We start from the raw sequence: 110,488 nt of genomic DNA, 5'->3' as shown, positions 1-110,488 counted from the left end.
CCAACCAAAAAAAAATCCAATTTAAAATCATGTTGGTTTTTTTTGTTGCTGTTTTACGTGCAACTACCAGCCGATCATCGAATGGCTGGCATATCGATTCTCTTTTTGTCGGTTAGCTTTACGATTACGACACAGAACTCGAGATGTTTGTAAACATTTTAAACCGCGCTTCCCACATCTTCAATAAAAAAAAAAGCATATTAGAACCCATTGAAAACATTTTTGACGACCAAACATCGGAAATATGTTGACTAATACAGAAAAGAGACACCATTCTAGGTAACTTCCGGAATCTTTGACGCGTTTTTCTCTCTCAGCTAACTCAAAACTTCGGTGTAAAAGAAAATTAATGGGTATGGGATCTTGATATTATACTCTAACACTTTGCACTAAGAAAGATATATCGTTTTCCGTCGTCAGCACAAAAAAAAAACATTTCGGCGGAAAAGAAGAAATATGTTACATACATTATTATCGTCAAACTTTTCGGCAGGCGCATCTAGTTCACTTATTTGTCCCCACGTGGCGTATTCACCTTTAACATTCACGCCGTGTGCAAATTCTCGCCAAAGGTGTCGCGTATGAACAACAGTACCACCAGAAAAAAAGGAAAACGAGTGCCTTGCGGTAGCAACACACTGAACTCTTTATAATTCTTCCTTACCATTTCACCCGATTAAGGAAAAACACCGGAACTTCAAAACAATTTCGAAAAAGTAATTGCAAGCATATCGATAGTTCCTATATAGTTTTTTTTTTTCTGGCGACGGATATACATGTCTGTGTATAGATAAATGTGCCGTGAGTGAGTCTAGGGCGTAAAAAGCACGCTATTCTCAGTGGTTCATTTCGTAGACGACGTATCTTAGGACGAATTTTCGGCCTATGCATTTCAGGCACATAATTTTCTACGCGTCAATTTGTAACTCCTTTCCGCCAGAAAGTGTAGCTCACGCAACATTTACACCACGTTCGAAAATAATATAATAATAAATTTATTACATCTATATAATATACGCAGGGTATTTGTGTTAGGCTCTAAAAATTGTTTAAAAAAACAATCAATGGAACGTTTTCACTATGATGACGTTTATGCGGGTCAGTTATGCGACCACGGGGAAGTAACACGTCACGATAAGGTAACTAAAATCTGTTTATTAATTTTTTTAATTAGGAAAAATAAACATTTCGTTCAAACTTGAAAACTTGGTGACTGTCGTCGAAAACGTCTGAATCAGTAAATTCTAGAGACCATTGGAGCGCATGGGAAGTGCGGTGTCGCGCTAAAGTCACCACTGATGCAACAGGTGCGAGGCTGCCGGTTCGAAAACGCGCGGATGATAATCTAATCTTATAATTAGGGTTACGCGTTTTCGGTTTCTATTTTTTCAAAATTCGATGTACTTTTTTCGGTGTTCATTTTAAAATCATATTTTCGTTTTTTTTTTTTTTTTGGCGTATATTTATTTCCACAAAATTTTATCCGCTTTTTTCGGTGAATATGAAATAAACACCAACGCACACCGAATATGATGATCCTTGTAGCGCTGATATTTGTGATCACTCAAAGAATAGCGGCACAGATGCATTGAAAAATAAATTGACACTTTATTTGGGAATGTGTGCAACTGTAAAAGAAAAAAAAACACAGAAGTACAGACAAGTTATATATGAAGCCTATGCCCAAAAAACATGGAACTTTACCTTCCGCACATCCGGATTACGTGATCTTATTATAGTACACACACACGTACTTTCGCATGTTCTCGTTGATTCGCACTCTTTATTTACTGTTAATATGACCCTGAGCTTCGAAAATGCTCTCTCAACGCTAACAGTGCACGGGCACGCTGATAAGATGGAGCGCTGCCTGAGCCAAGATCGGCCGGTTAATCAACCAATTGTGATCACCAAAAGAGACACTGTGCGACGTTTTGAAGCACAACACCACAGGCAGAGCTTGCATCAAGGCAGTCTTCTTTACAACGAGTTTGAAAACATGCTCGCACACAGGGGCGGATTTGGAGGGGGGGGGGGGGGGGGGGGTCCGGATGTCCTGACCACCCCTCTTGATCTCTGCATGTGTAAAATTTAGGGCGTAAAACGAAGAAGAGGGGGGGTTCCTAAACATATGCTACGCTGACCAACACCTGACCCCCCCCCCCCCCCCCCCCCCCTCAGGAAAATCCTGCCTCCATGGCGGAGTCATGGGGCATTTCGCACATCACGTTTCGATTGATGATGCGTACATTAAACCAAAACGTCGTGATGGCATCCGTGTATCCCATACATTCGGACTCGTTTCGATAGACACTGTCGTTCCACTTTTTCGCCACGGCTCTGCGGTACGAATGAAGGTCAAGGTGACCTTTTCCGGTTAAAACTGAATTTAAAAAAAAATGGAATCGACATACTTTTATTGGTTTAAATCGGAAGTGCCGAACCTAAAAACCGACCTTTTTCGGTTAAAACCGAATTTCCGAAAATAAATTCGGCGTACTTTTATCGGTTTTTATCAGTTTAAACCGAAAACTCCGAACTTTACTTATAATGCGCGTTCGCCACGGCGAATCCTCGCCGATGAGAGCACACCGGGAACTGATCGTCTCAAAGTGCGACTGCTCGGCTGGTTTTATCTCGTTCGTTCATCGTATGAAATCTGAGTACACCCGCGCCTGGCCAGGAACTTTTTGAGAACAACCCACTGTCTCCGACTATGGGCGGAATAGAAAATGTACGGCCGTCAAGCACGTCGTGGTACTATGGCAAAGACTTCAAAATAAGTCCTTAAAGAAAACGATTTTAATATCCGCATAGTTAGGCAATTTTCACGCATTTTCTAAATTACAAATAGCGCTAGGACAAGGACAGGAGTCTGTCCTTGTCCTAGCGCAATTTATAATTTAGATTGTATAACCAACTAGCCCGCCAGAATATTTTGATTCACGCATTTGTTTTATCTTCGGAAATTTGAGCACCCGAAACTCACCCGGAAACCTTCTGAGATTAAAACTAAGTTCCCAGTTAAGAATAAAAAATAAAAAAAGTTCAGGTTTTTTGTTTATGACAAATATTGCGTCAGATTTGTCAGAACCTTAAAGAGCGTCAGGAATTGTCAAACACAGATTAATGACTACGCTCGCAATAATGTTGACGGCTTAAGGGGATGGTGAACCGAAACTTGGATTTTAGAAAACAATGCAGGGGTTGTTGGCAGCCGCCTCGGTGGCTCCGAGGCGAGAGCGCTGGCCTACGGATCCCCATGTGGTGGGTTCGAATCCCGGCCGAGGTGCCCGCAATCTGACGGAGGCTTATTGCGGAGAAGGCGCCGAGTAACCGAGCTTTGGGTTGCACGTCAAAAGATCCCCAGGTGGTCCAAATTAATCCTCAGTCCTCCGCTGGGGCGTGCCAGATGCTCGTCGTAGGTTTGGCACGTAAAACCCCCAATTTTTTTTTTTTTTTTTTAGGAGCTGTAGGCGGGACGCTACAATACTTACAACACTACTCGTAAGGCGATATCTCGAATCGACGGCCGCATTTTTGGAAAAAAGGTTCGAAATTGAATGAGGTCGACGACGCGCGTGACGACAAGAAGGCGCGAGGCCGTTCCCTCCCCTTCTCGACTCTTCTCGGAGAAACAAGACGTAAACATATCTGTCGAATGCGCCTCCTTTTCTTGTATCGTTGTATGAGTGATGTTTTGATGTTTGTAGCATCCCGTTGCATGTTTTTTCCGCAGTGCTTTGTGGAATCCAGATTTCAGTTCAGCATCCCTTTAAATGCGGAGGTGAATCCTTGTTCTTTGACCGCTTGACACGATGTTCACGCATCGCTTGGTTAAGCGCAACTGGATGCCTAATCAAATCTCCACTGCATCATATGCTTTCAACCTATTTCCCTATAAATGTAAACTCCCATTGGATTACAACCAGCTTAAGACGTTTACTGAATAAGAAAAAAAGGTAATTTTAAAAGCGAAAGCTTTTAAAATTACGGTGACGATAACGGTGACGATAACGATTGATCCTTTTATCGCGTGTTCAATCAAAATCGGAATAAAAAAAATCATAGAAAGCTAAGAAAGAGTTGTATGGCACAAAACTATCGCGCCTTTTTGGTACCCACCCTCGTAAGTTTTGGAAGGCTACGAATCTGAGTCATAGTGGAATTGACCCAGTATTTAAGAGATTACCATTGTCAAATGAACGACCTTGCAGCAGCAGATTTACTTAATTTGTCTTCTTTAAGCGTGTTCAGGTAGTTGCCCCTTCCTTCAATTTCGGAGTAACCTGTTGTTAGCATGATTTCTATTGAATTCAATAGCGGTGGCATTCGAAAGCGAATAGAATCGCCCCCGACTAGAAACGCTCCAGAAGGCTTCTGGTCAAAATGTCCATCGAGACGAAATGTCCATCGAGGCAAAATGTCCAATCGGGTCAAAATGGCCACGTCAAAGTGCTGGTTGAATGACTGCCCACTCCCCTCTGTAGTGCCTTCGCGGACCCGGTTTAACACAGAAGGCGCAACATTCTTTCGTTTTCTCTTTCGTCGGCCAAGGTCAGTGGAGGCACAATTTTGTTCCAGGGATTTCACCCCACTGTCGGGGACACTGGGTCCGATCGGCCGGTGACCTCGTTTAACACAGAGGGTGCTTCTCGGTACGAGATGATTTGACCTGTTTTGCGCACGGTCTGCCTTCTGATAATGTTACCAGTGACTGATTCTGACGGGGGTGCAGTCATCTGTCCCCTTTATCAAGGGAAGGAAGCTAGGATATCAGCGAACAAAGTATGCGATGCCGATGGACGACTAAAATAAGGTGATGACGAATGCACGTGCAATGAGTAATCTCTTCTTGAGTCTCGTTTGAAACGCTTCTGCAGCTAACGCCCGCATGTCAACTTTGTAGACCTGGACAGGAAGCACGCTCTTTGGTTTTTAAACATCAAAATTGGCTCAATATAAAATAACATTGTAGAGATTACGAGGAAAAAATGCAAAAAGATTCAGACAAAAAACACATAGAACACAACTTTTTTTTTTTCGTTCGTGTCTGAGTTTTTCATTCCTTTTGGTTATGAACCAACTAGCTAATCCAAAGTAGCACAATTTTATCTTTGCTTCGATCACCTTAGCCTAATTACAAAATATATTATTGCATTTGCTGCCGTTGTTATTTGTCAGTTTTAATTATACTGCCTTAGGTGTCACCTAATTTTCAGGGTGTTAAGGAAGGAAATCCTGTTTTAAGAATCACAAAAATAAGCTGGATATCACGATGAGCCTCAACTCCGCCAGTATATAACTCCAGCGGTCGGAGCAAGGAGCCCAAGTTTTGAGAACACAGCGCAGTCTGATTCATATTAGGCAATGCTTAGATCCTTTCAGTGCTGCAATGGTGGTCATAAGAGCCCGCGAATACGTGATGATGAGTAGCGTCCGGGAACGGGTCCGATTAGGTAGTTATTTGAAAATTAAAAAAATAATAATCACCCCCAACCTTTTAACCGGAGCACTAATCTGGAATTTGACATTTTCTTCCAACAGCTAGGGTTACATTTTAGCGTATATTAGTTTTTTTTTTTTTTTCGCGATTAGAAATGGTTTTGTTTTCTCAAAAAACGTATGTAACATTTCCGTAAGTCATCGCATTACTACCCCTTTAGCGAAAACCCAGGGCGCGTGTAAGTATTCGGAATATCTAAAGACGTCTGTCTCAGAATTATGCAGCGTTATAACCTGGGACAACGATGCAAAATGTTCAACAGGTCAAAATTTCCATCGGGTAAAATGTCCAAAAAGTCAAAATATTCGACGAGACAAAATGTCCCATCCGGTCAAACTGTCCAGAGTCAAAATGTCCACCGCGACGAAGTGTCCAATCGGGTCAAAATGTCCAAAGAGTCAAAATGTCTAACTAGACGAAATGTCCAACCGGGTCAAAATGTCTAACGAGACGAAATGTCCAGCGAGACCAAATGTCCAATATTGGACATTCTGACCTATCGGACATTTCGTCTCGTTGGACATTTTGACGTGCCATCCTCCACGAGAGGATTCCGTACCGGGGAAGTTTCGGAACACAACAAAAGGTGTAATATCGCCTTTGTTATCTAAACTATTCCAACAGAGCCTCGGCTCCGAGGATATTCCATCCAATTGACCTTCTGCAATTTTTAAACCCATTAAAAAAAAAAAAAAAATCAGGTGACGGCCGGGTCAAATTTGTCAAGTTATCGTCCCATAATTCCCACAATTATACTTGTAAGCTAATGGAACATGTCATCTTTACGAACATCATGGCACATTTAGATTAAATCGATTTCTTATGATGTTAGGTTTATTGATTTTGCGAAGGCATTTGACACAAACGATTAATTAAAAAATCTTCATCACCTTCAAATTAACCCATCCACCGTTGAATGGATATCGGCCTTTCTTCAATCAGGATAAACAATGGAGTCTCCTCATGTACCCATAATCTCTGGGGTTCCTCAGGGAAGTGTCCTCGTATATTTAATATTTTTATATATATTAATGACCTCCTATTAAACACTGAATCCACCATCAGGCTATACGCCGTTGACTGTGCGCTGTATCGAACAATGGAATTCCCAAGTGATCACGTAGCTTCTCAAATTTACCTCAGTAAAATCGACCAGTGGTGCCCTACTTGGCAAATGAAAATCAACTCAAGTAAATGTCGTCTATTACAAATAAGAAAATGACATCATCTTTCTAATATCCTATTTTAAACCAAGATATTAAAAGTGTAATTTCGTATAAATATTTAGAAATCCATTTCACTCTCAATTTGTCCTGGAAAATGTATAAACAACGCACAGTCAGTAATTTAAGAAAGGCATTTTTTTAACGAAACATTCATTCTGCTCATAAGACAATGAAACTTCTTGCGTATAAAACAATTATTCTTCCTAAACTAGAATATTCTTGCATAATATGAAATCCACACCAAAACTATTTAACGCTACAACTAGAAGCTTTTCGAAACAAAGCTGCACATTTCATCTGTAGCGAGTACTCTCCCCAAATAAATATCACGTTCTTAAAAAAAGGGGGGGGGGGGGGATTAGTTTTTTTAGAAAGCCGCTTGCTCTTTTTCATGACATTTATAACATCGAACCTCTTTCCGAAACAAGCTACTTCATACCCGCCTGGTTGATGCATCTGCCAGGGTTGATTATTCACGCAATGTCGAACCAATTAAATCACGAACTAACTTGATTTTTTTTTTCCCCTGACCCTACCCATAAGGGCCGGAGTAGTCTCCCTGAACAAATTGTCACTCGTTCAGATCCGATATGGTTTAAACTAAGTTGCGGAGAGCTTATTTGTGAACTCAATATTTTCTTGGTGGCTTTTGTATTTTTAATAATATTGCTTTTGATGCGCTTGCGATGCACGGAGTTGAGAAAAATGTATCGCTTTATCTTGAGTGTTTCGGGTTTTTATAATATTTACATCGTTACATATCTAGTGCTGGCAGTTCACTTATTAACATTACTGTATATAAGTATATATACTATGTGTCACAGCATTTATTACTAGCTATTTTTTTCTTTAGATGAATGTATATGTCATTGTAGATGATGTATATGATTACGACTTCTCCCAATTTCTTGCTTACACCCTCATGTAATGCATGCATGTAATGCATCCTTTAAGGTAAAATAAATGAAATTAAAAAAACAAATGCAATCCTGGTGAGGTCGACCTGGCTGGAGGGGTCTGTTAGGAACCATGGCTAATAGAGTGGAATCATCATTATTCACTGCGTGCTTGATACGGCCGTTGCAAAGATTGATAAGGCGCGATATCTATACTTATATATGCTCTCTTCGATTCTTTCACGCATTGTGAACACTGTTCGGAATGCATAGGAAAGAATGACAGATAATACTTGTCTCGTACTGTTCGGCGAACAGTACCAGACAATAGCAGCGGAGCGCGACAGGTGGTGTGATACACAGATTGCGTAAATCCGAACTACGAACCAATCAGATTGCTACCCATATAATTTGGTCTGTCTAATCTACTGCTTTTGTTCTTTTTTTTATTTTTATTTTTTTCTGGGGAGGTGAGGTAGTGTTAGAAACGCTACAAATAGTTGTTTTTTTTTTTTATTACATGTTACCCCGCAGCGCCAAGAGGCATTATAGCAGGGGGGGGGGGGGGGGGTGAGGATACATTTGCACAAGAATTACAGTTCTGACATGCAGAAACACACAGGAAAAAAAAAAAAGAAAAAAAAAACAAGTTCGCAAAAAAAAAAAAAAAAGACTAAAAGCAACAACAATTGTGTTGCAAAATTATAACCCCTGAACAAATGGATCCACAATGGTATAAAACTTTAGCCAACAGTGTAATTTTCCGTACGAATAAAGATATGAAGACAGATAGCACAGTGTTACAGACCGAGCGTTCTGAATGCACATTCTCAAAGAGAAAATTCACTTTCCTTACTCCCAGCTATCACGTGACAGTTTATCAAAAAAATTATCAGACGATGGAATTGAAATAGTTTCCTCTGGCAATTCGTTCCATTGTTTAACGGTATTGGGGAAAAATGAGAATTTGAATATATTAGTCCTAGCTGAAAATTCTCTAATTTTTTTGGAATGATCTAATCTACGTGACACGAAGTGTGGCAGTTCAATGAATTTAGTTTTATCCAGTCCTGTTTGATCATGATAGATTCTATGTAAAAATTTTAAACGGAGGCGGCGTCTTCTAGAGTTCAGAGGTTCCCAGTCTAATTGACATTTTAGGGCAGTAACACTTTGTTTGAAATTGTAATTTTTTGTAACGAACCTAGCAGCTTTGCTCTGGATTTGTTCTATTTTCTGTTCTAGATAGCGTTCTTTAGGGTCCCAAAGCACGCAAGCGTATTCTAAAATAGGCCTGACATTAGAAAGAAAAGGGGTATTTTTTAAATTGGGAGGACAATCGTGAAAATTCCTCCTCAAGAAATTTAGCACACGGTTAGCTTTGACCGTCATGTAGTCTACATGCGCGCTCCACGATAGCTTTTCCGAAAACTGAACGCCTAAATATTTTACTTTGTCCACCTTTTGTAGTGGGGCGCCATCAATTAGATAGCTAAAAGAAACAGGTTGTCGTTTTCTGGTAAATGTTATGTGATTGCATTTGGGAATATTTAAATTCATTTTCCATATTTCGCACCATCTTGTAAGGCGATCAATATCTTCCTGTAGCTCTAAACAGTCTGGATATGTCTTTATTTTGCGGTATAAGACGCAATCGTCCGCATATCTCGGTGCCAATAGGAAGCTGAAACTTCCTCATCATGACAAGAATCCGAGCACCGGAAAAGCGATATAAGAGCGAACCCGATCCGCTCCGTGTGACAAAAGCGGCGAAAATCTTCGCTCACTCGAGGAGTCTGACGGCGAGCTGAACAACGGTCCAGGATGCGCGCTAAGGTACGTCCTCTGTGCGAGCAACGATGCCCTTGTAATTTGAAGCGCGTAATTTCAATTTGAGCCGCGTAATATATTTCTTCCGTATACTTACAACTTGAGGAAGACGGAACTTAATTATGCACGCAAACTGTTCCGCGACGACAGTGTAGACTTTTAACTGAGACTTGAAGAGTTTCATCGATGTTATAAGAGACCTCACTAAACCTGAAAAGTGACACCTCGGAAGCTTCAAAGTGGCAGCCCACGTAAACATTTTCACGGTTAAGTATTTTAGCTTTGGAAAAGCCAAGTTTCTTAGCAAAGCATAAGTATAGACCATCAGCTGTACTCTTTCAATGTTTCGGTAGAATGTCTGAAAAACAACATGGTGGTTGCTAGGCGAGTTGGTGCTGAAATTTTGAGATGGTGGCGTTTTTAGACGGGTGAGAGGGGAAAACAGGGCAACACAATGCGCTAACTTTAACTGTTTATTAAGAAAAAAAACATGGTTAGAAATACTCTGCGCCATCGCGTCACCCAACCAGTACCCTGCCCCGCCGCTGTTTGCAAGAAACGGGTCTCTTTATCCGCCAGATCGATCGAAGCCACGTTGAGATCCCCGTGACTTGTTATCGGGTCTGCCTCTATCATTTCTCGTACCGTTTTATCCTTGTGTCTACTGATGATCGTGCATGACTTGAACCCAGGTTTGCATCCTGTGTCACGGCTGTGAATGCATATGGATGCAAACCTGGGTTCAAAACTCAAGGAGTGTCTGAAGAAGACACCCAGCAACAAAGATACGTGACGTGGTAAGCAACCATAAGTGGTCAAGTTTTATTGTCTTTCTTTAAACGCTCGCAAAAAAGAAAAAGAAGCGCTGATGCGCTGTTTACACCAGTCGTGGTCTGTGGTCCGATCGGGACCTCACGTTGGAGAGAAAAACCGTTTCATCCACGAGAGCGGAATGCGCTTTTCCTGGGAATCCGGCGGTCGCGGTCCGTTCGCTCATTTGTATACGCAGCGGGGTGAAAGAGAAGCGGTAGCAGGCAGCCGCTCTCGTCATCAGTCACCCGCTGACAGCCCGGAACGACGAAAGGTGTCATCCTGCGCGCGTCGCCACCACACTGGCTTCGACGATGTCTCCGTGACACCTTGACCCCGCGCAGCGGGAATGGCATGCGGTGCCCGAGCTCACCTGTATGTTGATTGGGGAATGCTCTCGGAGAACTCTCCTGTGGAATGTTTTCACCGCTTGCCCCCTTTGGGCTGCCTTCCATGTGCATGTGTATCTGTTTAGTTCGTTGTTTAGGTAGGACGTCATCGGCAAGGACGCGTGGAAGCGACGACTCGACCCCGAGAGAGCGACGGTCGACGCCATATTTGTTTTTCTTTCCCGGTTTTTTTTTTTTTTTCAGAGGTAAAACAGAGTTGAGTAGTGAGAGAGGAGGGTGAGATGAGTGGCAAAGTGTGCTGCCGTTCGGAGATAGGTTCTTCTGGTTCTGCCGAGCTTAAAACTCGTTGTTGCACGGAAAAGAGCAAACCAGAAGCTCTTCTGAGGCTTCTATGAAAGGGTCACTCTGGTCAAATACGAGCACTCCCAAAATATTACACTAAAGGCCCGTTCACACTTTTGCAACCGAGTGCGACCGAGAGAGACCAAACCGGTTTTTAAGCCTCTTGCGATCTCTTAGGACCAGCTCCGCTCAGTGCATCCGGTCCCAAGAAGTCTTTCTCGGTCGTACCCGGTTGCAAGAGTGTGAACGCGCCTTAATGTGAACCGTGGTCCACCCTAAAACTCATATTAAAAATGCTACCACCAGCTTCTCAGCGGGCATTCACGCCTTGGCTGTTTCTCAAGCAACCTTGTGCCCTGACGTCATCTACTCAGGGAGGTTACCTGTTCGTACTGCCACTTCTTTCGACGTGTTTTTCTGCTGCGTTTTCAGCCGTCCCAAGGGACGATTTCTGCCTGCTATGTTATTGTTTAGCGCCGTAGTGTGTAAAGGTCTGTTCACACGATGCATCTTTTAGGCGCGCAACAGTTTCGCGACACTCAAGTTTCGCGAAATTTGCTCGTTCACACGTACCGCTTCACGTGCAACAACGATGACGTTTAGACTCGCGAAAATAGTTTGGGTGTTGACCATAAAGTGGCGCTTCAGTTGAAAGCCAACATCTTCATCATCACCATTAGCCATTCAGCGTCGTGTTCTCCATCTCCCGCCACATTCTAAGAGTCAAAACGCAGGCGAGCTGGTGAACAATCATAATTAAGAAATAAAACCTTAAGACAAGGAAACTAAAAGGGACATACACACCACCGTCTTAAAACCAGCACAGCATACCTCCAGTGGATCAACATGGCGGGCAGTCGCGTGTTTACGCTGCTCCGCGTCTGCTGCATTTTCGCTACAATTCTTAGACTCCGAATGGACAACACATCACTGCGTGACTGCTGGAATGACTTCGACCCCCTTCGCGTCAACTCAGCGGCCAGTTCAGCCTACATCCGCTTTCCCCCAAGCTTTTCTGTGTGGTCGGCCGTCGGACCCACGTCCGCTAGGCCTAGCTCCGCAACGACGACGGAACAGCGCTTCTCTCAGTCACGTCGACCAGGCCGCCCACCGTTTCCGGCCGGCATCCTGGGACAACGCCTTCGCCATCGCCTCGTGTGCTGTCTGCTGCTGGCGGGGGATATCGCTTCAAACCCCGGGCCGCCACATCCTTCCTGTGCTAGCTGTGCGACGCGGGTACGGGACAATCAAGCGGCCGTCTGCTGCGACTCGTGCGAGGGATGGTTTCATCGCGGCTGTCTCCACATGTCGCTGAGCCAGTACCGCAAGTTGGGTACCAGCAGCGATCCATGGTTCTGCCTTGTTTGCTCACTGCCTCCCTTTTCAGACGACTTGTTCGACAGTGCCCCCGACCCTCCCTCTCCCATTGCACCTGGTGCCCCCGACGTTTCGCTGCTGTCCAGGTCAGCTGGCATCAACAAAGGCACCACGTTCTGGTACAATAACTGCAGAAGCGTGAAAAACAAGATTGTTGACCTGCAGGCTCTTGCTTGCTCGCTTCCAGCGTGTTCTGTTATTTTGCTGTCCGAGACCTGGCTCGACGACAGCGTCGCCGATAGCGAATTGTTACCCCTCGACACGTACAGTGTTCTCCGTAGGGATAGAGGAAGTCGAGGAGGAGGGGTTCTCATGGCAGTTCCTTCGTGCCTTTGTTTCAACCGCCGAAGGGATCTCGAACACACGGACCTCGAGGCGTTATTTGTGGAGTTGTTTTTCCCGAGAGGGACCGTGCTTGTGTGTTGTGTTTACTGTCCGCCCGCCACCCGCCAAGAAGCGTACCGCTTCCTCGATTCGTCTCTAGAGTCTGTTGCAGCTGACCGATACGCAAACATTCTCGTGTTTGGCGATTTCAACGCCCATGTCGACTGGTGCACGTTCGATGATCCTGTTCCACGCGACACCTCTGACGACATTCTCCTCGAGACCATGTCTACCGCAGGCTTGATTCAGGCGTGCCGACAACCCACGTACGTGACCCGCGATGGCCTCCAGAGTCACCTTGACCTTGTGTTTACCTTCGACGTGACTCGCATTGAGTCCGTCAATGTGTCTGAGGGCCTCCATGGCAGCGACCATTCAGCCATAGAACTGCGCTACGCAGTCTCCTTACCACGCACGGGCCATTCTGCTCAGATGCTTTCGAAGTTCGACCAAATGGACTTTGGTCACATGGCCCAACTCGCCCACCTGGCACCTTGGTGCATGACCACGTTAGGGCCCGATTGGTCATCAAACTACGAACTGTGGTGCGATTTTCTTTTCGCCATTCAGAAAGACTGTGTTCCCACAACTGTGTGCTCGTCAAAACGGAAACGTGCACCCTGGATTACTTCCGACATAATTAAAGCCGCTCGCCATAAGCGAGCTCTCTTTCGTAGAGCGCATCGTTCCAAGTGCCCCACTGCACTAGAGTTGGCGAAGAACCACCAGCGAGCATTGAAGGCCACTATTTACCGCGCCCATCAAAAATGTGTCCGCAACATTGCTGAGAAGGCCAGAACTGATCCTAAGATCTTCTGGGCCTATATCAACCGTCTGCGCTCAAAATCCCAGCGACCCTGCTTCAAGCTGAACGGGAAGGTTGTGGACACATCCCAAGGTGTCGCCGATATGTTTGCTGATCATTTCTCAACCATAAACGGTTCTTCCGGCACCCCTCCTACAACACCATGTGTGCAGCAAGCAACAGCTGCCCCAACTACTCAGCCAGTTGCAAGCAATGACAACCGGCCCGAACTCCCTTCAGTGACATTCAGCACCGAGGCGCTGCAAGCAGCGCTCTCCAAGGTCAAGAACTCCCGGAGTGCGGGGCCAGATGGCATTACCCCCCTCTGGTTTAAGGTGTTAGCCTCGCAGGTGCTACCAACTACGTCCAGGTTGCTGCAGGGGATTTTCGACAGCGGAGTAGTTCCCGAGGAGTGGCGCCGAGCTCGGGTCTTGCCGCTTCACAAAGGGAAAGGAAAACCTGTCGACGAGCCGAAGCACTACCGCCCAGTCTCGATTACCTCGATTGTGTGCCGCACGTTCGAGCGTGTGCTGAACGCCCAACTCCTCGAGTTCTTGGAGACGACCGGCTACCTGTCCGATTCGCAGCACGGCTTTCGCTGCAACCGTAGCTGCGAGACTGCCCTTGCCACGGTGACGCATTTTGTAAGCAATCACATGGACAATCGCGTCACTACAGATCTCATTCAACTTGATTTGAGCAACGCATTCGATACGCTAAGCATCAAAATTCTAATTGAAAAACTCACTAGAGCAGGCATCTGTGGCCCTCTTCTTGTCTGGCTCACAAGGTTTCTTTGCGGCCGGAGCCAACGGGTTTTGTACGGAGGTTCGTGCTCGGTAGCATCTGCTGTCTCGTCGGGAGTTCCTCAAGGCTCGGTGCTAGGCCCGACCCTGTTTTTGCTCTACGTGAACGACATGCCTCGAAGTGACAAATGCCTTCTAGTTCAGTACGCAGACGACACGTCCATTGTGGCACCAGTCTCGTCGCCCGCTGACTCTAATTGCCTTCAACTATATTTGATGGAAATTGAGAAATGGACACAAGCACAGCACCTCCAGATCAGCGCGACCAAAAGTGGCGTAATTCGATTTACCAACAGTAGAAACAGTAGAAAGAGCGACAGTCCTTGTTACACCGTGGCCGGCTCCCCACTTGCAGTCTCCGATTCCATGTGCATTTTGGGCGTCACACTTACGAAAAACCTGGACTTTACGGCCCACGTTGCGGGTGTTGTCTCGAAAGCCAGGAGAACACTAGGTTTTATAACCAGGGTCACAAAACCATGTGGACCAGAAGCTCTGCGGTCGCTATATACGGCCCTCGTTCTCCCAACGCTGGAGTACTGCTCAGCAATCTGGTCTCCCGCTCAGCAGCACCTTCGTGAACGACTCGAGAGCGTCCAGCGTCGGGCGACCCGAACCATCTGGAGCCGGTCATCCGGTGCAGCGGACGTCTCCTACAACGCACGCCTTGGGGCACTCCAGTGGCGACCCCTTGGACAGAGGAGGCGGACATCACGTGTACGTGCGGTCTGTCGGCTGCTCGACGGGTCGCTTGCGGGGTCCCACCTCGCGTCACTGGTGCGTGTCAGCAAAAGGACAGGTCAACCCGAGCCGCTCCGCGGCCGAACCACTCGCCATAGCGAATCTTTCATCCCCGCCGCCGTCAGAGACTTTCTAACTATACCACTAAACGCTCGCAACCCTCTACCAGCATCAATTGATGACTCCCGAGAACTGTGCAGGCTCTTCTCCCGTCAAGTGGTGTCGGACGCCTCATGAGCTGCGGCACCATAACCACTGACCACTGTTGTTGTTGTTCTGACTATTTATATTTACCCAAATTGTTTTTCCCCTTTCCCTTTCCCCTCATCCACGGTGTATGCGGCGACCGACTAGCAGGCGCACAAGCGTAAGGGTTGTTACCTTTCTGCCTAGCCTCGCACGTCGTCGCATATACACCATACTTCTTGTGCAAATAAATTACAATTACAAATAAATTACAATTACAGCTGTCATTTACTTCCATTTACTTAATTTACTCTTAAATTGTCATTTACTAGTTGTTGAATTGTCATTTACTGCCATTTACTTTATTTACTGTTGAATATGTATAATTTGGATGGAGGTTGACAAAGAAGAAGACTGTTGTGAAAGTAAATGAGAGCTGTACGCTTTGCTAGTCTTGAGACGGTACTGTGTACGTCCCTTTTTGTTTCCTTGTCTCAAGGTTTTATTTCTTAATTATGACTAAAAATAGACGCGAATTATCATCGTCACCAATTGCGTCTTCGTCCATCGCTGGTTTTTTTTTTTTTTTTTTTTCCGATACGCTACTCACTTTCCCTTCAGTGGTGCTTGACGTGCTTGCGGAAGCGCCGGCAGGATCCATCGTTCGTGGTTTTGTTTTTTTTCGGATTTGGCTCGGCTACAACACCGGCAGTGAAGTGGTCTTCTCAAACAGCTCGCTCCCCCCTCAAAGGCCACGTGAGAGCGTTTCTGAGCGGCCATTGGCGGCGCCCTTAGAGAGATTGACAGGCATGGAGAATAGAAGGGTAGGAGAGGGCATGACGTCGGTCGCGTAGCCTCCACAAGCCATGCTCCCTTGACGCCTCGCCTCTTTCTCATTTTCCTCCTTACTCTCCTCACTTACCATGCCAACGTGACCACATCACGTGACCGTAGCTAGACTTCGTCTTGCTGTGGGGTACTATTCGCGTCTCCAGCTCGACGCTCGCCCTCCCGCGGCGGAAACGGGAAGCACTCTAGTGAGGGTCCCCCAATTCTCCTGCTCAGCGAGCTTGGCGGAACTGCTCGCGATCATGGCTCGCGAAATGTCATTTCCGAAAGCAAACAACACTCTTCACTGCCCCAACGTAGTGCTGCAGCCGGTATGGGATTGTACCTTACTGGAGAGTTTTAGTAATGCGCATAGAAGCAAACGCAAGCGGTGTGCGTTTGCGTTCGAGCTGCGTGCCCCACGTTTTGCGTGCGCCTCATCGCCATGCGCCATCCAAGACCGCGATTTCGGGCTCCGCGCACGCGCAGTGTGGAACACGCAAAGCTAACGCAAACACACAGGGCTTGCGTTCGCTCGTATACGCAATATTAAAACTCACTACTGTTTCACCGGCTTCCAACGCCAACGAAACGTGCTGCAGTGAGCAGACGAGCAAGCAGGTAGGCGTTCCTTCGAACGGGAAAGGCTGAGATTGGCAGAAAGACAGCGAGCAAATACAAAAGTAAATAAATGTTATGAAAAAACTAGTAATTAAAAAAAAAAAGTTTTTTTTTTTTTTTTTTTTTCGGCATTGGGTTTGGAAGTATATTGGCGGCGACTTTGGATGTTTCGCCGATTGTCAAAAGTCACGACTTTGATAGCACAATATACTTTACCCATAGAGTTATTACAATAAACGCTAGAGCCTCAGCTGGCGCTAGTGTGCTGTTGCAAATTGAAGCAGACAGCATGCAGTCAGAAATTGACTTCCGGTAATGCATTTCTATGGGAAAAAGCGAGTGCATTTTCTCTCTGCGCTCGATTATAAGAGAAAATATCACGAATAATTCGTACGTACTAGGCACATTGGAACATTTCTCAGTCACGCAGACGAAATAATTGGTCAGTTACAGCATTTTTATTTGAAATTCGCGGCATTAAAAACGGTGTTAAAACCGCTTCGTACGTGTATTTATGTGCACTGTCGGACACTGTTAGCGCGAACACGGCGTCGACGCTTTCCAGCATGGGGGATATACGTGCCAAACGAACGAACGACATGTGGAAAACCAAGAGAGACGGCAAGAACTACGCAGTAACACTGGATAAGTAACTCCTTGTGCTTGCAGACGATCAAAATATGTTGAAAGTCACGTAATATAGTCCGATTTGCAATAAATAAGTACTGCTTTATTCTTTCTGCTCATGAATATGTGCGAAGATGCTTGTTCTGTGTTCAAATCATCACCCGCACGCTCCAAATCTTTGCAAATAGGGGGAAGCCAGAGGACAGGTGCGCGATAAAATCTGCCCAACATAGGAAATAATAAGAAAACACACCTTTCGTAGCCCACGTACTTTATTCTTTACGTTTCGAACGTTTTTTTTAACCGCTCGTAGAGATGCACGACGGGGTCATTTTCATATAGTGAGAGGACAGGCATATTAGCAATATATAAGCACCAACGGAATGCTGGCGAACTTTGAACACACTCTACATTCCTTTCGATCGTTATTTTGCTTAGAATCGTCGCTCGTTTCTACATACCTGCCATGGAACAGAGGTTTGGGCCGGAAATATAGCGAAGTTTAACATCGTTCAGTGGTAAAGGAAAAATGCTGCAACTAAAGCAATTACACTTTCACAATATTAATAAAGGTACATACTACCCGGTACAACCGAAATAACAAAAGTTATTAATGGTATTTTCCGGCGACGAGACAAAATTCACGCGCGTTTTCCCATAGGAATACACAGGGGGACTGGAAAAGTAGACTGCATGCTGTCTGCTTCAATGTGCAACCGGAAGTCCCATAGACACTAGCGCCAGCTAAGCCTCTATCGTTTATTGTAATAACTCTATGACTTTACCCACAATTAATGTAATTAATTTACATAAATTTCTCACATTAGCTAGAATGTTTTAATTGATTTTAGACTATTTTTATTTTATTGGTAATTGAAATGCAGCAATTAGAACCAGTGATGATAATTAGCACAATTTTGATTGTCATATGAAAATATGACAATAAAAAAAATATGATATTTGTGCAGCGAGAACGCACAGATATCAGCACTGATTTTTTCAACAACTACAAATATCAGCCTGAATCGAACAGTATGTCACAAAATAAAGTTTCCGCAAACAACTTTTCCAAGGAAATAATTACGATGTGAGACACATCTTGAGTCATGAAAGAATCCGAAATTACGACCTATATCGAGAAATTAAGTCCAAAATAGAGGTAAGTTTCGGTTTCGCTCCAGAATTAAAACGCGCATCCTTCCGTAAATAATACGCTAAACACCGCTCTTGTTTTCGGGTTAAAGAGGTGACCTGCGCTTAAAAAACATTAGCTTCCTCGTATTACCAGAAATAATTTATGTCGCTCAGTGAAGCCAGCACACTAGACAGGCTCAACGGTGGCACGCATCTCTGACCCTCACTAAACCCGCCATCCTGAATGAGTGGCGCCACCTACAGTTAGTTGGAGTCGCGAATACTTCGTTTCAGCTTCCGTCCGAGCGCAGCCAAAGCTACGCGTGGCCGGAGCCAATCACACGCCGGAAATAGGTCACGCGATCTCGCCTGCACTTTTGTATTACTCCGCTGCGCCGCCGGTCGGCCGCGCCACCCGCGCTCGCCGAGTATTTCGTCTGCTACGGGTGTATCAACGATATCGTCTGCTACAGGTTTAAAAAGTGCTCTTTCACGTTCTGAAACTTAGTCACGGGGGATGTCAGTACGTAGGCTGGCCGCTGGCATGCTTTCCACCAGTTCGGCATAGTTTCGAGTTGTAAGTACACGTTGCGAGGTCCCCGATGACCCGGCCGTTGATGTTTCCTTGTATTGTTTGGATACACCAGGGCTCGAGGCGCAGTCCTTTCCACCAGCTTCTCGGTGTTCAATTTGATTGGCAGGTAAAGGGGTGCCCTGATTTCGCCTCGTATCTTAATTGTAGTGGCCCGACGCTTTGCTTGTTTACAACACATTCACGGTACGACACGGCAGGAGTGTCCCGCCGAATTTGAAAGTAGATATTCTCGCGCCTGACGCCCGAACGTGCCTTTGCGAAAGTGTGTTTTGAAGCGACTCGGTGAGGAAAGCAGCGAAACATATGATTCGGCGATTACGGGAACGAAATCACACAGAAAAACCGAGCGCTGCAGCCGTGTTGCCAGCGGATGATACATGTTTTCACCAAACCACATGCATTTACATATATTATTAGAAACATAAACTTCAAAGATTTGATTCGTTTAGTTGCAAATCACTCTCAGCAGTACACATCTGGAATATTGTGCAGTTTTTACGCACAAAACAGTTATTTGAAAGGAAATTACTTTTGTGAACTACTTCGTGGTGCGTAGGAATGCTGTCATATCCGCGCAGGGCTCTACCTAAGATTCATGGCGCCGGTCGTCTTTGTGCGTTCTATTTTACCGGCTTGACCAACCACGCACAGTTAATTACGCTGGGATCCTACGCGTTTTTTTTTTTTTTTTTTTTGCGTTTCGGCGCTGCTTGGTGTGGCTCCATCGGGTCGTGTAGTGTCAGCTGCGGTCAATCTTTAAAGTGAAACGGAGTTTAGTATAAAGGACCGCTATCCATGCTGCGTGCTCGAATTCGTACTAAGTTGTTCCACACAGTCGAGGCTCATAGACCCTCTTCTTCGCTGACACCACCAGGTGGTGCTCCAGCCTTTGACGTCCCAGCGAACTTCCGGTTCCCATAAAGAACGGACAAAGCCCACCGTATTACAACACCGCTGGTTGAAATGTCAGTTCTCCAGGCGAACGCCAAAAGAACCAAAAAGCGCGGATCTGTTGGGATTTATCGAATACGTTCTCGTAAACCAACTTGTCTCCTCTGAGACGTTGAAATCGTACAGCCGAAGAGCCCTAGCTAAATCTCGTACTTCGCTGTCCGTGTAGCATTTGAACTGTCTAGCACTCGTGACATAAGCAAGCTCGACAGGCTTGCAAAGACGGAGGGACCGGAAGTCACTGGGGACGCAAGTGGCGGTTCGTGTTTGTAATCAGTAAAAGGGTCTGTACAACGCGGCACTGATGTTAGCAGAGATTATAATGCAATGCAGTGGTCGTGTCTGTAGTTTCAGTGCGAAAAAGAAGAACGCGTCGTTTTGAGATGGCGTGATTATGCGGAGCAAAGGCTGCGAAGCGTAGTTACCACTTGGTCACCTCTTGGGACTTCAAACCCGTTTAGTGTTTTACAACCACAAGCCGTATCTTGCCTCCCAAACGACTTCCGGTCGCTTCGTCTCGGTAAGCCTTTTGCGGCCATTTGCGCCACAAGAGGTGCTAGAGAAACGACGAAGTTGAAGATTAAGCAAGGTCCCTCTGCCATGTTGGTCAACTGATTCTTTGGAACTGGTGGTGACATGGGTGTGGGGGTTGCCTGTCCTCGCACGAAGCGGAAATTCGCGACAACGTAAAATGCAGCAGCGCTGCTTTTCTGCGTGTGAAATCAGCGGAAGTCTTTATGAGCTTCTGAGACCGGTAGGCCTTTCAGGACTGGTGCAACTGCCCGATCATCGGGTGTCATGGTGTCATTTCTGGGACTGCCGCGTGTTCCTGTCCACATGTTCCGACCACAACAAACCGCAGGGAAGGAAGGACGTGCACCCTCCCCGGCCGTGCGTCTGTCGCCCCGGAGGTCGGCGTCGCCCAAGGGGCAATCGTCTGCTTCTTCGCAGCACGTTGCGCGGCAAAGCTGCCTGCAGCACGACAACACGAAAACGTGCGCGGCGGCCAGCCTCCAAACCGGATTCGGAGGGCGACTCTCAAGGACGACCCTGAGGACGTCGAGAAATGCCCAGCTGCTGCCACGGGCTCCCTCTCCGTGCATGCAATCCGCGGGGTCGACCCCAACGCTAGGCCTAACCCTTTCGCGCGTGACGGCGGCGTGCCTCGCGCCATGGCGTGCGTCTGTCTGCTGCCCTACCTTTTTTTCTTCGGGGTGGGTAGTTATTATGACGGATGGAGACGGGGCGCCGCGGGCCGTCGCCGCAGCGCTGACGCGCGTGACGGAATTTATCGACAGACCTGTAAAAGATAGAGAATAAAGCGATATGTTTGTAAACATGTGTATGTGTTATTTGAAATTACAGTGACTGAGGCTCGCTTTTGGACCACGTTGTGATGCAGGATTTGTTTTGACTTCGGTCGGCTCTGACAGTGATCGAATGACGCTCGCGGTTACGTGCCTGTTTTTCTTTTTCGTAGGGTAGCTGGTAAAAAAAAACTACTATTACCTTTATTATTTTTGTATAAATAAAAAAAAGATTATGTCTCTATTTTTACGTGCACATATTTATTTTTCTTGTTGCATATGGCTAAATTATGTTGGTCAGAATGTTTGGTAAAGTCAGCGATATGAAATGGCTTGTTTTGACATTATAACGAGTCGGGGCAATAAAAAAAAGAACAACTATAGTTGCTAAACAAGGAGAATATTATAACTGAATAACTGTTACCATCGAAGAAAATAATAAAACAAACTTAATAATTGCTATTAACAAGAAAACTAATAAAAAAAACACATAATAGTTGTTACAAAAAAAAACAAAACAAAAAACACCACCATGAAGCCTAACTATAACGTAGGAGCGACAAGAGGGCGTGACAGTCTAGGTCTCCTTCTCCCAAAAGTAATCTGCTTATCACTGGGCTACCAATGAAATCAGAGCATCGCCTGATAACAAGTATTCAGAACCATTTGCGAACAGCGGTCTGTTTTTTATTCGTTAGGAGCGACTGAAATCCAACCACACGTTATACAAGCAATCCTAATCTTTATTTCTTATAATACCGATGCGGAGATACATTGTGAGATGAATCCATGGCCAATCTGACGAATCCATCAAGAAGTAATTATATGAGAATGTTTCGATTCAACATGGTACACACAAGAAGCAACATCTTTGAAATTTGCTAAACACAAACTGTAAACATATAATTAAAATAACGGATAATCAATTTTTATTACGAACAAGTGATTACATTACGCATTTGATTAGACAACGAGGAAAGTCATATCCGGAACCTTGAACCCGAGCCACCACATCATTGACTCTTCCATATCTCCCAAGCTTGTTTTAAAACTTATTCAGGCACATTTGATGATTACTCTTGGCTGAGCCACGGGCATCGTTGTTTTGTATTTCCCTCCACCTTTGGTTACGTAATAAATAATTTCATCATCGCATAATTATGATTAAGGTGGAGTCGAGATGCCTGTCCGTTCGTGGCTGCGTGGGCTAGTAATAGAGATGACGTGCACGCCAGGGCGGGCTCCGCATTTGTCCTTATTTGTCCAACTGTGGATGCTATTCACGCGTTGATGTTTTTGTTGTTGTGAAGCGTAGTAGGAACGCTCCACAACCTTGGCCTTGCGCACCGCGTGCTATCTTAGACCATTGAAAAATTTCGAAGCGTATACTACATCAATGATTCAAACAAAATCCGAAGTTCCAGAATTTACTCTATCTCACTCTCGGGTAAACGTCTTGTACCCGTTGCGTTCGAAAACCTACCCGCGTCTAGCATTGTTGTATCTGTCTTGTCACTTGACTTGATCCGCCGGAATAACTCTGATACATTTGAGTAAGATTGAAACACGACCCCAAATGTCCCCTCTGCTGACCGTGATCTGGCCAATATGATCTGGCCCACCTCTGGGCGCAGCCATCTTGACGTCACGTGATCACTAATGTGGCAAACAGGCAAGATGGCGGCAACCGGGGGGGGGGGGGGGGGTGCCATTTCCGCTGCAGGCCGTGGGTTCCGGTTTACCGCTCTAAGGTAATACTCAAGCTCATTGGGTTAAAGGCATGGTTGGATGGATCGATACATGAAGCTGAACCTGTTGAATCGGGAGGCAGCTTGCGCCACCTAGTCAGTGTTTTTTTCCTTCTTTTTTTATTCTAACAATTATTTAACATATAGTTATATATCTAGAGATTTATTCTTAAAAGCTACAATCGGTTTGTAGGGCGGAAGGAGCCACACTCCTTCCGCCCTACAAATTACCCGGAAAAGAATAAGAAAATATTCACCCTTCCCTCGACCTATGCCACCTCTCAGATAATCTCTTTTTGGTTATTTCAACCTTACCCATGTCTATTGTGTCTCACTATCCTTGAATCCCAGTGTTTTTTTGTTTTTTTTTTATTAGTTGTTTCTTTAGTTACTACATGATGAAGCCCCTTACAGTAAATTATCAAGCGCTCAGCCGTCTCCTCATCCCCTTACAAAAATGATCAATGAGTTTCAATTGACTTTCTATTGTGTTCCTATAGAGTCAATTGAAACTCGATATAAACTCAATGTCTAATGAGTTTGACCATTAGAAACTCAATTTTGATTCTATTGAATTCACTCATTAAAAATGCAATTGAGACTGATCATAAGAAACTCAATATCGATTCTATTGACATTACTCACTAGGAATGCAATTGAGTTCGATCATTAGAAACTCAATATCAATTCTATTGAATTTACTCAATAGGAATGCGATTGAGTTTGGTCATAAGGAACTCAATTTCGATTCTATTGAATTAACTCAATAGGAATGCAATTGAGACTGATCATAAGAAACTCAATATCGATTCTATTGACTTTACTCACTAGGAATGCAATTGAGTTTGATCATTAGAAACTCAATATCAATTCTATTGAATTTACTCAATAGGAATGCGATTGAGTTTGGTCATAAGAAACTCAATTTCGATTCTATTGAATTAACTCAATAGGAATGCAATTGAGACTGATCATAAACAACTCAATATCGATTCTATTGACTTTACTCACTAGGAATGCAATTGAGTTTGATCATTAGAAACTCCATATAAATTCTATTGAATTTACTCATTAGGCATGCAATTGAGTTTGGTCGTTTGTGGATTACTGCACCCGTGTGCACCGAACGATTATTGCTTGTACCAATGTTTTTCTATTAAGGGATAGAGTTCAATGACGTCGAAACACTGTTTATCATCTATGAGACACTCAAGGAGGGAATAGGAAACTGGGAACCTTAGTAGATGCTGAAATGGTCACCGGCCAAATGAATACCTTCCTTATGTAGGGTATATAAGGCGGTGGGGTAGTCAAGGGAGTACGATTAGTGGGTTGTGAGTGCTTAGTTACGATGTTTGTGTTCGTTTCCTCTATGTGCTTTGTTTCCTTCATGTTGCATGCTTTAAAGAATTGTGAAAAAGAATTCTCAACCAGAGAATATTTTTTTAAATGCAGTTGCAATAAATTCTATTGAAGCACGTTGCAATAATTCAATTGAAAGTCAATTGCAATATTTTTATTAAAACTCAATAGCAAAAGTTCTATTGAAACACTATTGCCAAAATTCAATTGAAATGCAATTGCTAAAAATTCAATTAAGACTCAGTGGCCAATAGTCTGGGACGGATCAATAGCGACTCAATAGAAAAAGTCAAATAAGTTTCAATTGAGACTGAATGAGGTCTATTGAGTGAGTCCTTTACACTTTCAATTGAAAGTCAGTTCATTTTTTTGTAAGGGTCTCCACAAGCTCCACACACCGTATCTACTTCCTGAAATCTAGCTCTTTATGTCTTAGTCCGCAACACCGCCGTCCTCACCCCGAACAGCAAGGAGCTTACCCTGGAATTGCCCAAGACAGGTTCCTTAGTAATGTTATACTTAAACCATCTGTAAATTTCCAAGGACAATTTATGCCTGCTATCGCTCATATACTTAGATCTAAGTTTCCTAGTCCGCTTTCTCCATTTTGTATCGACGCTATGTGTAAATAGCTAGGGACTCTTCGTGCCTATCGTTCTGCATCTACTTCTCTCAGCTTATCTTCAAATTCTATCTTACTGCTAGCTTCTTTACCCTCGAATGAGGACCATCCCATATCGCCCTGCATAGACGCTTTAAACACGTGCCAGATGGAGCTGCCATTGCCGAACTTCTCTTGTCTTACCGAAGTCAGACTTGGAAGTAATCCGTTACAAGTAAAGGGATTACTTGTAATTAATTACTTTTCTTGTAATTTAGTAATTAATCCGTTACTTTTTTGAAAATGTAATTTGTAATGTAATCTCATTACGTTTTTCAGTAACGAATTACTGAAATTACTCGTTACAATTCTTTCATCTCTTGAAGGAGGGCGATACAACGGCCTTCGCTCTTTTAGCATGGTAACACAAGACTCGGGCGAGGTGCTGGTGAGGGGAAGGAATTCACGGAAAGCACGAGAGCCCAGCCAGAGACCGTTTCTCGACTCGTTCGTGCGGTCAGCCCGGCTGGGAGGATTCGACGATCTACAAATAGGCAACAGGCTTTGACTTCTTGGAGCCACAATCCTCCGCGCCTTGTTCCCCCAAAAATTTTAGCGAAACCGTGCTTTGCTTGTTGATGTTTCCGCCTATACACACGCTCACCCCGCAAACAGAGAGGCAGCCCTAATGAGACCTCGACCCTGCTCATCCTTGACAGCGCTGTGAAAGCTGAACACTGGCGGGGCCAACCAACTATGTGGTTCCTGTCGCTTGACTTCACACTGACGGATGTGTACGGCAAAAACATGAGAGATCCGATTGCAGCAGTGCATTGGAACAAAGAAAATCTAGCATAAACCCTGCTGTCAGTTTAAACAGAAACTTTCGACAGCCGGGACTGCTGGTCGGGGAGCACAACAAAACGGCCTGGGACGTCGAAGCCGAGCCCGCATTCTTAGAAACGAGAATGCTAGAGTTCTCGTCAGCGGATTGGGCCTGCGAGAACTTAGACCGAAATTTTAGGAAAAGGAAACATAGCCCGAGTTTGCTGAGGATAAACGGTGACTCACTTGGACACTGGAGTTGTAAAGCCGCCTACCTGTAAACGCGTGAAAGACATGGAAGCGTGCTGTTCACTGAAAATTGGGCTTTTTTTAAATCATTTCTAGACGGGAAAGTCAGTTCAGCTGAGAGATTTTGCATTAATATTTCGCCTGACGTCTTGGCTCTGATAAGTTTGGTGATCAAGAAAGAAGATCAAGTGGGCCCCATTCGGTCGGATAACAACCTTCATCAACGAGGAGTCTTTAAAATGTACCCAGACGGAAGTACTGCATCTTGGTCTCACAGCCAGTCCGTTTTAGTAGGTAAACCAGCCCCTACTTGGGCAACATGCAGCAAACATAAAAAAACCATATCTTCAGGGAAATCCTGTTTTGAAGCTCGCCGACGCCAAACTTGGATTAATTCGAATGGTGTGCGTGCCTCCACCGCCCGAGTGCATTCGTCGCATATGTTTATGGGATTTAGTTCTGTCCCGGTTGGACAGCGCAAGGCTCGTTTATCTTGAGCACCTGTTCAAGTTCTTTCAAACTTTATAGATTCTTTCTCCAAAAATTATTAACCTAAAATATTGGGTAGAGATTAATGAATATGTTTTTTATGTATTAATTTTGATGGGCCCCAAAATTTTCCCCTTCAAACACGCAATATATACTGTCTTTTTCGTATTCCTTTGGAGTAACGCAAAAGTAATCAAGTAAAGTAACGAAGTAATTAATCGATTACTTTTTACGGGGAGTGATTTGTAACGGTAATTCATTACTTTTTAGGCCAAGTAATTGTAACTGTAATTAATTACTTTATTGAAGTAACGGGCACAAGTCTGACCGAGGTACCGAGCCAGTGAAGCGGGCGGTGACGAGCCTCCACAAAGGTCTATGCTGGGGAGAAGGACAGAGTAGCATTTAAAGTGGCAATAACCTGTCCTGGTGTGGCAATGATGAAGTGAAGCGAACGGAACAAGACGAAACGAAAACTGAAAGTCTGTTATGGCGGCGCCCATGCACAGGTGCCTGAAAGCGTCTATATTTTGGTGCGGTATTTTACAGAGTCAATCTACCTACTCCACATTGCTTTATTTCTAGCCTTGACTGGACGCCCAGTTTTATGCACAAAAGTGCATTTGAAAAAGTCAGGCTCGGAACCATAACTCCTTTCCAGATCTCCCTCACCACCTCATACCTGTTATAGTTTGGTTCTATTTTTATTTACAGCTGTACTTTTGTTGCCCTTACCAGTTATACATTTTGCATGTTCGGTGAGGTGTTTTGTACCCTCGGTAATTCATAATCCTAGATACTTGGATTTATCGACTCGCTCGACCTCTAATCCTTGTATCTTTAGCTCTGCAATTCTGTCATCAGTGAACACCACGACCGCTGATTTATCATTACTGAATTCTAAGCGTAACCTGTGGTCCTCTGCACCACGTATATTCGTTAGGGACTGAAGCTCTATGTTGCTATTGGCCATTAGCACTATATCATTAGCACACTTAGACCTGGTAGTGACTGTTTGATCTATTGACCTTGCCTTTCGTATGAAAGGTCAAAACCAGGTGTTTTTTTTCTAACTTTCTAATCCTTGGAGGTACAACATGAACAACAATGGCGACAAAAGGCATCCCCCCCCTAAGACCCCATTTTATCTCTATTGGCTTTGTTCTCTTTCATTCCCATGTTATTAGTACCATGTTGTCTTTGTAAATATCCCTTAAAAATGTTCACATTGGACGACGAAATGTTCCACAAGTTGCTTTGAATAACATTGTCATTGAAGGCTCCCTTTATATCTAAGAATGCTAACCAGAGTGGCCTACCTTCGTTTTCTCCTACCTCGATAAACTGTGTTAATTCAAATAAATTTCCCTCCAACCTCCTTTCTTTTCGGAACCCCTTTTGTAGCTCTCCTAGAATATTATCACTTTCCACTCATGCCTGTAAACTCTCCTTGATAATTTGCATTGCAAACCTACAGATTACTGATATTACTGTTACAGGACGATAGATATAGTTACTTGTGTCAGCTTTGTCCCCTTTCCGTTGTGCATTAAACTCAATCTGCTTAGCCTTCATTGTCCCGGGGTCACTCTTTATGCTAATGGCGCTTACGGCTTGTTTTAACGCTTCCATAGATTTGCACCCTAACTGTTTTATCAACTTTATTGGTATACCGTCTGCACCCGTCAATGTACCCGTTGGAACTCTTCGTTGTGCCCTTTCCAATTCTTTTTGTCCGATAACCTTATCATCATTTCTTGAACCATCCTCCACTGGTGAGGCGCTTCCTTTGAATCCTTGCTACTTGAACTTTTCTGTAATTAATGTTCCTATTTATTCCATTGCCTCATATCCTTCAAGCTGATTACCCTCAGGCATGACAATACACTTCTGTTTTGACATTGTTTTATGACTTAGTGAATTCAACTAGTTCCAAACATTTCTGGTTGCCTTTCTGCATTTTTTATTTACTTTAGACAGCCATTGCGACCCCTCCCTCTGAATCTTTTCATCAGTCAAGCAGAATTGCTCCCGTATACTTCTAATAAATCTATCCCACTTTTTGTTTACCTCACTTTCTGGTTTCCCATTGCACTTAGAGTGTCTGTGCTCTCTGGAAGCTTCTTGGCGTTTCTCTATTACCTTCTTTACTTCATCATCCCACCAGCCCTTACCGCTCATTCCCACTGGAAGCGGATCCGCGTTCGCAAAGCGGTTGCGAACGCGGTTGTATGAAGATCCAGTACAATGAACCTTTTCCGAGAAGCGTTCTGCGCACGCGCGAGCGCCCGATGCCAAGCGGTGGAAGTCGGCACGAAAAATCGAGGAAATTCGGAATGAGGCTGTAGATCGACGAGTAGAACACGTAATTGCAGCATATATATAATTGTGTTACACAAAAAAAGAAAGTTGACGGAAAGAAAAACACGACGTTTGGGTGGACGCTACTGATTTCCCTCTTTACAGTCGCGTTGGGCACGCGGCGCTGCTCGGAGAGCGAAGCAACAGGTAGCGTAGCTCTCATTATCGATTGGTAGCGCAGGTAGGTCACTTCCTCGATTTTTAGTTCGTGCAGCCGCCGCCTGGTGCCGTCGGTATTTGGAAAAGGTCTATTGCACGCGCACTTCGTGTCATCGAGTGCGCGTGCAATTGTACTGGATCTTTATACAACCGCGTTCGCAACCGCGTTGCGAACGCGGATCTGCTGAATGAGCGGTTAGGCCGGCGTGCGTCTTCGTTTCCCCCTTCTTTTATTGCATACTGCAGACAGCTCTTGTTCGAATAGCTTAGTTAGCGTTGTGTGATTCAAATCCGTGTATGTATGCCCAGAAATTATCTCTTCTGTTGGCTTAACGACTATTTTCAACTATTTCTTCTTTTTTTTTTGTATAAAATGTTTGATCTGGTTGTTTGTCTTGCTCTGTTCCTGCGTCTGCATTCCTAGTAAATTGGCGTCTCTCTCGACAAGAGTAGCAACATTTTCTACTCGAAACACGAAAATTTGGATGCTCCCTATTTGCAAAACTAACTACGATGAACAAATGTTAAAATATGCACTTCCTCGACTGCTTAATTTTCTTGTTACTCACAGCATTGATTTTCTCACAACATCTGTAAAAAATCTCCGAGCATTGCTTTCTTTTTTCAAATGTGATTGCTTAGCTGTCATGTTTCATAACCTTAATTTTTGCTAAATCGAATAATGCTGTGCTTGCATGTACTTTGTTTTTGTTTGCCTTTTATATATAGCGGCACCTTTTTTGAAATATTGTCCTGTTCTTATCTCTGAAATTGTTATATTTTCTCTTGGTTTTCTTTTTGGATTACTTGTGTCACTGCTGCCATGCATCTAAGGGGCCGAGGGCCCGTCAAGCTGCATGATGCAGCTTTTTTCCTCGGTCTCCCTCCGTCATTTATGTTTCGACGGAAAATAAACATTATTATTAATTGGTTTGTGATCACTACATAGGCTTTTTGAACCTTCTTCATTTGTTTTCATTGTCTCTAACCTGGGGTCCTAAACTCGTCGAACACAAAGTTGGAGCCCAAAGTTAGCGGAGCGCGCCGATTGGACGCCGCCGAAAAAAGCGCCAAGTCATCGTCGGAATCGTCCAATCGGTGCGTTCCGTGAACTTCGGCCCAAACTTTGTGTTCGACGAGTTTAGCACCCCTGCTATACATTCTATTTGACATCAGAGCGTAATCTATCGTAGAATGTAAGCTACCCATTTCCGATGTTATTAGCCCGTCGCATTTCTCACCGGTATTGCATAAACATAATTTATGTCTTTTAGACATTCGCAGTAGCATGTTTCCTGTTGAATCGGTGTACACATCCAGGTGTACATAAGCATTCATGTCCCCTGGGATAATTAATTCGTGATATTCTCCTAGTTCAATTATTTCTTTTGAAATACATTCTAACATCTTCCTGTTCTCCTCTTTAGCATTTGCTCCTGTCCAAAAATACAAGTAACAAAAAACTTGTTTTTTTTTTTTTTTTGCGAAAGGTTTTTTTTTTTTTTTTTAGTTATAAATGTCCTGTGCGTTATTCTCTGACTCCGTGCCAATTTGCAGTTTTTTTTTTTTTTTTTGTAAAAGTGCTTGAATCCCGCCTCCTCTCTTGCTGCCCTCCGTTCCATTGTATTGTTACCATACGTAATCAAAATTGCAAGGAAGTTGCTCCGCGTCTCTAAGATGCGTTTCAACTAACCCATATACGTATAAATCGTCCTGTCTTAGTTGTTCTTTTATCTCCTCCCATTTTAACCTGTTCCTACTACCCTGGTCATTTGTGTACACCTGCCCTACCTTTGCACCTAGATAGATGACGCCGGCGCCATCTATCGGTAGCCTTTGAACACTTCCGATCTGCGTATATTTAGACTGAAGGTCTTCGCGGTATTCTATGAGACCAAATCACCGCACTATCTGCGAGAAATGGTCGCTCATGAATTTGTCAGAGTAATGTCAAGCCCGTGGTGAAAAAAATAAGGCATGCAATATGCACAGATCGAAAGTGTTCCAGTGTTACCCGATAGCTGGTGCCAGTGCCGTCTTAACCGGTTGCAACGCGGCAGTCGACCGCACTCAAACGCAAATATGTGAACCAACATCTAAGATTTCAGGCTTTTTGTTCCCAGTCTCGGGTGTTCAAGATGTAGCAGCCTCACTATACTGGCTAATTTTCCCATCTACTGCTGAGACACCATGGCGCCATTTCTAGGCAGACCAACTTTCCCCTGACCTATGCGGAGCTCAAGTTTGTCTGCTTCTTGCACAGGGGTTGCGATGATGTAAAAACGCCGAGCTCTCATTGGCTGATTGAACAACATAGTGGGTAGACCTTAAGGCATCTGATATTGAGGTCTACCCACTATCCTCCCAATCATAGCCAATCAGAGCACGGCGTCGTTCTGACGTCACAGCAACTCCTAAGCAAGAAGCATACGATTTTCTCTCTGGATATACGTCCATGATACAACGAATGTGACACCATCGTATATCTTTTTATTTTTGCCTGTTCTTCGGTCAACAAATATGTTTTTGTGTTTTTTTTTTTTTTTGGCACGATGAGGCGTTATAGTTTATTAGGAATGATGCTTGAGCCTGGAGCACCGTTGGTCACGAATAAAGAACCGATACAGGAAAGAAGAAAACGGTGCATTTTGACGACACTGGAATGTCAAAAGGGCCGTGCCTCGAGAGATACAATGCACGCAAGAATAAGGAGAGAAAAAGGGAGAAACAAAAAGGGCGATCCGTTTAAACAGGTTTCTCGGCGGTCGCGTGTCTCTTTGTTTCGCCCGCATTGTTCCGCGAGTGGACGACAACGACCAGCTGTTGACGCTCGCGCCGGCTGCAATCGCAGACGACTGTTCTTCGGCGGCACATGCCACGGCTTTGTGGGGGGAGACATACACACCGTCGCGCCCGTGCCGAGATGTGTGTCAGGAATGCGAAAGTGGTCTGTGGCTCTTGAAGTTGCAGGCACTTGTGAAATAAGTCTCCCTCTGACTGGAAAGGGAAACCAGTCTCTAGAGGCTGCGATGGCGAACCATCTTGTTGACCCCAAGAACCTCTTGACCGTGCACACAGGTCCCTTTACCGAGAAAGAATTGTTGTGATTTGCTTTCAAACGTATTTATGTCTATGTCAAGAGCACATTACACCTTTTTTATTGCGAGGCCGCCACTTGGCAGTAGCAGACGACCTTTGCTTGCGACGTCGTGGCCGCGTGCTTCGAGACACTTGTGGAAGCAGGCCAATTGCCTTGAGTTTTGTTGCCTACAAAAGAAATTTGTGCAACCTACTGTTTTTTTTTTTTTTTTTCACAGATTACTTACGTGGTTCAACCCAACGTCCTCTTATATCTTTATTATGAGATACGAAACTTAATTCTTGTTTGTGCTTATTACGTTTTGGTCAAATCTTTGCACACTGATGCCGGCCACTCCGTAGATCACTACGTTTATTACTGAGGTTCCTTTCATATCAGCGAAGATTTCAGCGAGTCGAAGCAAGAAATAATATACTGCAAGGTTTGACATCCATAGTGGTATGGTTTTGACTCTCTTTTATAAGTCATCTCATTTCCGAGCATTTCGTCGCTGCTATATTCCGAAGGCCATATGCGATCGAATCGCAAGTTACACGTGTATAGTTTATCGTCAATTTTGAATGGCATGTTGTTTCACACGTTCAACTGCAATATGGCGTCGACAAGTTCAAAGAGCCGCACTCAACCGAACCCTAAAGATCAGGGTGTCGAACCGGAACCGTACCGAACCGAAAACCGGAACCGAACCGGTATTTTTTCCGGAACTGAACCCGAACCCGAACCGTTATATTGTTATCGCGATGAACCCGAACCGGAACTGAACCGGAAAAAAAATAACGGTTTCCGGCTCATGTCAAAACGGTTTGGCCACGCGCTGTTGACAATGAATGTGCTATCAATGCCATTTGTTTTTTAAATGCCGTCAACTGACAGTCTGACACACACCTCGCTTACATATTTTTCTTCTCCACTCAGTCTTAGGAATATAAACGCTGCATCCATGAACCTTGACAAACGCTGCATCCATGAATCTTGACATAGGAACCAGTATTGCGCTGGTCGCGGCTTGCGCGGAAGAAAGAAAATTGAAAGGCTGTGCAAAAAAAAAAAAAAAAAAAAAAAATCGCGTCACGGGATTTTATTTTTCTACAATCTCGTAAATCCTAAATGCTGCTGTGTGCTCATTTCATAACACGTTTCTAGAACGCGCGAGTTCTTGAAGCTTGCTTCCATCAGAATGAGAAAAGAAAAGGCTGTGGAGTTTGATAATAATGCATCCGGTTTCGTATAGGCACTTAGAGGCTAACATATTTGTGAGACAGCGAATTGATAGACGTGCTGCGCTGCGAAGTTCTACAGAACAAACGCGTGACTAAAAATTGAAAATGAAAAGGATGAGTTTACTTTGAGATGAGGAGAAACACAACGAGACAGCGAACTCTTCTATTTTAATATTTATCCTATTACGTCCTTCTGGCGTTGCGTTCGGTGAAGTGTTTTTCATATTCCGTATCTTGTTTAATGAAAACTTCTTTAAGGGTCTAATTTGAGTTACCGAAGGCTAGTTCAAGTAAAGAAAGCTGTATTTTCTCCCCACTGTTCCTTCAATTGCTTACACGCCGAGGTGGCGGGATAGTTAGCGAGTTCTACTTGTAAGTGGGTTTGTAAGGAGGTCGCGGATTTTACAGCTACTGCGTCGGACCGAATTAGAATAAGTCCGAATGCATAAACGTCGGTGAGGTAACATTTGAGTGCACATAAAGAAACCATTCCTGGTAGAAAGCCCTGAGCCTCACACTACGATGTATCCCGTTTCGTATGTGCTGATTTCAGATGTTTTATTTGTAATTTATTTTGATGTTGCAATTTGTCATTTATAATTTCCGAACCGGTTCGCGAACCGGTTGAGCGCCCCGAACCGGTTCGCAAACCGGTTCGCGGATCGAATTAATCGAACCGGAACTGAACCGGAGCAAAATAAATTTACCTGAACCTGAACCGTAACCGAACCCGTATTTTTTTCGGTTCGACACACTGCTAAAGATAAAAAAAATTGTTGAGCTATACGTCGGTACAATCCGGCAGAGAATAAACAACGCGGCAGGTAATTACTAAATTGTCAATATCCTGTAGCGGGAAATAATATAAAATTACCCTTGCTCATAAATATTTACAGTAATCGAGCCAGCGCCGATTGTTGCTTTCGAAATTGGCATTTGACACGCCATCCGTATAGTATACGTGCGCCCGGACCACAGAGGTGGGAATGACATTCGCATTTTGGATTGAGAGGGACTCTTTTCAAGTACATTAGTGATGATGAGACTTGCGCAAGTATTTTCCCATAGAACTCCCTATAAGGTTGCGTATAAGGCTATCCTCGAGGTTTAATTGTACACCACGCAGGCACGTAGCCAGGATTTTGTTTCGGGGGGGGGGGGGGGGGTTCTATGGCAAAATACGAATGTCATTCCCATAGATGCTGTATGAGGGGGAGGGGGAGAGGAGTCCCCAGCAAAACGAAAGATTTTTTTTTTGGGGGGGGGGGGGAGGGGGGGGGGCGCCCCCCTTTTCTGGCTACGTGCCTGACACCACGAACAGTCAGGATTAGTCTGAATTCATAACGGAGAGCGATTAGCAAATGTAAAGTTACACATATCGAACATTTCAGTCAGGGGTTTCCCCAGGTATTGAAATTAGGGGGGGGGGTCTCAATTTTTAGAGGGGGGGGGGGGTTGGGGGGACCTTGAGAATAGAGGAGTTGTTGAGAATTAAGGGGGTACCTTCAGAAAAGCAAGAGAAGTGTGCACCCCCCCCCCCCTCCCCCTAGGGGGTGTGTAGGGAAATCACTGACATTCGAGTGGCAGCTCGTTTACCTCGTTTTAAGGCCTGTTACGGTTATAATACTTCATGCCTCGTCGCGCGATTATTCTCCGCGGTCGACCTTGTCGTGTGTTTCCAGCGCGTCCAAACGCGAACCTCCGCGTCGGCACCGGAAGATAGTGGTCCTTTTCAAGAAGCCCGGAGGCGTGGACTAAGTAGTCTTTATGGTCCTTGACCGAGTAAGGCTCCGCTCGTGTATTTTTAATTGCTTCGTTGACGACCATATTTTGAAGTGAACTTATTTTGTGTGTGGATTTCGTTGAAAGGAAACGGTCGAACTGAAGGCTGGCGGTGCAAAAAAACCCAAATGATAATCTTGTCACTGGCGTTACCGAATTGCCAGCCTTTCGTCTGTTGTATACGAGTGGTTTCCTTAGTGCACTCCCGCGTTTTACCCCACCGGTTCGAATCTCTCAAAAATTCCCTGATTTGGTGGTTTTCGATGACGCTAAGGAAGTTTCTAATTTGAACCGTACGTTTATTTTCACTAGTTAAAAAGGTGATTCTGTGAGAAATGGTCGTTTTAAACATTGTCAAACGTTTCTTCAGGTAAAAAAGATAAGAAAAAAAAGGATGATGCGCGAAAAAATAGCAAGTGTACGAAAATGCCAAGTGTTCCACGGACACCCGATAGATGTGCCATTCTATTTATAAATCCAGGGTCACACTGCTCATACATCAAACAAAAGGCAGTCTGCATACAGAATCGAACGTGAGTCTCAGCAAGATCCGTGCTTCAAATACCGCATGGCAATGAGTTCAAGGGGAAAACCTGGCACGCGGCATTCGAAACACAGATATTGTGGCAACTCGTGTTTGCAGACTGTCTTTCGCATGATGTATGGGCATTGCGCCCGAAATCCCAAGATGTTTCAAGGCACTCGGACGCAAGCTGTCGCAAGCGTGTGAACCAGGCTTTAGCGTCAAAGTTCTTGATTCCTTTTTTTCTAACCAAATAACAGGCTGAAGTTGAGAGAAAAGCAGAGACATACACACTGCTGACTATCAACTAAGACTTTATATTTCTTCTTCATCTTTTCGACTCAAGGATTCACACCTGAAGTAATGCCAATGAATCTTCTTAAACCCTTAAATTACACTACTAAATTAAAATACTAAACAAAATTAATTAATTACAATAAATTACTAAATTAATTACTAAATAAATAAATTACAAAATTAATACTATCGTTCTAGCTGACCATCTACCTAAATTTTCTAACCCGTTCGTCACTGCAGAGCTCTGGTTCCCTGACGCTGACGGCGCTTGAGTCCAACGGAGATGCCAAGCCGGCCAAGCTGGCCGTCGACGGCCCAGGGCTGGCTCCCCCCTCCGGCCAGCTGGGGCCTGGAGGGGCCGCCAGGGAGAGGTCCCCCTCGGTCACTTCCAGGGGCAACTGGGGCAACCGCTGGGAGTTCCTGCTCTCCTGCGTCGGCCTGTCCGTGGGCATCGGAAACGTCTGGAGGTTCCCGTACCTCGCCTACAAGAACGGAGGAGGTATGCACGCCCCACGCCGCCCACACCCCGGGTCGCGAACTTGTTTTATTGTTGGATCGATTCCGATAATACCCCTAACTAGACAGTTTTAGTGGACCGTACGCTATAGCTTTGCGTACGCAAGGAAATTGCGGGTCGGGAGTGCGCATGCGCAGAACAGAATAAAAGGGCCAGCGTACCGCGTACACACGCAACGCTGGGGATTTTGCGTTACTGGCTATCTCGCTTTGGGGGACGCTCTCGAGAAATCTCGGGCCCAACGAGAGCGCCAGTTTCAAGATGGCGGTTACCTCGACTGGCGCAGCAAGGGCGACGTGGTGTTCTTGAAGTTCTGTGTTACGTGAAATTGCGTGGTGTTGAGCTCGGCAATTCTTTCTGGAACCTACCGTGGTCGAATCAAATCGCAGTGCAGCTGAAGGAGTGCACAGTGAAAACGTTCACCGCTCGGCGACCCTGCGATCTGCTCAACACTAAGCCTATTCGCACTGTTCATCGCTGACGGACGAACGACTCTAAAAGAAATCGCCGAAGTTCTCACTATGCACTGGATCTCTATAGGTCATAGATTTCATTCCGCGATAGCATTGATAAAAGGTGCCGTTTCCACGGGACGACTGACGAAGGCTTCTTAATTGAATTTAGCTACGCACTCGTACTGGTAGCCTCTGTACCCCGCAGAAATGCGCACTTGACGAGGCAGCTGCGACTTGGTTTATTTTGAAATAAAATGATTGGACACGTTTACATTTCCAATATTTCTTTCCGGGAGTATGGTGCCGCTATAAGCACGCCGAATTCTACGGCTCTGGCAAGTTTATCCAAGATCATGCGATGTGTTCACTCGAAAACGTAACGCACAACTAAATTCGGTCCGAGCAGGTCGTTTTTTGCGTACGCTATACTATTGCGTACGTAAGAGCCAGCAACGCTATAGTAAAACTGTCTAATGTACACGACCTTATTTTTGTGGGCTCAATATTTCGCGAATTCGGCAAAGTGTGAATTTCGGGAATGTCTCGCGGGCACGAAATTTCGCGATGACGGTGGCATGCATCGCATTTCTTACCACAGGGAAACATATACGCGGGTTCTATTTTTTGAAGTATTATTAGAGTCGCGAAATTTGTGAAAATTAGGATTTCGCGAAAATTGAGTCATTTCCAATATATTTTATGTCAGGGGTGGCCAGATGGGCATATGCAAGAGCCGTTAGAAAAGTAATGTTTTAAATGAATAGCCGCAATAAAAAAAAAAAAATCCGTGCCAGCTTTTTTTTGTTTTATTTTATGGTTATAGGGAATTCCATTCGTAAAGCGATTGCTCATTATGTCACTGACCCTGATTACCTGAAGTATATGCGTGGTGGCACAAGGCTGTCAATACATAAGCTGCCATTTATTCTATGTATATATATGTATACAACTTTCCTTTAGGTCTTGCAGACTAGTCTTATAAGGGAGCCGCAAGCCGCAGTTTAGACACCCCTGTTCTCTGCTATCGTCAGATGCATGGTGTTCAACCACCTGCCACTGAGCCGTAGCTTACCCAAAAATGTGTGCGGAATTTTTATTCTTATGGGCGGGAGCCTGGTTGTACTCCTATTGTCGCAGTGGACTATAGGCAGAACGTCGCAGATGCTGCAGTTATTACATATTGATTTGGATTCGTAGGCAAGAGCCCTGGACTTGATTAGAAACGGAGAGCAGCGTCAGAAACGGAAGGACGAGGCGATGGAGAATATTCGCACCTCCAACGGCGTGAATTTGCCTCCGACCTCCAGGGCGGGCAGTGGAGATAGCTGCAGTAGGCATGAGACATTCAGTAGCTCTCCGCTTTTCTCCTTCCCCTCTCTTCAGCCGGGTGGGTGAAGCTGCCTCCCCTGGGACGGTTTGCTGGTGAACGCGAGCATCTCTACCGGCGACTAAAATAGTCGAAAAAGGGATTTCGAGCTCACGTGACCGGCTCCGTGAGGACAAGAACAAAGACTTTTAGCGTTTAAAACAAATGGCTGCCGTAAGTCCGTCCTCGCTTTGATTATTCAAGCCCGATTTTGCGCGCTGGAAGAGGATGTACAGGCTCGAAATGCAAGTGATATGAATCAGAGTTATTTCTGAGGAAGGTCGTGTTAATCGAGTATAGTAAAGAAAACGTCAGGCAAGGCTTTACGTCCACTGGACGAAATCGCCTGGTACGATCGGTACTTTCTCCCCAAGGCGCCGGTCAGCGTTTTGGAGCTTCCTCACGGATTAAAACCGTGAGGCAAATCCACGAACCTGATTGGCCTATTCGAAAGTTCCGCTCCTTGGCGTGCGGGAGACGACGGTGAATCCTTTCGTGCCCATTGTGCGTTGTTTGAGATAACGTGACAGTAAACAGAGCGACGCTGACGGGCGACGCATCATGGGACCACCATCGAGGACGGCGGAGACACAATGCTGACTGACGATATTTGGCGGTAAACAACACCGCAGTCGGACACGTTACCTTAAAATGCCTCGTGCGGCCATATTAATCGCCGGGATAAATACCGGCATTCACCAACAAACCGGCCCGGAGTTAGGAGTGCTCAAAAAGTGTAGGGCAGTGTACTTCCGGTATGTGAATAGAGATACGACCGGAAGTACGGCGCCTTACACTTTTCTGCACCGGTGCAGGTGGTGCAGGTTGATCGAACGAAGCTAGTGTTGACAGTGAAAACAAATGCACAGGCGCGTGAGCGTAGTCCAGCAAAATGGTTTTGTTTGTGAGCAGGGTGGAGAATAAAAATCAAGGTGACTTAAATCGTGATTCAAATCATAATTTAAATTGTGATTGAAATCAGACCGGTTTTACTCAGGGTGTCGAACCGGAACCGAACCGAACCGAAAACCGGAACCGAACCGGTATTTTTTCCGGAACCGAACCCGAACCGTTATATTGTTATCGCGATGAACCCGAACCGGAACTGAACCGGAAAAAAAATAACGGTTACTGGCTCATGTTAAAACGGTTCGGCCACGCGCTGTTGACAAGGAATGTGCTATCAATGCCATTTGTTTTTTAAGTGCCGTCAACTGACACACACCTCGCATACATATTTTTCTTCTCCACTCAGTCTTAGGAATATAAACGCTGCATCCATGAATCCTGACAAACGCTGCATCCATGAATCTTGACATAGGAACCAATATTGCGCTGGTCGCGGCTTGCACGGAAGAAAGAAAATTGGAAGGCTGTGCAAAGAAAAAAAAATCGCGTCACGGGATTTCATTTTCCTACAATCTCGTAAATCCTAAATGCTGCTGTGTGCTCATTTCATAACACGTTTCTAGAACGTGATGTTGCAATTTTTTTATTTTTTTATTTTGATGTTATTTTGATTTTGTTATTTTGATGTTGCAATTTGTCATTTATAATTTCCGAACCGGTTCGCGGATCGAATTAATCGAACCGGAACTGAACCGGAACAAAATAAATTTACCTGAACCTGAACCGCAACCGAACCCGTATTTTTTTTCGGTTCGACACACTGGTTTTACTGCGATTATTTGAATTAAACATTTCCCACAAAATAGTATAAATATTTTTTTATTAACCGTTTGTCTATTTATTGTTGCTTTCTATGTAAATTTGCTTTGTATTTATATCGGAAAATCATGAAGCAAAATAGATTTATATCAGGCTCAACAAAGCCGTCGTTATCTGAGCAAATCGGAACATTGGGCTTTCTTTCTGCTAACCATTCGGTTCGTCAAATACGTAATATCTTATTACATGCAAATAAAACTGCGAAAAAAAAAAAGAAAACTCGAAAACTAGAAAAGATGTTCTATTTCAAGAAATTTAGAACGCAAAAGGAAATGCAAATAACGTTCCGTCACTAACAAATTACGTTATTTTTGCTCTACTTTGGTGGGGTTTCCTCAACAAAAAGTTGTTAGTACTTTACATTTACAGTCATTTTCTTTTGCGCATTGTTTTCGGTAGTCGGGGGGGGATCGATCAATCAGTCTGTCAAATTGGAAAATCTATCTATAGTCCGTTGGAAGTTGCAAGGAGGTAGGGCGAGGGTAAGACAGTCCGGGGAGGAGGAAGCAGACGGAACGCTGGAGAAGAGAGGGGAAACCTCCTCCTCTCTCCACCGTTCCGTCTGCTTCCTCTTGCCCGGCCCGTCCTACGCGATCGTCCCACCTTCTTGAGTTGCAAGGAAATATAGTGATTATGAATGACTATAATTATAGCTACGGTGATTTAAATAAAATGTATCTGATTTAAATAAAATGAATTTGACTTAAATAAAAATAAATCGGATTTAATTAAAGATAAATATATTTGGTTAAAAATAAATCTGATTTAAATAAAATGAATTTGACTTAAATAAAAATAAATCGGATTTAATTAAAGATAAATATATTTGGTTAAAATAAATCTGATTTAAATAAAATGAATCAATTTATATGATAAGAAATCATGATTTTTTTTCCTCCTTTTTAAAAGCCGAGCCCGTATTTATTTTCTTTTCTTTTAATGATGGCAGCGTGAAATGTCAGCGGATTCCAGAGATCTCACAGATGACTTATACTGCATTTCATAAATATCTCCAGTGAAGACAAAGTCATGGGCACGAGCGCGTGGCTTTAGAAAGTGCCTCAAGCACGAATCCTCCTGCAAACAAATTTAGCATGGTGCTGAGTTACGCTCACGCGCTCCTGTCTCTTATTGCAAACATTCGTGTAGACAGTATTTTTTTTTTTTTTTTTAGGACAAGACAAAGTGAGATTATTTAAATTATGCAGGGATAATTTGTTGTCTGCTTATTTTCTAGGTCCGAATCGCTTTTCGAATCGCTTTTCAGCGAATCGCTGAAGCGATTTCTCGAATCGCTTCAGCGATTCGAGAAATCACTGAAGTGCGGCGTGATGAAACTTGCGGAGGACGCTAACGTATAATCCCTCTTAAAACAACCAGCGCTCAGAATGACGTATTTGATACATGCGCAACGATTCCAGCTATCATGGCCCGGAGCATGTCTGTAGCAGCAGAGCGGCGGTGCACCACTACATATTTGGTAGACGTGTGGAGAACACAAGCGATGTCGCGGACATCAATGTACGGATAGAGTGAACTGTTTTGGGGGGAAGTCGACAACCGGTGACAGATAAAACGCACGGAGACGTTTGTCTGCCTCCAGTGACGCAGCGCAGCTTTCTATTTCCCGTGAAAATAAAACCCAGTCAACTGTAAAGGAACGCGGACAGCGTATTTACTGTATTTACTCGAGTAATAGCCGCACTGTTTATGAATAAAACCCGAGGACTCGTTTTTCCGCGGAGCACGCGGATTGCCAATCACCGCGATCGACAGCATGATTCCAGCTGTTTACAGGACAGAGATAACGTCTTCGTGCGAAGATACCATCTGTGAAGGTTGCATTTGTATGGAGAATCGTGTTCTTAATCTAGTGATTCGCTATATTATTTTTGCGCAACGCGATGATTGGCTGTATGTGTGCTTTGCGGGGAAGTAGACACAAGGGCCTTGTCCATAAATAGTGCGGCTATTACTCGAGTAAATACGGTATGCTCTGCAAGGCTTTTATTTGTACATTACATATGAGAACCCAACTACCCAAAAAACAATTCCCGGCTCGAAATTCATTTTCTTTCCGCCCGAAAACCGCCGATCGACAACTAGCCGGTTTGAGTCGCGCTCACTCTCTTCTCCGTGGTTACGTGCCAATTTCTATGGTGTAGACACAACCACCAAATATAATCAAAATCGTGGGTCATCGAAGGCGCACACACAATATTAAAAAAGAATGAAATAAATATGATACCCGTTTTATGGGGCTTCTAAAAAAACTGCAAATACGCTGATTAGAGAAACAAAAATGTTGCACAGCCACGTGACTTCCGCCGCCTCACTCTTCTTCTACATTTTTTATTCCGCCCCAGTCCAGTTTCAGTTTGAATTTCGAAAAGTGCGTTTTTTTTGTTGTTGTTTTTTTACTTTATTAAAAATATGCGTGATGTTGGAGCAAAACATTGATTGGGTAGTCTTCGGACATTATAATAAATCACCTGGCAAAAAAAGCAAAAGAAAAATTTGGGGACTCATTTTTCTTTTAAACGACCCTTGTAGGCTTTCGTAACTGATTATAAATTTGTATTATCTTTATTTATAAAATAAAGATAATTTGTTCGATCTGTTTCCAAGAAGAAGAAAAGGGGCACGCGCATTGCATCCTTTGGGTATTATTATCCTCTAGATTGTCGCAGAATATGCCACAACTCTAACTGGCCGAGGAACAAGTAAAAGGGTCAGCGGTGCACGGACCTATTGTCCCGGTCCGATTTCCACGACTGAAGCAGGGAAATGAACTTCCGTCGTTGCTCCAGTTGGGCCTGTTCCTGCGAAATCAGCTGCGCAGCATGGCCGCGTCATTAGTGAGGCAGAGACGGCCAAGCAAACACGGACAACAAAACGGGGTCAGCCACCCCTTCTGCATGGGATTCCCCACGAATCGGGCCAGAGAAATTCGCCGCGCTGCACGCTGTCGATACGTGCGCAGATAGCACGCATCGGCCGTTGACCGAAAGGCGCACTATGTTATTGTATAATAAGATTGTCTTCCGCTTTAATGGACGGTCGGTAGCATTTGGAAGGCGGTATACCGAACACTAAATGCGGTCGTTTGTGAGTTTTTTCTTTTTTAAGAACACAAGACAAGGAATTACGTTGAACAGTATGCGGGTAGAAACCAAGGGAGAGGGGAAGACGAGAGCACGCTGAGACGCCAGGAGGGCATGGTTGGACATTTACGTACATGTAAATGCCCAACCAAGGTGTCCTGAGCGCCAAGCTCTGACTGGAATGATTAGTGCCCCACTACTGCACTGTTCGAACGCGAACGGTTCACGTCCGCGGACAACTTGACGGTATTCCCGCATTCAGATTGGAACAAAAACAAATAAATTTGACGACGCAGAAGTGTCCGTGAATTCAACCCAAAGAGTTTCCCGCACGAGCAATTGTAATCCCACGGTTGTTTTTGTTTGTTTTCCTTTCGAACCGAGCAGGCAGAAGACGCATGAAAACATGATCTTCACTCGTTTTCCGGCTCTTTTGGTATGCAGTCCCAGTTGCGACGTTTTGACGAGAAGGCAGGCTTTCCTTGGTCTCGTTTCTAGCAAAACAACGCAAGAATGCCCGTGTTCTGCGTGGCGACTCCCCCCACACCACCCAGACGGCACTGTGTCCGAGGCGCCACGACCGCGCGGCGTGGCGTAACGGAGTTGAGTTCGTGCCATCGTTATTAGATTAGCTCAGTTACGGAACTGCTCATAGACGCTGCATGCACGAGCACTACCCCCCTCACTCTCCTCTCGTCAATAGACCCACGAGACGGCTCTTTTCGTAACTGCAGTGTTATTCCACGGAATACTAACGTTTCGAAGCGCAGCGTCTGGATGGCGTTCCACCGTACACTATAGAACACACAGTTCGTAAAGGAAAATCTAGATGGCGCTTCGAACGACGGGAGGCGTACTGAAGTAAGTGAGGGGGGTTGCGGAACTCCCGCAACCCCCCTCACTGGAGAGTTTTAGGGGACGCTATTGAGCCGTGTCGGCAGAGTCGCTGGGATCCTTGTATACGCACCAACCAACGTTACTATTATAGATTACCTCAATTGCGGAACTCTTGCGGGAGTTGCGGAACTCCCGCAAGAGTTCCGCAACTGAGGTAATCTATAATAGGGTGATTTCAGATAAGATCGACCAAAGGGTGGCTGGTCGACATTTTTAAATCAACTGATGTTTTTATATGACATTGTCTAGTGTCTGGTATAAACGAATCCACACTTAGTTTTGACCAGAAAAAAAATTTGGAGACAAGAAAAATCGTAAGGCAGGGACAGGTGGACAGTTGCAATAACGCGCACTGATGGAGGGGGCAAGTTTGAAAGTGAATAATTAAAATAATAAAATTAGGAGAATTTTAAAACTTTTTACAAACAAACTATGGGTACAACTTGCTTGTAATATAAAGTAATAATATATATTAAAAATTTATTTAGTTTTCTAAAAATTTCCAAACATGCCTGCTCGAACGACAAATGGCAAACTTTGGAAATCTGTATCTCATGAAATAATTTATTCATTATTACATAACTTGCAGACATTATTTTACTAATATATGGCTATTATTGAAAAAATAAATAAGGTATCTGAGTGACACAATAGTTACGATATATTTAGGCAAACATGGGAAAAAAATCAAACAAAGAAAAATTCCAATGCGAATAAAGAAAAAACACCACCTTCGATTTTTTTTTTAAATTTGGGTACCCTGTTATACTCTATTTCGGCATTCATTTCTATTAAAAACATGTTGCATCATTGCACTGTGAAAGAAGAAACAACTCCCCAAAGTAGGGTCCTTTTTCAAAGCCTACACTTAGCAGTGTCCTATACAAGAAGTGACTCTGAGTTCCAGTTTCATGAAACTTGCACAAATCTTTTATATACATTTATTCAGATGAGGTCATTGATAAAAAGAGCGATCGGTCACACAGTAAAAGGGAGGAGAAACTATATACAGCATTTTACATAAGCGTACAAAGTGGTATCATATTAGAGACTAATGATTTGAGAAAAGATGATGCAGTGTGAAGTTGTACTTTCCGGTATATTTTACATCTAGAGTAAAATAAATAACTTTACTTCCACACACAAAAACAAAGATATAATAGTAAGATATTTAGGTTGGCTCTGTATTTACGATTACAAACAATTTCAGGTGACGGATGCCATAGTGCCTAACTGGAGCAGCTTCGATGCTCTCGGTGTATGAATGAATCGTGGCAAGCCGATATATTTTATCCTGCTCGAGGATAACATTTTGGGATTTTTTTTATAGTGATCAGATAAAAATTATTAGTAACCACCAACAAAAACAGTAGGTTAAATACCCCGTGAAGAAAAATGTGATAAATAAGATGTCCCTGCATTCAAAATGAGCAGTCCTTGGGAAATCAAATTCGGCACTTTACGCTAAGGTTTTCCTCGCTGTACCCATTTAATAAAGTTGCTTCCAAGCAGATCCGACTGTCCGTGCTACATATACGTCACAGGTCCCTTCTGTTGATGACTTGCTGAGCCGCCACGCGTGCCAAGACTGAATGCCAGGGAAGGCGCGCACCGTCAGCCACTCTTCTTTTTTTTGTTCACGATACCGAACAACCTCATTTTCGTCCAAATATACAAGATGCACGCCTTTCAGTTTCTTTGATAGAACGCTCACCATTGTCCTGGCCGTCTGAATTGCGCTTACTGAACGTTCTCTCAGGTTGTTCAGCGTGGCCTGGTGCTTCACGAGTCCGCCAACTCCGTCACATGCATTTTTCCCATGTCCAGATGCAGAAAATAACCACTGGGCTTGTGGGCAATCGTCCTTTGCAAATTGGTGAAGCTGGTAGCGATTCTTGAAATGACTGGCGGCGCCGTCACTTACGTACGTCACGTACGAGTATACCGCAACGTTGTCTTCAACCCACTCCTTCACTTTTTCTAGAGCCAAGCAAGCGTGAGCGGCGTCGTGACACAGGTCCTCACTGATGATGGCAAAGCTGTTTGTAGATTTTCTTGTCGTCACTACACATGTAAATATCGAAACTTGTTTTTTTTTCCAGTGATATGCTTGCACTTCGTCAGGAAGCACGATGGTCCAGTTTTCAGCAAAGTCAAAATGAAAGACAATGCTCCCGCGTTGCATGCACTGTTTTTCATCGTAGATCGCTTTACCTTGCGTTTGCCGGATATGGTTGTGAAGTACCCAACTTCCAACCGTCACTTGGATGACTTTTAGGAAAGTCTCAGGTTCCAAAGTTTTTTTCACAAGGTCGCCGGACTCCCATGTTGCAAGCACAATCTCTTCATCCTCCGGGATATCAAGTTCCTGGAGTGTAAGAAACTGGCCTTTTGGGCAGTGATCACAGTCTCCTTGAAGGCACAGTTCTGTTGCTGGGTCGCACAGAAATGCCGAGTTAATTTCACCAGTGTTGAATGTTGAGCCTGTAACGTTCTCTAGAGCGGCAATACAAAGATAATAATTGGCGCAGCGCACACAAACGCACACTTCCTGGTGTGGAATACATTGGACCCATCTAGGGCGCAACGAATAAAATTTCGTTAGCCCAACGCCGGAATCGGGATGCTTGTCTTTGCATATACGGAAGGCCTCTCGTATTGAGCGTGTCATGAAGCGCTTTGGCACGAACGTTTTCTTTCCGTTGAGCATGACAGAGATGACGTCCTTCTGGTTGGGACTTTGGCGCGAACATTGTAGCTCGTCTTTCGTCAAGTACTCTAAGGCAGCAGACAGGTTCTCAGGGCTCACCTTGCACCTCGTGTAAGGATCCGGCTCATACCACACGCCATGCTTTTCCTTGAGTTTTCGGGATTTACTGATGAAGTACATTGAGGCCTGTGGAATCATCTTTTGAACCTCATTCTTCGTCAGTGTTGACGGCAGGAGTGTAAGCAGTTGACAACGTTCTCGGAGAGAGGTGGCGGTTTCAAAGGCCTGCCGAAAGTTGTCCACCCACTCAGTGCATGTGGAGCATGTTGGTTCGGACGACCCCGATGGTGCGTCCCTGTCGTACGCAATACGTAGCCTTGAGCGTATATTCTTGACAGCAACCTGCTCCAGTTCTGTCTGCTTTCTCTTGACATAGGCAGGCCTGTCCCGACTTCTTACGACGCTTGGTTGTCTCAGCGGCGACACATCTGTAGGTAGTATGCTGCGATTTAGATCTTCAATTGCTTCTTCAGCTGGCACAAATATGTCAGGGCACTGCTCTGAGCTTCGCATCGAGATCTCCTTAGTGATGTGCATAAAGCAATGGTAGCACAGGTAGTCCGTCGCACTCACTTTGGTGGAACAGTCAGGCGGAAGAATTTGCTTCAACGAGTTTAGGTCCAACTCGCCAACACTTCGAAAATTCCGCTGCTTTGGTATAGTCTTTTTGTGTTTGCAAAAGTAATCTGCACAAAACACTCGTTCGGAGCTCCAGGACGTCTTCATAATGTATACATAAATAATAGAAATTAAACCCCAACTGATGGCATATAATTGCCAAGTGAAAGAACTATTGGGTGCACAAGTGACAAGTCCGAGGCTGAGGAGCTCACTCACTGCAAACGTACATTTGAAAAGAGAGGTCACAACTGAGGCTGTCGGCAAAGCTTGATCCACGTCAAAGGAAGAAAGAAGGAAAGTCTCCAGACAAAAAATTGTGGTCAGCGGCCTTCGAAAAAGACTTTCCGGAATCGCACTGTCGTCCCTCCACGCGCTGATATGAAAGCACCCGAGCTTCTACCACGTGGTTCATGACACAGCCTGAGCCATGTCCGCGACCGGTTCGCGAGGGGTTGGCGGTGGGGTTACGTTGATGGTCACTCGGATTAGCCCTTGCTGTACTGAGCTACCGCCTGCAGTGCCTTATCGCCGGCTGGTGTCAACAACGAGAACACACACACCCTGTCTACACCAAAACTACAAGCGTTCACCGCACACGCGTCGCCGCCGCTTTTAAGCTTTTGTGAAATTGCTTTCTTTTGCCGCGGAGAACCGCCTTATCTTAACTACGCGCCTAAAATCCTTCCAGGCGGGCGTACACAATATCAAGCGTTTCGAGAAATGCCCGTGGAGTAGAACTATGGGAAAATTCGGAGCCCGCGATGTCGATATCGTCGCCGTTGTGTTAGTACGCCGTCGCGTACTGCAGTCCCCCGTTGGGGGAGGGGGGGGGGGGGGGGGGCGGTCTTACTACGATAACATGGCGACAGCGTTTACACTCTATGTATTTACGCGAGGCTCGAGTATTTGGGAATAATGCTGCCGATTGGTGTGCCCCTTTGTGCCTGATATTATCGCCCGTGACGCCAGCGAGTGAGATGGCGACAGGCATGACTGCTCAGTAAACAGGCGTCGGCGGCCATGTTTTGCTGGTTGAAGCGAACCCCCTTGTCCTTGACAGTGAGCGGGGAAATGCGAAAAAAAGATTGTATCGGCCGTTTTGCCAGAACTAGCGACGAGTGTCGTCTGCGGTTTCCGGCAACTATTTTGCCATAATCGTGAGCTTAGCGAGGAAATGATTTTTGCTAGCCACAGAACACTACCACGCAGAAAGGGAATGCTTGAACATGTTTTTGTTCTGGATATATATCAGGTATATATATGAGAGAGAGAGAGAGAGACGAAGGTAGAGCGGAAGAGGGAATAGCATATAGTGTCGCAGGAGAATAAAGTAAACAAAGTTCCTAGTGGCCGATGGCTGCATGATCTTTTCTCGGATCACTAGTCCGTAATATGATACCTCTTTGTACACAGTAGTTTCTCCTTAATTTTGGTGTGTGAACGATTTCTTTAGTTATCATCTCATCTGAATAAAAATATATAAAAGATGTGTGTTGGTTTCATGAAACTGGAACTCAGAGTCAGTTCTTGTATAAAACACTGCTAAGTGTAGGCTTTGAAAAAGGACCCTACTTTGGGGAGTTGTATCTTCTTTCTCAATGAAATGATGCAACATGTTTTAATGGAAATGAATGCCGAAATAGAGTATAACAGGTTACCTAAATTTAAAAAAAATCGGGGGTGGTGTTTTTTTTTTATTCGCATCGGAATTTTTCTTTGTTTGATTTTTTTTCCATGTTTGACTAAATATATCCTAACTATTGTATCACACAGATACCTTAGTTTATTAGTAGAATAATATCTGCAAATTATATCATAATGATTAAATTATTTCATGAGATACAGACCTCCAAAGTTTGCCATTTGTCGTTCGAGCAGGCATGTTTGTCAATTTTTAGAAAAATAAATAAATTTTAAATAAATATGATTACTTTATATTACAAGCAAGCTATACCCATAGTTTGCGCCTAAAACGTATTAGAGTTCTCCTAATGTTATCGCTTTAGTTATTCACTCTCAAACGGGCCCCCTCCATCAGTGCGCGTTAATGCAACTGTCCACCACCTCATGCCTTACGATTTTTCCTGTCCCCAAGTATTTTTTCTAGTCAAAACTAAGTTTGGATTCGTTCATACCAGACACTAGACAATAACATATAAAAACATCAGTTGGTTTGAAAATGTCGACTAGCCATCCTTTGGTCGATCTTATCTGAAATCACCCAATAGTAACGTTGGTTGGTGCGTATACAAGGATCCCAGCGACTCTGCGGACACGGCTCAATAGCGTCTTCGAAGCATGTTTGCCTCATACGTGTGAATGCGGAGAGAAACTCGTCTGCTTCTTGCGCAGGGGTTGCGGTGAGGTCAGAACGGCGAGCTTTGATTGGCTCTGGTTCGAATAATAGTGGGTAGAGCTCAAAGCAAGCTGCCTTGGGGTCCACCCGCTATCCTCCAATAAGAGCCAATCGAAGCTCGGCGTTCCGACGTCACTACAACACCTGCAAAAGAAGCAGACGAACTTGCGTTCCGCATATGCTTGGAACATGTGTGCCGACAGTTTTTTGTGTAAACAATAGAAAGTATTAGGGAAGCGTTTCTGCACATTTTTGGGCACTCCGGTACGGACTGCGCATGCGCTTCCACAGAAGACTCGGATATCCGCCGTTCGTACCGTTTCGGATGGGCAAAAACGGTCCCCTAAAACTCTCCAGTGTGACGTGACTATTATTCAAGAAGGAAACAGGAGTCGGACAGTGTGTGCAGGTTGTCGTAAAAGGCTGTTCTAGCCCTTTAGTGTTGTCTAGCTCAGGGGTGGAGAGCCATAAAAAAATATATACTGTAAAACAATTTTATTTTAAGAGCCCGCAGTAAAAATAAGTAGTGGCATTTTTTTTTTTTTTTCGTTTTTTTTTTTAATTTACATTACCTGAAGCTTTTGTTCGTAAAATAGTCTGAAAGAAAGTGCAAAATAAACTCGGGAGGAAGGACGACGAACAGGAAATGTTCGTCGTCCTTCGTACTTGAGTTTGTTTTATTCTTTCTGTTGTCAGTGATTTTTTTTACTAATTTTTTTTTATGGGCGTGCCGAATTCCACTCATGAATCATTTGCTCACTGCGTTCTTTTGTCGTGCGTCTCCGTTCGTAAAACAAGTATTTTGAGCTTTGGCTCGAATGACGTCGTTGCAGTCCGGAGTATATAGCTGAGTGAAGAGCTTGTTTTGGAGAGATTTGATTTCACCGCCTTTATGGCTGAGAAGAGTATCTCGGATCATGGCACGTTTGATAAGACAGCTGTCAAAATGCAAGCTGTCTTTTATTCTATAACTGTTTCCTTCTAATTTTTCAAGAGAAAAGCGAGGAGGGGGGGGGGGGGGAGAGAGAGAGAGAGAGAGAGTACGCTCACCAGGAAGCCGCGAGCCGTAGTTTAACCCTGGTTTATCTTCTAAAACATTGTAGCTGCAGCACGCTTCAGATGATCAGGCTAGAACTAACGACGAACGAAACTCGGACGCCGTGTGAAGTGTGCGGGACACGGAAGCCGCGACCCTGTGCCTCACGTCACCCGACGCTTGAGAGATCATCATTTTGTAGGAGAACCCTTTTGAAAGAGACACAAATACTCTACGGCGTGCAAGTGTTCCAAAATGCGTCTTTGGCGCGTCGGAGTGCCAGGAGAAGGAGCACGCCAATCAAAGGGCAGCATAGAGAAGGCGCGGGGAACTCGCGCGATGACGTGTGTGTGTGTGTGCGTGTGCGTGCGTGTGTGCGTGTCTGTGTGTGTGCGCGCGCGCGTGTGTGTGTGCGTGTGTGTGCGCGTGTGGGTGTGTGCGTGCGCGTTCGTGTGTGCGTGTGTGTGCGTGCGCGTGCGTGCGTGCGTGTCAAAACTTATTGTCAGAAGGACGCCCCGCCCGACGCTATAGAAGAGGGCCGTTGGTTTTCATTATTACATGTGAAAAAAAAATGGCGTGATCTCGTCATCTCCTAGTAAAACGCATTGGAATGTTAAAGACGTGCGCGACCAAAAGCGTCGCTGTGGCCAGCCTTCCACGATTCGCCAAACGCTCACTTTAATAGGTAGACTAGAATTCTGCTTTCATTGAGGGAAATAGTAGCGTCAAACTCTCAACTTCGACGGTGCCGGCGTAAGAACGCGATGAGTCCGAGCGGCGTTTCGCACGCGTCATTGAAAATGTCGTTCGCTATGCGGAGGATAAATAGCCAGGATTACATTTCATGACGTCCGACGGCGAGGCAAATCCAACGTTGGGCAAATCATGGCGTCACGGAGAAGCGCTAGAAGAGGGCGCCACCGAAAACATCTCGGCGCTAATGATACGGTCGCTAAAGCCACTTCCGCCGTAAAGGCACGTTCCACGGGGGTGTGTTGTTACTTTTTCGAACTGCACCTTTATTGCCGCGCACCCTTTTTACACCCTTTCGAACAAGTGGCGCGGGTTTTCGGCGTGACAGGGTCCCACTCGAAAATCAGAAAGGCCGCATTACACGGAGTTGCGCTAAATAGTGGTATTGAAAGACTCTAGAGATCATTGCAAGTCGTTCGAGTGTCATTGCAAAACTCAAAATAGTGCAAAAAAAAATGTTTTGGGAGAAGGGTGGCGCTTGTCTATCTTACGTCTTTTGACGTCATTATTTAACTTTGAAGCATCTCTTCACAGACATTGATCTAGCCGCCAAGAAGCTGGTTTCTGAATTGCTAAAAAAAAGATTTTGTTTCTTTTTTTGTAAAAGTTGCGCAATGTTTGGACAGCGTGAAGTTCATCAACCTCAGCAGCGTCTGGTGTCTCTAAGGTACGACATGTATAGCTAGCGCAGTAAGGCGGATTACCTGAGGTTACACGACCGCACGCCGTGGTACAACGCTCATCCGGATTGGAACGGGGAGGGGTGGGGATCGGACCCAGGACCCCTGGTTTCTGCAGCGCGAGCCTTGGCTCCACCCACGACCTCCGACTCCTCTCACTCTTGCGGAGAAATGTTGATCATTTGAAAGAATCCAGTAGTTCTAAAGCAATCTCGGCGAACATCAACCCATTAGGCGCGACGATGACCCGAATGAGGGACGTTCTTCGCTTCCTCACGTTGAACCGTCGAGCGAAAGTCGGCGGCCCTCTGCAAAAACGTTCTTCGCGTGCGTGCTTCCGACAAGGCGGGATAATAAAACAAGAAAAAAAGACGCCATGTCGACGATGTTCGACTTCGCGTCTCTTTTGCACGTCGACAGCGCGGCCCAGAAATGAGGGCGCCGAGCGAAAAACAAAAGGAAAGAGAAAAGCCGACCGCGAAAGAGACATTGCTTCGAAAACTGAGAAGAGCTGCGGGGAGCACGCGCGGCAACGAGACAAAGACGAGCTCCTGGAAGAAGAAGCACTTCCCGTTTCGTGAGAAGAGGAAGCTATTTGAGATGCGTTCAACAGCACGGCCTGTTTGTCCGCGAAGAAGGAGAGAGCGCTGTTTCTTTGCGCTTTCGGACGCAGGTAACACTTTCCCCCTTGCCGTCGGCGTCCTATCTCCTGGAGGATGTTTTGCTTGATAGTAAATGGAGCTTGTCAATCGGAACGAGATAAGGGACGGCGGCACAGATGACAAGCACTACAAGGCCGATTTTTTTTTTTTTTAATATACATATTTTGGATTTTTAATGAACACGTGCAGTCTTCGTCGTTGGAAGACATTGGCCGTGGCGCGCAAATACCTTTCTGTACGGAAAAGTAACATCATTTGAGCAGCGATGCTTACTACCTTCGGACATTTATGATGGCGGGTGAGTGAGGGCGAGAAAAAATAATATGGATAGAAGATTGTTCGTGGCGCAGAAAGAGGAGGAGAAGGAGAAAGGGAAAATACTAAACCAATCTTAGACACAAAAAAAAAAAGAACATTGCAGGGCAACTTGCCCTGCAATTGTGTTGCTACGCGAAACGTTCTTTTTCGCGCTAAATGTAGCGGGGAAACTGAATTTGATCATAGGTCCATACATGGGTTGCATTGACGTCAGATGGCATATCTTTGACCACCATGTAAGAGGAGGAGAGGAAAGCTGCTTTTGTAAGAATTTTGAGTGACAGGGTAATCTTCTATAATCTTTTGGGAGAATAGCGACGACTGTGCAAATCCGGGAGGCACAAAGGAGGATCCGGATAAGAGGGGAGCTCCTTCTTCCCCTCTTCTCTGGTGGTCATCGGAGCGCTGTTTGAATAACGCCACGTGCAACCCATGTATAGATAGGACACGTGACGTGAATTTCTCCGCTCAATTTAACGAGGAAACTGAACTTGTGTAAGTCACATGCCTTGAAGTCACATAACATCATTTTTCCCGCTAAGTTTAGCGGGGGGGGGGGACCATTTTATGTTTGAAGAGGGCGAACGGTACACCGCGACCAAGATTGATTTTCCATTGTAATCGATCCGTAAACACAGGCTTTCATGATCAGGCACCTGATCTAACAACAAAGGAGATCTTTTTTTTTTTTAAATGAAGGCTACTCCTTACTACGAGGGGGTCTATCTCTTCTATATATATTGTAGGAGCCAGAAACTATATCTGTGTCGCGTATCTCGTCGTTAAGCCAGGTTTCGGTTAAAACTGTGAAGTGAGGGTCGTGACATAGCATAATGCTATCAAATTCCGCAGTTTTGTTGATAATACTCCTTCATTTAATGTTTATAAGGAGTAAATGCTGAACTCAAGAGAGAAAGGAACCTATATGCGAGCGAAATTGTAACTCGTGCTTTCCTACTGTCATCCCAGATAAACGTGTCGTCGTCATACGTAGCTTATCGTTTATTATGAAAACACGCTTTCCATTTATCAGGCTTGGCACTTTCCCAAAACAGATTTCGCCGTGGAAGTGTACACCGGGAATACTCATTTTCTATAAAAATTCGAGTGTCTTTAAGCTTCTTTGCATTCTTGAGTATAGTTTGCTTTTCGGTGTGATCTTGGAAGTACAAAATAACAGTACGGTTTGCTCCCCTTTGGCCGAGCCTGCGAACTCTACCGATTGAGCAGCACTTTACATCTAGTTTCTTTTCGAACAGTTCATTTACTTACTACATGGTCTTTAAGTTGAATATCCGTTTCGTCCTTGGCCTCCGGTAGGCCGTACACCACCAGATCCAAGTCATCTAATTTGCATGTTGAAGAGCTCATACCTTGCAGAAGCTTCTGGAGGTGTGCAACTCTGGTATTAAGAGCAACTGTAGCTGCATCTGAAGCAGTTAGCTGAGACTTCAATTCGTCAATGCCTTTAAGAATTTCAGCTTGCCCTGTGAAAATGCTAGCTATGGTACCCTCAAAATTTGGGCCAGGGTTTGACTCTACATCTTCACAGAGCAGCTTACACACAAGAAGGCAATCCTACATGATACACATACAAGTACGTGGGCATGGCAAAATAACAAGAAACCTATTGCAAGATCTTATAGAACAAGATGCATAACAAACCTGAATAATAAAAGGAACAGGACTGGTCAGCATCGTAGTTGATTTCACTTCGCCATACCCACTGAAGCGGAAGTGCTGAGGGCCAGTCTTTATAACACCACCCAAAGGTGACGTCACTGATCGTAGTGCCATGCTGATGTCAACCGGTAGATAGGAATTCGGCTGACGGGAAGGTCCAAGCACGCAGGCAGAAAATGTCTGCGGTGATGAGGCAGTTTCAGTGCACGTGGGCGACAGCGACCAATCAGCGAGAACGCCGCAGCACCGGAGCACCTGAAGAATAAAAGGAATAGGGGTGGTCAGCATCGTAGTTGAATTCACTTCGCCATGCCCACAACACAACTAAACCACGATTAAAACCAATCGGTTTTTACGTATAGTAATGGCCGGTGATTTTAATTTGCCGGATATAGAATGGAACTGCGTGATATCCAACGAGATATACAATCAGCCTAGGCTTCTTGTTGATATTGTTTTCAGCAATAATTTGAGCCAAGTGGTCAAGTGTCCCACACGTGTCTCAAACGGTTTATCTTGCTTAATCTCGTGTTTTTATCTGATTGATACGTCAAGAATACCAGAAGTATTCTTGACGTATAAATCGCGGATGGCATATCTGACCATGCAATAGTTTTATGTGACCTATCTGCACCGCAGCATGCGCACAATAAAACCGAAGCAAATATTATCGTGATTTCAACAGGGCGAATGATATCGATATCACGCACTTCTTGGAAGTAGCTCTAGACAGATTTCTTGTTTTACGATGTGAACCCGGACTCAGTAGATACGCTTTGCCTCTTTTTTAAGCAAGTCGTCCTTACATGTGTTGATAAGTTTATTTCCAGAGCGACAGGCAAAAAGGAAGAAGCACAATCCATGGGTGACGCGCGTTATTTTACATTTAAAACAAAAGACAAATCTAGTAAAAAAGTTACAACGAAGCTTAAAATTTATGCTTCCTCCTCTTCACCAAGAGCTACACACCCTTTTGCGCACATCTAACCATCGTTGCTTTAATGTCACGATGCACAACTTTCTCAAAGAAAACCCGAGAACGTTTTGGGCTCCTTTGACAAAAAAAAAAGTGTGATGATTGAGGAGCTGATTCATAGCTGGCGGACTTTTTTCGATGAAGCGAGCATCGCAAGCGAGCTTAATTATTGTTTCTCTTCTGTCTTCACTGTTGATAACTCTATGTTGCCTTTACTTAATTATGGCAGTTGTGGAATCAGTGACTTGGTGGTCTCTACAGAAGGTATTTTTAACAGTTTTGCAATTAGACTCTTAAAAGTCGAGTGGCCCAGATGGAATTCCTAACGCTTTCTTACGAAGGTGCGCTGAAAGGTGTTCCAAGTTTCTTTGCGTGATTTACTCTTGCAGTTTAAAAACTTGCGACGTGCCTCAAGATTGGAAAGCAGGCAAAGTTGTCCCTATATATAAAAGTGGAGAGAAAAAGAGTGTTTGCAATTACAGACGAGTGTCATTGTTAAGTACCTGTAGCAACGTTCGCGAACACTTCATATGTAAGCACATCGTAACTTTCCTAGAATCAGAAACTTTCTTAGTAGATTATCAACACGATTTCCGACGATGCTTTCCGACAATGACACAGCTTCTTCATACGGGCCAAACTTTTGATTCAGTGATTGTAACAATAGTCAAGTCAACTCTGTATTCTTAGATTTTGCGAAGGCGTTTGACAGGGTTTCGCATCGCAAGTTACTGCATAAATTGAAGTAAGTGTTAGCCAATGAACGCCTACCGAAATTGATAGACTCGTACCTTACGAATCGTAAACAGTTTGTGTGTGCAGGCAATGCCGAATCAATACACTTATCTGTTCTTTCAGGAGTGCCCCAGGGCTCGGTACTCGGACCGTTGCTCTTTTTGGTTTTTCTAAATGGTCTGCGAGTTGATAAACCCTCGATACAGTGCCTTTTGTTTTTCTGGCGATTGTGTTTTCTTTTTTTAAGATATTTTGTGTAGCTAATCAAAAATGTTTAGAAGAGGGTATTCAAATGATTTTATTAAGGTGTCAAAAATGGCAAATGGATCTGAATGTCAAGAAATGTGTGCAAATGTCACTTACACTGAAGAACGTGCCTCCCTTTTTTTTTTCTTATACTATTGATTTAAACGCCCTAGAAGCAGTTAATGAGTACAAGTATTTGGGTGTTACTATCACGTCCAATTTAAGCTGGGCTATTCATATTGAGCAGACTATCACAGAAGTGTCGAATAAACTGTGGACGCTTTGTAGGAAAATGCGTCACTGTACTTCTGCGACAAAGCTGACGGCCGAAAGATCGCTGCTTCGTCCTCTGCTGGAATATGCTGAGATCGTATGGGACGCACACTCACTATTGCTCACTGACCAATTGGAAGGCCTTAAAAAATATCTTATTTTTTATTTTTTATTTTTTTTATTAATGTGATGAGAGAAAGGCAGAGAGGTAAGCCTGGACTTCTGTCCTAGCTGGCTACTCTGCACAGGGGAAAGGATTATGGGATCAAAAGGTGGGATGAGGTGCTTAATGAATATGAGAAGAGAGGGCTGAAAGGATGATGGGTTGAATAGTTAAATATCAGTCTCTGCCTACAGGGATTGCATCAACCGGGTGTCCTCGAGAAATCGCACTAGGGCTTTTGTGGCTTTGATTGAATGTTCCGTGGACTGCCACGAGCCCAGCACTTTGTCACAGGAGAAAGGTCGGTCGTCTAGCCTCTGAATTGTTCTGTGAAGGTCTTCTCTTTCCACGGCGTAGATGGCGCATTCACAGATAAGGTGATTTGCAGTTTCCTGGACATCGCAGACTGGGCAGTTAGGGCTGTCTCTTCTTTTTATTCGATGTAGAAAGTGTCGGGTAAACGCCACCCCCAGTAGGAGTCTGTGTAGTACTGCCTGGGACCTGCGTGGAAGTCCAGACGGATATCTAAATGTCATGTGTGGATCGAGGGCGTATAATCGGGAGTGATGGTATTCGGGATCAGCCCATAGATGTGATGTCAGGAGTTTGGCTACGTTACGCACTGTTGAGTTAGCTTCTGACTTGAAGTAAGGAATTTTCAAGGGTGCGCACATTTTTATGGGCAGATTTAGCCGCTGCATCTGCTGCCTCGTTGCCAGAAATCCCACTATGGCTTGGAATCCATTGGAGGCGCAGATCATGTCCTTTAACTCGGCAGCGGTTTAAAAGCAGCATGATGTTCAAACCAAGTTCTTGGTATCCGCTAGGTACCATAGCCGATTGTAGAATTTTCAAGGACACTTTGGAGTCAGTGAAGATAGTCCATGTTTGAGGTTGTTGTTTCTCGATATACTTCACCACTTCTTGAATGGCAATCAGTTCGGTTGTTGTTGAAGATGTTTTGTGACTTAGTTTGTGCTTAATAGTTATATCTCTGGTAGGAAACACAGCAGCGGCTGTTGAGCTCATTATACTTGTAGAACCATCGGTGAAAACGTGTATACGAGATATATGAGATCCATAGAGTTCGGTCATTGTATGTTGGTACAGCACCGCCTGAGGAGTGTTGCGTTTTGTATGTATCCCAGGAATGTCGAGGGATATTAGCGGCGTAGGTATGGTCCAAGGTGGAGTAGCTGCAATTTCTGGTGTTAGAAACCTTGATGGAAATTCTTGTTGGTACAGTGCTAAAACACGAGCATAGTTGGACGATGGTCTAGACGACATAATGTCGGATAGATGATGTCTTTTATGTCTGGTTAGATGCCGTAAATGTATTCTTAAGGTTTCTTGAATTTGAAGAACACATGCTGGGAAGTGTCGGGATTCGGCTATAGTGCCTGGCGTCTTTATAACTCATACGGCAAAGATTCACACGTGACGCCGTTGTACATCGCCTCCGGAGTGTCTATATTATCACGTCGAAGTAAAGTTAAGCGTTTGAAATGTTTGTATAATATAACTTATCATTAAGCTGGCTTCAATTTTGATGATTATTCGCAGTATAACACAAGTCGTGATACAAGGCAGAAGCACGAAAATTTGCTCCTTGAGTTCCGTTGTAAAAATAAGTTTTTAAATACTCTTTTTTTTCCTCGTTTTGTTTATGGGTGGAAGGAGTTGCCCCCAAGCGTGACGGCGATTGCTTCTACCGCTTTATTTGCAAGTGCAGTTTATTAACTTTTTTCTCTCACCAATCACTAATCTACTTGTTAATGGTTGTTGTTGTATTTATTCGACTCGTTGATTGTTTCTTATGTAGTCTTATCATGCCTTGGCCTTCAAAAGTTGGCCAGCAGTATTCTCAAATAAAAATAAATAAAATATTCCTGGTCTGTTCTGGCGGATTCCTTAGTTTCGTTGAGTGCGCTTCTCACCGCACACCGGTGTACTGCAGTGAAGCGACATCCGCAGAGCAGTCATCGCGATTTTGCATGTCTTGCTTCGCCGCAGCGTATCCGCGTGCTAAGGGGAAAGCACTTCTTCGGAGCAAGACCACAATTTGTGCATAAAGCTTGGGCTCACGATAGACTGCAATATCCTGGCGGCATCTTTTTTTCCATTTCAAGATTTAGCGAGGATACTTCAATATTGCAAAAATATTTATATGGACTCTTCTGTAGATTTATTTTTTATGTTCTGTTTTTCATCGGAATTAAGAATCTAAGTTTTATTACAACCTCTAGAACTTGAAGGAAACAAATTTAAGTGCTCAAAATTATCGTATTCTAACATTAATTCAGTGGAATTCCGTACCTAAAATAACCATTCACGACAGCTTGTGCTGTCTTTCATCGGGCATTTTCTCGTTACCGCGTCTGGTGCTTATACACACAACCGAGCAGCTAGTTTTGTGATTTAGGGGATCACTCCTGCTGTGCAATCGATGCTAATAAAGTGTTATACGTAAGTGAGAAGGCAAAGTAGACATTGCCTTTAAGTCGGACAGGCTAACGCACGAATCTTAACATAATATTTGCGGTGATATGAATGAAAATGTAGTGTGCGCTTATGCTTCGAAAACACTTTTTTTTCTGGTCCGAAATTTCCCTTTGACTTCTCCAAGAGCTGCTCCAAAATGACTCGTTACTAGGCCTCACAAGTAAACTTGTCACTTGTAAAGCGTTACTTCCAGCACTGTTGTGCGTTGATGAGATTCATCAACAGGGCCATTGACCGACCGCTGCTTCCGGTGGTGTGACCCTCGCAGGTGCGTTCCTGATCCCATACCTGATCATGCTGGCACTGGCCGGCAAACCCATGTACTTCCTAGAGCTGGCCTTTGGGCAGTTTGCCGGACAGGGACCGCTGACCATCTGGGCATGCGCACCCATCTGCAAAGGTGAGAAGACAACATGACAACATAGACCCTTCCTCAAAACCCCATCAAACAACATTGATGGCCGCTAGTTTTTAGGGGTCACCTAGCCTAAGTATTTTTAGACTTGGGCTAGGTGGCGCAAGCTAACGCCCGTTACAAAGGGTATAGCCATTAACATCCATCCATGATCCATCCATCCATTCTTGGGCACCGAAGCGCATGGTTAGATCCGAGTCCACGCCTTGCGCTGACGCAGCACTCGTTCTTGATACGAGTTCACGGCGAACTCTGTCGTACAGCTCACATGTCCAATTCATGCACAGAGTGAAAAGACTATGAGTGCGCAAGCGAGCTTGTGGCAGCTAATCATGGCGTTTAACACCTGAGACTGCGAAGCAGGGTGCGTGCCCATTTAATGGCGGACTCGTCTGATAGGTGCAGCAGCCACTAGATGGAGCGAATTTTTGAAAATGGTCTATCGGAGTACATAGCACTCCTAATTCTTAAAATAAGGCTGTGCTTCCACTTGACAGGAAATCACGTGGATGTATGCAGAGCGCATTCAGCGAATGTTCTAAAAGAAGGGCTAAAGGCACGTTCACGCAGTTGCGTTTGTTTAGGACCCAAGCTGATCTCTTACGCCGAGAAAACATATGGCAGGCTTGAGCCATGTATAAGGTGACCCTAGAACTAAGTTTCACAAGAGAGAAGTTCTTTGTGTTTTTTTTTCTTGCGGTATTTGCGAGAACAAATGTACGTACCATCAATGAGAAATGGTCTTTTATTACATCGTCAGAAGTTTTTCATGCAAAAGAAAAACAATGATGCGAAAAAAAGGAAATATACGGGAATGTTAAGTGTTCCACGGGTCTGCAATAGATGGCGCCAATGTGTTCTCAAGCATAAAGTCCCTCTATACTCAAGCAGTCGCAACTGTGTGAACGAGCCTGCGTATATGGATAATGAATAGGCACAAATGCGTGTTGCCCTCGCCTAGGAAGGAAGCTCCTGGAAGCCCTTACATTGCGGCAGCCGCCGTTTCGCTATAACATAACCAATCACTGCGTTTCGCGCCATGCAGAGACTTCCTTGCGGCGCGTACTCCGAAGGAAAGTAGACTGTGGGAGCGTGTATAGGGCGTTTAGTTTTAATTAGAACATGCCTATTAAAATCAAAAAAGGCCGTCAAAGGTACGCTATTGCGGTCTGCGCCGATGAGTTATACGACCAGGTGGACGTAATATAGTTAACTAATCGTTATAATAACTCGTATAAGTTTTTCAAAAATTACAACTTTTTAATTAGTAAAAGTAAACGTGTGGTTTTAATTAGAGACTTGCTGAGCGTCATCTAATATAATTAAATCATTACCATCCGTGTTTTCGGACAACCAGTTCTGCGCCTGTTGCATGAGGGTCAACTTCAGTGCACCCCCGTGGCTCCAACTTGCGTTAAGTCTTTATAAACTTACCTAGTTTAGTATAGTTTTCGACGACGCTCAGCAAGTTGATAATTGGAACCATATGTTGGAGTTTCACCAACTGAAAAGTTTATGAACAATTTTTAGATATGATTCGACTCATTGTGACGATTGGCCTTTCCCCCTGACCAAATTATTCACCTGCACAAGCTGCATTAGTGTACCTTCTATTAATTTTTTAACAAACATGTTCAAACATAGCCTCCTAGGTTCAATAAAAAAAATCGAAACACCCTGTATTCATTCTAAGATAGCAGCTTTCAACATTTCTGTACATTCTATGTACCGACACCAATGGTTGCTCTGTGTCCTCGTGGCCAGGCGTGGGCTTCGCCATGGTGTGCGTGTCCATGGTGGTGGCCGTCTACTACAACGTCATCATGTCGTACACCCTGTACTACACGGCGTCCACCTTCCAGGCCCAGGTGCCCTGGCAACGCTGCGACCCGGCCTGGGCCAACGGCACCAACTGCTTCGTGCGCTCGCAGAACGTGAGCAACGCTTCCCAATCCATGGCGCATCTTGCGGGATTCAGACACAGTGCCCGGAGCGAGTCTTCGACCTTCCTATTCCGCCCACACATAAAAAAAAATGGTTTCTAAGTGGCAAAAAATGACGTCATAGAAGCCGGTGCGTCATGTCGGATGTCGCGATCCTGGCGGTTGATGCTAAAAGTCCCTACCAAAAGCAGGAGCTCACGCGAGTGTCGCTGTCATCGTGCGGCGTCCCAGCTCCCGGTTGCCGAGGCTTCCGTGGGCTGTCAAACTGAACAGCGACAGGCAGCAGAACAGCTAGGTGTCTACCACATCCGCCACCACTGCTTGACACCGCCAACGTCGCGGCCGGCGACGACATGTGGCATGCACTTCTACGACATCATCAGGTGGACATCGAGGGACAACATTGGAGGGCGCGGTAAATGGACCGGCTGGGGACGCGTTCCCAGCAACGTAGTGTAGCACGCGTGCTTTCATCTTCAATAAGCCGTTATACTGTCAAAAGGTCACGCATGAATACTGCCGTCCCCCGTCCCCAGCGCACTCGGAACGGCAATGAGAAAGCCGGGAAGCGGCATTTCATGGCTCGCACTGACGTGACAACGAATGTTGTGACGGCCTTCCTGCTGAGCACGTACCTCTTAAAAAATATAGGTTTTGTATCACCGAATGTGTTTTAATCGACGACAACTAGGAGTCACCAAAGGCGTGCTGAGATGACGCGGCGTGCAAGCCACGCATAGGCGTGCGGTACTACAGTAGCAAAAATAAGGTCTTAGGTGTCACGCTTTCACATCACACTATTGGTCTTATGACGTAAGAATCATTTTGAGGGAAATAACATTGTTTTACTAAGCGGATCCAAGTGATTGACTCTTATCCAAGTGCTTCGCGTGAATGGTACGCACATATTGTGTGTGCGTGTGTGTGTGTGTGTGTGTGTCTGTGTGTGTGTGCGCACGCGCGCCCGCTCTTGAGTGTACGCATTTCACTTTTCTCCTGATTTGAGGCAGTATTTTCAAAAGGATGTTATGTATAGTTCAACAATCTAATTAGGAAAACAAATATAAAATATAAATATATTTCTAACCACGGAGATGACGTGGAAACGGGTTATCTCGAGTTCGAAAGCTAACCATTTAGCCAGGGGGCAAATTTAAACAAAAGACGGAAATCCTCTGTCGTACGGCTGCATTGACGCACCAGCAGTAAGCACTGTAAACTTGTATACTCAGAAGCGCTGTTGACAAACAAGCCCGCGTTTGCCCAGACCAGGCGTGGGCACTGCGCCTACGCAGGAACCAGACTCGCGTGAGAAGAACCGTCTGCGCATGCGCAGAGCTGACAGCAGCGCCACCGCACCGGTGTGACGTCAAAGAGAAGGGTTTGTGTTGACGAAATTTTTTTTGTAAGACGGTGGAAGAGCATCTGCAGTATCACTTTAAAATAATATAATAAATCTAAAAAGGTTTTAATTAGTTCCATAATATGAAATCATTAGTTCGTCAAAAAAATATGAAACAATGAATTTTCGTTAGTTTTGCGCTGTGTAGAACCGAGGGAATTGATTATTTTCCGACAGTTCACGAGTGGAAACTTGACTGAAGGAGCCACGCCTTCGAGCCAAGTGTACTGGGAGTAAGTACTTATTTTACTTCATTCATCGCGTTGTGCGCAGCTGTATTGGAACCTGACATCCAGTGGGACAGTTACACCCTAAAGGCGTGTCGTCCAATTTCGGAGCGTAGTCACATTGTGGTTTTACATTGTCAACGGACCAACTGGCATAAATCATATGGGTACTCTGAATCATATACAGTGCACCCTCGCCTGTCCGTGTTCAAATCTTGCAACGTTGCTGAATTTAGATGACATTTCCAAAATGAGAACTTGGCGTCACTTTTAGGGTTGAACTAAACGCGGGCCAAATCGCTCCTGCAAGATGTACGCGTCGCACAGCAAAAGAAAATGATGTCCTATTGGTTTCTTCCAAAAGGTCTAGCCAGGAAAATTCATAACGTTTGGTATCACTAGGTTTTTAATCAAAATTAAGAAATTAATGTTTTAACTAGTAAACCTAGAGATATATACATTATTATATTAGAAACCTTCTGGGCACTATAGAAAACCACTAAATAAGCTTACTTTACAAAGATATGATCGCACGCAAAACCTGTTAACAGAAGTTTTTTTTTTTTTTTTTTCGAAATGATTTAATTTTTTTTTTTTTTTTGTGAAGCAAAACTGAGATAAACATGATTGTGTGCTTATCAGACTATCTTTGAGCCCTATACCGCGGCCACCGTTACATTAATTTTTATCACATAATATAACCGATTCAGTTTCCGAGATCTAGCTAATTTATAAAAAAAAAAAAAAGTTATATACATTTTGATGTTTCTGTTATCTATGAAACGTATCTGAGCAGGGCGGGCCTGCTCCCCCGTGGCCGAAGCGCACTTCCTAACGTGCGTCGCCACGCATTCTTCGCATGACGGAGCCGAGAATCAAAGCTTACTCTTGCATGGTCTTTCGAACAGCACAGCGTTTCACTTCGCCTCCTCGCGACACTCTCCCCTCTGCTACAGGGGAGGCGAGGCAGAGGCTGCGCGCTTCGGCCACTGGTCAAAGATGCGCTCCGATAAAAAACCGAAACCTAGAAACAAGTTCTAATAGAGTTCATTTTTTGTTTTGTTTTGTTTTTGTTTTTTCGGACGGGCGGCGTAAAAGTTTGGGCAGTCCTTACATTTTTATAATGTAGGTGCGCCGATTTCGTTGTTTTCAATGTTGCCCAGAAATTCCTCAAAAGTAGTTAAGATCCTAATCATACCGAATGCTATTAGTTTTCGTAAAAAAAAGGTAATCTAGGAGAAACCTAAGACGTACATCTTTTTTTTTTTTCTAAGTGATTCAGTGTTTGTTTTGTTTTTTTCTACAGGAGCGATTGGGGCAGCTTTTCGCGCAACACATTGTATGTGTAAGACGTACCCACAAATATGTAGCCGACCTAAATTAAAGTCCACCGCACCATTTGATAAATGCTGCAGCTGAAATGGCCAAAGCTAAGTATTGCACACGGGTAAAACCAGTCTTTAAAAAAAGGAAGATCGATAGCTGAATGAACTACGAGCGCCTCCAAAATTTAGAATAAGCACGCAAGCACAGGCCGAACCGCAAGTTCATGGCGCGTTCAGTGCGCTTGATTGGTTATCCGAAGACACGGGGGTAAGACGACTACCCCCGTGACGTAAGACCAGAGTCGCACTGGTCAAAAGACACGGTGTTCGAAGCAGGCATACAGAAGGATGGCAGAGGTATCTGACGCCCCATGTATGACCAGTGCGACAGGACCATCCCACAAGAAATTGAAACGCCTCAGGCAGCGTCAGCAGTCTGACTTGTGTATGACGTACCGGCAGGGTGCCCACGGCTTTAGGGTGTATCACCGTCTAATTAACGCTCCTGCTTTTGCTTCAACTTACACTCTCAAGAAAAAAGGATGTAAAAGGGTGTATCGTTACACCCTTTGTCCCATATAATACACCCCTAAACTTCAACTCGACGTACAGCGCCCTACAGCCAAACAGACGGCCCGAAATTTTACGAGGGGCTTGATAGCCGTGTGGTACAACTTATTAAAATAGCTAATGTGTATTTTACTGACTACAAAAAAAAAAAAAAATCGGGGTTTTCTCGGCCCTACTGTAAAAACTCGGTGTCTTCTTTATGTTGTCTTTGATACATACTTTAGCTATTTGAAAAGTTATATCCCACCGTTATCAAGCCCCTCGTAAAATTTGGAGTCGTCTGTTCGAAATGAAGTTTTGGGATGTAATATATGGGAGAAAGGGTGTAACGATACACCCTTTTACACCCTTTTTTCTTGAGAGTGTACGAAGCCATCGTGAAAAGGAGTCCTTTAACGATCGACAACCTGCTGCAGGCGATACGTGCTGGACATCTCCCCGGGCATCGAGGACCTTGGTGGAGTCAAGTGGGACCTGGCGCTGTGCCTGCTGCTCAGCTGGATCATCGTGGTCGTGTGCCTGATGAACGGCATCAAGACCTCGGGCAAGGTGGTCTACTTCGCGGCCACCTTCCCCTACGTCATCCTCATCACGCTCATGGTGACGGGACTCTGCCAGCCAGGGGCCATCGACGGCGTGCTCTACTTCGTGACGCCCACCTTCGAGAGGCTGCTGGACATCAAGGTGTGGCAGGCCGCAGCGGGACAGATGTTCTTCTCGCTCAGCCTGTCCATGGGAGGGCTCATCATGTACAGCAGCTACAACAAGTTCAGCAACAACGTGTTCAGGTGAACGCAGAATACCCCGTTCTCGTGACCCGAGCTGGCTTCTTTCCGGACTTGTAACGGAACTCATTACTATGCAATCAAATTACTTGTCATTGAACTATTTTCGGAGTAATTTCGTAATCATTTAATTGATTACTTTTATGAGGTAGTAATCACAATAGTAATCGGATTACTGTCGTAAGTACAAAAATTACTCGTAACCGTCTCTATTTTTCCCTGCCTTCCTAACGGAACCCCTTGTATAAGTTTGCTTTCAAGGAATCTTCGAACAAAGTCTCCGGTAGCAGGATGCATGGTCTACCGAAATTGGTGAATTAAGAAGATTAGTAGTTCATAGTTCGGGTCATTCTAATCCAACAATTGATAGCTAGAGTTCCTCGATAGGAGAGTCCCTCGTGCAATTCCAACAAGTAGCAGCATTTTTTGAAGCGCCGACCACGTGACGGTGCGGGTTTGAGCAAGCGAATGGCGGCAAGACTGAATTGAATAGCGAAGCCATTTTCGTTCCAGCGGAATGTACTCCGTCGTTCGTATTGGTTGTCGTTACTCGTACAAAGAAGTATGAATGAACTTGATCGATAGCAGATGCACAAAGATGACGAGCACCATGACGACGCACATTTGGCGCTGCAACTTGATTAACTCCATCGGATCGTGTTGGCTACGGTCGGACTTTACAGCATGCTTATGTGGTGGCTCTAACAATACCACGTGATTAAGCCCGTATCCGGCGCATTGAATAGACCTATTTCTATATTACCCAAGCATCAAGGAGAATGCAGGGATTGGTGTTCCACGCGCCGCACGTGCTGGCTTCAGCAGTAGTAAATTTTTTAAACCAAAAACCTAAAACAAATTGTATCTTGCACGCGCGTTCGTCAACGCTTTATTTTGGTTATTTACTTCGAATCTTGTACGGAGAAGGTGTGCGCGTTTGGCGCGTGGAACACCAATCCCCGCATTCTCTTTGATGCTTGATTAATATAGCAAATGGTCCATTGGATGCCAAAATAAGTATAGTACGTTATTAGCGGCGAGATGTTTTAGTGGCGCCCTCCTACGGTTCCCCCTTGTGACGTCATTACCTTGCAAACAACAAGTTCGATGGTGTTTTTAAATAGCATGGTGGAAGCTTGAAATCAATGCGCTCTCAAAGGAACACTGCCATCACCATCAAAATTAAAGTTCTTTCATTCCTCTTATTTCCGTCGATGATAAATCTTTTTCTGACGTCATAGTCAGCGTTTGGCCAATCGTGGAAGGTTGACCACAGCGACGCTTTCGGTCGCGCACGTCGCCAATAGAGGCTGGCAAAGAACACGGGAATTTGTCGAAACTGGTAGGAAGAGCGTGAATGCAACTGTCCCTAGCAGCCAAGTGTAAAAAAAAAAAAAAAAAAAAGTGTTTACGAAACGCCGGCTGCTAATTTTATAGTTTAGTTCATTTCGCCTCTACTTCGTTTTAGTACCATGCAGCGCATATTTGCACGGGCGTCTGAGACGCATATATCTGGAATGTGTTAAAAAGCGCCTGTTTGCTTTAATTTTGCCATCCCCCCCCCCCCCCCCCCCCGCCCCCGGATATTTATTGTCGTAATCCATTCATTTATTTATTTATGCACCTCGATAGCCCATTTCCGGGTTTTTGTTACCCAAGGAAAGGTTATAAACTGTAGAAGGGTGGTGAGCTGGGCTAGATGGTATGAAGTCATGTGGAACATAACAACGCACAAGGGACGAGAACAAAAGAAAGGAACACACAAGACACGCAGCGCTTGTGTGTCTTGTCATAGCCTCCTCTATACTCATAAAGCCTGGCAGTTCGATGGCGGAGCCATAGAGTGTTCGGTCGCAGATTTGGAGCAAGATGGTTCTTGTAGCACAGAGCATTTCTCGGGGAACCTGTAGTCAGAGCACAGCTTTGCAGAGACGAGGACCTGAAACCTGGTTTTAAACCCGACGAGAAAAAAAGCGGTAGCGCTAAGAACGCGAGGAGCACGAGCGGACATTCTATCGCTCGGGACAAGTGTGTTCATAAATCCAGATTTAATTGTTTTGTGTATGTTTATAGAGCCTCAGTGGGCGTCTGGTGTCTCAGCTGAGATGAGCAATTTAGCCAGTACGGTGCAACCACTAGCCTGGGGTCTTTAACGTGTACCACGCTATACACTACCGCACGCCTGTACGATGCTCACCCAGATCGAAACGGGCAGGGGTGGGGCTCGAGCCCAGGATCCCTGGGTCCTGCAGCGCGAGCTTTCGCTCCATGCGCGTCGAGCTGGGTGTGCGCTTTAGCCCACTCGGCCACCGATCCCCCAATCCAGATTTATGAAAGTATAAGAGTGCTCTTTATAGATTACGTTTTCTTCTAATCACCGATGCCAATACCACTCATTTACCCGAGAGGTGGACATCGTCTTAATCTATAGCCCGTTGCAACCTAAGAACGAAGGGCGAGGGTAAGACGGGCCGGGGAGGAGGAAGCGGACGGAACGCTAAAGAGAGAAGGAGGTTTCCCTCTTTCTTCTCCAGCCTTACGTGCGCTTCCTCCTCCCCGGCCCGTCTTACCCTCGCCCTTCGTTCTTAGGTTGCAACGGACTATAAGTTTTAATGATTTATTGCCACGACATACTTCATCGGCCCTCATTATTTCGGTAACATGTTGTATTCTGCTTCTCTGTTAATTTCTGCAGAGACGCCATGATCGTGAGCGTCCTGGACACGGTGACGAGCATCATCTCTGGCATGGTCATCTTCTCCGTCCTGGGGGCCATGGCCCACGACCTGGGAGATGTCAAGGTCGAAGACGTCGCCCAGGGAGGTACGAAGTACTCGCAAACTTATTTCTTACGTCACTAAAGACAGAAAAGGTTTACCACTCGACTCATAAGACAGGAATAATTAATACTCGTGTTCTTCGCCGCAAGAGCTTCAAAGACTTAAACACAAACGTTAATATGTACAAAATGTCCCAACCACTCCCTCCCCCCCCCCCCCCCCCAAAAAAAAAAGAAAAAAAAATCATGAGCCATTTTGTTTTTTAAAGGTGGATGACCAGCGAAGCTGTTAAGCACAGGACACAGACGTGACACATAATTTTGTATTGTCTTGATAGGTGGTCATCGTGACGAAAGGTACGCACACACATTTATTGTCGTCTTGATCGATAGTCATTATTTCGCGTGGGCGACTATCGCCGCCCCGAAGAGCCGGAGGAAACTAGACACGCGCGGTGGGACCGCCGCCCGGCGGAAAGTAGACACGCGCGACGAGACCGTACCCTGGGAGAACAGGAAGTTTTCGTAGATCGTTTTCGCCGTCCGGCAACGCTCTCTGCAACCCGCTACGATACCCGGAACTGTACAGCCAAGTCTATCGGCGCGCAGGCGCAGTAGCGGCTTCTTCGTTGCGGAGGGCTTAGCGGAGAGGGAAACGCGGTTTACGAAAACTCCCTAACGGAAGGAAAGGAAACTAGGCATGAGAGCGGGGGCTTGGAACGACGACAAATAGTGGGCGGTGCGAGCTTAGACATGGCCGACGCGGATCGCACAGCGGCCAATCTTTGAGAAACCTTTATTGTCTACGAGTCTTCTGATCTTGAACAACTAATCTACTAAATAGACCTACGTATTGCTAAATTACACAAACATCAAGGAGAATGCAGGGATTGGTGTTCCACGCTCCGCACGTGCCGGCGTCTGCAGCAGTAACTGTTCTAAAGCAAAAGCCCAGGACAAATGGCATCTTGCACGCGCGTTCGTCGACCCTTTATTTTGTTATTTACTTCGAATCTTTTATACGGGAAGGCTTGCTAGTGCGGCGCGTGTGGCGGTTCGAGCTTAGTGTTTTTGTTGACGCACATGAAAAATCCACTGAACCCTAGCCGTAAGCAGCTTCACTGTAAAAAGCTATTTAGTTTGTTTTTCTCTTTTTCTCTTTTACCTTATAAATAATCTATACGCGTCGGCGAACACTCATTCTCCACCAAAATGTAGCACTAGTTGTCCGGACCAGATGTCAAAGTTTCATAACTGATCGTTACCTTATTCAGAAGTTATCGGAGGGGGGGGAAGGGGGGGGGGGGGGGACTTACGGGGCTTCAGCGCGCTCCCTCCCCACCCCGAAATCCAGCCGACCCTGTGATATAGACCGACACGCGGAGCGGCTCTGTTTACCAACACGGCCGGAAGGCCGCGCATGCGCGGTAGCTATGTGGGCAAAAGCAGCCCGGCTCTCCGTGCTTTCGCCATTGCGTTCTATGGCGTGCGCTCGTTGTTGACGTTGTAGGGACGCTTGTATCTTTATTTATGCGTCGTATTTCCTCACAACGTATGTCGTATGCTATGCCCGACTATTTCAGCTCGCTACCCGAGCCTGAACGGCAGCGGTATCGAAACAAACTGTGCGTGGACGGCGTTACCTTCGAGGATCCGTACGCCGTAAACAAGGCCTGCTGGACTTTCGACGTAAAGATGCTGCCACGAAGTCGACGGCTCACGTCGTCGTTTATTTAGTTTTTTCGCCCAGCCAGTTCACGGCCGACACGGTGCAGGCGTACAAGTCTCTCGAAGTCTACGATTACTTCGAGTCGGTTTCCGCACTGCCGGCGGGATCATCAGACTGTGGGTCTGCGGAAGTGTATTTATTAATTGATTAAATACACACAGCGTCTTCAAGTCAAGGTATGATATTTTTCCTACCCTCATGACCACAAGGCATGATAAGCAGTAACACTTTGCCCGTTCTGCAGTCTTGATGGTAACAGGTTACAAGTAACGGCGTTGTTGGTAACGCGTTACTTTTTTCATTAACGTAGTAACCTACTCGTTACGTTTTAGACACAGTAACGGGTAACATACTAATTTCAGGTAACGTAGTTACGTTACTTGTCACTACTTCCCAAGTCTTAAAGGAATTACACTTCAATTTTTTCCGTGTTTTAGCCGTCAAGCCATGTTTTTCTTTGCGTTTTTTCTCGTAAGTATTTAGGTGAAACCGTAAAAAGAGATAAAGTAACTATGTTCAGTTTCTGCATGTGCATAATGTTTCTTGATATATGACCTGCATCGTCAAAACCGTAAAATGTGTTAAATCATAATTTAAAAAAAGTAACGCAGAAGTAACGCGCGTTACTTTTTATTGGTAGCGGTAACGCGTTCCTTTTATTTTTAGGCAACGTAGCTCAGTAACGCGTCTCTTTTATTTGCAAGGAACGAGTAACGTATTTCGTTACTTTTTTTCGGTAACGCCTACAACACTGCCGTTCTGTCGCCGATTCCCTTCTGCTGTGTAGCACGGGCGTAGCGAGCCTCCGACGAGCGCTTGGCCGGTGCTTTGTGCACGAACACCGTCGGAAAAAAATCCGGGTGGTCTCGATCAGACAACGGTTTCCCTGCACATAAGCAAGCCTCGGGACGGAGACTGAAATGGAAGCTGCACTTGCCTTCAAGAGAGTGTTTGCCGCACAAACGGTCGTTCGCGCAAGGCGACCATTCTTTTCGATCCACGGATATTATCCACCTTCTATGTCTTTCAGAGTCTGTCGGGAACTTGTGGAAACTCACTCCGCTGCTTTTCTTGTACATTTCGGTGCAATTAACGGCAACACAGCTTCGCGGCATGCTGAAGTGCTATGACGCCGATGCGAAACGTGCGCTCTTTTGCCCACACCGCCCGGCTCCGGCGCGACTGCAGCGCCGCCGCAGCTCCGTGACGTCAAGCCCGCGTGTCGGTCTATACACATGTATTTTGACCCCCCTCCCCCTCCCCGCACCACAAGTCATAGACATATCAGCCACCTCAGCCCCTCCCCCCCCCCCCCCCCTAAAAGAAATTCCTGGCTACGCCATTGTACTGCGTGTTGGACGTTAAAGACCCAAGGTTGGCGGTTGTACTGCACCGGCTGAATTTATCATCTAGAGCTAAGAGATAAGTCACCCGTGGAGGCGCACTAGCATCCAGGCTGTCAGAACAAACAAGCAAGACAATTTTTTTTCGTCACTGCAGGTCCTGGATTGGCGTTCGTAGCGTACCCGGAGGCACTGACAAGGCTACCAGTGCCCCAGCTATGGTCGGTGCTCTTCTTCCTCATGCTCTTCATCCTCGGTCTGGACTCTGAGGTAAGTGACGCACGAGTCGATGGCCAGACTATCCAGACATCCACATGGCCTATTTGACCATGATTTTTCGCACGTACCTGTGCGCCGAGAAAATGAGGGAGAGGGGGAGACGGGAGCGCGCGGGGACCTCAGGGCGCCGAGATCTGATTGGAGCGATTAGTGGGTAGACGCAAAGCTAGCTGCCTTTGTCTTTACTCCACACTCCGAACGCGTTCGATTGCCAAACGCCGGCGTCCAGCGTTCGGAGAGTCAAAGGCAGCTATGTGGAGCGCAAGTCCTTTTGCTTCTTGAGCGGGCACTTTCTCCCTGCGGAGCCGGTCACGTGACCTCAAAATTCCTCTTTTTCGGCTAGTGTAACCCGCAATCGCCAACAAACTGGCCCTTAACCGCGGAACGCGTTCCGGCCATGCGCGGTAGCTCCATTGGGCGGAGTGTCAGACGCCGTGCATGAGTCTACAGCTCAGTGGCTCAGCATTTCTTTGCCCGGGGTGATAAGTAGCAAACAGGTGTTCCATACTTTTTTTTTTTTTTTTTTTTGCGATTATCTGGTGCGACCATGCTCGAACCGGTTGTCCTCGTCAATGCAGTTCGCCATCCTGGAGACTTTTGTGACCAGCCTGAGTGACCAGATTCCCTTTCTGCGCGCCCACAAATGGGGCTTCACCATCGTCATGGGCATCGTCTGTTTCCTACTGGGTCTACCCATGGTCACGAGGGTGAGTCGACTATTCTGAACGGACGGGGATCGCTCTACTCACGTTTGCAAGTCCAGATTGAGGGCGCCGCCATCTTGCTTCTTGGGGTGTGCTTGAACGCATCATAATCGGATTAAGAAGCTTTGCTAAGGCGTCGTAATCGGATTATAGCCGCGCCCAAACGCACCCTAACTGAGCAAGATGGCGGCGCTCCGAGATAGGACTTGCAGACGTGTACTCGTTTTCACCCCAAAAGTACAGTAAAAAAAGGGAAAAAAAGATTTGCTTTTTGGCGGAGTTTTACTAATTTCCCATTCATGTCGAGAATTAAGATATATCTATGTAGGTGCATTTTAGATTAGATATGTGTTATCTTATTAAGATGAATACAGGATTTCAACGTCAAAAGCCAATATCTCTCGGCGCTTGCACAATACGCAAAACTTTTAGGTGATATTGGCTAGATGAACAGGTTTTGTTATTAGATGCTGGAGTTGACGGGGGCTCCAAAAGCACTACAATATATAAGAAGAGGAAAATAGGAACGGTCTGGCAACAGTGAGTGCCGCCAACGCCATTTTGACTTTTTTGTAATACTCTAATATTTCATTTTATTTTGTCATCATATCTCTAGAGAAATGAACGGCTAACTCGAACCAAAATTATGTGGGTCTACCTCACGCGTTTAGGCGAAGAGTCGGTGACAGCCGAATTAGCGGACGGTCTTTCGGAAATCAACCTTGCGCCATTCCCAAGTTGTGTAATATGCTGGAAAGCGCCATCGATATATGCTCTTAGGTTGGAGGCTGGGTCATGTGACTCGTACAGTGCTTCCGAATAAAAACAACAACACTGAAGCAAAAATTGGTAAAAATTTTTACGTGCTGTCCAGCAGCCAATGAGAAGAGAGTGGTGAGAGAGAGTGACGTGTGCTAAGCTGGAAACTCTAGTGAGCCCTGTGACTCTCAGCAATACATGCAGATCCGGCCAGCAGATATTTTTCTCGCGAGGCATCTCATTACCACTTCGCAGCCAAAGAGATTCCCGCATTAAGCGATAAGAAGGCTAGCAGACCAATCACGAGGCAGCGTTGGACGCTGCACCGAAATTTCGATGCTGACCACAACTTCAGATTTTCCGAAATAATGCTGCAGCAGCGTTGAACGGGACGCTATTAACTACGAGACATCACTCATGCATTGACATCTCAAACGGATGGCCCCATTTTTAAAAAAGGAAGGGCGCGATCAAGGAAGGACTATGACGTCACACAGAGGCGTCACTAGGGTGAGTGGCACCCGTAGCGGTGGCTCACGGCGACCCCCCCCCCCTTCCCAGCCAGGTGACCGCCTCCACCTCCCCCCCCCCCGTCACGGGGCCCTCCGCTACACTCCCCTCCTCCCCCCTTCTCGTCGCCCGCCGCAACACCTCCGCCACCCTCCCCCCCCTCCTCCCCTCTCGTGACCCGCACGACACCCCCCGGAGCGCTGCACCAGCAGGAGTCCGTCTGCCCCCCCCCCTCTTTTTTGTGACACCACTGACGTCACAATCCTCCTGGAACAGTTGAGGATGAGGGTAAGTGGCCTCGCTTCTCTCATCTTCGCCTTGGTTCACCTGCTCGATGAAGCGAAAAAAAAAAAGGGAATTAAAATCATGACGTGATATATGTCTCGTCGGCCGTGTTCAATCGCACACTTTGTTTTTCCAAAAATACGCGCAACTGTTGGTGATATCGCAGTATATGAATGATACTTTGGGGTTTTGCAGCGTCCTGCATATCGATCGCTCGAGCATTTCTTTTAGAGCGCAGCTCCTAGGGGCCCGTTCCCGGCTTGAGCGGCGTCGCCGTAACCAAGGTCATCCCAAGGTCACTTGACCCCCAAGGTCACCCCAAGGTCACGTGACCCCAAGGTCACGTGACTCCCAAGGTCGCGTGACTCGCCAAGGTCACGTGACCCCTCCCCCAGGGTCACGTGACCCCCAAGGTCACGTGACACCCAAAGTCACGTGGCTCCCCAAGTCACGTGACCCCGATGACGTCATCAGTGACGTCACTGATGACGTCACCGGCATCCGCATCGTCAGCGTCATCATCAATGATGACGTCATCAGTGACGTCACCGGCATCGTCATCATCACTGATGACGTCACCGGCATCCGCATCGTCATCATCACTGATGACGTCACCGGCATCCGCATCGTCATCATCGCTGATGACGTCATCAGTGACGTCACTGATGACGTCACCGGCATCCGCATCGTCATCATCACCATCCACATCGTCATCGTCATTATCGCTGATGACGTCATCAGTGACGTCACTGACGACGTCACCGGCATCCGCATCGTCATCATCACTGATGACATCACCGGCATCCGCATCGTCATTGTCATCATCACTGATGACGTCATCAGTGACGTCACTGATGACGTCACCGGCATCCGCATCGTCATCATCGCTAATGACGTCATCAGTGACGTCACTGGTGACGTCACCGGCATCCGCATCGTCATCATCACTGATGACGTCACCGGCATCGTCATTGTCATCATCGCTGATGACGTCATCAGTGACGTCACTGATGACGTCAACGGTATCCGCATTGTCATCGTTACTGATGACGTCATCGGCATCGTCATCGTCACGTGACCCCCCTAGGTCACGTGACCCCCACCCAAGGTCACTTGACCCCCCCCCCAGTACCCTTCCCTCCTCCTCCTCAAGAGCTGCGCTCTAATTCGGCGTTACAGGGAGTTAGTTGTAAACGGCTTTCACTTTTTTACTGTGATGCCGTTAATCAGCTGGGGTCACAGGAAAGCCGGCGTCGGTGGCATGACGCAAAATTCCGGAAGGGGAACGCCGGACGTCGGCGCTCCGCATTCAAACGGTGCATAAGAGACCGAAGCTGTCTTTGTCTCCATTGCACAAGTCGAACGCGTTCGAACGCTGACGTTCCGCGTTCAAACACTTTCAAACGGTGCAGTGGAGACCGATGCTCTCTGTCTCCACTGTACTCGTCGAACGCGTTCGAATGCCAGGCGCCGGCGCTCTGCGTTCAAACAGTGCATTGGAGGCAAAAGCTATCTTCGTGTCCACTGCACTCATCAAAGGCGTTGGAACGCTGGACGTCGGCATTCATACACGTTCAAACAGTGCATTGCAGACAAAAGCTATCTTTGTTTTCACTGCACTCATCGAACGCGTTCGAACGCCGGCTTGTTGCGTTCTAACACGTTCAAACATTGCATTGGAGGCAAAAGCTATCTTTATCTCCACTGCACTTGTTGAACGCCGGCGTTTAAACAGTGTAGTGAATACAAAAGTTGTCTGCCTCCCCTGCGCTCCTCGAACGCGGGCGTTCCGCGTTCAAACAGTGCATTGGAGACCAAAGCTGTCTTTGTCTCCACTGAACTCGTCGAACGCGTTCGAATGCCAGACGCCGGCGTTCCGCGTTCAAACAGTGCATTGGAGACAAAAGCTATCTTCTTGTCCACTGCACTCATCAAAGGCGTTGGAACGCTGGACGTCGGCATTCATACACGTTCAAACAGTGCATTGAGTCAAAAGCTATCTTTGTCTCAACTGCAATCGTTGAACGCGTTCGAATGCCGGCGTTCCGCGTTCTAGCACGTTCAAACAGTGCAGTGGAAACCGAAGTTGTCTTTGTCTCCACTGCACTCGTCGAACGGGTTCGAATGCCGGAAGCCGGCGTTCCGCGATTAAGAACGTTCAAACAGTGCAGTGGAAACCATAGCTGTTTTTGTGTCCCCTGCACTCGCCGAACGCGTTCGAATGCCGGCGTTCCGCGTCCAAGCACCTTCAAACAGTGCAAGTACAGACCAAAGCTGCTTTTGTCTCCCCTGCACATGTCGAACGCATTGGAATGCTGGACGCCGGCGTTGCTCGTTGAAACACGTTCGAACAGTTCATTGTAGACAAAAGCTGTCCTCGAATGCGTTCGAACGCCGACGTGCTGCGTTCTAACACGTTCAAACAGTGCAGTAGAAACCAAAGCTGTCTTCGTCTCCTCAGCACTCGTCAAACGCGTTAGAATACGGGACGCCGGCGTGTCGCATTCAAACAGTTCATTGGAGGCAAAATATGTCTTTGTCTTTACTGCAGATGTCGAACGCGTTCGAACGCCGGCATTCTGTGTTCTAACACGTTCAAACAGTGCAGTGGAGACCAAAACTGTCTTCGTCTCCCCTGAACATGTCGAAAGCGTTGGAATGCCGGACGCCGGCGTTGAAACACGTTCGAACAGTTCATCGTAGACAAAAGCTGTCTTTGTCCTTACTCCACACGTCGAATGCGTTCGAACGCCGGCGTTCTTCGTTCTAACACGTTCAAACAGTGCAGTGGAGACCAAAGCCGTCTTTGTCTCCCCAGCACTTGTCAAACGCGTTTGGACGCCAACGCGTCGCGTTCAAACAGTTCATTGGAGACAAAATATGTCTTTGTCTTTACTGCACATATCGAATGCGTTCGAACGCCGGCGTTCTGCGTTCTAACACGTTCAAACAGGGGCAGTACAGACCAAAGCTGCCTTTGTCTCCCCTGCACATGTCGAACGCGTTGGAATGCCGGACGCCGGCGTTGCGCGTTGAAACACGTTCGAACAGTTCATTGTAGACAAAAGTTGTCTTTGTCTTTACTCCACATGTCAAATGCGTTCGAACGCCGGCGTTCTGCGTTCTAACACGTTCAAACAGTGCAGTGGAGACAAAAGCTGTCTTTGTCTCCCCAGCACTTGTCAAACGCGTTCGAATGCTGGACGCCGGCGTTTCGCGTTGAAAAAGTTCATTGGAGACAAAATATGCCTTTGTCTTTACTGCACATGTCGAATCCGTTCGAACGCCGGCGTTCCGCGTTCAAACAGTGCAGTGCAGATCAAAGCTGTCTCTGTCCCCCTGCGCTCGTCGAACGCGTTCTAATGCCGGACGCCGGCGTTCAAACAGTTCATCGGAGACAAAAGCTGTCTTTGTCTTTACTCCACGCGTCGAACGCATGCGAACGCTGGCATTCCGCGTTCTAACACGTTTAAACAATGCAGTGGAGACCAAAGCAGTCTGTCTCCATTGCACTCGTCGAACGCCGCCGTTCTGCGTTCTAACAGTGCAGTAGAGACCAAAGCTGTCTTTGGCTCCACTGCACTCGTCGAACGCGTTCGAATGCCGGACACCGGCGTTCCGCGTTCAAGCACGCTCAAACAGTGAAGTGGAGACCAAAGCTGTCTTTGTCTCCCCTGTAAAAGTCGAACGGGTTCGAATGCCGGACACCGGCGTTCAAACGGTCCATTGGAGGCCAAGGCTTTCTGTCTTTACTCCACACGTCAAACGCGTTCGAACGCCGGCGTTGCACGTTCAAACAGTTTATTGGAGACAAAAGCTGTCTTTGTCTCCACTGCACTCGTCGAACGCGTTGGAACACTGGACGCCGGCGTTGCACGTTCAAACAGTTTATTGGAGACAAAAGCTGTCTTTGTCTCCCCTGCACTCGTCGAACGCGTTCGAACGCCAGTGTTGCACGTTCAAACAGCTCATTGGAGACAAAAGCTGTCTTTGCCTCCACCGCAGTCGTCGAACGGGTTCGAATGCCAGACACCGGCGTTCCGCGTTCAAACAGTGTAGCGGAGACCGAAGTTGTCTTTGTCTCCTCTGCACTCGTCGAACGCCGGCGTTGCACGTTCAAACAGTTTATTGGAGACAAAAGTTGTCTTTGTCTCCCCTGCACTCGTCGAACGCGTTCGAACGCCAGTGTTGCACGTTCAAACAGCTCATTGGAGACAAAAGCTGTCTTTGTCTCCACCGCAGTCGTCGAACGGGTTCGAATGCCAGACACCGGCGTTCCGCGTTCAAACAGTGAAGCGGAGACCGAAGTTGTCTTTGTCTCCTCTGCACTCGTCGAACGCCGGCATAGCACGTTCAAACAGTTTATTGGAGACAAAAGTTGTCTTTGTCTCCCCTGCACTCGTCGAACGCGTTCGAACGCCAGTGTTGCACGTTCAAACAGCTCATTGGAGACAAAAGCTGTCTTTGTCTCCACCGCAGTCGTCGAACGGGTTCGAATGCCAGACACCGGCATTCCGCGTTCAAACAGTGAAGCGGAGACCGAAGTTGTCTTTGTCTCCTCTGCACTCGTCGAACACCGGCGTAGCACGTTCAAACAGTTTATTGGAGACAAAAGTTGTCTTTGTCTCCCCTGCACTCGTCGAACGCGTTCGAACGCCAGTGTTGCACGTTCAAACAGCTCATTGGAGACAAAAGCTGTCTTTGCCTCCACCGCAGTCGTCGAACGGGTTCGAATGCCAGACACCGGCGTTCCGCGTTCAAACAGAGTAGCGGAGACCGAAGTTGTCTTTGTCTCCTCTGCACTCGTCGAACGCAGGCGTTGCACGTTCAAACAGTTTATTGGAGACAAAAGCTGTCTTTGTCTCCCCTGCACTCGTCGAACGCGTTCGAACGCCAGTGTTGCACGTTCAAACAGCTCATTGGAGACAAAAGCTGTCTTTATCTCCACTGCAGTCGTCGAACGGGTTCGAATGCCAGACGTCGGCGTTCCGCGTTCAAACAGTGCAGCGGAGACCGAAGTTGTCTTTGTCTCCTCTGCACTCGTCGAACGCCGGCGTTGCATGTTCAAACAGTTTATTGGAGACAAAAGTTGTCTTTGTCTCCCCTGCACTCGTCGAACGCGTTCGAACGCCAGTGTTGCACGTTCAAACAGCTCATTGGAGACAAAAGCTGTCTTTGTCTCCACCGCAGTCGTCGAACGGGTTCGAATGCCAGACACCGGCGTTCCGCGTTCAAACAGTGTAGCGGAGACCGAAGTTGTCTTTGTCTCCTCTGCACTCGTCGAACGCCGGCGTTGCACGTTCAAGCAGTTCATTGGAGACAAAAGCTGTCTTTGTCTCCACTGCACTCATCGAACGCGTTCGAATGCCCGACGCCGGCGTTCCGCGTTCAAGCACGTTAAAACAGTGCAGTGGAGACCGAAGTTGTCTTTGTCTCCCCGGCACTCGTCGAAGACGTTCGAGCGCCGGACGCCGGCGTTGCACGTTCCAACAGTTTATTCGAGACAAAAGCTGTCACTGCACTCGTCGAACCTGTTCGAATGCCAGACGCCGGCGTTCCGCGTTCAAGCACGTTCAAACAGTGCAGTGGAGACCGAAGTTGTCTCTGTCTACCATGCAGTCGTCGAACGCGTTCGAACGGCGGACGCCGGCGTTGGACGTTCAAACAGTTTATTGGAGACAAAAGCTGTCTTTGTCTCCACTGCACTCGTCGAACGGGTTTGAATCTCAGACGCCGGCGTTCCGCGTTCAAGCACGTTCAAACAGTGCAGTGGAGACCGGAGTTGTCTTTCTCTCCCCTGCACTCGTCGAACGCCGGATGCCGCCGTTGCACGTTCAAGCAGTTTATTGGAGACAAAAGCTGTCTTTGTCTCCACTGCACTCGTCGAACGCGTTCGAATGCCAGACGCCGGCGTTCCGAGTTCAAGCACGTTCAAACAGTGCAGTGGAGACCGAAGTTGTCTTTGTCTCACCTGCACTCGTCGAACGCGTTCAAATTCCGGACACCGGCGTTGCACGTTCAAACAATTCATTGAACACAAAAGCTGTCTTTGTCTCCTCTGCACTCGTCGAGCGGGTTCGAATGCCAGATGCCGGTGTTCCGCGTTCAAGCACGTTCAAACAGTGCAGTGGAGACCGAAGTGGTCTTTGTCTCCTCTGCACTCGTCGAACGCGTTCGAACGTCGGATGCCACTGTTGCACGTTCAAACAATTTATTGGAGACAAAAGCTGTCTTTGTCTCCACCGCAGTCTTCGAACGGGTTCGAAGACGCCGGCGTTCCGCGTTCAAAGAGTGCAGCGGAGACCGAAGTTGTCTTTATCTCCTCTGCACTCGTCGAACGCCGGCGTTGCACGTGCAAACTGTTTATTGGAGACAAAAGTTGTCTTTGTCTCCCCTGCACTCGTCGAACGCGTTCGAACGCCAGTGTTGCACGTTCAAACAGCTCATTGGAGACAAAAGCAGTCTTTATTTTCACTGCAGTCGTCGAACGGGTTCGAATGCCAGACGCCGGCGTTCCGCGTTCAAAGAGTGCAACGGAGACCGAAGTTGTCTCCTCTGCACTCGTCGAACGCCGGCGTTGCACGTGCAAACAGTTTATTGGAGACAAAAGTTGTATTTGTCTCCCCTGTACTCGCCGAACGCGTTCGAACGCCAGTGTTGCACGTTCAAACAGCTCATTGGAGACAAAAGCTGTCTGTCTCCAGTGCAGTCGTCGAACGGGTTCAAATGCCAGACGCCGGCGTTCCGCGTTCAAACAGTGAAGTGGAGACCGAAGTTGTCTTTGTCTCCTCTGCACTCGTCGAACGCCGGCGTTGCACGTGCAAACAGTTTATTGGAGACAAAAGTTGTATTTGTCTCCCCTGCGCTCGTCGAACGCATTCGAACGCCAGTGTTGCACGTTCAAACAGCTCATTAGAGACAAAAGCTGTCTTTGTCTCCACCGCAGTCGTCGAATGGGTTCGAATGCCAGACACCGGCGTTCCGCGTTCAAACAGTGTAGCGGAGACCGAAGTTGTCTTTGTCTCCTCTGCACTCGTCGAACGCCGGCGCTGCACGTTCAAACAGTTTATTAGAGACAAAAGTTATCTTTGTCTCCCCTGCGCTCGTCGAACGCATTCGAACGCCAGTGTTGCACGTTCAAACAGCTCATTAGAGACAAAAGCTGTCTTTGTCTCCACCGCAGTCGTCGAATGGGTTCGAATGCCAGACACCGGCGTTCCGCGTTCAAACAGTGTAGCGGAGACCGAAGTTGTCTTTGTCTCCTCTGCACTCGTCGAACGCCGGCGTTGCACGTTCAAACAGTTTATTGGCGACAAAAATTGTCTTTGTCTCCCCTGCACTCGTCGAACGCGGTCGAACGCCGGCGTTGCACGTTCAAACAGCTCAGTGGAGACAAAAGCTGTCTTTGTCTCCACTGCAGTCGTCGAACGGGTTCGAATGCCAGACACCGACGTCCCGCGTTCTAACACGCTCAAACAGTGCGGTGGAGACCAAAGCTGTCTTCGTTTAGGCGTCGAATTCGTTCGAACGCTGGCGTTTCGCGTTCTAACACGTTCAAATAGTGCAGTGGAGACCAAAGCTGTCTTTGTCTCCATCGCACTCGTCGAACCGGTTCGAACGCTGGCGTTCCGCGTTCGAACGCGTTCAAACAGTGCAGTGAAGACCAATTGGCTCCATTGCACTCTTCGAACGGTGGACGCCGGCGTTCCGGCGTGAAGTGAAGCGTTTGCGCATGCGCCGCGCCGACAGCAGCGCCACCGCTGCGGCGTGACTTCTGACCCAAATTCGTATGAGCCAAGCGTTGGTGTATAACCGTCACTTCGGTTTTAACAAAGGGACCCTCTAATCAATTTGGAACCTCCTTCATTACGGCGATGTTTATGCATATACAAAATACCCCCCCCCCCAAAAAAAAATAAATAAATAAAAATTACAGGTTTTTTTTTTTTACAGCAAAAATAAGCTATGCATAACCGAAAGCTCATTCTCCACCAAACTGTATTGCGCGAGAAGTCCGGACCAGATGCCAAAGTTTCAGCGCTAACCGGTATTTTATTCAAAAGCTATAATTGATTTCCAAAAATTTTCAATGGGAAAAAGGCGGCCAACAGAGCTCTCCAATACATGGTAGAGCTCCATGTATTTGAGAGCTCTGTCGGCCGAAAATGGGCCGGAAAGGGCCCCAGTTTCCCATTGAAAATTTGAGAAAATCGTGTAGCTTTCGATTTAGGAAACGGTTAGGGGTGAAACTTTGGCCTCCGGTTCGAACCTTTTGCGCTACATTTGGGTGGAGAATGAGCATTCGTTTATGCATTGTTTATTTCTGCGGTCAAAAGAACATCCAAAGTGTTAATAAACAATTCTTCACGAATAAGGTATTATACGCAGAAAATATTATGAGCAACAACAGAGGCCTTACGCTCGAAACGTCGAAAAGAAAGCCTCTGCTGCTGCTCACAATTCTTTCTATGTTAAAATAACGCTGTACATTATTTTTTTGAAAGAGGGGGGAGGGGGGGGGGGGGGGGGGGGGGGGATACGTTGTAGTTTGAAGGTTCTCAAGTGTCCTGCTTTGTCTCTTCTAGGGTGGACAGTATGTTCTGGAGTTAGTGGACAATTTCGGCGGCAGCACGACGCTCATATTCATCGGACTCATCGAGATCATCTCTCTGGCGTACGTCTATGGTGAGTTCCCCATAACTTCAGTTGGTTAGTTGTTCGCGGTATGGCGAAGAAACTCCCGAAGCATGTCACTGCGTAACATGAACTTTTTTCCAGTAAGCAGCTGCGCATGTGCGTACCCCCTCTCCCCTGACCGTTGTTTTCTGCTGTCGGCATTTTCGGAGGTCACCGCCCGCGGGACCAACATTGTCAGCACATATGTCTCTACGCGTCTGTTGCTTTCTTGGCGATTCTTTTTTTAGCATAGGTAGTTTTGGGCAACAAAAATATATAAAAACCGATACGACGGCACGATCGATGCCAATATGTTCCGATATGGGTGGAGGAACGTCGGGCTGTCCTCCATTTGTAGTTAGCAGACAACCACCCAGACGACTCTCGCTACTCGAAACAGGCAGGGAAAAGTCCCATTCTTGTAAACTAATTAGAGCAATACACATGGGTGTTTTGAAAACAAATCAAAGCGTGTTTTTCTCACGGCAAGAACAAACTACGAATCGCAGAATTCTCCGAAGCGCTAGCGGTTGGTGGCCGGTGATTACTGATGCCAAAGCTTTAGCACTTACCGTTGTCTTATTTAGAAGTCGTGAGCAATTTGGGGGGTTTTTTCAACGAGGAAATGGCTGCCAGCAGAGCCCGCAGATATGTGGAGATAAATGGCGTCTCTACTACTAAAAACGTGCTCCACTTTCTCGTTAAACATTTTTTAGAAATCGCCTGTAAGTTTTTTTCTAATTAGATAACTATAAGTTCAGAAACTCTTCACCTGGCTCCAACTGAAAATGCTACATTAGGGCAAAGACTAAGCGTTCGGAGACGCGCAGTTAGCTTTTGCGGCGTGAAAACCCCGGTTCTTGTTTCTCCCAAACACCCCCTACTTTGTGCGCATGAGTGTTTTGTTTTTTCCTTAAATTAATTAAATATGGGCAGTTTCATTTTGACTCGGACAGTGGTCGGGGTACAGTATTATTTTTTTATAGACTCTTTGCAGCAGCTGTGCATGGGCGCCGCCATAACCGACCTTCAGTTTTTGTTTTCTTTTGTTCCGGTTACTTCACTTCATCATTACCGTAGCAGGCAAGGCCATGTTAGATTCTACTTTGTCCTTCTCCCCGGCATTGGCCCTTGTGGAGGTTCGTCAACGCACGTTTTAGTGGCTCGTTATCTCGGTAAGATGAGAGAAGGTCAGCAATGGTGGATGTAATCTGGAACGTGTGCAAAGCGTCTCTATTGTTAGATTTTTTATATAAATCATAATGTTGTGTGTGTGTTTATTCAGTCGGAAGTTAGTTCCAATGGGCGTCACGTGTCAGCTGTAGATGAGAAATATAACCAATGCAGCACAACAGCTAGCCTGGAGTCTTTAAAGGGATACGAGACCGAAATTTCGAGCTCACAAAACAAGGCTAGAGCGATAGGCGGGACGCTACAAAACCCCAAAAGCAGCACTCATACAGCCATATCTCTAGCGGACGGCCGTATTTCTGGAAAAGAAATGCGTGATTGAAGACGGGCCGACGAGACATGTGACGTCACGATTTTCATTCCCTCTCCTCCTCGATTCGTCCCATCAAGGCATCGAGCTGGTGAACCGAAGCGAGGAGGAGAGACGCAAGGCGCCGCTTCCCCTCGTTCTCAACTGTTCCATAAAGATCGTAACGTCGTAGTCCTCGCTTGACCGCGCCCTTTTTTTAAAACAAATACGGCCGCTCGTTTCAGATATCGATGTATGAGTGATGTTTTGGAGTTCATAGCGTCCCGTTCAACGTTTCTGCGGTATCTTTATAATACCTATTAAATGAGGGGGAAAAGTTAAAAGGGTGTAGAGGAAACAATAACGCCAGCAGAGGGTGTCAAACACGCGACCTGCGACGGCAGGCAAAAACACTAGTTTCTGCCACTGCGGCTTCTACGGCTCGTAACTCGAGAACAAAAAATCGGGAGAACATGCGGTTTGTGCCCTCCTTCATTTGAGAAATACCCCCAAAACATATTTTTTTAGTGAAAATTAAAAGCTGGATGGACCCTTTCAGCCTGCCCGATATGGGAAATTTCATCTCAAATCGGGCAGAATAAAAAAGTCTGATTTTTAATTTTCACGAAAAAAATATATGTTTTGGGGGCATTTCTCAAATGAATGAGAGTGCAAACCGCAAGTTCCCCAGATTTTTTGTTCTCGAGTTACGAAGCGTAGAAGCCGCAGTGGCAGAAACTAGTGTTTTTGCCTGCCGTCGCAGGTCGCGTGTTTGACACCCTCTGCTGGCGCTATTGTTTTCTCTACACCCTTTTAACTTTCCCCCCTCATTTAATAGGTATTATAAAGATACCTTGACGCATTCAAATAGTTTTAGGAATATGATTGTTTTCTAAAAAACATGTCAAACTCGTCACTCCGGTCGCTTTTCGGTCAAATTTGACAGGTCATTACTTTGTCTGTACTTAAGGTAAATTTTCTTTATTTGGCTCTACAGAAAGCCCAAAGCAAGCCCATTATAGATATAATAATATCATTATTATCTGCCGAAAAGCCGCTCCGCTACCTTCACGTAAACGTTGTGAAAAATAACAAATGTTCACAGATTTCACGCGATTGCGGCTCAAACAGAGGACATACAACCAAAATATTACATTTCTAGACATTTTTTTCTTGTAGTCGACTAATATGTATAAAATAATTTAAAAAATAAAAATTTACAAAAATGGGGTTTTTGATAAAATCGACCTCAAACTTTCAACATTTGTTATTTCTTAGAACGTTTACGTGAAGGTAGCGGAGCAGCTAGTCGACAGATTATAATGATATTATTATATCTATAATGGGCTTGCTTTGGGCTTTCTGTAGAGCCAAAGAAAGAAAATTTACCTTAAGTACAGACAAAGTAATGACCTGTCAACTTTGACCGAAAAGCGCCTGGAGTGACGAGTTTGACATGTGTTTTAGAAAACAATCAAATTTCTAAAAATATTTGAATACATCAAGGTATCTTTATAATACCTATTAAATGAGGGGGAAAAGTTAAAAGGGTGTAGAGGAAACAATAACGTCAGCAGAGGGTGTCAAACACGCGACCTGCGACGGCAGGGAAAAACACTAGTTTCTGCCACTGCGGCTTCTACGGCTCGTAACTCGAGAACAAAAAATCGGGAGAACATGCGGTTTGCGCCCTCCTTCATTTGAGAAATATCCCCAAAACATATTTTTTAGTGAAAATTAAAAATTAGACACTTTTAGCCTGCCCGATTTGAGATGAAATCACCCATATATATATATATATATATATATATATATATATATATATATATATATATATATATATATATATATATATATATTTAAAAATGTATGATACAATTATTCCCAAAACATCATTTACTATATCTTTGTTTACTATTACGTTTTATTACGTACCACTCTCGACATAACCTAACGTGTTCTGATGAAAGTGGAATATCCTTAGTGATTTGCGATATTGTATTTACGGTGTTTGCTTAGATTGCGCCTAAGCAAACAAACAAATATAAGCTCGTTCTGAGCATGCGCCAGTGAATACTCCCTATAGCTGTGCGCCAACTGATGAGCGCGTGCTGCAGGCGTTCACTGTTATTTTGCAACGTGCATTCGGCACCATCAAGACTGTCGGTCTCAGCAGCCTATTAATGTGGGCTCGTTCTGAGCGTGCGCTCTAAACGTCTCCCTCAAATATGGCGTGCATTGAATACCCTCCATTAAAAGATTCGAAGTAAATAACCAAAATAAAGCGTCCGTGGAACGCGCGCGTGCGAAGTGCCCTTAGTTTTAGATTTTTGCTTTCGAACAGCTAGAGCTGAAGACGCCAACCATAGCCTAATATATAGACAAAGCCTGGCAGATCGCCACGAGAAGCGGCCGCCGAAATGAAAAAGGGTGGAGCGGCAGACAACGGATGAGAGGAGAGCCACGTGACTGGCGCCCCGCTGCGGCGAGACGCCAAAACGCAGACGCTGCGGCGAGATACGAGGACCCCAAAGTGTGTTTCGGGTCCTCGCCGCTGCAAAAGCTGTGCGCTGACGTGCTGTGCACGTCAGCGCACAGCACGTCAGCACGACAAAAGCTGTGCGGTTCCCCCTGCACATCAGGCTCTCTGATGCTCTGTGCTACCAGATCCTCGCGCTCCAAATCTGCGACCGGGCACTCTATCGCTCCGTCGTTGAACTGCCAGGTTTTCTATGCGCCATCACACGCAGAGCGTGTACCTACGTTCCCGGCCTTGTTTTTGAGCCTTAGAGTGCGCGGGGCTTTTTCTGGAGTAGATGCTGAGTCGTCGGCAGCAACCTTGATCGGCAGTAACCACAAAAAGCGTGCGCGGCACTATCGGTCGGTGGCGCGCTTTAGAAGGCAGGAAAAGCAGCACATGCGGTTAGAACACCGTCGGAGCCGTTGGCGAAAGAATGCCACGCTGGCTTCTTGCCGACGCAAAAATATGAACGGCTGAGAGGCATATTGTATACTGGCGTTTCAGTTATGTAACTGGACCCTTAATGGAAAATCGGGACTCTATTGAATCTTTCGGGACACTCAACGTAAAATCGGACAACCATGTGGATTAAAAGTTGAAAACCAAATGGGAATTGCTCGATAGATGTGTACTGGTAGCTGACAGTTATCGGAACACTTTTCAAAAATGCCAGCAGCTCTAGTTACGAACATAAATAGAATATCGCAGGATGTGGTTCAGGTCCCCTTTATCACATTGGAAATTTCGTATTCAATGCACACTGGGCTCCGGTTAGGTACACACCGTACAAACTAAAGCAGCAATCATACTGCTCATACATCATACGAAAGACATTGTTCGCTGCAGACTTGATGGCACAGTGATCTGCGGATACGCCCTCAAAATCATGTTCAAAGCACGTTCGTTTGATACATGCTTGAAACATGTCTGCAGTCAGTGTTTGTATGACCGACGACACGGGATTGTCATGCAAGGGAAAACACATGCCTCAGGTGGTGCATGGCGGCTGTCTTTTGTTTGATGCATTAGCAGTGTATATAAAACTTCCGTAAAGGAAGTTTCACCCTGCCTTTCGGTCAACGAAACAAACTCTTTCGTCTGCCACAAAGATGTCCTTCTGTTCGGCAGGGTACGGCCACTTCTCGGACGACGTGTTCTTCATGCTGGATAAGAGGCTCGGCTGGTACTGGAGGATCACGTGGACCGTCACGTCGCCACTCGTGCTCTTCGTGAGTATTCCGCGACAGTTCTCTGTTCCCCCGAGGGCAAGGCCGGTATACGGTGAGAAACTGGGGGTGAGGAGGAGATGAAAGCGCGCGGGAACGTCAAAGCGCCGAGCTCAGGCTGGAAGCATTAGTGGGTAGATTCAAAGGCTAGACAGACAAGGCCGCCGCCTGCTCCTCGCGGAGTCTGGCGTTCGGCGTTCGAACCCTACAGTTTTTTTTTTTGCTTGTTTTTCATTTCTGCTTAATTTTAGTTAGTCCTTGTGATAAGAAACAACCATAATGGACGTAATATCTTAGCAAATGTAGGAGACTCTGTAGACTGTAAGCAACCCTTTACGATACAGGTGCATATTATCTTTACTTTCGGTTTATCTTATACTATTTTAGGCATTAATAAAGATGGGGAAAGAAAGGAAATAGAAAAAATTGCTTGGCAGACTCAAATACCTTACTAGAATACATTTTACTTCGCTCATTTGCACTCGACAATGCGTTTGGAAACTCTTCGTCACAGCACGTCTGTGCATCGCGCTGTCGCGCAGCGCCGAAGGAAAAGGCTGCCGCGTCGACACACCGAGATACCGGATTCGCCAAGACAGCAGAGACGGCTGTCTCCGCCGTCTAGAAGGGTTTCCACGACGATAGATGCGTGTCACCACCCCTTCCAATTCAAAGAGAAAACCTCTAAACTGTGCGCGTCCAGCCGTTCCAACTAAGCAAATCTGTCAGTGCCAAATCGTTTGGATTTTCGTGGAGCAAGGTTTACTCCATAGTGAAACATTTTGCAGAATTATGAGCTGTTGAAAAGAAAAAAGGCTCACACTACTAAATTTCAACAGATCTTGGCTTGTGCATGCACGTGCATAGATAATAAGTGACGCAGCGTTCAAATCACTGGCGCGCGACTTGTTAAGTGGTCGCCGAGCGGAACCGCATGGCCACAAAGGTAACATATGCGCGGCAGGTGACGCAGCCCAATGTACGCACATTATCCGAAAGCAATGAACCAGGAAAACAGATGTTTTAGATGAACAACAGTAGGCACATTTCGGCATGTGGCCACAATGCTCACTGCACTGCGAGCTCACGAATTGTTGGAGAAGCTATAGCGTTTGTACACTGTCCTCCTCATAAGCAATGTCTCTCTGTAATGTTCATCTTCTGTAATGAGATTCGGGATGTTTTGGTCATAGTGGTGATCCTGGACGGCACATAACTGTAACGTCCATCGGTGTGACCATGCGTTCCACAGGCACGTGTTATTTTTTTTTTTTCTTTCTTACTATAGATTTGATTGGTTTTTATAAAAAAAAAAGTTGTGAAAGTACACTAACGTGGTCTGTGTAGGTGAGTTATATGGCAAGGGGGACATAATATAGGGGGACAATCACATTAAAACGGTTAACTATACTAAATGTTGATGAGTGAAAATAAACACAAAATAAACACAAGGTTCTAATTTAAACTTTTTGACCATCATAGCAAACGACAAAACCAGTAAATTTTAGAAAGGCTTGGAGTGGATGGGAAGTGCGGTAGGAGCGCTAAAGTTAACACTCGTGAAACAGGCACAAGGCTGGCAGAAGGAGAACACAGAAGAGACGGGAAAACCACGCGGCTGCGCTTTTCCGCATCGCCAGCCTTGCGCCTGTTGCACGCATGGTAACTTTGCGGACCAATGGGCTTCCCAAGCGCTCCAAGCCTTTCTACAATATACTAATTCAGTGGTTTTTGATTAAGTTCCTATTTGGAACAATACATTTATATTCGCTAATTAAAAAATCAATGATTAAATGGTGGTTAATGCAACGACTTATCATGGCGATTAGCCACCCCCTATGATGTCCTCCTGGCCATAAGTAAATCCCACGTAAAGACTGCAATTATGTATCATATTCCTAACGAGCGTGTTGGTAAAGTACTCTAGATAAGAAAGAATAAAACATAAGAGGACGAAGCAGGGGCGAGTACATTCTTTCAACTCACAACAAAGTTTATTCCATGGAGTGCGATCGCCCGTTTCCCTACATTCTTAGGGAAAGGGGGAAAAGGCAGAGGGGGAAGACTCAGAAGAAGGAAGAACGGGTGGGAAGGACGGAGGGGTGCGTCGACCCGTTGGGGACAGGCCACTCACCAAGGTCTTCTAGTCACCCCGGAAAGCTCCAGGCGCAGAAAATCCATCTCTATCAAAGAGGGCTACCGAAGAAAAAAAAAAAAAAAGAAAAAATAACGCCGGAGTTTTTTTTTGTTTTTTTTTATTGCAAATTATTTATTACTTTTTTTCTTAATCCCTTAGGATGGCGCCCGATAATACGCGTTTTCCTGATCATAGGCTACGTTTACATGGATGCGACTGCAGCGCATCGGATCCAGTTAACGAATCGAATCGGTCCATGTAAACAAGTCGGATCGGATCGGATCGCATCCGATCCGATCCGCTGGGACGGGGTGGTTTGAGATGGTCAATCCGAATCGAGACTCTTCATGTATACGCTAGCGGATCGAATCGAGTGCTCGAGCGAGGGATTGCGGGAGCTTTGCTTCGCCTGCCGCTAGGCAAACCGGACACCTCGAAAACAATCTGAAGGTCACGAGGTTTGCGTTGTGATCCTTCGACACGAGGTGCCGCTGCTGGCCGATCCGAATCCATGTAAACTTAGTGGTTGAAGTGGATCCGATTCTCTAACTGGATCCGATGCGCTGCTGTCGCATCCATGTAAACGTAGCCCTAGGCGCACATCCTCCGCGTGTGCGGCGATGTGCTGCTATCGGGTCCACCAAATCCTCGCTGAAATCGGCGACGTTTCAAAAATGCTCTTTGCACCCCAATAGCAAAAAAAAAAAAAAAAAAAAAAAAAAAAAAAACGGGTGCGTAATACGATTTATGTCGGAGTCGTGCCGCCTTACGATTCCTTTTTCGAAATGCCTTGAGAGAGCATTTCCGAGAGATCGTCGATCCCAGCGAGGATTCACTGCACCCGATAGCAGTACATCGCCGCACATGCGGAGGATGTGCGCCTAGGTTCAGGAAAATGAGCGTTCTCGGGGGCCATCCTCAGAGATTCGGAAGGGAAGTAATCAAATCATTAAAAAAAAAAAAAAAAAGAAAGAAGAAAAAAGAAAAAAAAAAGCCAACGATACATGTTAAAGCATGTTCCCCTGAATGAGGCTCGCGCTGCACGAGCGCGCGTGCTTTGCAGGGACACTAACTATACTTCGTCTCACGCTAGTATCGACTAACCGCGAAGGCTGTGCTAGCGTGAGCGGCCAGCCTTGGCTGCCTTGACTAGAGCACTTGCTGCACGAGCGTGCATCCGCCGCGGCTTCATTCAAAGCGACTAGCTTGCGCTTTTAGCACGCGCGGCTAACAATAGTCCATACTAAGGTAAGACGAAGTATAGTGAGTATTCACTGGAGGCCATAGCTGTGTGCGCGAATGCTGAGCGCGTGCTGGTGGCGAGCTTCCACAGTTCTTTTGCAACGTGCATCCCACGCCATCAAGAGTGCCGATCTTAGCAGCCTATGTGAGCTCGTTCTGAGCATGCTAAACATCGTCCTCAAATATAGCGTTCAGTGAATACTCCCTATAAAAGCTCGGAACTCGCTCTTATAGGCTCTGGCACTTATAATGGAATGTGTAGAAAAAAAACAAAAACGGTAGTGGGGAAGCGTAATGACGCACGTTCGAAACGCGAGCCAAATATTCTATTTTGCTCGCCTGGAGCGCTGCTCAAAACTTGAGAGCTACGGGCCTTATAGGCCCGTAGCTCTCAAGATTTGGAGCGCGAGGATATGGTAGCACAGAGCATTTCTCGGGGAAGCTGGTAGTGACCGCACAGCTTTTGCAGCGGCGAGGACGCGCGAGGAACGCGAGGAGCACGAGCGGACATTCCATCGCTCGGGAGAAATGTGTTTCGGCGTCTCGCCGCAGCGGGGCGCCCGCTATATGACTCTCCTCTCATCCGTTGTCTGCCACTCTACCTTTTCATTTTCGGCGGCCGCATCTCATGGCGATCTGCCAGGTTTTGTCAGTATCGAGGAGGCTATGACTGTATATATATAGAAAGCCAGTTTCTTAGCCAAGCACAATGACAATATTTTTGGTAGCTATTAGGGCTAACATATAAGGACCCCTTTAGAAAGAAGGGGACGTCTGTGCATGAGTGTGCACCGGTAGATCCAAAAGTTTTTATTCCCTGGGGCTGTCTGTGCAAGCTTTGCATTGCACACCAATCGCGTGTCGCACTACTAGGAGCTTCAGTAGATCGTTCCAATGGCTCCGACAATAAAACCCGATAATTCGCCGATGCCTTTCCAGATGCATCGCATCGTTGTCGGAGGTATTGGAACGATCTACTAAATTTGGCCCTAATGAGACAAAGAGTTCGAGCTAAAACACCTTTGAGCTCGGACGTCAATCCCACAGTATAGAGCTTTAGAATAGGGGGCCTCCAACACCGTGGGTCCTCCGAACACCTTAGGGCGTCGCACAGAGGACGAGCAGAACGTCTGAGCATGTGCAGTACAACGCCCCGGGTTGCTCGGGGCACCCAAACCGTTGGGGTTCCCCATTCTAAAACTAGTCTCTTTTGAATGACCTCCACCATAAACTGATTATCTTCAGTTTATTTGACCTGGGACGAGGAACCTTTCATACGTCCACTGACCAGCGAATGTCCGTCTCAATTCCTCCAGATCATCTTCATCTTTGCCATGCTGGACCAGAAGGACCCGCTCAAATACGGCAAATACGTGTACCCCAGCTGGGCCGTGGGCATCGGCTGGGCCATCACGCTCTTCGTCATGCTCCAGATTCCCTTCTGGGCCGGCGTCAGCATCTACAGGGCCCCCGGCAACACCTTCCTCCAGGTGTGGGCACGGCTACGCATCTGCTATCGAGCTTCGCAGAAAGTTGATAGATGTGTTCGGGTTTTATCTATTTTAAACACGAGATTGATTATTCGATCTGGCCGAGTGCCGAAAACAATGCGGAAGAAAGAAATAGTGTAAGTTTAACAGTTTAATTAACAACCTCTTGTTGATGTAAGCCTTGCCACACTAGAGCAAAAGCTGTTTCAGTTTCTAGTTAGCAAAATACGATTTGCTTTTTCCTTTGCATTTTGTTTTTTCACTGTAGTACATTAGATAACTAATGGACCATGAGGCAGAAACTTGAAAGCTCCAATTTGATCAGAAGAGCACCACTTTGTGCATGCGTTCAGTGTAATTTCTTGCCTGATGATAATTTGAGTTAGATGAAATTAAAGGCACATAGAAAGCAACATATGATACACAAACACTACTTATAAGAACATTTCCAGAAACATTTTTCACGAAAATGGTTGATTTAAATCACGGGTCGGCAACTCATGACCCACAAGGAAGTCTCATCTGGCCCCTGGCACAATACCAATAAAGCCATGCCAGCCCTCCCCGCCAGGCACCCGTGCCGCTTCCTCACACAGACTCAAGGACCACATGACAGTTTTGACCTCAAATGGAATAAGAGATAAACAAGGAGCACTTCCACTTGGTATTGTCCGGCATCCCCTTACTTGCGAAGAGAAAGTCTTCACTTTCTTTTTGCCTTTTTTTCTCCTTCGCGACTTGCCGTTTGGCCCCCTCCATGTCGGCCTTCGTGACAACTGGACCCGCCGATGCAAAAGGCTGCCGACTCCAAATTGCAAATCATCATAGAAAAACCACTGTCAAGGTAACACGTGATGTAACATCACGTGACATCAGCAGACATCATAACGTGACACAGTGATAATGACGTCACATGACTTAGAAAATGGGACACCGTGACATCACAGAGGACCAATAAATGCATTAGAGTGCGGTCAACTCTACGTTAAATTGCACCTATGACAAAGAACCAATGTTCACTTATTTCTGTTTCCATTCATTGTCAAGAGTTAGATTAGAAAAAGAAGTTTGAATGAAAATATTTCCTTGGCTTACGGGATCAATGAAGCAATGCCACGAGTGCAGCATAAAGACCTTCCGGCTATAGCTGGAAGGCCTTCAGCTATATAGCTATATGCTGGAAGAGGTAAAGGCCCCGGCCTTTACCTTTTCCAGCACGCTATTTAGTATTTCCGTATTCAGAATAGTCTCGTCAATTGGGCAAATGAAGGCGACGTCAAAACTAACATTTAGATATGCCCGCGCTTTTCACTGCTGCGACGTCCTTGGCAGGCAGTTTTGCAGTTAGAGCTGACAGTCTGGAAAACAGAGCATGCCGCGCATTTGCTTCCTACCGCTAAGCGAGTGTTGGAGCGAGCCTCACAAGCATTGGTTTTACGCCATCATATCTTTTTTTGTATTCACCATGTTTTTATTGTTTCCGGTAAGCTTTCAGGTTTAAAAAAAACAAAAATTGGTGAAGATCAAAATTAAAGAAGTCAATAAAAAGAGCTAATATCGTTTTAATATTTGGGTTACTAGTTAAGCGACGTTTGCCAGTGTGTTTAGACAATTCTGAAACAAATCAAAGATCACAAAAAAAAGTATAGAGTTCCCATTTCCACGACGCCTTCACACAGAAACTCCGACGAGCCACGAGGCCCTCTCCGGCCTGGGGTCCATCGGACGCGAGCCTCAAGGACCAGTGGAAGGTGGCCACGGGACAGACGGCCCCGGGCATCAAGGTGGAGCTGCGCAAGTTCACACCCGGCGAAACCACCAACGATTTGGGCGGCGTCGAGAACAAAGCTTACACGGTGTCCGAACAAGACGCCCACTGAGGGTCGTTGACGTCAAGTCTGCAATTCCGGTGCCTCGGTGTGTTCGGCGTCCCGGTATGGGCGACGTGCACGACCGAAAGCGTCGCTGCTGTCGGCCTTCCGCGATTGGACCAACGCTCGCCTGAGCATCTTTATAGTCGGTGGCAGGATTAGAATGATAGGAAGGTCTTTCAGCTGTCTCGCCTCTAGCGCAAGCTTCCCACCTTCGATGACACTTCGGCGTCTTGCGAGCTTCGACTTCGAGCATGCAGCGCAGCCAATGCACCATGGAAGGCAACAGGCGCATGCCGGAGGTTCGACAACCGAAAGAGATGTCCTGTCATTCTTGTCCTGACAGCGAGAACAGTACGAATAATTCTTTCATCGCAAGAATAATGCAAGAGCGTCACCTTTGGTGGTGAAAGAATGCGACAACTCCAAGCTTCCATCGAACTTGTTGTTCGGAGCTGATAATCCTGGTCGTGACGTAACGGGTAGGAACTATAAGGGGGCGTCGCCGATACGTCTCGTCGCCGATACTGCACATGCGTCGGACGCCCTGGCAATGAAACAGAACTGCCGATGGTACAAGCCGTCGCAATCCCGGCGATTGGTTGTAGAAGCGCCAGGGTCGCGACGACCCGCAGCTGCGACGTTGTCGGCAGGCCGTATTCGAGAGGATAAACTGAAGACGTGGTAAACACACCGGTCGGAGACATTGCACCATGCCGGCATCTCGCCTGCGAACAGAGTGGCACGACGTAGCAAACGAGGCAGACAAAGCGGAATTCGCCAGTTCTGCTCGTCAACATACTCGTGACCTCGCAAGTCGACACACCCGAGCAGAGGAGGGGAAAGGCGGATGCAAGGGGGGGGAGAGACTTCGTCATAAGTTGGAGAGCCTTTCGCATTGCCCAAATTTAGGACCAACACACAAATCAAGGTAGTTTTACCACAGGACAGCTGTGTCACGAGTTGGCCAAAGAAAAGGAAAATCATTTTCTTTGGACAACTTTCTATATTTTCTCCCTTCAAATGTATTTTTGAGATGATACGGAAAATCTACCAATTTAATGGATGCAGTCTTTTAGTAGACTTTTAATAGCCCATCGCATATCTGCAAGTGAACCAGTTGCTTGAAAACAACTAGTAGGCTATGGTAACAATATGAATGGAGCCAGAGACGGAGGAAGCATTTTGGACCAGGCAAACTCGGTCCACCCAAAAGTAACTTCACCCCCCCCCCCCCCCCCCCTTTTCCCTCCTCGATCCCACTGTGGTTTTTTGTAAAATCTTCATACTTAAGCAAGGCTTTTGCGGCTGTTCGTGTGCATGTGTATATGAAGAGTCTACCTGTAAGTGTGTTGCATGCACTCATATAATGCCTACTGAAGTTTCAGCAGTTTGACAGCTTATAAATACTTCCTAGTCTTCGAGACGTTGAAAGTGGGCTCGACAGCAGCACTGAAATAGGGCCCAGTATTTAGGTTATGGAACCGGTGAACAAGTTATACAACATGTACAGTTCATTGTGATGTCAAGTATCAGTGCTACAAGCTTCACAGCCTACAAAATGGAATGAAGTGCTTTTGTTGTGCCCTTTGCAATCAATGCAGTTAAACCACGATTTAGTCTGCATATTTTGTAGTTTGAGCCTGTGTACATTGGGATTCTAGGAATTGGCTCGCACATTCCAATAGTTCCCATTGCAGAAGTGGCCATAATGGATGTTGCTCATGTTCATCATCATTCAAAACCTAATTGCATCCCATTCAAAATGATTGCAAAAGATGATTTTTTGTTGCACGTTCCTGCCATGTTTTTGTAATAGGGTAGTTCAATCGTCCTCATGCATTCACCCCCCCCCCCCCCCCCCCCCCCCAAAAAAAAAAGAAAAAAAAGACGACGAACAAGGCACACTGCCGAACAAGCTGCCTTTGTAGCAGACATTTCATAGCAAGGCATATAATTCCAGAAATCTGTCAGCTATACCAAGTGACAAGTGTAAATACAACAAGTAACAATATACAATTTAAACGGTTGTGTGACAAGTTTCGATTCTATAAACCACTTTCGTTTCACTGTGTTTTTTACAGTGCGAGCTTTTTCGGCTAGGCATGTTCAAGCCGTTTATGCGATGGTCACTTTGCCAACCCTGCCTTTAAGTTTCATCTTAAAGCCAACTTTTAAAACTGCTTTCCTACAAACCCACAAATGCACTAGTGGTAGTGCCCTTTTCCGCTTCTGCAGCTCAATCATCCCATAAGCTAGTATAGAGGACATGGACATTTTTCAACGACACTCGAGCGTTCGGAATCTCCACGGCCGGGACTGGCCATCAACCATCGCGACACGACTCTGCTTCCTTAGCCTGCCACGATGTGCATTTGTGGTGCTGTAGAAACCCCCCCCCCCCCCCCCCCGTACACATCGCCTTTGTTGCCAGATTGCTACAGTAGAACCTTACCATAGTAAGGGCTGGCATATACTTTATCTCGCTAGTTGGGCGCAGCGCTGCCAAAGGTACAGGGGCGAGAGTGTAACCAGAGCAGTTGGAAAGGAGGGCAAGAAGGAAATCTCTTCTTAGCCGGACCCTCTTCTGTGTACCCCACATCGCTTTGCTCTCCCTCGGAGATTAGCCGGTCACTCAGAATTTGTACAAAAGAGGTTGCCTCTTTCTATCGCCCATAGCCTCCGCGGTACTGTGGCCAACTAGCGAGATAAACTACAGTAAAGACAACAAGGCATGTAGGGAAACAAATTTGAAGGTGCTAGTGCTACTGGTGCAGGCATTTGAGGTACTGATGCAATTAAGATATATATTGACATGTTTTGAAGAAACCAAATTGCACTAGCTCGATTATTTTGACAAATACCAGGAAGTACAGGATGTGTTGTGAATGAGCTGGGCGCAACCTATGTGTGACGTCGCTCACGTCGAGAGGTCACATGGCAATCTTTCACGACGGTTCTTTCATAGATGTCGGCTGATAAAACTCATTGCGTTTAAACGACTTCACAGAGGTTCAGCTTTGTGTGTACTAGCTACTCAAAATCCGGGTCAAGCGAAGTACAAAATGTTGAGGCAGCAGTAGGATTGAGATGAAGAAAACACGAGCTCTGCCTACACGATCATAAAATGCTGTCAAGGGAGAGACATGTGAAAGGGAAACTGAAACTCACGAGTCAGAAAGTTACTATGTTTCTTACATAAGGACATACCACTATATCTAAAAAAGCTAAGAACTGAATATGCCAATTTGAAGTTGTGTATTGTTCCTACCATATTTTGGGTATATTATGATCTGGAATGACTCATCTTAAATGTATCAGGACAGTTCCAGGTATAAGCAGAAACGGCTGCCAGTGTTGAAACATCGTGATCATACTCCGAACCAACGATTTCAAAATTGCTGTTTATATCAATTCACGAGGCAAACTAGGATCTTTTGAGTCAGGGGAGAGACGTCTGCCGTAAAATGTTAAGCCGCTAGCTAACAGAGACTTGTAGCAACCAACAACACAGTGTCATATCATTGCATTGTTATATATGCGCTATATATCTACTCATTTTCTCTAGACATTACTATCAAGCTCTCAGTCACTCCGACGTTCTGCAGTCGTTGAATGCATGTCCTCTGTACAGTACTCGTGCAATGCCGCTTTTGAAGTTTGTCACAATTTTTTCAAGTTTATATCACATGAGCGAATGACGTTTTAGAGAACAGCAGTCGTTTCAGCAAATCTATGTTTTAGTGCAAAACTGGGGCGCGTGCTAACTCACCCGTCCCCCTGCGATCACGCCGCTTCGCAGCGACAGCCTGTGGTGGCTCATTACAAAGATGTTTACCTACCTGGGCCACCCACAAACACCGCTTCGAGGCGGCCAACCATTCGCTACAGTGTCTTTCGATGAAAAGTTGGCGCTCGCTAAAACATTGTTTGACCGAGTGCAACCCATTTTTTTTTTTCATATACATAAAAGTGTTCATTAGCAGAATAACCAAGCTTGTTCACTTGTTGCAAGTGTGAATGCCATGTTGCACCAATGCTGCTGCATAGAGCAGAAATAAAGAAATGGGACAACTGAATCGGTGGGACTCTAATCTCGCAAAAATGGACAACGCTGCAAGAGCACCACACAATAAACAGTGTGCGTTAACAGGTATAAAGCTGGGCGATAAGCTCCAGGACAAGCAAACCTCCCCCAACTAATATAAACTTTGCTCGAAATCAGAACTGCTCCTTGATTGTTGTGGGAACATTAGAAAGAAAAAGAAAATGACAGGATCAAACTTACCTTGCAACTGCACACGGAGAAATGGGTGCAAATGGCTCATCGAACTAGGCCTGCCAGGGACCTGGAGCATTCTGTGAGCTGTTCTCGAAGTTGTGTCACACCTAGCACTCACCTGTTGTACCAGGATGCGCCAGATGATATAATGAAAAGGCTAAAAACAAGGGGGTGGGGAGCAAACCAGTAGCACCTAGAAGAAAATGCCTGCACCTTTCCTCCCCAAATGTCATCAATAGTAGACCCATGCAGCGCCACCTAGCTTGCGTCAGCATACCTGCCACTTTGTAACATACTTTCACCGACCTATTGCGTGCTGCTGCTTGAGGGCGGGTCAGGGACCCGTTAGCAAAGACGTCATGCGTGGGCCTTGTCCTCTAAGTGGTACTGATCTAACCCAGAACCTCTGGGTTCTGCAGTAAGACTTCTTGTTCCATATGCGCTGAACTGTGGCGCGCTAATGCACTCGGCCACCGACCACCCGTGAGGGCCTTTATGGTTTGTAGGTGCAAATTCTAAAAATATCGCAATTTTTTTTTTTTTTTTTTTTTTTTTTACGTTAAACGTTTTGTGGTTAGGTGTTTGGCATTTTGTGAAACCCAAAAGCCAAGCCTGGATAAAAGTGTGCCCATCAGGCTCGACACCGATTGGTTAACAAGGTCATGTGACCAGGGGTGGAGTGAGGAGGAGAGGTAGGTAAGAAGGTTCTGGAAGATCACCAGGTTTATCATTTCAAGTGTACATATGACATGCCTTAAATTATCTGTTGAAGACCACCTAGATGTGCTGCTAAACTATGATATAAATGTTTGTGATGCTAGAACATTTCCCATATGCAACAGAACTGCCTAACAATTTGCCACACCTTTTTTTCACTTGGCCATAGGTTGTGGCATCGGTTTCAGATGCCTAAACACAAGGCACCACCAAGGGTAGCCCTGAATTACCATTGTCCCAAACAGTGGAAACAAAGGAATTGCCAAAAGATGGACATTGCCCCACTGTGTGAATAAAGAGCTAGCCTAGGGACCCGCAACTTGTAACGAGCGGATTTATTCAGGGCTCGAAACAACCTCAAGCACACCAACTACCTTTGGCTAGACGAAAAGTGTTTCTCTTACAGGGGTGCTCTGCCACTGGTGCTACAGTCACTGACCTGCCTCAAAATTTGCTCAGCACCCCCCCCCCCCCCCCCCCCCCCAATACACATCAATGAACAAACATAATGCCAGCATAATTTTTTTTCTCTCGCAAGGTTCCTCAATTTTCAATTTGGGTCATAACTGCTTTTCAAACTGAAAGTTTCTACTGGCAACACTGAAAAAGTGATGCCAGCAGCGGGCATGGGTTAAGTGTTTGGGGCAGGGGAATTTTCTCCCAACTGGATGCAAGAAGTTTGATGGTGTGAAATGAATGCTGCAGAAGCTCACTCGTGTACTTGCTCGGCAGCACTGAACAAATGTGACATACTGTTTTCTGAACTGCCTGCCTCTGCCTTTCAGCGATGTGACGCCATTAAAAAGCGGGGACAAATTTGATTATTGGTTCTGGCATTGCCTTCATTTTGGAGTTTTCTCAATAACTATATGCGGAATTTCAAGGTACTAAATTACAATCCGAGAAGAGTGTTGCCCTAAGTATTCAAACAATATGCCATATTTTCCTGTCCGCAGGAAAATATGGCAACCCTTGTAAGAGTTGTAGCTCCCTTTCAACATCACCTAAAAATAGCCTTTTCATGAAGTTAGTGAGAAAGTCGCACTTCTTTGAGCCGTCGGCACGGCGAAACTGCAGCAGCGACCCATGACACGCTTCAGACCGACATCAACAGCCTAAATCTTTCACAATTAAGATCCAAACTCATAAAATAAAACCTGTTGCTTAAAATGCACCAAAAAAAAAATCTGAAAAAAAAAAAGATGCAGCGTATACACTAACTTGTGTTTCCAAACAAACCGGAGCGCCACAGCGGCACGCCATTGGTGTTGCGAGTGCTGCTGGGGCGCTCGCGTTCCGCATCGACAAACCATTGGAATGTGGTGTGGTCAACGTCAATGTGAGTCCCCGTGCTCTCTTCTGCATTGTAATTGTTGATTCTATGTCTTCCTATCAATGTCTTGTTGCTTTAGTGTCCTGAGCAGGGCCGGATTAAAGAATTTTGGGGTCCTGGGCTAAGGCTATTCAAGAGGCCCCTAATGGTGGTGATATACCGACTATGATGACGATGGTGGTGGTGGTAACGACCATGACGGCAATGTGTATGTTTCAATAACTTGTAAAAATACAAATATCATTCATTTTATGCTATATCTCGGAAGGTTTTTGTATCTGTAGATGCTATGATTAGGAAATTAGGGTTTCACTGGGTGGAAATGAAGCAGATGCGGTTGTGAATTAGAGGCTGTTTCGGAAATAGCCAATCACTAAGAGATACAAAACGCAAAGCAATAAACGATTAGGGAAAATGATAAGTAAGTGTCGCGCATGTTGAGCAGGGCCTCGCAAACATTCGCTGAAAAGTTGAAAATAATGACTCCGCGTTTAATGAACTGGTGTGTGACCAAGTCTACAACTTTATTTATACAGTACGTGTCTCTGTTGACTAATTAAGAACTTTCTTTTATCCATTTGGACATATTACTGTAAGCTAAGAATAATAGCTCATACCTCAAAGGCAGGAGAAGTGTTGTCTCGCACTGGCAGATTACTGAGATCAGACACAGGCTTCAGAGCAGTTTCTTGCAGTTGCTGCCTCTCGAAAACTTTTGGGCGACATCTCAAGAGCCGGCTCCTTGACACGCCTGTTAGTGGTTAGAAAGGATGGCTTCGGGGGGTTCACCGATATTTCTTTTTGCTTGTTTTGAAATTTTTCGTTTTGGAGGAAAATTTTTATATAAAACTACGCTAAATGACAAAAAAAATTTTTTTAATGTGTAGCATGTATGTTGCTAGTGTAGCCTTCGGCAACACTTTTTTTTGCTTGCCTTCCAAGCCACCATTCTCCGCGAAATTCGTCGGGGCCCCAGTACAATAGAGAACCCCGTGGCCGTCCTACCGTCTGGCTTCAATTAGAAAAGATTTCAAACGGGACCACCAGCATCGACAGCTTTGCTCCTTTCCACAAGAAGGGTGGGAGGCAACGCAAACATTTTGTTACTGTCTTTTACAAAGAGTTCACGAACACCAGCTCGTCTAGAGAAGGCAACTTTTTGGCAAGACTATAGTGACTAGAAAGCCAGGGCCCAGAGGCTCATGTGATCCTCCTTTAGGTTTGAGTTGTTTTAAATTGAAACCGACTAGCCTTCTTTTTCTTTCATATTTCCAGGGGCCAACACGGGGCCCCTTGGCAGCCTGGGGCCCTGGGCTGCAGCCCCCTTAGCCCGTACCTTAATCCGGCCCTGGTCCTGAGCGAAATTAACGAGGCTCGTTGCACCTAGGGTGACTATACGGCCCGTTTTAGAGGTTTATACATGCCGTACTATCATTTTGCCTGAATAAAGTCAAATGTCCTGTTTTTGTGGAACTTGTTTGCAAATATGAGTACCAAGCAAGTGAAGAAAACAAGAAACTGCTATTCATGACAGTGTATTCGAATAAACATAGGATAAAAATTATATCTCCAGTAGTTTGATTTTTAGCTTTTGCTCTTGCTCCACTTGCCAATAAGTTTTGTTCACATATATGTGTGCACGGGGCACTTTTCTATATTACTAAATTTGGCATGCTTAGGTTTTGCAGAATAGGTAAGAAAGGTGCTAGTGTGCTCAACTAATCAACAAAAAGCCCCCGAAAAGTAAGCATTTTCACGGTGAACCAAGTAGTAGCAGAGGTTTTTCTTTTTGTCTCACTTTGACCCCCCTACACTTCCCTCAATGTCCCGTTTTTTTACTCCGACGAGTATGGTCACCCTAGCTAAATCGAAATCTTTGTGTAAATAATGTGACATGCGGCGATTTATTCCGCACGAATGCCGCAGAATGGACGCTGAAGCCTGATTCACACATGAGATTCTGCTCGCTATTTTCAGTCGCAACGTCGCTCAGATGGCAAAAGTGTGGATGGTAGCTACAATGCTCAACGTCAATACTGAAAATCGCAAGTAGGATTGAACGAAGTGAATCGGGCATAACAAGTCGGTGATGGACACTGGTAACAATGATCAACATCTCCTTTCATCCACTGTTTACACTGAGCCTACTTGCCCCAGACAACCTTCAAACTTCTTTTGAGGCCTGAACTTACTTCCTATTGCAAAGCTCTATCTACTGGCTGTTGTCGTTTCAATGAGCAGACAACAGTCTGAACGAGTTTGAAAGAGCAGACAGTTTAAATGATCGGACGGCCGTTTGGACGTGAAGATGCACCGAAAGTGGTCCACACGGTGGTCCGGACAACTTGATGGTTTTCTCGAGTTCATGTTAGAACAAAACAAATAAATATGACGACCACAAGCAACCGTGAATTCAAACTAAAGTGCTTCCCGCACAAGGAATCGTGGTCCGATGGTGTCTGGCTTTCCCTTCTCACGGCACCTATCCACATTCTCGGATGAACCGGGCCAGCAGAAAACAGATCAAAACTGATCTTCACACCTTTCTCAGCTCTTCTGGTACTACAGTAACGTCTGGAGGTAAGCTAGTCAGGGGTTCATAGTAAACATATAATTAAAACAGTGCAAAAAACACAATGACAAGTAGAAGAAGGGACTATGTCTGTGTCCCTTCTATTACTTGTCCTTATGTTTTTTGTGCTGTTTTAATTATATGTTCTTCTGGTACAACCCCAGCCACGGCATTTTGATGAGGAGGCAGGTTTTAGTGCAGTTTCTTCCATAACAATACAGGAATGCCAATCCCGCAAGGTAACTTCCAGTTAAACTCCCAGAACGGAATTGTGTCCGAGGCGCCACCCCCGCGGCGTGACGTAAGAGTTGAGTTGGCGTATACATCAGAAAATACAAGAGTTAAAAAAAATATCAACGGAGTACCCCCTTACGGCACGCGCACTTTTGTGACACCGGACGACTTGGCCTTGTGTATGTGCCTCTTCATGTGGCCACTGAAACCCTTCCTGCTGTACATGACAAGCTTGCACTCGACACACTTGTACTTGTGTGCCCGCTCGTGCGTCTGCACGTGATCCTGAAGCGTCGAGTTGGTGGCAAACGCTGCGGGGCACAACCAGCACTTGAAGGGCCGCTCGCCGGTGTGCGTTGCGACGTGGCGCTCCAGGTTCGCCCTGGTCGCGAACCTCTTCTCACAGGTGGTGCACGCGTGGGGCCGCTCGCCGCTGTGAGTCCGCTCGTGGATCAAGAGTGTCGCCTTCTGCGCAAACCGCATGGGGCAGTGCTCGCACGCATACTTCCGCTCTCCAGTGTGCACCACCATGTGGCGCTCAAGGACCTGCTTCCGCAGGAACCTCATGTCGCAGACCTCGCACTTGTACTTCCTGTCGTTGGTGTGAGAGCGGAGGTGGACCGTTAGGGCCACCTTCTGTGTGAACCTCCTGGAGCAGATGTTGCAACTGTGCGGCTTCTCACCCGTGTGGGTCACCATGTGGATCACAAGCGATCCCTTCCGATCAAACGACTTCCCACACTCCGTGCAGCAATGCTTTGGGGCATGAACCCGCACGTGCACCCTGAGCTCCGTCTTGCTCGCAAACGTTTTGGGGCAGCAGTCGCACGGAAAGCGCTTGGGTGGGGCGTGCATGCGTTTGTGCTTATTCAGCGACATCTCGCGTTGGAAGCTCTCCGGGCAGAGGTTGCACTTGTACTTTTGCTCGGCATGCACTTTACCATGCAATCTCAGCAACACTTTCCGGGTGAAGCCTTTCGGACACAGCCGACACTTGAAGGGTCTCTCGCCGGTGTGAGTCAACATGTGGACTTGCAGGCTAAACTTGCGAACAAACGTTTTGGTGCAATCTTTGCACCGGTAGCGGTTGCTGCTGGCGTGCACGCGCATGTGGGTGGCAAGCTGCGTCTCTTTAGAGTATGACTCATTGCACTGGTTGCAAGTGTACAACATTCCTTTTTCGGATTCAACGCCAGGACGCTCTTTGATGACATCTTGGTTAGTTGGAGCAACACCTTGGTTAGTGCAGAGGACATCCTGGCTGGTGGGCGTAAGGTCTTGGCTAGCACAGATGGCATTCTGACTAGCAGGTGCGACATCTTGGTTAGCAGGTGTGACATCTTGGTTAGCAGGTGCAACACTTTGGCTAGTACAGATGATGTCATAGTTAGCGAGCACTACGTCTTGACTAGTGCAGATGGCGGCCTGGCTGGCGGGTGCGACACCTTGGCTTGCACAGACAACATCTTGGCTAGCACACATGACACCCTGGCTAGCAGGTGTGCCGTTTAACTTCTGGTGCCGCACATGAGAAGTGTCCCTATAAACACAAAAGTGATGTTCTAGACGGCTCTGGTCTTCAAATGATTTCGAGCACCGGTGGCACTTGCGAAGATGCCGGTCGGGGTTCTTCGGCTTTGGCAGGATCCGTTTGTCTTGGTGAACTGGAGAGGCACCTTGGCCAGTGGACACGACGTCCTGGTTAGCAGGTACGGCATCTTGGCTAGCACAGATGACATTCTGGCTAGTAGGGGTGCCGTTTAACTTCTGATGCTGCACATGAGAAGTGACCTTACGAACACAAAAGTGACGTTTCAGCCAGCTCTTGTTTCCAGACTTCGAGCACTGGTGGCACTTGTTCAGACGCTGGTTGGGGTCCTTCGACCTTGGCGGTGTTGGTTTGTCCCTGTGAACTGAAGAGACATCCTGGCTATTGGGCAAAACGTCCTGTCTAGCAAAGATGACATCCTGGCTAGCAAGCATTCTGTTTAACTTCTGGTGACGCATATAACTGCCCCTACGAACACAAAGATGACGTTTCAGCCAGCTCTTGTTTCCAAACGACATCAAGCAACGATGGCACTTGTGAAGGTGCCAGTTGGGGTCTTTCGGCTTTGATAGAGTTGGTTTGTCCTTGTGAACTGGAGAGACATTCTGGCTAGTGGACACGACATCTTGGCTAGCACATAGGACATCCTGGCTAGCGGGCAAAACGTTTAGGCTAGCAACGATAACGTCCTGGCTAGCAGGCGTACCGTTTAACCTTTGGCGCCATACACGAGAAGTGTTCCTATGAACACAAAAGTTACGTTTCAGCCAGCTCTTGTCTCCAAATGACTTCGAGCACCGGTGGCACTTGCCAAGATGCTGGTCGGGGTCCTTCGGCTTTGGCAGTGATGGTTTGCCCTCTTGAACTGGAGAGACGTCCTGGCTTGTGGACATGGCATCTTGGTTAGTGCAGACGACATCCTCGCTAGCAGGCACGACATCTTGGATAGAGCAGAAGACATCCTGGTTAGCAAGCGTACCGTTAAACTTCCGGCGCAACACATCAGCAGTGTCCCTATGAATACAGAAGTGACGTTTCAGCCAGCTCTTGTTTCCAAATGACTTCAAGCACCGATGGCACTTGTGAAGACGTTGGTTGGGGTCCTTTGGCTTCGGCGGTGATGATTTGTCTTCTTGAACTGGAGAAGTGTCCTGGCTAGTGGACACGGCATCTTGGCTAGAGCGGACGACATCCTCGCTAGCAGGCATGACATCTTGGATAGAGCAGAAGACATCCTGGTTAGCAGGCGTACCGTTAAACTTCCGACGCAACACATCAGCAGTGTCCCTATGAATACAGAAGTGACGTTTCAGCCAGCTCTTGGTTCCAAACGACTTCAAGCACCGATTGCACTTGTGAAGACGCTGGTCGGGGTCCTTTGGCTTCGGCGGTGATGATTTGTCTTCTGGAACTAGAGAAACGTCCTGGCTAGTGGACATATCATCTTGGATAGTGCAGACGACATCCTCGCTAGCAGGTACGACACCTTGGATAGAGCAGAAGACATCCTGGTTAGCAAGCGTACCGTTAAACTTCCGGCGCAACACGTCAGCAGTGTCCCTATGAATACAGAAGTGACGTTTCAGCCAGCTCTTGTTTCCAAACGACTTCGAGCACCGGTGGCACTTGCGAAGACGCTGGTCGGGGTCCTTCAGCTTTGGCAGTGAAGGTTTGCTCTCATGAACTGGAGAAACGTCCTGGCTAGTGGACATGGCATCTTGGTTAGTGCGGACGACATCCTTGCTAGCAGGCACGGCATCTTGGATAGAGCAGAAGACATCCTGGTTAGCAGGCGTACCGTTTAACTTCCGGCGCAGCACATCAGCAGTGTCCCTATGAATACAGAAGTGACGTTTCAGCCAGCTCTTGTTTCCAAACGACTTCAAGCACCGATGGCACTTGTGAAGACGCTGGTCGGGGTTCTTTGGCTTAGGCGGTGATGATTTGTCTTCTTGAATTGGAGAGACATCCTGGCTAGTGGACACGGAATCTTGGCTAGTGCAGACGACATCCCCGCTAGCAGGCACGACATCTTGGATAGAGCAGAAGACATCCTGGTTAGCAGGGGCGCAATTTAACTTCTGGTCCTTCACATGAGAAGTGTCCCCATGAACACAAAAGTGACGTTTTAGCCAGCTCTTGTTTCCAAACGACTTTGAGCACCGGTGGCACTTGTAAAAAAGCCGGTTGGAATTCTTTGGCTTTGGTGGCGGCGATTTGTCCTGGTCAGCTGGAGAGGCAAGAAAAGAGATGTTTTGTCATTTTCCTTTTCTGAGTTATCATTTGCAGTAGACTACTTTTTATTGTGGAACATTTATAGGCTAGGTTTTCACGTGAAGTGAAGCCTCAAAAAGCATATCCGCCAATGTCCCCGCTAATTTTAGCAGGGAAAATGTAGTCACATAGACTCAAGTCGTGCAACCTATACGCATATTAAGCTTCCCTGCTAGATTTAGCGAGAAAATTGACATTAGATGACCTCAACACCAATTCAGTTTCTCTGCTAAATTTAGAGGGGAAACCTCTCCCTCCCCCACCTCCCCCTTTGAAGTTTGAAATCCTGCAAAACACCTTCATTCAGACTTAAGGGGGAACACTGGCTAGAGATTTAACTTCTGAACCACTCAAATGATCGGTAATGAAATTTGCAGGGGCCATTTAACATCACATGTATGAGTATTGTGCAAACTTTCAGCTTTCTAGGAGAATTTAATAAACCTGCATAAGATGTGTCACTCTTTGTTAAGAACTCTATGATATGCAAATGAGGCTATTAAGCACCATTTTGACTGCTTGAATATAAAGTGGGGGGGGGGGGGGGGGGATGTGAAACTTTGGGCTATCTAGTTTTTATAACTCAAATGAAAATATTTCAGGAAGAGTTATTACCTCAAAATATTAGATGCTTATCTGTCCTATAACAAATTTTGAAAACACAGTTTTTTCTTAATGAGGACTTCTACTAAAAACAAAAAAAAAGTAGATAGCTTGATTCCCCAGTAAATTTCAGTTCAGAAACATCATAATTGTGTTATCAGAATACTTTTTCCTTCAAACAAAAGATTCCTTCCTATGACATTTGCAGCAAAAAGTGGAACTGAGAAAAATGCATTCAAACATTAAACTCCTTTACTTTGTTACTGCCTCACAATGTGTTGAAAATATTTTATAACTTAACTATTTGGCATATGGTTATCAAATTTAGTGTGAGGGTGTATAATTAGTTTCTAAAACCAAAAACCTCAAATATAAAAAATTCATTTAAAAAAAATTATGAAAAAAAAGAGTATGCAGTACATACTTGAAATTAACTTACCTACCGAGGCTGGAACACAAGTAGCAAAAAAAGTAGAAGCAACATGGGTAGTCTCTTCAGTCTATCGCAGATTGCTTTTCTAAGAGCTAACACCCAAGTGTCTGCCCAAATGAGACTCAGCATCTAGCATCTTTTCCCAAAATAAACCCCGCCTTTTGTGGCCATGCTTCTTGTTCAATATTTATCTTGATTCACTATTACAGACAATTTTTCTGGGCAACAATAAGTGTTCATATTAATGAGACATGAACATACTGAAATAAAAGTAATTGTGCAGGTGAGCTGGTCAACGATGAGAACCCATGTTGTGTTTGTCATCCTCCTCCTCTGCCTCCTCCCCCCGTCTCAAGGTTTTTTTTGTTATGAGATTATTGACGGCCGCAAACTATTTGCTTTGCTTCGAAGTTAATCGTACAAAGGAACTATTGTCTTCCTATTCGCTTCGAACAGAAAAAACGCTATTCACGCATCTCTAGTTTCCTGTTATACGGCGAGAACAAATTTCAGTATCTCAATGCTGGGTAGCTCAAGACCTGCCTCTCACAGAAACCAACACGTGCTGCGACATCCACCACGCTCGAATGCCGAGCTCTTTCATTTACGCTAGTTTTTGCTGATCAGTAAGTTTAATAAGTGCTTGTTTTATCCATTAACAAAAGTAGCCTTTTGCAGTCAATCCATTCCACTGACGTCGATGACCGAGCATGCAAGGTAGAACTCAGAGACGCTGATGAAAACCTAAAAGTACATTCATTCCTTAATTCCTCCGTGGCATTTCGCAGCAATGCCTGAAATTCAAGTCAGCATTAGCTTGCAATTTATTAATGCAAGTTTGCATCTTGCACCCAGACTTACTGCGTAATGACGTGTGCGGAAGCATACAAATAAAAACTGTTGCTGAGAACGCA

At 45.9% G+C, this 110,488-nt stretch overlaps 2 protein-coding genes across 2 annotated transcripts; one reads left to right on the top strand and one right to left on the bottom strand.

The window, feature by feature from the left end:
* The first annotated feature begins 9,301 nt into the window (after positions 1-9,301).
* Positions 9,302-97,466, top strand: LOC8033572 (sodium- and chloride-dependent glycine transporter 2). Its single transcript, XM_042286870.1, has 13 exons — positions 9,302-9,464; positions 36,279-36,537; positions 60,148-60,279; positions 62,059-62,228; positions 63,817-63,872; positions 66,178-66,549; positions 69,242-69,369; positions 72,555-72,667; positions 73,255-73,383; positions 83,520-83,619; positions 88,740-88,840; positions 93,533-93,706; positions 95,386-97,466. The coding sequence occupies exons 1-13, from the start codon at positions 9,453-9,455 to the stop codon at positions 95,584-95,586; spliced, it is 1,947 nt and encodes a 648-aa protein (XP_042142804.1). The 5' UTR covers positions 9,302-9,452; the 3' UTR covers positions 95,587-97,466.
* A 5,951-nt stretch (positions 97,467-103,417) lies between these two features.
* On the bottom strand, positions 103,418-108,286 carry LOC115319829 (zinc finger protein 235-like). The gene has a single exon (XM_040222898.3). The coding sequence runs from the start codon at positions 107,974-107,976 to the stop codon at positions 104,851-104,853; it is 3,126 nt and encodes a 1,041-aa protein (XP_040078832.1). The 5' UTR covers positions 107,977-108,286; the 3' UTR covers positions 103,418-104,850.
* Positions 108,287-110,488: the final 2,202 nt, after the last annotated feature.

Source organism: Ixodes scapularis, unplaced genomic scaffold, assembly GCF_016920785.2.
Source record: "Ixodes scapularis isolate PalLabHiFi unplaced genomic scaffold, ASM1692078v2 PGA_scaffold8__174_contigs__length_109621045, whole genome shotgun sequence".
Taxonomy (NCBI): Eukaryota; Metazoa; Arthropoda; class Arachnida; order Ixodida; family Ixodidae; genus Ixodes; species Ixodes scapularis.
Note: the sequence above shows the minus strand (reverse complement) of the source record. Positions and strands in the feature narration are given on the sequence as shown.

Excerpts from the sequence above, each read along its gene's own strand:
- LOC8033572 (XM_042286870.1), top strand. Across the intron at positions 36,538-60,147 it reads CGCCTACAAGAACGGAGGAG|GTGCGTTCCTGATCCCATAC; the intron begins GTATGCACGCCC and ends TGACCCTCGCAG. Across the intron at positions 88,841-93,532 it reads CGTCGCCACTCGTGCTCTTC|ATCATCTTCATCTTTGCCAT; the intron begins GTGAGTATTCCG and ends CAATTCCTCCAG.
- LOC115319829 (XM_040222898.3), bottom strand. The coding sequence starts at position 107,976 with ATGTCCACTAGCCAGGACGTTTCTCCAGTTCATGAGAGCAAACCTTCA.